Source organism: Electrophorus electricus, chromosome 12, assembly GCF_041902795.1.
Source record: "Electrophorus electricus isolate QZ-2024a chromosome 12, ASM4190279v1, whole genome shotgun sequence".
NCBI lineage: Eukaryota > Metazoa > Chordata > Actinopteri > Gymnotiformes > Gymnotidae > Electrophorus > Electrophorus electricus.
This window is the reverse complement of record NC_137508.1, coordinates 7,404,098-7,520,390: the sequence shown is the minus strand read 5'-3', so window position 1 is coordinate 7,520,390 and position 116,293 is coordinate 7,404,098. Positions and strand designations below refer to the sequence as shown.

Sequence of the window (116,293 nt, the reverse complement as noted above, 5' to 3'; positions counted from 1 at the left end):
AGTTTAAACAGCATGCCATGCACAGAGTTTTCTTAGCCCTTGTAAAACATTGTGCTTAAGAAGCTAGAATCAGGTCAGGGACACTCAGCAATGTTTGACTTTTTGTTAATTGGCTGCTCCAGTCCTGCTTTGGGAGTCTGCTTAGGTCCATTGTTGTCAGTCTTGAACGATAACCCTCCTTGCCAGACTCGGGTTTTTGGCACTGGGTGGCAAGTTGCTTTCGAGAACTCAACTGTAGTTTTTCTACATTTAGCTTCCTTCCTGTCCTCACAAGTCTCCTAATGCCTACTGAAGATGAACACCTTACTCTGCAAATGACAAGGGGTATATTACACCTGTAAGTGCGCTTTGCCAAACAAGTGACCAAAAGAGAGAGAGAGGTGGTAGTAAAGAAAAGCTCTGCAGTAAGCCTGTGGCAGCTTCTCTATATGAGACCCATAAGTGGAAACACAAATGTGTCTTGTGTAGTCCCAGTCCAGTGATCAATCCTGGCAGGTAGAGCTCCAACAGGAGTGTAATGCATTCTGGCTAATTAAAACGTGCCAGCGGGGAACTCCAGAACTCTGCTATTAAAACAGATACTTTTAAATGCAGTGCAATTAAATTTCCCATTGGCACACATGGCCCTGAGACCATCTGCAGCAGTACTAGAGTGCTCACCCTCACTAAGTAATTTCAAGTTGTGATCTAGAAATCAAGCTGAACCCCACAACCTAGTGTTTTCAAGAAAGAGTTCTGCTCTAATTATGTCATGATACTTTGCTTCTGTTTAAGGAAATTTCTGTGTGAGGTCTTTTGATTATTTTGGCATAGAGCACTTTGCTAAACACGAAATCTGGATATCAATAATCTGATAAGCAACTGTACAAGGATGAAGCAGGGTAAGATGAATACATTTCGTACTGACTCTCCTTCCACTTTCTAAGAGTGACTTCTAAATTACTGTGTCAAATGTTAGCATTTCACAACTCAGGGGGAAAAAATGAAATCGGTCCTGCAGTTGTCTCACCCAGCTTTGTTTAGCTGGTGATCCAAATTAAAGTACAGTAAGCCATGCTGCATAGAGGAGATAAGAAAGGCTCGATGCTTACGACAGCTCTGATGTACACAACAATACGCTGCTCTGAATCAGACACAACTGGAAACAGCACATCTCAGGCAAAGCCTACATGGATTTCTTTTTTCCTTCTTTCTTTGAAGAATTACTGCTATGTGTAAGTATAAAATTGTGCATTTCATTGATTTCACATGCATTTTAATGAATGCCTGGAAAATTAACATATCCTCACATCCAATATGTTTGTTAACATATATTCATATACAGTACCAAAGATCAATCACCCTGAGAACTGCATATCTGTTGTTTATTTCATCTTGGAAAAATAATTAAAAAAAACAGAGAACATAATTTTATGTCTAAGGTGAGTTACTTTCATTGACAGGGTGGACATATCAATTCTACTGTTTTCTCTCTTTTCAGGTGTTAAATGAACAGGGGCTTGAATAATCATTAAATGTCTCAGAAAATCACAGGTTTTATTTTGATGTTTGCTATCTTTATGGCATGGACTAATGTCCCATTATTTCTTAGCAGTGACATTTTAAAGTTTAGATAATCCTCATTTAATTTATGGCCATTTGTTAAAATTTTAGGCAAAGGAATATCAATTTGGCAAGTATAATAAATGTACAATCAAGGTCTAGATTAAGTATAATACATATATAATACATTATAAGCCATTGTTGGTGGAGACTTTGATAGTAAAGCTATACCCTGCTGTTTCTGCTGTACAGCTGCCCGGCAGTGGTCTCACAACAGATCGCTTCTGACCCACAAGCCCCTGCCAGCCAATTTACATAAATCACACTCCAGATCTGACAGTTACTAGGCAGCACGGGCAAATAGCAACTCATCTCCAAATGGAAATCAGGCCACCAACCCAGAGAACATCAGGCCTTCTACAGTGACAAATATGGCAAGAAGGGAGTTTAACTGTTTCCCGCTTCTGTGTCTGTGCTTGATTTCTCACATCAAAGGTTTGCTATATTTTAGTGTACACTTTGTAGCAAACATTACATCAATCTTACTACCTCAAAAACTGAGGTTAACTATGTTAGTGTGTTTCTTACTTATGGGTAAGCAATGATCACAAGAAACTGGAATACAAAATTAGAGTATTGTAACACTGAGGATATTTTTCCAAAAATGTAAAGTTCACTGTTAAATATGTTTTAATATTACATTTTGTATTAGTGCTTGGAAGGGTAACTTGGTAGTGCCACTGGTGTTTGAGATGTGCATTTGGATTAAAATGACTTATTCTGAATAAAATACATAGTTGTCATTAGCACATCTTTCAGATGAGATATACATCTTTATTCACAGTATGATCAGTGAAGATAAGGCGCTAATGTTAGAGAGGTATATGCAAAAAAGTTAACTGCTTTTATTCATCAAATTCTTTTTTTTTTCAAAAGTTGATCAAATTGACTTTTTTATCATTTAAAACAGAATATTATTAGCCATATCAAATGAACATACTTTTGCACTTTTCATAGGACAAGGAGCCTAAAGAGAAGATGTGTTATGACATTATAATCCCTTAAGCAAGAGAGAATTAATCAGGGAAGTAGCGGTGTTGATATAAAAGCTCTGAACCATGGCTGAAAGGTAAGGCTGAGATTTTCAATACACCCAGTCTCTGCAGTGGAGATGTGACCCAGGGAAGTGGGGGTCATATTTCCCTCAGCTACTTTAATTGGTATTTTAAGGATATCTCACCCCTACACCAGCTCTCCTGTTGAAGTCTTTGAAGTGGAACATTGCAATTACACAGAGGAGAAGATTTTACCCAGCTAATAGAGATTGAGGCATTTCCTCCTAGTTGTACTCGCCTGGTGTAATATGATGACTAATGTGGTGATAGCCATTGTTTGTATTCATGTGGGAACAGTTTGGGAGATTGGTTTCTGAAAAATACATTGCACAATCTTTTAGGAATATACCCTCAAAGTAAACAAATGAATTTAATGTGACTGAAAAGGAAACACTTAATATCCTACCAAAAAAGACAAAAGCAAGCGTTTTGTGGTTATCTTAGTCAATAAATAAATGGCTTTGTTGCAGGAAATGTCTTAATGAGTTTTGTTTCAATTCAACCCTAAAAAAAGGACAGAAACAGATGCTGATATAATGGCTGTATAATAAAAGCATATTGCTCTGTAAGTGCTAATAGACAATAAGGATTGCTTGATCTATTGGCATGTGAACTCCAACTGCTTTCAAATTAATGATCTTTGGAATCATGCTGATTATGTGTATTATACTTAAGGAAAATATCAAATAACTATTGACTTCTAATGTGTAAATTAAATATTTCTTAACAATTCACCCACATTCAGATCAAGCTTTTTGTTTGTTTGTTTTTTACCAAATGCCATTTTGCTTATAGTTTATAAGACACCTCAATATAGAAGAACTGACCATGTAAATATGAAAGCGTGTAAGGAGACACTGTACTGCTGTTTTAATGTTATCTTAACGGGAGTACAGTCCTTCGTTTGGAATCTGTACTGAAGCAGAGAGGATAGTCATCACAGATTATCCTAGCTGCCATTTTTGAGAAAGCTGAGCTGGTGCTCTCTGTGAAGCCACAATTTTTTGTACTCTCTCTCTCTCTCTGTATGTGTGTGTGTGTGTATAATAAGACTTCCTCTTTTTGGTAATGCAGAGAGAGTCACATGCATACACCCCTGGCACTGTGCCCCTCACTGACTCCACAGCTGTTTATATGCCTGTCCCTTGTGTGCTGCTCAACCACCCTTACCTGCTTACATAACATTCTGTGTGTGTGTGTGTGTGTGTGTGTGTGTGTGTGTGTTTATGTGTGGGGCAGTAGATAAACATGAACAAATCACTGAATAATGCACTGAAACCATCTACACATAAATATGTGACCCAACAGATAGCCTTCCTGATTACCAAGGGCTCTCTTTCATCAACTTATGGAATAAGCAGAAAAATACCTAGTGAGCAACTAGGTATTTAGGACCAACAAGTATGCAATTTCCACTTTTTCCTAATCACTTACTGTCATTATGAGGTAAAACAAACTGAATCAGTGTATGATAAAATTATAAGTGCAATTTTTGTTGAGTACATTAGGACCATATCATTGTCATGAGAGCTTCCATACGAATCTGGTTTCAGATGGAATCATTTAGTTGTGTTAAAATGATCTCGTGGTTCAAAAATACATCAGATGTTTTAATTTTTCCCCCTCTCTTTCCAGGCTCACACACATCATCAGTCTTTTGAGAAACATGAAATCTGAGACTTCTTAGAAATGCTACCTTCAGGCTCCTCTCTGAACGAGAATGCTAGAGCAGGCCCACTGATATCATACAGCTTGCTCTCCTGTGCTGATCACAGTCAGGGCTGAGCTCTGAATGCAGGCCCAACCGTCTCCAGACAGTGTTACCTTTACAACAAGTTCTACGTACATATGCCTTTCATTGATGGATAGGATTGAACTAGCCCAGGTGGGATAAAAGCTGTCTTTTGCACATCAACTTTAATACACATTCACATTACACCGTGGCAATGTATGGAAATGCAGATCAACAACCTGCAGGCTTACGTGTCATCATGGGTATTATTCAACATCATATAGTCTATGAGAACAAATGGCATCAAAGGTATTCAGCGTAACAAAGGAAGCAATTCGATGCGGCATCCTTTCAGACGGAGCCCTCGTGGGAGCAGGACCGGTATGGTGAGAGGGAGGACAACCTCGGGTAACTCACCGAGACCGCCCAGACAGCCCACCAGGGCACCTCTGCTACCTGCACAGCCATGCCGCTCAGAAGAATGTCATTTCTTGGCTGATAGGGCTACAGATGTAATCAGGTTTATACTGGGACTGTATGCACTACATTTTGTCACCCACTGCACTTACTGATTGGGAAGAACAACCTGCCAATGCATTTTCACACTGCAGATTTTCCCTGACTCCTGGAAGATGGCTGCCTTCTGAGGGGAGAATAAATAGCACTGGAACTTAAACTAGTCTTTTGGTAAGGAATGCAGAACCAATCACACTAACATACAGGCAATTCAGTCATGTCTGTGTGAAAAGCAAGAAAGACTGACGAAAGGAAACCAAATGTGTTTTTTGCCATTAAAGTTGTGATAGAAGCATGATTATCTTTAAAACTCACAGTTGCCCAAACCAGTAGTATGCTGTAATTGCAACATTGTTGTTTTTCATTTTTGGTCTTCTGCCATCACTCAGATAGTTTTGTCTAAGGGGCTGTCTAGCAACAGCCGACCAACTCACAGCCAACCTGACACAACATGGCATCGTGTGAACTGCTGCCGTAACCGTCTTAGGACTGCCTGTCTGGACTCTCTCAGTAGCGGAGAAATAACAAGGCTGTGCAGGAGACACAGCAGGTCCTGTGCTCTCAATGTCATACGTAGTCGAGCTTGCAGGCCCACTCACGGGAGAGACAGGGGGGCACGAGCCCACTCACAGTCGCACAACAGGGCCAGGATGAGGTTAAGCACGAGCTGTCGGGGTGCCGTGCCGAGAGGAGCACACGCTCCAGGAGGCGGAGCCTGGGCTGCTTTTCCTTGCCAGTGCGTGGTGTGCTGTGCTCCTCTTTTAGGTGCAGCAGTCAGAGGAACACAGCTCGCCCGCCTCCGGGGCCCTGAGAACTGATCACTGAGCCAGGCCTTCAAATCTCCAGGGAGCAGCAGAACCACAGAACACAAAATCCCACAAAGCTCTTCCTGAGTTTGGGGATGTAGCATTGTGGAGCTCACATGGGTCTTTTGTTCACACACAGTTTAGGCAGCTGTAGTCCTGTTGATGTAACATTTAGTCACCTAGTTTGTCAGCTAGTCTTTTCATAACAAGGCTGGGACACTAGTAATCCCACAGGATGTGTGTTTGTAATTACTAAATAACCATGCCAGCTCAGATGCAGTGTTCAAATCCGGTTAGTGTAGCTGTCTAGCAGTAGGTGTCACAACATTCAATGGGACAAACATTTGAACTGAATGTCACAGACCATTTAAAGTATTGTGGGACCTAAGGTTTTTAATCCAATATCATGCATATTAAATTATTGTAAATTCAGATCACATATACATTTGCACTGTCACTATAGTTAAACTAAGGCTTGTATGACACATTATATATATAAAATGCTCTTAAATGATAATAAAAAAAAAACAAGTTATATAAATAACTGACTCCAAGTAATCACACATGCACAAAACCACTTTGTGTCTGTCCATCTTCGCCTCCCACCCCATCCCCCTCTCTGCTATCTGCCTGTGCAGAGCATCTGCTGCCCAGAGAAGAGGGGGAACATGGGAGCACATTAGTCACCAGATGTCACCTTTCGCTGCCAGCCCTATCGAACAGGCGAGCAGACAATGCCGCGTGCATAGTGAACATCTGACGGGGGCTCTTCTGAGGCAGAGCAGGGACGCGCTGGCCTGGAACGAGTGCCTCAATGGAGCAGCCTCCGCACCATACCGTGGCAGGAGTGGCACCTACAGGTCTCCCCACACACCCACCGCAAGCTTCCCGCAGCATCTGTATAATAGTCGCGCACTGTTTGTGTGCTGATGACTGCGCATTGTAAATTTGCACCACTTTTTGGGATTTTTTGGTCAAGGTTTTGTTACCATGCAGTTTTTTTCTTTGTGTTTTGGTTTTTCAGGCTGAATCTCACACACGGCAAGCAGGCAACTCTCCACAGAAAATCAAAGCATCAGTTATTCCTCCCGAAATAGCAATGGCTGCAGGCTTGAAATCATGAATGCATTTCTGATCCATTAAGAAACTCTGATGTATACTTAGTTTGATGTTGTACCTTGGGCAAACTAGAAAGTTTCACCCTGAAATGTTCAGTTAATGGATGATAAATAATGTTATGAATGAAATGTGCACTAAATAAGTTCTTATATGTTCTTATATTCGGCTAAGGAAATGCTTATGGAATGCTGCTTGAGGGTGTGAATCTTCTGCTGGGAGGTCTTTAGGCTCATGTCGTGAGGACCATGTGCTCCACTGATGGTGCTGGAGAAACGTGGGTGACCTGAAAAGTCAGCAACTAATAAATCAGTGCTTCATACATGATGAATATTGCTCTTCTTACGGCAGAGAGTTATGATACGAGGGTCTCAGGTTGAAATCCCAAAAGTGTCTCCTATATTTTATCTGCAGCTGAGGCTCCATCACTACCATTATGAGGAAATTCTCAATGGAAGTTCAGGTAAATACGACTGGTAATGTAGCCTATTTGAACATTTTGCCATGAATAATTTAATGGTAAGTGAGTAGTCAAGGGTTTGACCTCCCATCCATCTCTCTTCTCTCCACATTCATATTTAAACAGTGCTTTTTTCCATTTAATTCATTAATGTCTTTATTTCATTCAAACCAACACCTTTTTTTCCTCATTCAAACCTCATTTTAGCATTATTGTGGTTCACTGCCTGTTACTGGCTGACTTTTTTCTTCACACATATACACCACTACTGCATGAAAAACAATACTTTTAGATGCAAATAATTTAGAAATGCTAGCAGAACATAGATGGAAATTTCTACTCTAAAACAAATATGTAGATATTGAGATCCTTCTGTAGGCAAACCCGCTTGTACTGAAGGCTGGGACAATGCTGAATGACCTGGGTTCTTCACTGGTCAGTCACACCAGCAGGGAGGCAGCAGTAAGGTCAATGGACATTGATTTTCCTGCAGCATAATGTCGAATCCGCTTCAGAGAATTTTAAACCCCCACCTGGCTTATGTGCCGCATCTGTGCTTGTGTGAAAGCATTGCTGGTACCATCACTCCCAAGAAAATCAGTCTGATCACTTCATTAACCAGCATAAACAGTAGTGCTGCGCGCAAGCACGTAGAAGCAATGTATTTGTAACACAATTTAAAATATTTAGCAAGAGTCCACCTAAGATTTTAGAGGAGCTAGCAGAAAAGTGCCTAGGGACTTTTTCAAATGTTAATTAAAAAGCTGAAACTGATGCTTTTATACCAATCCTCACTCAGTTCTTTGTCCCTTAAAATGTCAAGAAACAAAAATGAATATACAAATGAAACATTGCACATATTTTCTTGCTTCTTGATCTAACATGACATGCAACCACATCAAGAAAGGAATGTGACTCTTTTGCAAGCAATGGTAAAATTCCTTGCTCCTTCCTCCAGTAAGTAAATGGAATTGAAAGTGGGGCAGAGGGTATTAATGCAGAAGGAGGAATATCCATTTAATCACGTCCTCCCTGCAGGCTGTGTTGATAAAAATGACAGCGGGAGCACATTACTAATTCCACCACTGCCACTTCCCATCGTCACTTACCTTGCAAATGAACTGCAGTAATGACACCTACCTGACGGTCCGAGTGTATAATAATTCGCCAGAATGATGCTTTTGGTGAAACATCTAAACGTAGTAGGTCGAGCTATAATTGGGTCTTCCTTAGTATGTAATTTGGGGCCCTAGCAAAATAAATCAGAAGAAAAAGGACATGGAGCAAAATAAGATATTTGTTATATTTTGAGATTCTAATAATGGCAGGTGTTAGAGTATTTAGCTTTTTGCACAAATGACAAAAATGGAGTAATACACTTATTCCATTCAAAAATCTAAATTGTCTGACTGGGCTTGGATCTCTATTGCAAATAACACTAGTTTAATGCCTAACATTTATGTGACCATATTACATGCATATATCACCCCAAGGCCATGGAGTGTAATATTAGCTATTTATACATTAGTGCTCCTTATCATGTTATTTATCATAACAAATAAATGGATTTAGTTACTTTTGTAGATTTTTAAATTAAAGAGATTCATCCTATCCATGAGAGGAAAAAGATCCCGTTTCAAAAAATTTGTTTTATTGGCTCCCCCTGCTGTTGATTTACTAAAATCACTCATGGCTGAGCATAGAGCGGTTGTAGCAGATTTCGCAGGATGCCTCATGTACATCAGCAATGAATCATTCATGGGACAATGATTTATAACGCAATGGAAATAATGGTACCCATTATACTTGAACTGCAGTTGCTAATACAATATTAGAGACAGAAAACATCCATTAGTGAACCTACAGAAGCACATATAGATCAGACACAAAATGAATGCCACTGAAGCCCCTCACATATTAAGTGAGCTACCCACCGAAAAAGTTTATCATGTATCCAAAGAACTAACTCTCACATGAATTGTGTTCCTGTTGTTCGGCGTCGTCCAGAGGAGGATGGCTTCCACCTTTGAGTTCCTTTCTAGGTTTATTACACATGTTATTATATATTTCGTACAATGAACAGTGGTAGGTTATAAAGTGCTGTTCACCTGGGAGAAAAAAGAAAAAACCGCAAACGTTGTTGGTGACGTAAATAACTTGTTTTCATACTGCGCACACGAGAAAGTGCACCCGTTTTCATGTCATTTAGCGTTCATAAAACGTTAAATAGATGTATAAACATGGATACGTATGTCAAAAAATGCACATTTCGTTAGTTTACCTAGCTATATCACCTGTAATGTTATATGCGAAGTGAAGATTGCGGTCCAAAGTAACGCTAGCTAAGCTGGCCAGCTAAGAAAATACGTCCCGGGGAGGTCCTCTGAACGTTATTTTATAAGGCCGCAAAGACGTTAACCTATAGAGGGCGTTATTGTAGGACGTACGTGAACGTCCTGGCAACGTCCATGGGACTTTTAAACGTCATTTATGAACATTTAATAAATAAGCTACCCTATTTATTGTGAATTATTATTATTAAGTGCCGTCGATTCCATCTCTTGGCAACCATAGATTTTTCACCACAATATCCTGCCTTCTATTTTGGACTTAAGACTTAATGAGTTGTTCATGATTCCTCTGATCGTATCCACCTCCTTCTCTTGTTTCAACTGTTACATAATTGCTTAGCTGTCATTCCAACTGAATTGATTCCTCACATATGTCCAAATAATGTAACGTATTAGCCTGTATTATTACACACGATTATATAAATAGAAGCACGCAACCTAGCTAACAAGATTACAAACGTTTGAATTCGATAAAACGTCTAAACACGTGTTCGAAGCCATCAGCTCTCCATGAGCAGATTCCCCAGGCAAGCCTAATAAAGTACATGAGAAATTTGTTAATATTATTTTTGTATCATAACCTCTGGTGATTTAACAGGTAGGGGGTTATAGATAACTGCTGGCTATCACAGCTAACCGCTAGATGAGCTACCTACCTTAACATAGCTAACGTTACTTTGGTAGCACAATCTTCACTTAGCATATAATATACAATTTTTAAAACCCGATTTATCCATTTATTTCACATTTTATAAACGTTAAATGATACTCAACGTACATGAAAACTATGCTGTTGCTGCTGAAAAAAACAGTTGTGCTTTCTCATGCTGTTGCAAAACAAGTTATTATCAGCAGCAGCATATGCAGTTTCTCTTATTCCAGGGACAGCACTTACTTATATGTAAATATATATAATATAATATACTTATTTACTTATTAACTTATAAAATTCATTATATTAAATGTAGCCTATAGTGTTTTCACGTAGTTGGAAATATGATATCCGAGTTTGACTGTATGCTGGTTTCCTTTTTGAGTTGATCCAGCGTTATTTAAACAACTTTAAATAAACTCTAAATTCGAATACCGCCTCAGCCATATTCACTTCATAGTCACTTAAATGTGATTTTAAAGTACCAATTGCAATATTCTGAACGCTCCGAGATAAATGCCTGCTGTGGCACAACAGCCGGACTTTCTCTAGCGGTAACAAAATGAACGGTATTTAGGGCACCTTACTGGGTCGTTACTGAACTTCCCGCCAGGTGTACAATAGGACCTGTACCGGACGGTATACAAATACCAAAATATGGAAGCCATGGAATGACCCGGCAACGTCGTCAGCTGTTTATTGAGCAGCTAGCTATGTTAGCCAGCACTTAACTATAAAACAGACCCCAGCTAAATGTTAAATCACCAGAGGTCTTAATATAAAAAAAATAATAATATTAACAAATTTCTCATTTACTGTTTTAGGCTTTCACGCCTGAGGAATCTGCGCATGGAAGGCTTGAAAGCGTGATTACAGCGCCCTACAAATAACTGGTTAAATGTTCTATTTGATTAAATGTTGTATCTAATTAAAACGTTTGTGACATTTAGTGGTTACGTGTTTCTATTAGTAGTGTTTAATATACAATCTAATACGTTATATGGACATGAATCAATTCAATACGATCTGCGAAATGAACAACCCATGAAGAAGTCTGAAGTCCTGAACAGGAGACAGGATTCTGGAGACCAGTTTATACAATTGCCAGGATCGACTTGACGGCACTTCATAAATAAAAATAATTCACAATAAATTGCACTTATGGGGTACCGTAATTTTAAAAAGATGTTCCTGGGTACATAACCGATTTCATTAAAAGGACTTTCCACAAACCTCCCGGCAAAGTAACCAGTTTTTGGCGACCCTACAAAAACCGTTCAGAGGCCTGTCAGTTGTGTTGTCGCAACGCGTTGGCCATAGTGTTGACGTTGTTCAGTGAATTTAATATTTTTGTTAAAGACAAACTGCACCACTTCAAAGCCGTCAGTTCGCTGTAGTCCACACCATGCGTGAAATGTTTTGTCTGTAAAGTATCGTTACATTTTTTATCATAGATATAATCTGTCTATCTTGTCTATTTATCCTTCATGGTATTTCGCACACACACGCTCTCTCTCTCTCTCTCTCTCTCTCTCTCTCTCTCTCTCTCTCTCTCTCTCTCTCTCTGAGAGAGAGATTCAAAAGTGTAGTAAAGAGAGAAACCAGAGAAACAAAACGGTCCTTCATCAGCTGTGCAAGCAAAGTGCCTCATAAATTGGAACCATGTATGTTGATGTTGTACAACTCCTTAACCAGGTTTCCATCACTCTCATCGGTTATTATCGGTTATTCTCATCGGTTGAAGCTCTATATCCAACTCACTACCTGGTCGCACCACTAGGATTTCAGGTCGCAGCCAGGTCCAGGTATTTAGCATGCTGGACATTCTTCGGGACTCTGCGGGCGATCGGCGAGCCTCTTGGATCGTGTCTTTGAACAACGTAGCGACAGATAGGCGATTTCGAGCATCGAGAGAACGCCGATTTGCCTCCGATCTGGAGCTTTTCTTGACGACCTCCAAAACATGTCTGCAAGCGGAAGATCAGGGCTAAAATCGTGTAGTGTTAACTCGGCATAAGTGGCCAAAAGCCTCATTAATCTGGGGCTGAGCTCTTGGTTCCATTTAAAGGGAATTCAATAGGTATTTCCACTTGTTAGGAAATTAACTTCACAGGGGGGAGGGGGAGAATTGACTATAAGCGAACCAGTAAGTGCTCATTTAAACGACAACTGTCTAGGCCAATCAGAAAACGTGACCATCAAACTCTCATCTTTAGCTGATGCATTTATCTAACGCGACATATAATTGTGACTGATTATATCTGGAGCATTTGAGGGTTAAGGGCCTTGCACAGGGGCCCAGTAGTGGCAACTTAGCAGTACTAGGGTTTGAGCTGGCAATCTTCTGATTACTAGTGAGCTACAGCTACCATCACTACTGAGAGAGTAACTATCAAACTCTCTCACATTCACTATAACATGTTCTCATTCACTATCAAGACTGTCTAAGAGTATGATGATGTGTGTAAGAGGTTTGATAATGTGTATGAGAGAGTATAATGGTGAGTGTAAGAGGTTTGATAGAGTGTGTGAGACAGTATCATGGTGAGTGTAAGAGGTTTGATAGTGAGTTTGAGAGGTAAGTTTAAATAATGGCCTAAATAGCCTCTCATAGGCTATTGTAAAAAGCACTTTATAAATAAATTTGACTTGACTTGAATTAAACATGGCACAAAAGACTGAATATTTAATAGGATCTGAGAGCCAATTCAGAACTTTTTATAACACTCAATGAATTGGATTTTGTTCACACACTAATTAGGCCATTCATATTTGATTAAATACCCCACTATTAATTTTAATATAAAAAGACAATACTTGAGAGATGCAAAGTCCACAGTATGCGCTATCCCACCTAGACCCAAAACAGGCCACTAAATTAAGCCTGGGAAAGGAACAGGCTGGATTATGGGATCTTTTAGGTGTAAAGAATTAAGGATTTCACCACTGCTGTTCAAAGCAACAGGCTTGTATCAAATAGCACCTGGCACTGGAAAGCATCTTTACATGAGTAGATGCTCTTGGAGAATAAGACTGGCCTAATCCAGACAACTGACTGAATCATTTTCAGTCAGCACTCAGCCTCTGATGAGCTGGGAGATAATGTACAGCAGGTAGGTGACAGATGACTGAGGCCCCAGCCTGTATGATAACAGCTTTAACACGATAAGAGAGCATAATGTGTCCAGAGAGAGGGACTGCAAGTCCAGTCTATTCCAAAGGAAATAAATTAGTAAATATATATCAAACTACAGTAAATTTACCATAATAAGGTTTCTTGTTTGCACACAAGGTGAAAGGTGAAATTCAAGCCTGATCATCACAGCATGTTGCCCAGTCAGGCCTTGTGTCATCCCCACAGCCGTCCACTGTCAGCCAGTGCCTAACATCTGCTGGTCACCCGAAGCTGTGAGAGCCCAGGCAGCCCATATCCTCCCACCATGAAAATAACAAGGACATCTGAGCAGAGTGATCCAAGAGGAGCAGTTCCAGTGCAGATGCTTCTGCCCTGCTGCATGCTGAGATCTCATTCACACTGTTTTGCTACATACAGTCTGCTGAGTGAAAGACAGACACCACTTCTCCTTCAGCAGGGGGATTTTATGCCAAGGGAGTGACTGAGAAAGGGGTGATTTTCCCTCAGTGGAAAACCCAAAAAATGAATTGTGCATGGAGGAAGGGGGATCTTAAGACAATCCTTCAAGTAAATGCTCAATAATCAACAAATCATGCAGCTGAGGAGGACTTAAAGAGGTTAAATGATGAAGAAATGAATACTCTGATGACCATATGCAGATGGCACCGCGCTAAGCTGTTATGTAAATGTAGCAGGCTAGCACTCAGCATGAGAGATGTGGCACGAGCACTGTGGAGAGTGTGGAGGAGACTCAGCTTGTTTTCATTATGCACTGTGCAGATTTTTGTCTGGGTAAATCACAGCCTGAGCCAGGCTTTGGATACAGTGTGCATGATTAGAATTCTACCAGCCCTGCATGGCCTCTGCAAATCATTTGCCAGATCCTGAGGGCCTTGAAAAGCATGTTCATTTTACATATTAGCACCTAGCAACCAGCACAGAGCAGAGATAGCTAGCAATACCATGGTTTAGTGGTTACTACTGCAAAACTGATATTATTGGACACTTCAAGCAACTAAATGTATTGCACAGAAATGAGAGTCCAGTGTGTCCTAATGTCTTAGAAGAATCCATATATTTATTAACATTATTGATGATTAAATAGTGGGTGGATCATATATGAATTTCTTTTAATGCATATTCAGTAGACCCTAAGTAATTAGACAATTAGTAATTAGATTGTTCAGTTGCTTCTTGGCCAGCAGCGTGCTGCTGCATCATTAGTTCATGCACAAGAGGGCTATAAAGTCTGTATCTGTTGTCTCCAAATATGAGACAATAGCAATATCAATTCCAGTAAAGCTGCCCATCATGAAGCTGAACTGAAAATAAATCAGTCAGAGACATAGCCAGACATTAGGTGTGCCAAAACTGGAGTATTGTTAGAGGCCGCAGCTCGCTGATGAGTTTAGCAATAAGTGATGATGGATGGGTAATGAATGACCAAAGAATACAATTAATCATGCTGAAAAAACTGTTGAGCTGATCAAGAACACCAGCCAAGTTGTAGACATAGATTTTGTTAAAGACTTCCACAGAGAGAACAGTACAGCAGCAAGACCTGCCAGCAAGGAAAGATACAAATTCTTAAGCCTTAACAACCGAAACACTAGTTTAGAGCATACTAAAAGGTACACAAATCAAAGTCTGGATCAAAGTCTTATGCACAATAAAAAAAGGAACACCGCCTCATCTGAGTTACAATGTCATGGACATCTATGGCTGCCAGAGGAACTGGCTAATTTGTCTTAATGGTGATGTGACTGCTGATTACAGCAGTAGGATGAGTTGAATGGATTGTGTTCACATCTGTTCAATTGCCTCAAAATGTAAAAAACAAAAAAACAAAAAAAACAAAGATGCTTTATCTTGTAGCAGGACTGAAACTTGAAACCTATTACTAATTTATGAAATTTTTAGGGCCCAAAGGTAGAATGGTCTCAAGTGGTTAAGTCATTCAAGCAACCTGAACACCAGTAAGTATGCATTACTTCCTGAAAAAGTAAGTCCCTTATAAACATAGGAACTGAAAATGACTGCCTCACAGGCCTGTCCGAATATCACCAGAGTATAGTCACACTACAGACGGTTAACAACTACTGTGGAGTTGCTGCCAAGTAGGATAATAAACATGAACATTTTAGGATTTAGGATTACTTTACTTTGTCCAATTACTTACGGTCACTCCAAATGAGGGACAGTATAAAACTGCAAATCATATAGAATTTATCCAATAAAAGTTTAAATACCACCAAATAAAGCTGCTGTTCCACATAGTCATACTCATAGTTTCAAGTCCTGTTCTGATATTAAAAGCCCAATTCTTCATGACACAGATTTAACAAGGTGCTAGAAACATTTCTCAGAGACTTTGGTCCATATTGACATGATAGCATCACAGGGTTGCTGCAGATATGTCAATGGCACATGCATGATTCAAATCTCCTGTTCAAACACATCCCAAAGGGACTCTATTGGACTGAGATCTGGTGACTGTGGAGGCCATAAGAGTACAGTGCACTTTTTGTCATATTCAAGAAACTAATTTGAGATCATTTGAGTTTTGTGACATTGGATGTTATATTGCTAGAAGTAGCCATCAGAAGATGGGTACACTGTAGTCTTAAAGGGATGGACTATCAGCACAAATACTTAGGTAGGCTCTGGAACTTATAAATAATACTCATTTGGTATTAAGGGGTCCAAAGTGTGCCAAGAAAATACTCCCCACACAATTACACCACCAGCAGCAGCCTGAATCATTGATACAAGACAGGATGGATCCATGCTTTCAGTTTATTTGCAGCAAATTCTGACCCTTCCATTCAAAAGTGCAACAAAAATCAAGACTCATCAGACCAGGCAACGTTTTTCCAATTTCTATCATAAAATTTTTGTGAGCCCATGCAAATTGTAGCCTCAGTTGCCTGTTGTTACCTGACATTAGTTGTAGCCCATGTAGTCTTCTGTTGCTGTAGCGTATCTACTTCAAGGTTTGATATGTTGTGCATTCTGAGATGCTATTTTGCATATTTTGGTTGTAATGAGTGGTTATTTGAGATACCATTGCCTTTCTATCAGCTTAAATCAGTCTTGCCATACTTCTCTGACCTCTTGCATCAACAAGACATATTCATCCAGAGAACTGCTGCTCACTGGATATTTTCTCTTTTTCAGTTCATTATCTGTAAACCCTAGAGATGGTTGTGTGTGAAAATCCTAGTAGATCAAAAGTTTCTGAAATACTCAGACCAGCCCATCTAGCACCAACAACCATGCCAATTCAAAGTCAATCAAGTCACAGTTCTTCCCCATTCTGATGCTTGGTTTGAATTTAGGTCTTGACCATGTCTACATGCCTAAATACATAGAGTTGCTGCCATGTGATTAGCTCATTAGACATTTGCATTAACAAACAGTCCAATGGGTTTACAGGTGTGGGTTTTTCTTTTTTGACTTCCTACTTTGTGTGATCCATTTAAGAATAAATTTTGTCCCAAGAGGCACAATGTATTTGGTAACAATTGTATGATCATCTTGATTTGTAATTTGTCTCACACTAATTGGATCACAATGACTTTATTATTAATTAATAAGATCAGTCTTACAGATCTACAAACCTAAGTATGAATTAAAAACTTGTTTGGGTTCATCAACTACATGTGGGTAAATGGAAAAATATGCCAATTGGATTGATTGTTGGCCACACTAATTCTTCAAGTAAGAATTTTGGAAATTATGTCTTGAATGTTTGGATAGTGGATACAGAATACTGGGCCAACATCACATCAACATCACATCAATTTAAAAAAAAAAAAAAAATATATATATATATATATATATATATATATATATATATATATATATATATATATATATATATATATATATTTGAATTTTTTTAAATGTAAAATCTAAAAAGATACTCCTGATCAGTTCAACATGGATAACCAAATAAAAACATCTGCTGCTATAGCTCTTATAGAGCATATGAGAGCATATGCCTAAGAGAACAGTCCATTTTAATGCACACTCTAGTAATGTTCTAGCCATCACAAGCAGGTAATTTAGAGGGCATTGTTTGTTTTGGTATGAGGTAACAGTTTTCACTATGCCCCATGCTCAACAGCAGGTGAAGTAAAGACAAACTGTGTGTTGTGTTCAGACATCACCATTTGGTCCCACCCTGCCTCTTGGAGTAATGGACAAATAAAAACCCACAGTTTGAACCACTTCAACAGGCTGGGGCACATTGACATTGACATACTCCTTGGCTCAGCACTGTCTCCTGTCTGTAAGAAGCACACAGAAGCAAAGTTCCCTTTCTCACTCTCTTTTATCTGCAGCTGCCCCTGGAGGAGAGCAGACACAGTCCCGCCATCTGCCTACTGCGTCTGGAAGAGCCAGAATGGTTGCCTCGGCCCAGATGACAGAGCTGGCCAGCCGAACCTCCGCAGCCTTGCATAATAAACAGCCGACCTAGCCCTCCTTCTATACTATCTTCCTTCCGTTTTCTCCTTTTCTCTCTCTGGGTAGCAATGCAACAACTTAATCTGGCCATAATTCTGTGAGCTCACTAGTTTTCTTACGTCCATGTGTTTATGATGGGGGTGAAAGAAAGAAAGAATGAGAGAAAGATAGATACAGAGAGAGAGAGAGAGAGAGAGAGAGAGAGAGAGAGAGAGAGAAAGAAAGCCCCTGGGAGTGTGCGTCAATGCTGTTGAGAAGAGCCTCATTTTCCAACGCCATCTGTTACCAGTCCCTGAGTTGAAAGCCCCATTTATGTCATCTTTCCCATTGCCACACAAGCAAAGCAAAGCAAGCCCTGTGTTCTCTCACTCCATTGTTGCTCATTCTATAATTCTGGTTCTTACACCACCCAGACTCGAGTGTTTCTGTAGTCATTTTAGCTGTCAAGCCACATGCTTTGGTCTCAGTCAAAAGATAGATTCAGTCATGAAATGAGATATATTGATCTTCAAGGGAAAACAAATTGCTTGTCAAGTAAAACATGCAAAGATAACTGAATATGGAACTGCAAGAAAATGTCACTATAATCTTTTATGAACTTTGTAGCCTGTGAAGAGGATGTACAGAAAATATAGAGAATTTTCAACAGAAGATGAAAAGTAAACAAACCTGTTTCTGTTGTTCTGCTATTGACATGCAGTAGATTGTTTACTCCAATGGGAGTGGATTAAACTTGGGTTTATTATATTTGTGGGAGATCATGCTTTGCATAGATTGCAAATGCACTATTCATGAGCTGATGGAAGATATCAAGCAAACATGACAATCTTTCCAGGTTAGCCTATCAACACCTAAGCATAAAAGTCAGTGTTTCAAATTCTTATGAAGCTTTAACCAGTGCATCAGCCATAGCAGGTGTCAAAAATATTTACCTAATATGCATGACTGGTACATGGGATACGAATCTTAATCATTCTGGTGCCATGTGACATAATTTAAAAAATGCCAATGAAGGGGAAAAAAGGTTCTTAAAGAACAGGAACATATTGCTTTGTTCTCAACAATATATTGAGGCCAAAGCCAAGGACACTTCAATTTGTTTGACCTACTTAGGAGTTGGTCAAAGTAAAGTATGTCATATCCCCAGTCTCACTGTGAGACAAAAAGCCAAGTTTCAATAAATACAGGGCTTGTGAATCAAGATTCACAAGTTGCAAAATAAAATATGCCATGATTGGTAATACAATACAGGTTATGGGTCTACAAGACGACTATTTTTCAATTAATGCTATCTTCTACTTACTATCGACAGATTATCTAGACTACTGGTGAGATCATTAGTTCTAGAGGACTAATTTCTCTCTGGTTTGTCCCCACAGATAGGGTGGTAGAGAATAAGATACTTAAAATATATATGGTGAAGTTTTGTAAGCCACTGGACAATGGAATTTTTTTGTGAAGATGGTGGTTCTGTATTTATGCACACTGAGATTAAAAATTAAACAGTGAGTATAATGTTTGTGTGTTTATTATATATTTGGTGAACTATATGGAATCACTTCTTTTTCTATGCATAGTCCCATGATATTAGGTAACTGGGCAAAAGTTTAAAAATTATCATTAGTACTTGGTTGCAAATTCTTTGCAGTCAATGACTATCTGAGGACTGCAACACAGACATTTTCAGACACTGGATATTATTCATTAGTAATACTCTGCAAAGCCTTTTTCCTTGACTGCACTAAGCGAAACAAATGTTTAATATGGCTCAGGTCATGTGACTTGGCAAGTCAAGAACATTCTATTTTTTGGCGCTGGAAAGCTTAATGGTTTGAATTAGAAATGTGTTTCAGATCAATGTCACAATGCAAGACGAAGGCATTTGGTGGGATCTGAACAGTTAAGATGCTTCTTTGAACTTGAGAACTCTTCCTGTTGCAGCTGTCATTGTCATAACATCAGTGAAGACAAGTAACAGACTAGACCTGCTCATGCCAGATGATTTATAGATAGGATATGGTTTGGATCAGGAGCTGTGCCTTTTTTCTCTATACTCCATAACAGGTTCATTTTCATGTCATCTGTTCATTAGACTTTTTTTCCAGAACTTTAAAAACTATTCCAGGCTTTTATAAAAGGGCAATCAAGCTTTTGGTAAGTTTACCAGTGATTTGTCTCTTGCGAGTAAATACTCTGAGGTTATGCTGATACACTGCCTGGCCAAAAAAAGGTCACACACTCTAATATTTTGTTGGATCGCCTTTAGCTTTTATTACAGCATGCATTCGCTGTGGCATTGTTTCCAAAAGCTTCTGCAATGTCACAACATTTATTTCTGTCCAGAGTTGCATTAATTTTCCCCAAGATCTTGTACTGATGATGGGAGTTGGTCCACTATGCAAAGTCTTCTCCAGCACATCCCAAAGATTCACAATGGGGTTCAGGCCTGGACTCTGTGGTGGCCTATTCATGTGTGAAAATGATGTCTCATGCTCCCTTAACCACTTTTTCACAACTTGAGCTCGATGAATCCTGGCATTGTCATCTTGGAATATGCCCGTGTCATCAGGAAAGAAAAAATCCATTGATGGAATAATCTGGTTGTTCAGTATATTCAGGTAGTCAGCTGACCTCATTCTTTGGGCACATAATGTTGCTGAACCTAGACCTGACCAACTGCAGCAACCCCAGATCATAGCACTGCCCCCACAGGTTTGTATGGTTGGGCACTAGGCATGATGGGTGCATCACTTCAGCTGCCTCTCTTCTTATCCTGATGCGCCCATCACTCTGGAACAGGGTAAATCTGGACTCATCAGACCACATGACCTTCTTCCATTGCTCCAGAGTCCAATCTTTATGCTCCCTAGTAAATTGAAGCCATTTTTGTCGGTTAGCCTCATTGACAAGTGGTTTTCTTAAGGCTACACAGCTGTTTACTCCCAATCCCTTGAGTTCCCTTCGTATTTTGCATGTGGAAATGCTCTAACTTTCACTAGTAAACATATCCCTGAGTCCTGATGTCGTTTTTTCTAAGATTTGATTTCACCACACATTTACGTGATCGCTGATCACGATCATTCAAGGTTTTTTTCCAACCACATTCCTTCCTTGTAGATGATGTTTCCCCACTGTCCTTCCACTTTTTAATAATGCGTTGGATAGTTATTAACCTGATTTTAGTAGTTTCAGCAATCTCCTTAGATGTTTTCTCTGCTTGATACATGCCAATAATTTGACCCTTCTGAAACAGATTAACATCTTTTCCACGACCACAGGATGTGTCTTTTGACATGGTTGTTTAACAAATGAGAAGCTACTCACTGCATCAGTTAGGGTTAAATAACTTGTTGCCAGCTGAAACATAATCACCCTTGCAGTAATTATCCAATGGGAGGCTCCTATTTGCTTAGTTAAATCCAGGTGGTGACCTTTTTTTTTTTGGCCAGGCAGTGTATATTCTTTTTATAATAGTCTTTGACACATTTATGGATATATCCTGGATAATACTTTCTTCCTTTCGTCTTTGTGCTGAGAGACAACAATACTCCAGGAATAAATGTAAACTACGAAGTATAGAGACATTTGGATATACCACATCTGGCCTTGAAACAACTGATCAGCCAGTAGTTCAATTACTTGCAGTTCCCTGAACTGAGGGGTTGTGAATTAAAAAGGTTTGGGTTTCCTAAATGCTTTACCCATTAATGGTGTAAATACCCCCAAACTACATCTGACATTTTGCATTTTAATGCTAATCTGAAATACAGTGTGCTGGAGTAAACAAACTCCACCACTGCTAACAATAACAAATACAAAAAACACCTTACGAGTGATAACATTTCATAACACTTTTACTAATGTAGATAACAGTATAAATAATAATAATAATAATAATAATAATAATAATAATAATAAATAAATACACCATTAACTACATACCCAGGTTGGGAGCCACTGATTCAGTATGGTAATTAGTTCAACAGCAGATCAAAATTAATCACAGGAGTCCTGAAGTGTGCGGTATATAAACTTGCACTGTCTTAGTGTGAAAAACAAACTGAGTAAAACACTTTTTGATATTGCAGACAGACATAAATAACAAATAAGAGAAAATATAAAATACATGTGAAATTACTTGGTATTACATTTAGAGCACACTTAATTCAGACATAAGGCTAATTTGAAACAGCAAAACTAACAGAATTCAGGTTGCAGACAGGAGTAGTCATTGTTTTGACATGTTAAATGACTGCAGACAGCGGTGTGCTCCCACTCTGCATTCAGCCCACGTTTCCGGAAAATTCCGAGCACACTCCTGCGGCTCTGCGTGACCCACCAGCCCTTCTTAGATCAAATTCAATGTGATTGTGCTGTTCAATATTTTATTGACATCAGCCTCAAAGATTGTTGCTACAGCGACACCAGAGATAATTATTTTTTAGCACAGTCTTTCTTTTCTGAGACATTTTTACCCCCTCCGCACCCTGGCTCCAGCCATTCCTGTGGAGAATTGTTCTGCATAAATCAGCCAGTGGAATACTGAATCAGCTCCGCCACAGGGAATGTGTTTTTGTGTGCAGTGTGTGTGACTGATTATTACAGAGTCAGGCCACAAACCTGGGCAGGAGCCGCCCCCAAGTGGCAGCTATGGTTACTGGAGTGAAAAGGTACACTCCTTTACACACCCAGTTTTACTGTAGCATCCCTCCTTTGTGCTCCAAAACAGGGAGACATGCACTTACTTCAGCTGAGCCAGTACAAAACAATTTTTAAACCTCATGCTAGAACCTGTTTCCATGTGGCCTTGAAGACAGCCATGATCAGTGAAAAATATAACTTTAAAAAACTGCCTTGGGTAAGGACATCTGCCAAGCAAATAAATAATGTAATCTAATGCAAACCTCAGGAATCCTAGGGGATGGTTGGTTTTCATCCACTGTGATTATGTGCATATTTAATTACTGTTTGCAGGCATACTAATGAAATGTTCTTCAGATGTTGACCAGGTCTCTCTCACACACACACACACACAGCATAATGTCGGTAAAAATGAAGTAATACATAATAGGCTTTTATACAATAGCAACACAATAGTATTTGATCTAGTTTCACAATCTTGAAGGTTTGGTTCAAATGAAATAACTGAACGCAATCAATTATCCTTCAACATTTGATTCTTAACAGCTGGAAGTTTAATCATAACAGAATCCTGCATAAACATATTTTCCCCAATTTTGCAAATACAGCTTGTTTGGGGTTCACTCTTAACTGCACCTGTGTTATCAATAACATGTTCCTCAGACTCAATGCCCTGAGGCAGGAACACACAGGGGTACTGGATCTCTAGATTTCACCTCCTGTTCCCAGCTTTTTCTTGCATCATAAAGCACTGGGTTAATACCAAGGTCTTCGCTCTCTAGTGCAGCGGGTGTCTGGTTACAATGGAGCCCTAAAGGCACACCTCACACAAGGCTGCCTAACCCAGTGGCATTTCCAAACAAGAGTTTAAACATGATGCGACCCTCCAGAGCTGTTCCATTTCACAAAAGGATTCTAAACCTCACTGTACCTTCCGAGAACATGCAACTGAATCCAAGACCAGATACAAGATATCCATGGCTGTTAAACATCTTCCAGTAGGAAACAAAACTTCAACTGGAAGAGCATTGCCATTGTAATTAATCCGATAAGTTAAGAGAAATTCACCCCCCAACTGACTCCTCCATAAATACATCTGCACATGTCTTGCCTTTACAGCTACTGAAACAATTATCGAAACACTAGGGTATTGGGGGTATGAACCAAAACATGCTGAAAATTCACATGGTGTAAAGGGCAAGAGCACCCATTACAAAACAGGACCTAAAGCTTTCAAAAACAACAGCAGAATTGCTTTTTTATTATTTATTTGTTGACAATATACAACATTTTCAGGATGGTCTTCCCTGAAGGTCTCACTGTAGAGGAAAAATGGTACACAATTAGAAGATTCCAGCAGCAGTTTGGAAATGGAACTACCACTTAATTCTTAGACAGAGCAGAAATTGCTGCTACACTACAGGGTTCATCATTCAGTAATTCTTGGTTCAAGTTTTATAAAGACTTCTGCTGGCAAGTTTCATTATTAACATGCAGCTTATTTTAACGTGCTTCACACTTCAAGAAAATGTACATTTCAAAATCATGTCATGCTGCTTCTAATTAGTAGTTTACAATTCTCGTTTACAAATGAGAAAGTTGGCAATTCATCATTTACTTTAATAATTTGTGTCAAACAGCTTTTTCAAATGGGCATCTCCTTTGAGAATGAGGCACTGGGGATTTAACATGCAAAGCACTCAATCTACAGGTACAATTGGATTGCAATCAGCACACCATGCCGATCTCTGCTCTACCTTTTCCTGATTTCATTTCTGAAAACATCCAGAGAAGGCAAAAGTAAAACGGGGGATAAAATGGAGTGGAAACATGAGACTTTGATTTGGTAACAATACAGCTGTTCTCTGAAATAAAAGGCTCCGCTCTAAGTAAATTACTTATTCAAGAGTGGATAAGCCATTTCATATTGTTATGCACCTTGCCATAGCCGTCAACCACACTTATTAATTTTTCAGCTCAAAGTAATGTCCTTAGATCTAGTTGCAGAAAACTCCATTAGCGTGAACCAAGCACACTACCTTTAAATTAAGTGGACAGAGTGATGGTTTAATAATAGCTAACAGCTAGCAATTATGTGCAACTGAAACACTTGCCTACAATAAACGTGATCAGATTTAGTGGACCAAAAGGTAAGGAATTAAACCATTACTCCAAACACCCTTTCACAGCAATCAGTCTACTAGACGTTTACCTTCTGTATTCCAGTAGTATGAAAGGAGGAAGATGACATTAAACCAGAAGTGTGAATAAATAAATTGCAGCATTCTAAAGCTTGAAATGGAGTTGACAAGGGCTATTTGGGTAGTTGGACGTTACCTTCTTGCCAGCAGCACCAACAGTGGCTTTCTTGATGCCTCGTACTTTCTTCATTCTGTTCTTTCTTTCCTTGCGCTGTTTTCTGGAGGTCTTTTTCTTCTCATAAAGACCATGCTAAAGCAGAACAAGTCATCCTCTGAAAACATGTTCAACACCTACAATACTCCAGCAAGCAGTAATACTCTTACTGAAGCAATCTACTTTTATATAGTCTTAAAGAATAATTTAAAGATAAAACAATGTGGAAGCAGCTTACTCTTGCTAGTCTGTATTTGGGCTCATTCTTCTTAGCATTGTCCAATGAGTCATAGACCATGGCAAAACCTGTAGTCTTGCCACCACCAAACTGAGTCTTGAAGCCAAAAACGAAAACTACATCAGGGGTGGTCTTGTACATTTTGGCAAGCTTTTCCCTGATTTCAGTCTTGGGGACTGTTGCTTTGCCAGGGTGCAGCACATCAAGAACCTGGTAAGAAAAGGATGCACCACAGGTTAATCACCAAGTGGAAATGAATACCACTAGAAAAGCTAAACAACCGGTCATGCCATGTTACCCATCACTTACCATTTGCTTCCTCTGAAGCAAGCGGTTAGTCATGAACTTCCGCGTCCTGATGGTGACACTGTCGTTCTGGAAAAGAAAAAGTCAAATTATACAATTACGCTGCGTACTATCTGAAAAGTTACTCAAAAAGAAAGGTAACCAGCCAACTCTGCTCGCTGGGTATACTCATTTCCCTAGCTAATTCTAAGAGCAACCGCCAACAACCCTCATAGCTATACCGGCTAGTTAGCTATGAATTTGGCAAGTTCAGATAGCTGAAAACTGCAGTACTCTTTGGAAGCCATAAAGGTTATTGGTCTGGTTATGCGGTACAATACGCTCACTTAACTGCTTTACCTGGAAACCAGGCTAACCTAGTTAGTTTTGCGCTAATGTTAGCTAATCTATGAGCAGAAAGCATACACAACCAACCAACAGCAGAAGGCAGCAAAAAGCTAACCAACCATCTTAACATTTGGGTAAAATCGTTTAAATGGATCAGCTAGAGCTACATAATCAGATCAGGTGGAAAAGACATTCTTTCATCTCAGAATCACACCCTGCAACTATTTTTGTCAACGTATAAATGGGACACTGACTACAACCAAGCTCATTTAGTCCTGTGGCACGGCTGTTTAGACTACAATAAACAGAACATACATTCACGTTTAATAAAAGTATATTATGCTTGTAGACCATTCACAAATCATAATTATGCTAGGTCAACTAGTTAAACTTTTAAGATTGGGAAGATTTTTATAAGATTAGCCTCTGTATTCGTTTCACGATCACTCACCATCTTGGCGTCAGTTAGCTCAGGGGCGAGAAAAAGGAAGGAGGACCCATAGGTGGCCAACAATATGCCAGATTGGGCAAATAATTAGTAGTTTACTGCAATGCCTGAGGAAAATAACCTATCTGATTAGAGACACAAAATAAGACTTTCTCGGAAACAAAGCCTAAATGTCCTATGTCCAAGTTTTTCTATATCATACCTAGATTTACTTTAAGCCTCCAAAATGTTTAAAGTGCTACTACATTTGTTTATCACTAGAAAGGAAAAATATTACAATTCAAAATAAACATTGTTAAGTCAAATTACAACGATGATCCGTATTTATCAAGAGGTTCAGAAAATAATTATAATCTAGAGCCGGTTAATTTGTGTCGATCTAATTGCACATGCGGAGAAAGGGAAATTTTTGATCCCAGACCAGCATGGGGCTATCCTTCTTTAGTACAACATCTGTTTGCTGGCTGCACTTTGCAGACGCGCCAGCGTGCTCTCGTTTCTATTTAAAGAGAGAGAGAGCCACTACGTGGATGCGTCTTCGGATTCAGTGTATCGGCTAGACTAGTTATAGTCCGATAGACTTTTTCCTGTGACGTCTGAGTAATAGTTAACAGTTTGACATGACTTATAAGTTAAAAATAAGTATTACATTTATATTTAGACAGGTTAAGCCATTAGGCTTAACTTTAACAGCCAAATATACCAATCCAACATCCTAATACTCACAAAAATAGGAAAAAAAGACCGAATGATGAGACGCGTTACTTGTACTAGTGTTTTTATTTTTTAAATCTAGGCTTTTATATCCTGGAAGACACTTCAGGCAACGTCGATGTGTTACTATTTCAAGAAAAGATTTAACACATATGTACAATAATGGGGACAAACGATTAACCGCCACTATTAACGTTGCCATTTATTCCCAATTTGTTTGAAAATGTTGGGATCAAAACGAACTTTTGTATGAGAGTGACAGCGATGCTTGCAAGTTTGAATCCTTTAGAATTTTCTATATTTTTGCATATGCATGACCTACATCATAGGGCTTTTAGTGCCAAAAGTAGATAAATAGAACCCAGTTAAACAAATAAGATAAAACTATGGTACTTGGTAATTACTGAGGAAATTAATTTAAAAATGCACATATGTGAGCAACAAAAGTACATGAAGATTTTGGAAAAGCAGTTCATTTGAAGGGGAAATTAGTCATCGATTTTCAGTCAATGAGATGACAATCAGGTGTGAGTGGACCCCCTTTTTATATAAAGAACAGGGAAGAAGCAGTCTGCTGTTTATAAAGTGTATGTAGAAGTGTATTATGGCATGAACAAAGGAAATTTTGCAGGGCCTTGGCTGTATGTCAGACTGGAAAAGGTTCCACCAAATCGACAGTCAGATAATTCTTACTCACACTTCATGTGAAAGGTGTGTAAAACTGTGAGGTCACAGAAACCCAAGGTAACTTCTAAGCAATCAAAGGACTCTTTCCCCTTGACCAATCTTAATGTTTATGAGAGCACTGAACAACAGTGTGTATTGCAGAATTGCAAGGAAAAAGCCAATGCTCTCCAAACAAAACCTGTTTGCAGTTTACTAAAGATCATAACCAGAAGTTTACTTAAAAATGTCTTCTGGATGGATGAGACTGAAATGGAACAACTTGATTTAACTGAAGCATTGTTTGGATAAAGGAAAATGCTAAATTTAACATACAAACCTTATCCCATCCATGAAATGTGGTGGTGCTATAATGGTTTGGACTTCTCTTGCATTTGGGACAGGACAGCTTGCCATCATTGGAACAATTAATTAATTTAGAATTATAATAGTGAATTCTAAAGGACATCAGTCTGAACTCTCAAGAGAAAATGGATCATACAGCAAGATGACAAGCACTAGCAAAGAATGTTAATGTTTTGGAGTGATCAACATTTCTAAGCATGTTTGTATGAAGGAATTGGCTAAAAGTCTTCCAAGCAAATGTTTAGTTGTAGTTATTGCTACAGAAGAGTCACACCAAATACTGAAAGCAAATGTTCATGTGCTTTTTACCTCACATGTAGTATTGGATTGTTTTCCTAAATAAATGGCCTACACTTCTCATTTGTTTATGGCCTTCTCTATTTTGGACTTGTGTAGGGAAAATTAGATGTTTGCAGATCTTTGGTGAAATATAAATTTTAAAGGGTTCAAGCTTCAAGAACCATTGTAGACTGCACTTCCATGTAAGTGGAAGAACAAACAGCTTAGATGGCACATGTTAGTCATGCTTAAAAATGCTTTTGAACTTGTGTTTAATGTCAGTTTACAAACAAGCTGAAATGGTCATGCTACAAATTCCTATTTCAACTGAAAACATTCATCAGAGTCTTAAGTTGTACATGAATCCTGCAAAGTAAACTAATATATCACAGTGAAAAGGCTTTTATGGCCTAACTGTAAAAGCACAAGTCACATCTCTTGGTGAAAGGTGTACATTCAAATTTCTAAGATTTCTTTACATTTGGAATGCTGAAAATTCAAATATCTCAAAAGACAAAATAACTAACTATAGTTCATTGTAGCAGGGGAAAAACAGTGTACAATTCAGTTTAGTTTACAGATCAATTTCAGTAGTGTCACTGTGTCCTGTTAAGCGGCCTTATCTCAGGCTCATCAGTAGTTTGCTTGTTGATAAGACATTACCTATAAATTCATGCACAAATTAGACCACTCATAGTGGTAGGTCAGAAAGACCTCTGTAAAATCCTGAGAATTCCCATTTTGGGCCAAAACGTTAATAGGTTACCTGAAAGAATACCATTCATCAGATTAACATGACTGAGTCCCTGAATTAAATCATAACATATTCATATAGGAGTGACTTCTGTGATTCAAAAACCAAGAAACACAGGATCTTTGATGCAAGACATCACTATTACAAAGTGTCCCTACTTGAGTTCTAAAAGCTCCACCTTGTGGAGAATATTCAGCCTACTAAAATGGGTGAATGAGTTATGAATTAGGTCCATGAGGGGCTTTGTATGTTAAAACTGTCTTGGAATAAATCCAAAAAGCACATGTCTAAAATGATTCTTAAACATTATTTTTAAATATAAAGTAAGTAATCACATACAGTTTTAAACAATGTTGCAAAGTTATTCCTTATGTCAGATAAGCAGATACGTCCAAAAGCTGCTCTTTACAGACAGTTTAAATGTTCACACAATAAATATAGATGGCATTAAGCATGCAGGCTCTGGCAGATATTCAGGTCCTGTGTTGCATCAGCTATTTTTTCATTTGCAGCCAGTGTTTGTTGACTCTGTACTTTGTCCAACTGACTTTGCAAACCTGTCAGTATAGTCTTGCGATTCCAGCAGAGAAAAATGAAGCCTGTGGTATATCTGACATTTTACTTTTTTTTTCTTTCAGGAATTAGGGACAGCATAAAGGGTAATGAGTTTTCATTTACCAGAATATTAGGTGCATTTGAAATATTTTATTCATCCAGCTGTTTGCTCACTTTCAAACAAGGTTGAAGTTTCTAAGTTCTCAAAGCTTATATTAGGCATTTATTAAAATACAAAACTTTAATACAATGTTACTGGATGAAAATTTCTATATTCATTCCTGCTTCCCTATCAAAAATGTGTAAATTGTCAGTGTACAATATCAGAACTAGTTACCAGAGGACAGTTATGTATAAAAAGTACTGATATTTCAGCAGCCTTCAGTGAAGCCCTTCACTTTGATGCGGGGCTCCTATATGAGTACCAGTACGACACATCTGTGACAGTGGCTCCCATTTCTGTGGTTCTTGGAGAGGTCACTGCTATCACCATAGAAGCATTCATGCAGATCCACTCACTATGGAGGAACCATGACAGCCAGGAAGAAGAACAACTTCTGCACTTAAGGGTAGGTCTTACAGTAGAATAAAAGCTTTCTAAGATTTGGACATGTCATCCACTTTAAAGTTCTTCACATGTTTCAACTAGGTTTCCCCACTTTATGTGGACAAAGGAGTTATGGAAAGTTCCTTAAACTTATGTGAGTTTGTAATTCTTTTCTCTCAGATCCGCAATTTAAAACTAAAACCCAATTCAAATGACACCATCAACAAACACTTGGATGTGGATGAGATGTTTGGTTACTCTGACCACATAAAGGAACCATTTCTTGTGCATATCCACTCAGGGAAGGTATATTTCTTCATTTGAAAAACTGGGAAATACAATAATATAATCAGTGCTCAAACAACACAGCTGTAATTTTAAGAAAAAGCTAGCTAGAAAAAAACCAAAAATGCTAGTTTAGCATAATTAAGGAAAGTTTGTGGAAGCAGCTAGGCATTATGCATAAAGTGCATGCTCCCTGGTCCTTACCATAACATTCTGACAGAACCACTTTAACATTATCAAAAAAAGTGAAACATTATGGTTTAATTTGGAAGTAGCAGGCTTTTTTTTTTAAATTCTATTTGATTAAATATATGATTAACTTAGTAGGACAAGCCTGCATTAAATCTAATAGACTTTGTAAAGGGTTTCACACAGATTTCTTTACATTAGCATGTGACTGTAGATGAACTCTTAATTATTTATAGTGAATGCATTCTCTAATACATTTTAACCTAATTACTCAACAACCTAAAACTACTAAATATTCTTTTTAAATAATTATCATACATTATTGCTGATTTTAGCCTATTGAATAATGCCCTCTTGAACCATGTTATCTAATCTGTTTTGTTCAACTTGAATAAAATGTTAAGTAATTTCCTTGGGTCCCATCTAGATTAAAGGAGTTTTTGATACTTCTACAAACAACACAGTAAGCCTGAATTTCAAAAAAGGACTAGCGTCTCTACTGCAAATTCAAAGTCCTTCTGGGGTTATGATGGAAGTAAGTTGACTCATTTTTTCATTCTCTCTCTCTTTATATATATATATATATATATATATATATATATATATATATATGTAAACTATAATGTTCAATAGTGTAATTATAATATACGTTACCATTTTATTTTAGGATGATACAACAGGACGATGCCAAGTCTCATACTACACATTTAAAGATGAAATTGTCAAAGTCAAAGAATATGAGAGCTGTGAAAAGAATGTGACTGATAGCATGCTTTCTGAACAGGTATAAATATTAACTGTTCATTAGTAATTGCAGAAAGAACTGTCGTGTTGTGCATGAGGCATGATAACAAATTAACTCCCAGTGTAAACCAAACTGCAGTTTGTTCAAATGAAAATATTACACCTTAGTTTGATCACAGTCCTAATATTATGGTACAGAAATTGTGCTTTTTGCCTTTATCCTACATGTTTTTATGCTTTTAGATTCTGGGGGTGAGTTCAGTTGGTAGCTCTCAAACAGTTTTCATCATGGAGGGTAGTATTATCAAATCTGTAACATCACATGAATTCCGTTCACTGGTATTAGATGAACAGACTACAGTTGGATTCCAAATTTCCTCAAGGTATTCATTTATGATATATACTAACTGTGGTATATGACTGTACATGATGTGCTTCATTAGACAGTCACCAGATATAAGCTGAAGGGTTAAATAACAGTTTATATAAAAGCTGACAAAATAGCATTGTAATCAAAAACATGTTGATTCTTGTTATTTAAGCATTGTCACATGACTGAGTATACAACAGACTGATCAAACTGACCAAACTGATCAAAATCAAATGACATCTATGCAACTGATTTTAGGCAGCTCCTGCAGCTCTTATCAATAACCTCTTACCATAATGAAGAATCCCAGGAGGGGGTGCAGGAGGTTCTCAGCTCTCTCAAGGCGAGCTTTGTGAATCATTCTATTCATGCCATACCTGTTGTTAGACAGCAGGCTCCCAATGGATATCCAGTAAGTTACAAAGGCTGATGAAAAAAATGATCTTGACAATGCCTATAATGCTTGTAAATACTTGACAATGGCAAATACTCAAATATTTGGGCATTCAAACTCAAAATGATTTAATTATACTGATGCTGTTAAGAAATTCTGATAGTATTGAAAAACTGGGTTAAAATATTGATGTGCCTCTTGTTTATCTGATAAGTCATCAGAACAGATTTCAACAATAAGTGTATTTAAATTAGGCCAAAAAGAAAAACAAAATGTTGCAGTTTAAATCTTTTGAAACATATATTAATATATCCTGCTCAAAAAAAGCTCACTTTTTGACAATTTTCTTTTTCAGATTTCTAATCTCTTAGAACATTTGAAAGTAAATATAATGGACCAGTCAATAACAGCAAAGGTGTTCCTCCAGCTGTCCAAAACCTTGCGAAAAATGAAAATGACTGAAATTAAAGCCATTTTCAAAAAGGCTGATGACAAGCTTGTGTGAGTATTAAGGGCTTAAATTATACTGTTGTACCTTGCAAGTTGCTGAAGATCATGTTTGTTGCTGTATTTGTTTAGGCTGAAGATAATTTTTGTCCCTGTATTTTAGTCCCATACTAATAGATGCTGCAGCAGCTGCGGCCACACCAGCATCACTGGACGCCCTCATTTCATATATTAACATCACAAACCCAAAGACAGCTCCACTGCTAGAAAAACTCCTTTATGCATGTGCATTTTCCTCTCAGCCATCCACTCATTTGATAAACACCATCCATGTGAGTGAGATTTTGAGGTTATATTTTTACCATATTTTTAAATTATAATGAGCTGCTTTTTTTTTTTTTGCTTTATGCTTTTTACAATGTCTGTGTTGCAGCACATTCTTTCCCACACATCTGCACAGACACATGAACTTGCTCTCATTGTTCTTGGGACAGTGATAAGAAAAATGTGCTCTGCTAACATGTGCAACTTGAAGGTAAATATGAAAGACAAGTTCTATATGTAGTTTTCTACTTTTACCTATATATTAAAAAAGGTATTTGTTTTTCAGTCATCAGTCATACCTCAGTATGACATGTTGATATAAAATGAAAGGATAATCATTTGAAGCTTAAACAACATTTGTGCACAGCCAGTTGGAATAAACCTCCTGAAGCTGTGAGATGTGCGCAGACTAAACACTTTCAAAGCCAGACTGAAACAATATCTGTACTCCTGTGCCTTTCAGAGCACTTAAGCTACTGACACTTTTTTTAGCTTTCAACTTTTTAGTTTTCCACTGGTATTCTATAGCTCTGATTTTATGCACTTTATATATTTTGTTAGTTATATTTATTTCAGTTAAACGTTTCTGTTTAAACTTTTATCTCTCTCAATTTTTCCTTTACCTTAGTTCAGTTTAATCATTAATCTTTCTTTTGCCTCACTTTTAATATTTCATTATATAATTTTTCTATCTAAACTATTTCACTTTTTTAAAAAACTTTTTCTTTTTCGTTCTTTTTATTTGGCAAAAACCTTCCCTAGGTGATAGATCTCAGAATTTAATAAGCTTTATTATTTAAATTTGTCTGTGTCTGTGTGAAGCACTTTGAATTGCCATATGAAAAGTGCTCTACAAATCAACTTACCTTGCCATATTTCTCTTTCAAGGAAGTAGAGAATGCTAAGAGAGTTCTTCTTGAAGGAGTGAGTGCATCCAAAGAGGAAACCGAGCTAAAGTCATACCTACTAGCCCTAAAAAGTGCTCTTCTTCCAGAAACAGTGCCTGTCCTTCTCAAGTATATTGATGAGTCCAATTCATTGTCAAGCATTGTACTCTCAGCCTTGCAAGCCTTTCCATCTAAACATATTACTAAGGAGGTACAGTAAACTTTTCCTGATGAAAGACTTGCATAATCTATGGAGCACAATAAACACATTCACTTTCAAAATTTCTCTACCTATCCATGTCCAGGTCAGGTCAGCTTAAGGGAGTATTTGTTTGTATGTTCGTTCATATGTATGTATGAATGTATGAATATATGAATATATGAATATATATATATATATATATATATATATATATATATATATATATATATATATATATGTATATAATGTGTGTGTGTGTGTGTGTGTGTGTATAATATTTAATTCATATATATGTGTGTGTGTATAATATTTATTTACGTCACATACTCTATGGTGAATATTCTCTCTTGTCAGGTTAAGGCACACGTAAGAGATGTTTTTAGCCAACGAAGCAAGCACTTTGCAGCACCGGTGCGCCTGGCCGCTGCTCAGCTCCTGCTCACGCATGATCCTCTGCACACAGATGTCAGAGACTTGATACAGAAAATAGCAGAGGAGAAACCTGAGGTCTCCAAGTTCCTTACCTCTAAATTGATGAGTATGATATCATCAGATCACCCTGCCAGGTAAGACGTTCTTTAGTGGAGACAATATGCTGACTTTCTAATGTAAAGAGAAAATGCCATATGCAGCTTTTGCAAAGCAGAGCATTATGGGATGTTCCGATTCATTTTGCTAAACCACACTTCATAGCATATCTAATTTTCCACCATTGCCCTGTTTTATAATTGTTTCATTGCTGTTTTTCTACTTACTTTTTTTTTAACATTTAGTACTTAGTTACATTTATTAAAATATATGTTTCCCATTAGGAAGGTAATTCTTAATGTTTTAAAAGAGTCCAAGCAGAACAATTACTTCCATCTTGGGCGTGTCGGCTGTTCCTCATCATATACTGGGCTCATGACAGGTATCAAACCCTTCACACCTTCCCTTAGTTTCTGTTTTGTTCAGTTTTCAAGGTCAAATCTAGAAAGGTTTTGAATATGGAGTGATATATGATATAAAGTTAACTTATGGTCTGATTTTATGTATTTTTGTATTTTTGTCTTAATGTGTTCAATACACTCTAGATACCAAGGACATGGTTACAATGTATGACTTTGATTTCCTATTCTCTGACGCTGGAGTTCTAAAACAAAGTAATAGTAATTTCTTTACTCAAACCAGAGGCAGACGTTTGCATTCACTGCAGGTATATTGGTCACAGTGATTACTAGCTACTTGCCAGTAAAACTATTGTTGTAACATATATGGTGCTGCCAAAAGTATAAGCATTGATTTAAAGTGGTTTATTAAACCTAGCCTTATAAACTATTTTATGGCTAAACTATTTTATGGGAGAACTGATTTTTTCCTTTCCATAAACCTGCCACTAATGACTGATGACCACATCCAGTGACCAAATTATTACATACATATAAAGCTGTCTTTTACATACATATAAAGCTGTCTTTACATGGTACTCCCTAAGTTACACTATATGCACTTGAGGTGCTCTAAGTATGTCCATTAGTTGCTTTATTTTTAATGCAATTTTTTTGTGTGTTTCTATCTCAGGTGTCTTTAGAAGTGGCTGGTCTTGACTCATTGCTTGGGAGTGAGCCAGATGAGGGAGAGGAGGAAGAGGAACTAATGGCAGGAATGTCAGCCATGTTGCTGGGTGTGCAGATCCAACCCATTATCTTTTTTAAGGGTTATGCTGACCTGCTGAGCAAGTATTTCTCAGCAGCTGAAGGGCCAATGAACATTCTCTCTGGAAATATTCTGGTTGTTGATCACACACAGGTAAAGCTTTCCATATCCAAATATTTTCATTCTTGACTTGTTTAATTTGAAACCTAATTGTTTAATTAAATGCCACAATGATTATTATGGCACTTTTGGTGAAATTACATTTTAATAGGCTGATTTGCAATGTTTTGCAAACAATTCAAAGTATTAACCCAGCATATTTACTATTACCTCCAACAGAGTCTTATCCTTCAGTCTGGCCTGGAAACTCAGGTTTTTTTTCATGGAGGCCTTTCTGTTGATATGTCAGTTGACTTAGAATTCAGTTTATTCAGTCAGGAGTCAAAAAGCTCAGTCAACAACAAGTATGTGAAATTTTACTTGCAAAGCAGCAATCATAAGATTTATCTTATTTTGACATTTATCTGTGATGACTAATCTATATAATGTTGCTTGAAATGCTGGAGGGTCAAGTTAATCTCCAGATGAATATTTGTTAGAGGAGGTATTGGGGACCTTTTGTTTAAAGAAATATATAAACTACTCCTCAGGTTCTCACTCATTGTCAGTGCCAGAGCTGGAGTGGGTGCTCCACTTATGAACACTACAGCTGAGACCACAGTAGAGATGAACTCTTCAATTGGTTTTATCACCACTGTTGACTTCTCTGACATGCCTGTACAGTACTGCTTGCAGCTTATTAAAGAGCCTCTCCTTTACAGGTATAATAGCATGAAAAGACTATTCAAAGACAAATTGGTTGAGTCTGTTTACATTACCATGCAATGCTGAACAAGCTTCCAAGTGCTTATGCAATAAATTCTAATACATTGATCTGTTATACAATAGAAATAAAGTTTCACTTCATGTTCCTTTCCAGAGAGAAAACGTCTACGCAAGTTACTAGTCAGAACAGAAACAAAATTATTGAACAAAGAAAACGAAAATGGACTCTACCAGGAGAAGAGACAGCACTCCACAAGGACAACACAAAGATGTGTAGAAAACTACTTAATCTAAACACAAAATAAAACAAATGGACCTGACAGGGTTTACAGCACATAAAGGCCATATAGAATAATGGGGAATCACACTAGAGAGTCATCCTGGGATTGTATTGTAATGAATATTCATACCAAAAAAAAAAAAGATCCACCACTGTTACAGGATTCAACTCTTAAAGTTCTGTTTGTATTGTAACTGCATAATGAAGAATATGTTTAAAAGATATAATGAAGAATTTATTCAGTGTAGTCAGTTTTTATAACTCACCAAAATGCATAGTACTGTAGATATTTTCCTGTAGCCCATGCATACTCTTTTTCATTTATTAATATTTCAGCTATATTAATATTAATGTTCAATGCTTTTTTCAATTGTATGGCACAGGTATGCTATCTGTAACCCATAACATTATAAATCATCATAGTTTGTTGGTTGCATGATAAGTAAGTATTATAGGTGGTGTCATGTCTGCAGGCTCCAGCCTGCCTCCCTTGAACTACATTCTGTATAATCCTCCTGTCCATTTCTCTGATTATTAGTTTCACCTGTGTTTAATTATTTCCCATGTCACTATTTCTGTTTTGACTTTGTGAAGTCATACTTAATGATTGTCTAGCTTTTCTAGTGCCTGTTCTTACCTCTTGTGTGTTTTTGGACCTTTGTTGGTTTTTGCCTGTCCCTTGTCTGGTTGCCTGAAAATGTATGTATATCTTCAACATATTTGTTATTAAACTGACTATTGCTGGCTAATTCACAATGAAGCAATCACATAAGTAAAGGTCAATATTACTTTCATTTCAAAATCAAAAATATTATTTGGTATTTTGCTCCTTTTTGGTGTGCGTTTCCTCTGTTGTTGTTGTTAAGGTTAAACTGTGATACTTCTGATTGAGTTCATCCCAATATGCACATTCGGGCAGGCAAGCACCAATCATCCTGTTATGAACTCCTGGAACCACCCTCAGCCCCGCACAGCCATTCCCACTCGCACACACCCCCGATCTGACTCACCAGAGTCCTAGAACACACCTGATTCTCATTCTCCTCATTACTGCCCCCCTTTATAAGCTTCCCTCTCCCATGTTTACATCATGAAGTATTGCTAACACTATGTGGCGTACCAAGCGGTTCCAAAGCTTGTATGTATTCCTGGTCATTGACTCCTGCCTGACCCTTGGACACGCCACCGGAAGCTGCCCCATGTTTCGACCCTAGACCAACCTGACCACGCTTACCTGCCTGATTCCACAGATCTGTTTGAGTTCTGAAAATAAAACCTTGTGCAATTGGATCTGTGTGTGTGTGTGTGTGTGTGTGTGTGTGTGTATGCGTGCAATCATTACACACCCACACACACCTGCTAGTTTCATGAGAAGGACAGGCACTGTCCACAGACTCTTGTCCACAGTGTGCTATATGTGTGACGTTTTGCGGATAAGCAGGATGCGGCACAATAACACACAGATTTATTCTTCTGAACATGCAACACTTATGACTTCCTTAAACACTATACACACTACAACACAGGAGACATATATACACTCAAGATGATTACACCTAACACAGAACAGGTGAACGACACGAGAGGGCGTGTCAACAGAGACGAACACACACACGGAGACGTTTGAGGAGGGGGCGGGGCCGTGATCTGACAGTATGCATCAATGACAAATGATTATTAAATTTGTCTATATATCAGACATCTATAAATTAAGTTGTTTTCCATTTGTCTACACAAAAAGAATTAAAATGGGAACAGATTGATAGGTGCACACCTCTGTAATGTGGTGATTTTGTGCCAGATTTGTTGCTGTCAATGCTGCATTTGTATCTGAAACCAAATATGAAAAAAAGGTCAACAGACAATGTGTACATTTGCTAATACAGCAAACCATTGTAGACATTAACAGTGTAAGATTGACAGAATAATGAATAGAGAGTTGGATATTGCCCTTAGCCTGAGCTGGGTTAATACAAAGGTGACCAGCTTAGGTCCTGGAGCTCTACCACCCTGCAGTGTTTAGTTCCAATTCTAATCTAACACCAGTTAATTAAGACTTTCATTAGCATTTGAATATTAGGTATGTTGGAAGGAGACTGGGTAGATGCCCAGAATCAGATGAGGCTTAACAAAGTGAAAAAAAAACATTTAAAAAGAAAAATTTGAAAAAAAAAAAAAAACAAAGCTGAATTTAGAGTCTCAAAAGTTTAATTCATTTACAAATATTCAGGGGAAAAAAACGAGATTTGTGCATGATATAAAAAATGGGTCCCAAATAGTCAGTCAGCTGAATGCTAATTTTCTGGCAAAAGCTAGCATTCCATTAGATAAACTCTCCACGGATAGGCAGAGAATGAACAGTATGCTGTCGCCAGCGGCAACGCAGACTAGTCAGTGGAGAATCCTCAAGTGCTTCAAACTCTGCAAAGCCCAGTTGGTTGAGGATGGCATAGATGCCAGCTCTGGCTGCAACCTACCAAATCAAGTAAAGTAAAGAAACTTGTCAGAGACTTTTCATGGCATTTCAGATACTGTACTACCCTTTTCCTGTCTTATATAGTAAGCTTTTTTCTGGTTTAAGAATGTACTGCAGAATGATGCAAAACTGGCAGATTCTGAAGAGCCCATGCTAGACAAACAGAAAACAGAGACTTGCTTTAAAGGTTCAGGCCAAAGACTTTGGCATTTAGTTATTAGGCACCACATATGCTCATACATATTACTTATTTATGACCTCTGAAATACCAGAACCTCCAGAAAAATGTAACAAGAAACATTCAAAATTTCCCCTTCACTTGTTTTTTTTTGGCCATGTCTTAGTTTTGGTTATCCTCAAACACTGATGTGTTCATGAAGGAAAAAAAAAACAGGGACATTTTAATGTGATGTGCTGCTCTACCTAAGTTTAAGTACTAATAGTTCTCCTAGTGTACAATCCTTAACTTGCTAAACATGACTGTGTGAGTGAGTTGCAAACCTGGTAAATGATTTGATTCTAAATGTAATGTATCTAAAATTTCTTCTTGAAAGCATTGCTGTCAAGCAGAATGACTTCAAGACTGTTATCACAGCATGGACATATCAGCTCTGTTTTTTTCTACAGTGATCACTGCCCCTGAACCCACCTGATGCATCCATAGGCTGAATGGCCGCCTCCAGGAGTCTTTCTTCTCCAGGTGGAGGTAGCTGTTGAACAGGATGAAGTAAATGTAGCGCTCCAGGTACTGCAGGCTCCTCAGTCGCAACTGCCACCCCTCATCCTTGCATTTTGCTGTTTTGATCTGAGAAATAATTGTTAAAAGTGCTATCATTTTGATGTATACAAAGGTTTGATGGCAAAATAAGGTTGACTTTGATTTCTAAATAATTTTTATTTCTGTTGATATTGTACTTGAATGCTTTTACTCCCACATACTGTGGTGGGCAAAAATTAATTTAATTGGTGACAAGTTAATGCAGAAAATAAATATCCTTGAAGATCTGCACAGATCTCCTGTTTTATTCTCAGCCAAGAGTAGGTTATTAAATATCCTTATAATGTAATTTATTAAAGGGCCAAATTGTCCCATGATTTACATTAGGCAACTATTGCCTAAATGAGTTTATTCAATATCTAAATTACAGAATTGTAGTATTTCAGCTTGCATCAAATTTTCAGTAAGTGTTCCTTTTTTGCTTTTTCCAAAAAGCTAATGGTTTGCATAGTAAATGTGTCCATAGTATAAGCTGGTAACAGTGTCAGAGAGAGACAGACAGACAGAGAGTAACAGTCACAGGTAGACAGACAGATTATACTTGTGTTAAATGAGAGTGTGTATATGGGACAGGCTACACCAAACATTCCAACACACAACTCACCTCTTTATATGAGCACACAATGATCTCCCGTAGGTGGTAATGCATGGGAGTCATTGTTTCACTAACGATGTCTAGAGCCATGTCCACCTCCTTCTTCATACGATGACCATCAGGTAGCAGTCTGACCACCTGCATTACTGCCTTATACACAGCAACACACACACAAACTAAGTGACAAAAACTCTACACTAACATAACAACCCTACATAATCTTGAGGGCCTTTATGTAGATACCAGTTTAGTTAACAATTTAACTAACTGTAACTGCTAGGTAGGTTAATTATTATTGTGGAAGCATGACCCTAACAATGCCTGAGAAAATGTCAGAAAGGATATGAGAGGCCATTAGAATATTACACAAGAAATAAAGAAAAAACATGTTTACAAATACTCCAAACATTCCATCCATGAAGTATATTTGTATTCAAGATGACAAGCATATAGGACCATGTTTGAGAATAGTGCTACAAGACTAAAATAAAACAAAAACACACCTCAAATTCACCCTTGGAATATTTTGCGTCTGGGATGCTCACAATTTCCTCATCCCCACACTCAGGGAAGCCCTGTATGAATCATTGTTAAATCATTATGGAATCATTATTAAATCATTGTTAAATAATTTTAAAATGATTATTTAGTCCATTCAAACCTTATTGTATGTTTGATTCTTTTGTAACCTGCTCAATATCATGCAAGGATATGAGAATGTTATCCGACTATGTTAGGGTATGTTTCAAAATCTTCTACCAGAGACAGAGAGTGACCTACATTGAAGTGCCACAGAGTAAGTGTGGCAATCACCATGGCAGACGTGGTGCGGTCTTTCCCGTCACTGCAGTTGAAGATGAAAGCAGAGCTGGGGTCCTTAGCTAGACTGCCCTTGATAGCCTCCAACAGCTGGTCAAAGACCTACGGGGGAACAGCGAGAGTGAACAATGATTATGTGATTTACCAGACACTTGGGACAATACAGAAATACAGTACTTTATTGAAATGGCTAGATCACAGGCTCTGTGACTTACTTTGCACTAGCAGTGTGTTGACTTACCTCTTCACTGGGAGCACAGCAGTCAGAGAAAGGAATGCGCTGGTAAGTGACACCTGGATGGAGGACCTTTTGCTCAGCAAAGAGCTCACTGACAGTATGGCAGCATTTCAGCATTCTCATCTGCTTCTCCTGCTCCATGATAACCTCGAGCCACTTCTCACACTTCAGAATGTCTTCCTTCACTGCAGACTCCAGCGCCTGGAGGGACAGTTATTATTTCTGCTGAGCCTGGTGAATTTTGATATTGATGATAAGATTTTCTGAGAGAACACTTGTGACTTTCTTGGAGATTTTTTTTTGCCTCAGCTTAGCTGGCCTTTTTTAACAACTGCTTATATAACTCTGCATGTTGTCTACACTTGTGTTCATATATTCCATAACTTACACCTCCATGGACGGCATTGATGTTTGACCCAAAAGAGTTTAGAGACCTGTGGTATTGAAGAGGTAACACTATGTCGATTATGAGAGAGAAGGAATTAAACTGTAAATACCTCAAGTTGCTGGAGTTTCTGAACACACACTGGGATTGGCTGTTCCAGGCAGGCTGGTTCTCGAGGGCAGAACACCTGCCCGTTCCCTTCCACAAGCAGTTCCTCCTGCAGATTCACCCACAGCATCGTGGAATACTTCCGTCTCTCGTCTGTAAGGTACGACAGTACCATGGACACTGCCTAGAACCAGAGTCAGCATACTTTTAGCTTCCCACTCAATACAATTTTGCAACAGGTCTTTGCATAGTGACACAAAACATACTCTACCTCAGAGCTTGGCTGGGCCATACCATACACAGGCATCTTGAGAACTCGTCTGAAGTTGGCCACTCTCATTTCCTTGGCTGTACCAAGCATATCTGGGGCTAAAAACCCACTGGCCACCTTAGCAAAACAACAGCAACAACAACTGTTTAAAGTAGTGATGCTGGAACATGTGAGCAAACTGTATTTCTGTTTTCTGTTCTCTGTGTGGTGCATTGGCGAGGTCACATATACAGGAGATGCTCATGTCTGGAACAGAACACAGAGGAGCTGATCATCTCAGGGAGAATAACAATCTTTGTTCTTTTTATGCTCACCACTCAGCTTATTAGAAACATCTTCCTTGCACCCACGCACTCTGGTCAATTTGTTAGCTACAGCTATTTTACAGAGGCATTTTATAGATGCCAGACTCATTGATTTGACAGGACAGTTACAGACTCTAGCCCATTTGTCAGTGATCCCCCATTCATCACAGCTCAGTTGCCGACCATAGGAACAACACTGACTATATGTTATTTCGGTGACAGACCATTTTCAGCACAGCAGTGACACTGACATAGTAGTGGGTGTAGCATTGAGTGTATCAGGCAAAGCACTGTTGTTGAATGTTGTACATGTGTCAGCGGTACTGGTGGGTTAAGAGTAATCTTCCACCCAGACAAAATGTCCATGCAACAAGGTCCTGTGGCCATCAATTGAAACTGATGAAGAGTTTGAGGCTGGCTAACATGATTTGCATAGAAATAGATGGGCTGTAGTCTCTATATGTATACCTTGTTTTTAATACAGATATGCTTCAAATTAAATTGGTGGGAAGTTAAAATAAGTGAATGCGTAAGGTTTAACCCCTAGATTTGGGCCTCACCAGTATTCTCGTTCCATCAGAGATGAGGCTGGCTGGAGCTAAGAGCTCCGAGCAGTCCATACAGCCCAGGAGCCTGTAGATCCATGCATTAGTGCACATCCACTGACTGAAACTCTGGGCAAACATCTGGGGATACTACAGAGTGAAAACAGGGAAAAGCGGTTAGAGAGCAGATGAAATTAGAAATGAATGAATGGAGAAACAAGAACATGTCTAAGAGAGTGTGTGTACAATGCAAGACAATGAGGAGTAGATGAACAGGGGGAAATTGAAAGGAAATGCTGGGGAGAATAGAGAAAGAAACTGGGTAAATGTCACAAACAAGTCAGTACCTGATCATGAAGATAAGCATTAAACACTATAAGGAAGAAATAACGCTCAAGGCTCTGCAGGGTTCGTTGGCGGAAATAATCCTTTGTGCTGCTTCCCTTTGAAAAAGAAAAGATGTCTGTAACCTCCATTTCACAATGCTTGCTCACATCTTTTTAAAAACTATTAAAACTATTGTAATAATAATAATAGAAGACATATGTTTAACTCACTTGTATCTGATAATCCTCACCAATACCTTCCATTTTGCATTTATTTTCATACATTGAATCTTTGATGTTGTGCATTTCTGAACACATGTCAATAGCTCTGTCAACCTGTGGTGAACAAAGGAAAATTCTTGCTTTAAGTCAACATAGTTTTGCAGCATGTGCATTAATGGGTCTACTACTGCGCATAGACCATATGCAAAAAAGAGCAAGTGCGTCATTAGGTGGTTGCAGGATCTGAGTGGCAGAGTGGTGTGATAAAAATGACTAGACTCCTCTAACCTCATCAAGTACTTGTTGACCTTTAGGAAGGCGAGTGATCAGAACCTGAATTACTTGAAAGTCAGGCTGGTGCTTGAACTGCACGTCCTCTTCCCTGAGAAAGAAAGTCCATTTCATTAACTATTTAATTAATTTGTTTTATTTTACTCATTTTTTCAATGACTGACATTTTATGTGAAATCAAATGACCATCAGACAAAACATGAGATGACACTGAAATAAGATGTGCAAAGGCAGGTAAATTATGCACCAGGAAGCAATTTTTATGTAATATTATTACATATCAAGTGTCTACTTTAGAAATTAAGTATTCTGCAATTAATACTGTACATATTACCACACAAATCCTCACCTGGAGATATATACCACCTCCTGCAAGTGGTGTAAAACTAATGCACCCAGGATAAGGCCCAGATTGGTTCGTCCCACCCCCACCTGGCAGCTGAAGAGCAGTGCAGGAGGATGCCGGGAGCCATCTCGCAGCACTGACAAGCTAGGGCTTTCCTGCACAAGGCAGAGGATAATACTATTGTAAGTTATCTGTTTTTGTGTGCAGCATTCACAACACGTGCAGTTATTATTAACAATAAAAGTTTATAATACATGAAACACACATTGCATGATTGACTTTCAAAGTAAAGGAAGCTCTCTGTTTGTGTGTAGGTTACATTATAGCCAGCAATCTGCAAAAGCACCAAAAAGGCAAGAGTTTCAAAATCAACTCTTTAACCTTTTTTCATGTTAGTGATATAAACATATGTGCAGACTAGGAGGAATTGAAAGTGAATGATGGCTTATTGTATGAATGAACAAATACAGTATATTCTTCGGAATCAACCTAATAGAAGTCAGGAACACACATCTTCCATTTCAAACAGAAGTATACATTATTCAGTTTTCCTTTAATGCTTAAATTCTGCCAAACTTAGCAAATGGAGTTCAGGAAAACATTAGTCTACCATTCCTCACGTAGTCTTGAGTTAATGTTTAGCATCCATGTGCATGTTATTATCGTTTCCAAAGACTAATATAGCACTGGGTGATGTAACATGATTTATCAGATTATCTGACAACCATTTAGGCTAATGTTTTGGAAAAGCCTAAAATGAACAATTAGCTCAATAAAAATGAATATCGGATCTGTGGGAGCTGACACACTCTTAATATAGTTTCTTAATGGGTTCTTAAAGTTCACCAGAAGATTCAAATCTGAAAAAAAAATGAAATAATGAAATGAAAAATGAAATGAAATAAAACATTTGCTTTCTAATGGGTTCTTTCACTTAAAACCTTTTCAATCTGTCAGTCTTGCTAAATCAAAGATGTCATGGTGCCTTCCCATAGTGCTGAGTGAAGTCAAATAAACAAGTTAAGCAACTTTAGGAACCTTTAAGGAAAATGCTTTATAAAGGGATGTTGTTGTTGTTGAAAATATGACAACAGCACAGTTTTTAACTGCCTACTATAAGATATATTTTCACTGCTATAAGATTTGCTGAGGTAATTGCCAGTGCATTATTTATAATGATAACAGCACTATTTGTTTCAATCTTAATTTGAACATGCATGTCCAAATCGGTCCAGACATACATGTCCTAATACCCCTACTCTTTCACTCATAATATACCATTATAGGCATGAAAATCTTACCCGGAGTATATTTACAAAGGCATCAAAATCCTCCTCCATTGGCGCCCCCTCCATAGGCAGTGGGAGTCTGTAATATCTTTAAGAAAAAAATAAGGGTGTAATTATAATTAACAATACAATTGTAATATAATGGTAATTGTGCTGGAAATATTACCATTAATAAAATGTTTCATATAAATGCTGCTATTTCAATTGAAAGTTACCTGTATGAAGGCAAACTAAAGAGTGGTCTTTTGTAGACCTCTTCAGTTATATGGATGTCCTCCTCAGACACAATCCTGACATGTTGTGGCTCATCTTTAAAGTTCTCAATATCATTATAAACAGTGACAATGTTCTCACTGAGTTTAGCAAAGTCACACAACTGCAAAAAAGAAAGGAAAATGAACACATAGCACTGGAAAAACTTTTAGAAATGCTATGAGCCATGTGAATATTGTATATGAGGTCTGTAAGAAGGAGATGGCCAGAACTCAGTATGGGAGTGTATTTCAGTATATGAGCTACATTTACATACATCATGTATATTATTCTATGACTTGCCTCTTTCCTGATAGAGAGCTCTAGCTGGTCTGCTCTGACCGTCTTTTTAAGGTGGTGTAGGTTCTCATGGAGATTATCTTTCCTCCTTGGAGTGTATGGAATAAAGTCTTTACCCAGATGGAGGAAGACAACTGGCTCTTCACGTACACAAAAAAATATCACGTCCTGCACAAATATGTCACTCATTTAAGGTGGGTAAAATCTCAATAATATAATCAGGATCAGTATATCTCTAAATATAATCACTGAAAAATATGTCCTGACCACAAAAGAAATGGAAGACTTTATATCTTGGCCAAGGATCACTGACCTCATAAGGCTCACTCTCCAGCTTCTGCAAGACCTGTTTGAAACCATTTAAGCTAGGCTGGCCCATTCCAAAAAGAGGGTGAGTTCCCTTAGCCTTGCGGAAGTTAGGGGCGCCGTAGTTTCCTGTAGTGTTTAACACATCTGCTTTACAGTTCACATCCTGAACCATAAAAAACTCCCCCTGGGTAAGAAAAAACATGTAAAAATAGTGAAGCTCACACGTCATGGTTTGACTGAAATCACTAGTGATTATCTTGAACAAAGCCAATGCAAAAAGGAATATGTTCATCAATCGTTTAATCATGTAAGGATCCTGTTGTTGTGAGTTTATGCATATAACAACTTATAAAAATGAAAAATCAACATATGTATGATATTCAACAAATTAAATTAATTCCATTTCAAATCTGAGTCAACTGTTATAGACTTGCAAATAGTAATTTGTCTGTTCTTCCATATTGTCTCTAAGCACGCTCATGTTGATATGTAATAATAAAATAATCTGAAATAATCTTAAATAATTTTTTTTTAAGTCTATCTTAAAGAATAATGTTAAAATAGCTTCATAAAGACATGCTTACCAGCACTAGGTAATGCTCAGGCATTGTGTCAGAAATTTTTCCAACTACCAAGTTGGCTGATAGGACACTGTCATGAATTTGAAACTCCTCCTTGCAGTTATACCTGCTCAAGGAAATGCCATTCAGTCTCTGCTCAGGTGTTTCAGCAGAGCCCGCAGCTTCTAAGGTCTGTTACATGTATTAGAGTGGGACTGTGCTTATTTAGTTCCAAGGCAGCTTGAATAAAATAGAATTTGAATTCATTGAATGAACAACTCATCTTAGTAAAAGAGACTCAATGTAAAAGAGATGAGTGTATTATACGGGAGTGGCATAAAGAAAACAGAAGAACTAGCAGACAATTAAGGCATCATACTGGATGGTAATTTTGAGGTCAGTGCTTACGTGATGACCACGGGTGCCACCTTGTTTGTGATGATGGACTTGGCCTTGCTGCTGGGGATGGCCAGCATCTGTAGGGAGCCACTGCTCATCGAGCTCCTGTCTTCAGCCACACTGTTACCTTGGTGACCAACTTGGTGTGTAGGTGTAACCAGCACAGGCTGGGATCCTGCACTGGCCGTGGTGCCCATATTCCACACAGAGCTGCAACGAGACCATGCAGAAAGAGGTTTTTGCTGGAAAAACATTAACCTACACTTGCATTCTGGAGCCACATTAGACATTTTTAAAAAGATGATTCCATGTGACTTTAAGCTCTTGACAATCAATCTGTGCTTCCCAAGAAGGCCAAAAATAAAAGGCCCTTATTTTTTTAATCAACAGCACAAGCATAACTACAACCCAGGAAAAGTTTCTACAGCAACAAACTAAAAATCTTTCAAGCTAAGTCATCAGACACTTCCTGGAGCCCACATCCCCCACATTTACAGTCAAGGCACTTATGAACATATGTATGAAAAGACAACAATTTTGGCATACTATTAGATTTTAAAATAAACATCTCACAGTTCAACAGATGTGCTGTGTGTACTCATATCCTTTGCTCTGTGCTTCTTAATTTCAGACATCTTCGTAATTATATGAAGACTTGGATTTGATCCAGTAAGAACAAAACTCTCTGCTTCTAGCAGTAGCGTCTAAACATAGCAGGCTCTATTTTCCAAAAAGCAAAGATAAAAGGTGACCAGGCTTGTACCACTTCTTTGTCAGCTGGTGCTCTGGTTCTGTTCTCACAGTAGCAATGTTTAAGTAGTGGCAAAAAGAGAGAGAGCAAAGAGAAATAATATACATCTGGCAGCCAGACGGCTGGGTGGGTGGATCCAGACGTTCACAAGACATCCCCCCTCATGGAAAAGACCCAGAACACAAACTCTCACTTACCAACACTGATACATTACTGAGTGCTAACAATAAGCAGAAGGAGAAAGCACACTCAAAATCTGATTACATTTTTATTTTTTTAATATTCATCTAGAAGCCTAACTAAACTGATAATATATAATTTACAGTCTAGCACAAACAGTTTAGATAACATCTCTTAACAATATCTGGGATTTGGCAGATAGAGCTGCTTGACTAATTAATTTTCCCCACATACGTTTTATATAGCTAATGAATAAATATAGTAAAATCAATGTATCCCAGTCATGTCTTTATGCCTGTCTTGTATGTTTGAATGGCTGACTGGTCTATCCAAGATTTGTAGCCAGTGTTCTTGGCATCATGAGAATTGCTGCTTTTTTTAGGGGGCTTTAAATTCCATTTGTGTCATAGTGAAGTGAAAAAAGTGAGAAAAAAATCTCTAAATATGGCTGGGAAAAGGCCCAGGATGCATTTGTGTGACCTATGCGGACAGGAGGAAGGATATGAGCACCAAAGAACCACAGGGGGTGGGTGCTATTGATTGACATATCCTTAGTCAAACAAGCACATTAAGAATTTGATAATGATTATGCCCTGGTGTTCACCCGAAACCACTCACATTTCCAAAATATGCTTCTCTGATTATATATGTCTTCCTATTTGTATAGTACATCACTATAATAAATTCTAAACTATTCTAATATTCTTGAAAGCAGACAGATCTTCATTCCAATCAAATTGTTGGCCTACAAGTTGTGTGTAATTACAAGATAAAGCATTACAATTAAGGACACTTTGGGCCAAAGTAAATGAACTGTTAGCATGCACTGTACAAAAGTATTCTTAAACATCCACAAACCTCACAGTGGCAAACCTAGGCATCTGTGTGCACAAGTTGTATTTGTGGAACCATATTTATTTGTCTTCTCATGATCCAGCACAGCCACTAGCAAGGCCCTACACCACACAACAACAAGCACGTTTGCATGTCATTTCCCTACACAGATCAGAAAGCACAGCACTGCTGTTACATACAGTAGACAAGTTCCTCATGGAAGTGTGATATGAAGCACTAAAAATCAGAATTAGCAAATCGCATTAGCATTAGCAAATCTGTATGCCAGACACTAAACATCAAGCAAAAATTCATAAGTCGATTTTTTTATGTTGATAATTTGCATAGTCTACTAGTTCATGTGTAAAGGACATCAGATTTCTTACCTCGTCACATATATTCCTGTGAGATCTTCAGTGCTCACCTATGGATGGGCAAGAAGGATCCAACTTAATGCATCTTGCATTGTGAGTCCTCTCAGAAATGGCTTCTCACTATATGTATATATATTCTAACAGAGTTAGGTATGAATGCTACTGGGCAGGCTTCATGGACTAGTACCAACATCCTTCAGTAGCGTGTCCAAAGAAGGTTTCCAGACCAAGAGAAGGCGGAGTGGGCAGGCACTTCGCCTAGCTTCCTCTTCAACTCTAATCGAGTGCTGATAGGAAAAGAGGATGAGGGGCTGGACTCTAGCCACAAGCTCACCAGTCACAAGCTTCATCTCCTGGCAACCTTCAGCATGTACCAAGGAACACACTTTAATGTGGGAACACAGAAACCCGGAGAGGATTTACAGTGAAAGGAAAGCAGTCAACAAAACCTTACATTAATGAACTCCTGTACTGCTGAAAATAGACTATCAATCCTTTTTAATGACTGAGATGACTAAGCTTGTCATTAATCAACACAGATACAGAGCTACAGGAGACTGCATGACAGCTGTTAACTGACGGGCAGTATGATGAAGCATGACTGGATAGGGCTGGTGAGATCTACTCACAGAATCAGATTACTGAAAATGTAATAACATTAAAGTGTCTCAGAAGTTTAATTTAGAAGAGTATAGTGAATGAATAAGGTTAAAAGTTTACAATGTGACAATACTGACCCAAATAACAGTAAAATGCTCCTGGTTTCAGCAATATTCTAAAGTGAAATAGCTTTGAACTAGTGAGTAACTAAATAACTAATTGCGCTGTAAAATAATCACTGTAGATCCTTTGTGTTGTGAATGGAAAATTGTGTGAAGGTTACTTTGGTACTCATGGACAAAAGGCTTTAGTTTTACTGCCAGTTTCTTTCAGAGGTTTTGTTAAAGTGTTTTAAGAGGTGTTGCCTTTCACTGCATTGATAAAGAACCCCCTCAGTTTGAACTGCCTACTGGTCTGCTGTGGGCAGTGTGTTGCCATGGGTTTCTAAGTAACCAGGCACTCCTTGAGAGTCTTTCATAAACTATAGTTTCACCAGTACTAATCACATCTACCTGGAAAGCCAGAAAACATCCTAGAATTAAGACCCTGAATATTAAACATACTGTTTTCCATAAAACATGGCCTAGACCCATCAGAGCAAGTGTGTTAAAGACTGCAGAAATGTAGTTTCAAGAAATACAGTACTCTCAACATTGTACTTTACTATACTTTAGTGTATGTTGCTTCATCTAGTGGTTATATCAGATAATTAAACTTTAATTATTAACATTTCCTTCAGAACCAGAGATGTATACAGACCAACAGGGAAAAGGGTATTATTAAGGAACTTTTATTGATCTTGCTATAATAGTGTCCACTGGCATTGGCATTTATTTTAAATTAAAGTCAATTCAACAGGGTCTCAAACACAGAATAAAACATACAAGTTTGTCACTTTTAGAATGCAATATGCTAACAACTCAATCCTGAAAGGCTAGGGGCCAGGTATAACTGTCTGATGGAAAATGCATAATTTCTAATTGCAATGACAGTCATTAATCATTAAAATATATGACATTTGAGTTTAAGGGGTTGAGGAATTTGAAGGCTTACGATAGTCTATAGCAGGAGAGTGAGCAAAGAACTTTCACTTTGCTTTGATGTACATTTCTTCTTGTTATGAATGCAATTTTCTTCTTGCCAATTAACTTTTAAAGGAGAGATTAATTTTTGATTCAAATGTGCATTTATAGCAAAAAAGGAAAACAATTGGTAAACCTGAATAATTAAAATGTAACAGAAATTTAAGCAGTTAGCTATCAAATCAATTACTTTTTTAATGTTGATCAAATCACTGAATATATTAAACACATTATACTGTTGCAAGCCCACGCCTTTCTTCCTCTAAAAAAAAAGGGGGAAAAAAAAAAAAGGATTGGGGGGGTTGGTGTAGTAACTAACATGGTTCCAAAAATAGAAATATATTCTGATAAAACAATATTTTGATCATAATCAAATCAAACCAACAAAAACATTGGAATTGAATTGGTTTAAGTCACAGCTGCTAAGCTTAGCAAAGTAAGGCATGGGTAAAGAGACTGGGCACAAGAGATCATTACGGGGAAAAAAACAAAACAGAACAAGGATTTAAGTACAGAAGGTGTTAAGTAAAGCAGAGAGAATTTGGTGTATTCTCTTTTAAGCCACTTTTTAAGGACAACCCTTCAATCTCCTGTGAATCTGAATCCTCCTTAGGAAGGAAACAAAAAAGATTTCACAGAAATATGAGATTTTTATAACACTGCCATGTGACTTTGGAATTAAGATTTATATAAGCTCATAACATGCATAGAGGAGCATTGGAAATGTTCAAGTTTTAAAGACCTTTGAATTGTTGGGGGGGGGGGGGGTCAAGCCATCACAAAACTTTCCGCATTCCCAAATACTTCTTGATTACAGCCATCATTCATTTCACAGCTGAACTGTTGGTAATGGATAAAAGTAGGGCAAATGACCTGACAACACTTCAGTGCTTTTCTACCTTTGATTCATCAATGAGGGAGTGTAAATATTGTAGCAATTGAAAAATGACAGCTGTCAAAACTGCCATTAAATGTTACATACATCCCTGTAATTTTGCTTTTTACAAGACCTAGATGTATATATATTAGGTATGTGATGTAAGTGCATCTTGCGACCATTTTTGGACTGGAGAACCTTTATACTTAGAAAGCATATTCACCCTTCACTCTGTCCAAAGTTCTATATATTGTCATTACCTTTGATCAACCACTAATTTTGTGTCACGTACACTACAGTATTTGTTGCCTTTCAGATTTAGTGACCACAAAGCTGATGGTGATGCTTCAAGTATCATCAGGATTCACTCATAATTCAAAGGTAGGGACAACCATATTACTAGCAGGTTGACTATGATTTTAATACATTCTCACTAGCTAAAGACAGTAGAGTTAACCAAAACAATTTTTTTTTTACCTTATCAACATGTTTTGCATGAAAGGGACAAAATCAATTAAATAAATTTGAATGTTCAATATAGTGTAGTTTTACACAGGACCAGAAACTTTGGGCACATTTTTGGTAGGATCCTGGATAACTCAAATTCTCACTTATGGTTCATGGTTTATGCATTTTTATGAAATTACTTTCCCATATTGAACATCTAATTTTAAAAAAGAGACATAAATCATGTATGAATGCCTGATTAATATAAAGGCTTGGAATGGAAAAAGAATTCTTCATTGTGAACCAAAATGTCAAACGGTATACTTGCTGTCACTAGTTAATGAGAAGTTTTTATGAACAACAACAAAAAAATTACTTGTACTGAAAATGATAACGTAGCAATGCGGTAAAAGAACAGAATGTGTGTACTGATAAATGGATATCCGGGCAGTACTGGTTCATAGTTACAGAGTAATGCATTGGGTCTTTAGAGGATATCTAAGTGTACTCTGAAATAAGTTCTTAATTATGATGAATAATTCTCCAATGTTTTTGGGCACTTTAAACAGATTTTTTCCCTTGCTGTGTGGCTAATGCAAGTACACCTGTTGGTAGCCCTGAAACCTAATCTGATCAGAATCATTTGTTAACTTTCAGGGCTCCAGCAACCCATCAGGCCAGCATGAGTCAACTATTCCCATGGTTACTTAGCACCCAGCAGCTAGACAGAGCTAAAGGAGAGGGCTCACAACATTGGTTTCTACAAGCCAAGCCACTGGCATAAAAGGTGCCAGGTTATTATTCTTTCATCATGTTGGTTCCTCTTCCTTAGATGTCCATCTCAAATTGAGCATCCTCACCTGTAACACATAAAAGGCTTGTGTGGGCTCCAGAATGATACGTATATCAACGTTGAAAAATGTAAGAATGATGGATCGTCGGATTTTTCAATAAGGCCCTTAACAGCATGAATATACATGTGTCAATGTAATCTTTTAAAGATCTGTGAATAAGTTGAACAAAAATACAAACCTGGTCCTGGTTTGCCATCATGGTTGCTGAAGTTATTAGCTTCATTCCTCTTGTTCTCATTCAGAACATTTTGGCTGGTTACTCCAGGGATGACAGGTAGGTGTGCTGGAGGAGTCTGAGCAATAGGGGAATTACGCCGGTCTAACAGGAATTTACGGTCATAGATGATCCGGGTGCCTACAAACATGATAAATCGATTAATAAAAACAGCCACCCAGTTTTTCCTCCACTACCCAGAACACAACCTTAAAAATCAAGAGAGACAGACCGGAGAAGCAGTATAGAAGAAGTATAGGTTTTGTTAGTAAACTACAAAAAAAAAAAATCTAAATCCCATATTCGAATCCCTTGCATATTCGAAATACTCCACATGACGTTTACTGAAACCAACAAATAAAATTAACTGCCATCGATCACCACTTGAATGTAGACTTACAAACCCTTTCCTTTGTTCCATACACTGAAACCGTCCTGACTCTCAATCACTGCGCTACATGGTAACCAATCGCTTTATTTAAAGCGACAGCAGAGGCGGTGCAAATCCTTGTTTTTGTTTTGAGCATGCTAGGCTTCCTGGCAAATGTAGGCCACGCTCCAAGCATCGAGTTGAGCGAATGCAAGTGACAAATTTCTAGTTATATATATAAATCAGATAGCTACACAAAACTTTAAAAAAAAAAATTACCTCCCGGGGTAGTTGAAAATAAAGTGCCTCCAGGAGTGGTGCAATAATCGTGAGGTAGCTGGGTTGAGTCGTTGATCAGCACCGTCCTGGTCGGAATGGCCCTGCTTTCACTATGCTGACGACTGGACGACATTGCATTAGATTCGGCCTCTAAGCAGTGTCGAACTAAAGTCGAATCCTCGATTAAGGTGGAAGCCCGGGCCGTTTCCCCTCTTTCTGTCGCTTTCCAAGGCTTTCTTGTCGTTCGACTTATCCTCCCAGCCGTCAGCACCGTCCCTCCCTCCGCCAGGCAGGAAGCAAAGCGGGCCGGAGGATATGAGGTCACAGCAGAAATTGAACACGTGTTCAGTAGGGTGCTTTTCATTTTGACCTACAGACTTCATGACTTCAGTAGTTGACGCATACCGTTCATTATATTTTCAGTCTAGCGTGTTTTGTTTTTTTTTAAATAAAATGTATTTTAAAAATGTATAAAGCAAAAACAAAATCATGGTCATAGAATAAATTGAAATTGCTTGCCATAAAAATCCATTACTTCACTCGTCACTTTTCAGTAGTTCTGATTTACCGAGGGAATACTTTCCTGAAGCTCAAATTGTTTTAGATATGAAAATGCCATTTTTAACATGGTAGATGTCCAATCCACATGTGGGAATCTAATCTATACCACAATCCAGTTCTGACTTTGCATGTTCTGGTCCTCCAGAAATGGCAGCATCACGCATGGAAAGTGGGGGTGATACCACAGAGCATGCCGAGGAGGCCGGACTCCCCACTTCCACCCCTCTCGCTGCTGCTCACAGATTCACTCACCTTCCACTGAACTCAAGTGTTTCTCTCCCGAGGTTGAACACAGGAAACCATGAGGAAATCCAAGCAGAGTATCCAAGAGCCCTGGGTAGGCAGGAGGCAGAACCCTTTTACCCAGATCAGGCTGCCATCATGACTGGAAGCTGATTTCTCCCTTTCATGTCAACTCGGCTGGCGGTGACAGACATGATGTAACAGACTATCAGCTATCCAGTGTGCTGTTCGCAATATGACAGAGCATGCCTGACCATAGCAATGACTCAGATGAGCCAATGTTGACAGCAGTGAGTTGCTTTCCATCCACATTGCATTCGCTCGCAGCAGCAGCCCAAATCAAATCAAATTCATTTTATTGTCAAATTGTAATTAGAGGAGTATAGTGAGTAAAAAGCTTAAGTGCTTACTCTTTACATTGTATTAGTACTATTACAAAAATTTATATGTAAATATGTGTATTTTCCAGACATTACATATATACAATGTCATACGCATGTATTAATCATACATTCTGTGCACCATTACAGTAAAATCCTTGAATAGACACTGTATTTGAAATAGTACACAATGAGTGGATAGGCAATAGTAGTTTATAGGCTTTTAAATGAGTCACCTGATTCACCACCAACAAAAAAATGTCATATTTGTGAAAGAACTCAATTGGCAAAGTTGACATGCTAAAAGCTCGTGTGTGCATCACAATTTACTCTGGAGGATAGTAAACAGTTCATCAGTTGGACATAATCAGGTTGAGAAGGCAGAAAAAGTCAGATGGCGAGCTTTTGCTGTTTTCTGAGGTACTGTCGTCACTGCTTTTGCATCGTTGTTTTACTGTGCTGGCAGTGCTGGCTGATGACAAAAGCATACACTCTCATTCATGCTGCATGACCACAAATTGGATATGTATCCAATTTAGGACTACATACGAAAGTAATTGAAATCTGATTTGCAAAGATCAGAAATGAAAAAATTTAAAAAATCAGACCTGCATTACATTAAGTCAAAAAATTGGATTTGAATAACTTCTGCCTGGTAATTTGAATGTAACATAATTGTTCAGTCTTTCTGGAAATGGAGAGAGAGTGGCTTTCTTAATATTATTTATCCTAGGTAGATATGTCGTTAGCCAGCTAGCAGTTCTTTGATTTGGTTCTGCTAGCTAGGAGAGGGGTATGTTCAAAATAGTCTACATACTACTTGCATATTGATTGGACCCCAAATCAGTATGGCGTATGTAGTATGCAACCAAAATATACCCAGATGATGTACTACTCAGGCCAAATATTCTAATACGTGACCACAGCTATCTTCGTGCTGTATTGCATCCAATTATGCATCAGTGGCATAAAATCTTTTACAAGTGTGAAGAACTGTCATAGGTTCATGTGAACTTGTAGTATGGTTTGTGTTTGTTGCATACTGGATTCTATACTGTATACTGCTACGGGGATCAGTATGCAGAATACGGTACGTACTGCATGCAGTATGCAGTATACAGTATGTAGTGGGCTATTTCGAACATAGACTGTACATGCTATGGCTATTTTGTCGACACTGGGAAGTAACTGTTGTAAAACATTGGAAAATCTTAGGTGATGTCACGGTTTGATAAAATGAAAATTGCTCTAAAATTTATATGGTCTGATTTGATTGACCAACCTGTGCATTACGCTTTTCCCCAGTAATAACAAAGGATTGCCATATCCACTTACATTAGAAAATAAGTGAGCACTAAGGTCTTCATTGAGGTGTACACTTTTATTATGTTGAAGGGAAAGTAAAAGGAGTGTAAGCGATCAAGGCGTCTCAGGGTTGAGAGCAGAACTGGGACACGCTTCACCTCACATCCCTTCATCTGTATTTGTCACTCCTGCTGAAACGCGATTTTGCCACTATGCTAGGTTTAACCATAGACTGTATATACAAGCGGATTGGACGACAGCGTGTGTGGTGCCCTCTAGTGGCTGGCTGCTGTACAACCTTTAACCCCGCCCATTCCCATTTAGCTAAGTGAACGGCTCGAAAGACAAACTTTCATTTCAAATTACACATCTAATATTTCTTGGCAATTGTTTTTAGTCAATTCTATAAGGTACCCTCACATTAACATCTCTCCCAATATGTTTCTTTACGATGAACAGATTGTATGCAAGTTATTAGATGATAAAGCGGTGCGGCGTTAAGATGATTGACGGCTAACACTGACGGTCATACGTGAACGTCCAGGCAGATGACTCGATGTCAGGACATACTGTCCTGTCTAGTTTCCACTGCATGTTCTGGATCCAATTTTCATATAGTATGCAAGCGCATTCAAGCTGGCAGCTCTTGTGTCGGCGATCTTGGTGGCTTGAAACATTCATAATGAGAGTGAACATACATTAACAAAGCTGTGAACGGGCTTAACTAGATTACCTAAAGCACCAGTTACATTTTATCAACCAGATGGGAGAGGAAATAGTCAGTTATATAGAGATATTTCTAAATGATTGGTTCTCAACGGTGTCCAAATATATATTACATCTGGTCGATAAAATGTATATGGTGCTTATATTTAAGTAACATTATAAACATCATTCATAAAATGTGATCATGCCAGCTTCTGTGATGCCAGGATGAAACCAAGTTTGCTCGTGTACACGAGTTTGCTAGAATGATATTTCAATAATGTTGATCTTACAAGTCTTAAGTTTGTTGTATGATATGAAAAAAAACAAACAGACTTTCCATTATCACAAACTGTCATAAGGCAAAAAAAGCCTCACTGGCTTATATATGTTAATATCACTATGTTAAATACTACTTTTTTTCCCCATAACTTCCTCACAACTATTATTAATATTGATAAAGCAAATTATAAAAGATTCCACTTACACATAGATTTTTCCTCTCAATTTTTGCGAGCCATTTTTGGTTGGTTTACGTGAGGACCGTCACGGGACCGCATTGGAAGATGTGCAGTCTGACGCGGATTTACGAGAGCGGCACATCTAGTGCTTATAGGAGGCGCGCGCGTACTAAGACTGAATAGTACGGAAGTGTACGATTAAAGAAACGCACTTCCGAAATCCCCACACACGCGTCGATGAATTTGCACCATCACTGCAAGCTTTCCAGAGACAGACCGTTGCTATGAGCTTCTCAACTGAAGAAAGGGGAAACCCCAACACTTTAAGCTACAGGGTGTTTTACAGTGAGTGGGACATTTGTTTAATCTGTTCGTAAAGATAAACTAGCACATTAAATTCAGAGACTAAATCCAATCTTAACACGTGGCGCCTAGGCTATAGTTGCATCATTTATGCACACTAGCCAGCGCTGGACAAATCATTTTACTTTTCATTGATTAGTATGAGATACAAAATTCATGGTTATGGGATGGCCATACAATTTGGTAGCTAGTTAGTTAGAAAATCGTTCCTATGTATTTCCTGGTGAACGCATTTGTTAGCCATCTGAAATAGTAAACGATGTCTTAACGTTTGGTATGTTACCTGTCCATTCTAGTTTTGTTATGCACGTCATGCACGTCAAGCTTTTAGTGTTTCAGTATTTAAGAGTAAAATGGCTTGTAACTAGTTGAAATTGGAGAATATATAGGTTAATTTATAGATATAATATATATTTACAGTGTAATTTAACGTTGATAGCTACCAAGCACTGGTTTAAATGCTTAAATGCGCAGAATCTTTAAAAAGTCGAAGTCCTGCTTTTTGTTAATTTTGTAAAATTAATCAGCTAGCTCGCTAAAATAATCAGTCATAGGGAGTGCACTAATAAACGAACTTAATGTTGGCGTTATATCGCTAGGTTAAAGTTGACACTTGTTGAGCCTATCTTTAGCTAGGTTAACGCAATATGTTTAAGGATTAAACATTGCTAGCCTAGCTACACGGTGGCTGACGAATTGAAACTTAGTTATTCAAACACTACTTGGTGTAGTCGATGCTTACTAAAAACACAAGAAAGATTGGCAGATAAATAACGTATTTAATTGACTTGAATTTACGATTCTGTATGTCTTCATAATAACGTGTCTTGTTCTGGATTCTCTAGATAATTAAGAACTTGCCTAACCAAGCTAAGTGCTAGCTAAAAGAGAAAGAAAAAGAATTTCTCCTGGTTCCATATAACATGGAACAGTACGATAATGAGAAACATTGCTTTAATGATTATTTAGTTTTTTAGGTAAATAAGCACAAATACTTATGCTGGTCAGATACAGATGGGTTATTAACATTGACATTTTAATACGTCATTTAATACAATGACATGAGCAGAATACAATGCGCAGAATATAGTGAAAAATATGAAATAGCAGAGCTATTTGAGCCATCCATTGTATAATTCAAAAGGCCTGTAATCTTATATTTTGTAAATGTTTTATTTTTCTGCTCATTATTATACTGCATGTTTTTCCCTTGTCCATGCCTGTGCATCAGATTTGTGTTTGCTCTCTTTCTTAACAGAGAATTCAGATGGAATGTACATTTCCCCATTTCATGACATACCTATGTATGCAGATGAAGCCCAGGTATTATCTATCTCCCCTGACAAATTTTTCACTTTCCCTAATTTTTCCCTTTCCAAGTTGGTTTCAGGTGTTGGTTTTGAGTTATCTGTCTATCAATCAATCCAATATATTATTTTCAGTAAAATTGTTTGTACTTCATGAAATTATAGAACATTTGGTGGACATTGCACATGTATTACATGTAAATGTGTTTAATCCACAGAATATTTTCCACATGGTTGTTGAAGTACCACGATGGACAAATGCAAAAATGGAGGTATAGCTAATAAGTACAGTGGAATAAATTTAAGTTGCAATGTCAAAGTGCTCATTTTAGATCACATATCTCTTAACTTTGATTCACTATAATATGTCCTACAAACTGGTGTAATGTGAATTAGCTGAATGTCTGTCACTGATGAGGTTAACAGTACATGAACTCTTAATGGAAACCAATGCAAAGGTTAAGAAATGCTTACTTTTCAGATTGCCACAAAAGACCCTCTCAACCCATTAAAGCAGGATGTGAAGAAGGGCAATTTGCGCTACGTGGCCAATGTTTTTCCACATAAAGGTTACATCTGGAACTATGGTGCAATCCCTCAGGTAAGGCAGGCTTATTGTTGTGGCTGAAGCAGTGACAGTTTATGACTGATTATTGATGACACTGCAAAATCTAGAGACCCATTTTTTTTATATACAGCACATTAGAGATCTGTCAGTATTTTCATTTAGTTTCTAAGAATTTTTTGTGGAATATAGTTTTACACATTTTGAAGTTTGCCATAGGTATGATGACGATCCCTGACACAAGACAATTTGGAATATAGTCTGTCATACCTTTTTCAAAATATTGTCTTTTGTTAATATTCTGAACATGTCTGTATCTAACCAAAAACTCAATATTCCCCTCAACAGACATGGGAAGACCCTGGTCACACAGACTGTGATACTGCATGTTGTGGTGACAATGACCCAATTGATGTCTGTGAAATAGGTAGTAAGGTAATGATGTGTTGGTGGTGTTATTGTGTCTTTAATACACTGGAGAATGTGCTCAGGTAGTAAATGAAGTCTTCTGTGTTTTACAGTTTCCTTTGGGTTAAGTAAACTATCTAGTGTTTTGCCTAGAAATGGATGTTAAGATCTGCGCGTTATTTTTTTTATTTGTGCATTTAGATATGTGTACGAGGAGAGATTATTAAAGTGAAGGTCCTAGGTGTGTTGGCAATGATTGATGAAGGTGAAACTGACTGGAAAGTTATTGCAATCAATGTTGATGACCCAGAAGCAAAGGACTTGAATGGTGAGTGATATTAATATCCTGTTGGTCTGTTTACCACTACGTTTTCCTGCTGTCCCATTATCACACTGCCTTAGTTTTATTAGGATGTATTTCTTCTCATTTATTTTAATGTGACTTTTAGACATTAGTGATGTTCAACGACTCAAGCCAGGCTACCTCGAAGCTACTGTGGACTGGTTTAGACGATACAAGGTGCCAGATGGGAAGCCTGAAAATCAGTTTGCATTTAATGGAGAGTTCAAAGACAAGGTACTGCTCATTCATGTCCTTCTACATTAAAAAAATAATTTAAAAATAAACACCTGTCACCACTGCAGGTGTGATATTGCATAGTAATGATACAGCAATAATGCTAGGAATGGTGTTAATAAGCCCGTGGCATGTAAATGAGTACTAATTGTTCTAATTTTCTTAAAAATTAGAACAATATAAGACCACATGCACTTTTAACTAACATTTTCCATCCACCCTTTGTTTTGTTTTGGTTTTGCTTAAGGTATTCTCAAAAAAGAGTACAGGGCACTTTATCACATGTGCAAAACAGATTAATTTTTCACCATCTTTTCACTGCGGAAGTGTAAGAGCATGAGTGTACTGCTGGTTTGCCCGCATTTATAGTGCAACATGGAAGTTTGTTCGATGGCCATCTAGTGTCAACCAGAAGAGGATGGGTTCTCATTCTATACCAGGAACTTTCAAGAATTCGTGCTCCTAGCTCATTTTCCTTGCAACTGTCACCTTTTGGCTTGCTCATTAGTGGGCTTGATAGATCCATAGAGCTGGATTTCCTGTAAAGCTGCTTTGTGACAACACCCATGTAAAAATCACTATACAAACAAATTTGTATTTGAAGTTTTTGTTTTGCTGCTTCCATTTACACAATCGTTTCATAGAATAAGCTGATTCTCAGTAATTGATTTTTTATTTTATTTTATTTTTTTATGGATAAAATGAATCAGTATTTTCAGACCATATTGTTCATTGTTTATTATTTAACATGCTTTTATCATTTAACAACTTGGTAATGCAGTTTGAAATTATTTTAACTTTAATATATCCAAGATTGTTTTTTCATTACTTACCAGCATACCATAAATATTATCAGATTTATGAAATCTATTGTAGAATTGGTGGCATAATTTGTTTGTTTATTGTATGTTCTAGGACTTTGCCATTAAGACTATCAAAAGCACCCATAATTTCTGGAAGGCACTTCTATCACAACAGACCAATACTGAGTGTCTGAGCTGGTAGGACCTGTTTCTCCTTTTAGAATGTTTCCCAAGTCTGTTTAACAGGATTACAAAGCACTGAGTTCATATATAACTTTCAGTTTGGAAAAAAACTGGAACTTGTATTGAGAAATGTCAGAACTGATTTAAAACAAACTGCACAACGATGCATCTAGTGTCTAGGTATATTCGCATTGATGCAAATAACACACCACACACGTGCGTGTTTCATAGTTAACTTTATTTATTATTTTTATTTTCTGTCAAAAAGGTTTCTGTACCACTCATTAAAAAGCTTTAACTAGTACAGCAGGAAATATTTTCAGTGGTCAGAATGTCATAAGCTTTTTGACATCATTGGCCCTTGCAAAGTAGTGGGCCTGAGATTTGTAACTGATAGAATTGAGGACCAATCTGACAAGGATCTAACTCATAAATTAAATTTTATGCTAATATTCTTCTAATCTAACACTGTCTTGTGTTGTAGCAAAAACACTTGCATGTCAAAGCCAGGCAGCCCATTCTACTTCTCACCAGATGAAGCCAAAGCAGTTGTTGATGGTGTAAGGACATCTTTACCTCGTGATTTGTTTTTTTTTGTTTTGTTTTTTTTAGAATGGTTTCCAGATTTTTATGTGAATGTTTTCCATTAGATGTGATCATATTTGTGTCACCCCAGTACTTTGAATCTGAGTGACTTTTGAAAATACAGACTATTTGGCTTAATTTTATTTTGTTTGGTGCAACCAACTGACTTTAGTGGCTCAGAAATATTTAATATGTTTGCAGTTTCTTCAATTAGATAAGTAGGTTCAGATTGGTTTTTTTGCAGGTACATTATATTGCCAAAAGTATTTGCTTGTCTGCTATAACAGCTTCAGCTCTTCTGGGAAGACTTTCCACAACGTTTAGGAGTGTATTTCTGGAGGAATGGTCAGAAATTCCCATAATGTTAAGAGGTCAGACACTGATGTTGGACGAGAAGGCCTGGCTCGCAGTCTCTACTCTAATTCATCCCAAAGGTATTCTATTGCATTGAGGTCAGGACTCTGTGCAGGCCAGTCAAGTTCTTCCACACCAAACTCGCTCATCCATGTCTTTATGGACCTTGCTTTGTGCACTGGTGTGCAGTTATGTTGGAACAGGTAGGGGCCATCCCCAAACTGTTCCTACAAAGTTGGGAGCATGAAATTGTCCAAAATTCGCTTGGTATAATGAAGTATTAACAGCTCCTTTCACTGGAACTAAGGGGCTGAGCTCAACTCCTGAGAAACAACCCCACACCATAATCCCCCCCCTCGACCAAACTTTACACTTGGCGCAATGCAGTCAGACAAGTACCGTTCTCCTGGCAACCGCCAAACTCACTCATCCATCGGCTTGCCAGACAGAGAAGCGTGATTCGTCACTCCAGAGAACACATCTCCAGTGCTCTAGAGTTGACTGGCAGCGTGCTTTACATCACTGCATATGCTGTATGTTTTGTATTGCGCTTGGTAATTGTAAGGCTTGGATGCAGCTGCTCGGTCATGGAAACCCCTTCCATGAAGCTCTATGCATTGTTCTTGAGCTAATCTGAAGGCCACATGAAGTTTGGAGGTCTTTATCGATTAACTGTGCAGAAAGTTGGCAGCCTCTGCTCATTATGTGCCTCAGCAGCCACTAAACCCTCTCTGTTGTTTTACGTGACCTACTACTGCGTGGATGAGTTTTTGTCATTCCAGTTGCTTCCACTTTGTTATAATACCACTGACAGTTGACTGGCATATTTAATAGTGAGGGAAATTTAACAACTGGACTTGTTGCACAAGTGGCATCCCATCACGGTACCACACTGGAATTCACTGAGCTCTTGAGAGCGACCCAATTTTTCACAAATGTTTGTAGAAGCAGTCTGCATGCCTAGGTGCTTGGTTTTGTATACCTGTGGCCTTGGAAGTGATTGGAAGAGCTAAATTCAATGATTTGGATGGGTAAGCAAATACTTTTGGCAATATAGTATATGTTGTACTGGATTTGTAGTATATATTTTACTAAAAGGGAACTGCAAATACAATTAAAATAATACACTATATTACACTATAAAAATAGCCAACAGAATTTCAGTACACATAAAGGGTATGCAACTAAGGGACAGAACCTTTGGTGGCCTAAAATGGTGTGATGGTAAAAAGTACCCGCTTTTAATTTAAACTGACCTGACAGTGGTGTAACCACAGTAGTCATCACTTCAAATCATAAATACAGAAATAGCTGAAATGATGTCAGCATCTCTTGCATCAACTCTTACTTTGAGTTGATTTGAGAGAGCTTACTTTGTGCAAATGAATGTTTCAACTCTTTAAGAGTAATTAACAGATTTTCACACAGATCAGTGAAACTATTAAAGATTGTTTAAAAAGTCTGAATGTTGCATTACCTACATATACACTACATTGTATCAAGCTACACAGTCTGTTTTAAAACCTGAGGTGATTGTAGCGAGGAGTCTTTTGCTATACTAAAATTAAGTTTTGGTGTATGTTCAATGTTCTAATCTTCACTTGTTGTTCTTTCTCATCCTTCCAGACTTCTCCATGTGGAGATCCAGGTTCCATTCCCGACTTGGGTATGTATGTCTTGTCATTTTTTTTTTCTCCCCCTTTTTGTTCTTTGCCTGTGAATGTGCATTTCCTTTGCTCGAAAAAAGCCATTCATAAACTTCAATATCATTCAAAAACGCACTGAATCACTTTTACCAACGCTGCTTGAACTTTTGGGTGGCTCTTTCTTTCTTTGTAAGCACAAAGCAGTAAAAACTTGAGGCAAGTTTGTCAAGTATCCAAAACTTGTTCAAAGCAGCCTAGTGTTCTTTTCTTCTTTCAAACGATAGTGCTACAGCTCTGAACCAGTGAACCTTCCGTATTTTTCAATAGACCTGCTAACTGAAAAGGCAGATTCTAGCCAAGGGCTTGTTTAGGAGGGCTTGCTCATATTTTGCACACATTAATCTTTTTCTGCTCATGGAATCTTGTTTGTTGATGGAAGGGGGAAAAAACTCAGGGGACAACTTGGGCACGAGCAACTTTTAATGCAATAAATGTAATGCATTTCATTTGTTTTTTTTCCAGTTGACAAATGGTTTTATTATGAAAAATGAAGAAAGGAGGGGAAAAAAAACAAAATAGATGCACCAGTCTAATCTCATCTGTGTAGACTATGTATGTGTAAGAAGAGATGAGTAATTGACATTTTCTGGGAAATTTGTATCATGGTAGCAGAGAGTTAATGTGTCTTGCTAAAATATTTTTTTTTCATTTTATTTAATCAGTGTCATAGATATTGTAGTCTATTTAACAGATACTTAAATTAGCAGTCTGGTCAAACTCAGGTACTGTAAGATTAATAAAGTTTGTTATACCACATTTCTCTTACTGTACATTGTAATTAATATTTGTTTTAAACAATGGAAATGTGTTGCTCCTTGTACTGGATATTTTAGAACTATAGGCAATGGTGTTATAGTACAATAATGGTAACTACTTACTTGAGCATCTCTAAGTTACTCCAGAAAAGAATATGACCGCAGAAGGTAATCGCAAGCCATTTGTGTCCACCACACGAGGGCGCTGGCGATGGCTTGTTGCTTAGTGTACATAGGTTTTAGCCGTTTTGTTTATATGGCGTTGTAAGATAAAGTTTGCAACTGTAACTAAGGTTTGCCATTGTATCTACATCAAGGTCAATATTTAAGCATCCAGTTACCGTAATATATCTGTAAGACACTGAATAAAAAGGTTCTTGAGTAACGTCAATTTTACACTTGTCTGACAGTAACCAGCTGACGCGACGACCAAAGAAGACAGCGAGGTAGGTTATGCTGAAATATGCGTAGTTGATCTTTTACAGTTATACAAAGTAACTTGAAACGAAACAGCCTATTGTTGATTATATATTTAGCTGTCAAAAAATGTGTGTAATACTTGCTCAAGCTTTTAGCTATAATGTAGACATGGTTACTTTTACTAGTAATAAAATGGAATTGCGTTGCTCTAGCTAGCTTAGTAACATTAGCTGGGGTTAGCTATCCTACCTGTGGTAGTAGATACCGTCGTCATCTACCACAAAATTTATGAAGCAGGGTTTTCTCTTTTTCTAAAACACGACGTAATGTGTGTTGGTCAATGCTTTGTATGTGTATCTAGCTAACCTAGCGTTGGCTATGAGCATTGTAGCTACTGCACGTTTTACGATGCGCAGTTCTCGCGGTGTCTGGGTATTTTAGCGAGCTAACCTACGTTTGTTTTCAAAACGTTTCGGGGCTACTTTTAACCAGACTTGAGTCAGTTTCATTTAATAAAGAGCATGCATTTTCGGGTTCATTACGACTTCGTGGCATGAAAGTATCATTTGAGTGACAGATGTGCCTGTATATTATGGTTCCAGGGTGTCAAGTGACGTAGCGTAAGCCATCCGTAAAAATAGTTTGTTGCAAATGCTAGCTAAATGTAGGACACAGCCGTAACTAATGGAGCAGAAATGTGATTTGAAATACCTAGGTGGATGGCTAGCGATGCCACGTGAACACGAAGGACTTTACCCGTTAGTCCTCTAAAAGTACAGCCAGATCGCGTCTCTCTCTCTGTGAGAACTGGTTAGAATTTTTGGTGAAGGGTTTGATGCGTTGAAGTTGCACTGGACGTTGAACATTGTCTAGAATTGTTAACTAGGCCATTCTGGGCGTGTGTAAATTTTTTTTGGTCTTTGTTTTCCATTCAGGGAACAGCAATGTCATTCATATTTGATTGGATATACAGGGGATTCAGCAGTGTGTTACAGATATTAGGTAATGTATCACTGAGGAAGTCTGTGAATTTGCTGCATCTTTTTTTTTTTTTTTTTTAATAATAAAAACATCCGTATGGTTAGAAGCAATCACATACTTGGTGGGTTTCTCCTGACCATTATAATGAGTTCCTTTTGTTGCTAGGATTATACAAAAAGAGTGGAAAGCTGATTTTCCTTGGTTTAGACAATGCTGGAAAAACAACATTGTTGCACATGCTTAAAGATGACAGGCTCGTGCAGCATGTTCCAACTCTTCATCCAAGTGAGTAATTATTGTTTTCACGTAGTAAAGGCACTGGGATATGGTTGTTTTGTTTGTTTTACAATGTTCACAATACTTTATTTGCAATAATAAATGCCCTTTGCATTTACAGTACAAATATATTTACAGTAATAAATGCTCTTTTTAGTGGAAATGGGTAATTGGACAAGTATTTATATTAATGTCATAATAATGATCATCCGATGCCATTATACCCAAGTGACACACTTGGTCCTCAAAAACAATATATTCGATGCATGATGTCCACTACAGTGGACAGTTGCATTTTCAATCATAGGGAAAAAATGCAAAACTTTATTACATTTTTATATTTATTAAACTTTGACGAACGTATTCCCTACAACATGGTTAATCATGGATTCTTTGTACATGTATGTGTCTTGTAGAATAAAAGGATTTAACAGATATTCTAGATGTCACATTGCCATGTTCACCGCCATCTGCCATTTTGGATTCATGAAGTAATATTTCAGATGTCCCTGTGTTTGGTTTGGAGTAAACATTTCTAATCTTGTGGTTTAAAATCATGTTTGAATATCTCTCAGCTGTAGTGGACACCATGGATGAAAGGGCTAATCTTGCAGTAGACCTAAAATTTGTCTTTTACACACCTGATAGTTTCAGACAATGTGAAGAATTTGTTTGTTTCTACCAGCTTCAGAAGAGTTGACAATTGCTGGGATGACTTTCACAACATTTGACCTAGGTGGACATGCTCAAGGTAAATGCAGAAAGCTAGCAAGCAAATGTTCCCTACCATTATTGGGCCTAATTTACAAAGTTTTGATGGTCTGAAAATATATTTTTGTGTTCCAACTACAGCAAGACGAGTTTGGAAGAATTACTTACCTGCCATTAATGGAATAGTCTACCTTGTGGATTGTGCTGACCATGAGCGTTTGCTTGAGGCCAAAGTTGAACTAGATGTAAGCTGTGCATGTATATGTATGTGTGCGCGCGCATGTCTGAAATGTTCTGTTTCTCTGGAAACTCTGTGTACTTTACTACAATTTTTAATCTCTCTCTCTCTCTCTCTCTCTCTCAAAACATATATTTTTCATAAGCTTTATATTGCTTTTAAACATATATACATTTATTTATTGAATAAATGTGTGTGTGTGTGTGTGTGTGTGTATGTATGTATGTATAATTTAAATATTTGATATATTTGTATGAGAGATTTGGAGATATTTAAAGTTGTAGTGAAGTGCACAAGGTTTCAGTACGTTTTGGACAGAGGTCCATCATCTGCAAAAGTGATAGTGGTGCATTAAATTCATTGCTGCCACAGCAGCAAATTATTATATTTGTGTTGTGGGTGCGCATATGCACACAAACTCAGTCAATAGCCACTTTATTTAGAGACGCCTGCTCTTTCATGATTGGCGCTTCCCTGTTTGGAAATTAGACACACAACTCCATATTGTAGTTTGAAATCAGGTGAGCAGGTTTTCCATAGATCAATTTCAGTATGTATCAATATTAAAATTGGAAACTTACACAAGCTGAGTGACTTTAAATGAGGCCTGTTATCAGTGCAATTGTTTCTCATGCAGTTGTGTTGAGAGTATACTAAAAATGGTGAGCTCAAGGGAAAAACATCCAGTGGAAGGGGTACCTGTGGATGTAAACAACTTGCTGATGAAAGGGGTTGGAGGACTGTGTCGAGAATTGTTCTGGTAAACACGTGGTGCACAGTCAAGTGAATTGTAGCTGAGTACAACGGTGCTCGTACCAAATGCACAACCCCTTCTTTAGCATGGATGGGCTGGTTCAAGTGCTGTTGCTGTCTAAGGGTAACAGAAAGGCAAGATTCCAGTGAGCAAAAGAACACACAAATTACATCACCTGCTAAGGTGAATCCAGATGTCCTTTGCACCATTCTGATGGGAGGGTCAGAATTTGGCACAAGCAGCATAAATTGATGAGCCCTTCCTGTCAGGTGTCAGCAGTTCAGGCTGGTGGAGGTGGAGTAATGGTGTGTGGTATGTGTTCTTGGAACATCCCAAGTCCTCTGGTACCTTTTGGATGGGCGTTTGGACAGCTGTTCCGAGGATGTCAGTACTTCCATATAATTTGCGGCAGATGCAAGAAACTGTCTAGTGCGCATGGGCCAAGATTTTGGCAGAATTATTTCAACTCCAGGGTGGAATCTGCCACAACAAATTGCTGTGGAAGGTCAAAATAGGTCCAACGGACTATTAGATGGGCGTCTCTAATAAAGTGGCCCCTCTCACTGTCGGTCTGTCTGCCTGTGTGTGAGTGAGAGAAGTATGTTCTCATTTCTAATTTAAAGACAATTGCTCATCCTCTTGGGCCCTATTAACCAAGACATACATTTTGCATGAAAGTTTAAAAAGTATTTTTCTGTAATGTTAATATAGGCCCTGTTAACTGATGAGACTATCTGCAATGTACCAATCCTTATTTTGGGAAATAAAATCGATCGACCGGAGGCAATCAGTGAGGATTCACTGAGGGGAATGTTTGGTTTACATGGACACACTACTGGGAAGGTAAGGGATGAAGAAAACAAGCAATTCATGCATATTTTACATTTTAGCTGGTAAAGTTTTTAGTATCATTGTTTTTGTCATTCTGAGATCCTTTTTGAAGTTAGTACTTGAAATGTTTGGCAATTGTTTTAAGTGACTGGAGAGAATTCTAAGACAGTTTTTGTGTTTGCCTTTAGGGTAATGTATCACTGAAAGACCTGAACCTGAGGCCATTGGAAGTGTTCATGTGCAGTGTGTTAAAGAGACAAGGATATGGAGATGGTTTTCGCTGGCTTTCTCAGTACATTGACTAACTTAGTTTAAGTATTGATACTATGAAACAGTTTGAAACCCTGAATCCACTTATTTATTAAAGATTTTGACTCTGGATGAAAGAACTACTAACACAAGTGAATAATATACAAATTAGGTGGTTATAATGTAAATTCTATACAAATTAAGAGCATTAATATATTTTATCACTAAGGCTAGTATAGTTATGTAATTTTGCACAGTCTTGTGTAATTTCCCTAAGGTAAAGGATTAAAGAATTGTATGGTAGCTGTTTCTCTCTTCCCCCCCCCCCCCCCCCCCCCCATACTACTCCATTAGGGGTTTGCTGCTTTTTATTATTAATACCCGTTTCCTTGCCATGAAAATGTGTAATGTACCTGTAACATTAACTTGGGGAGTGAAGTATTGTATATGTGCCATGATACATCCATGTCATATGGAAAGACAGTAACAGCTAAAAGGAAGACACTACAAACTAAACTTTGACATACAACTATATCAGCATTTTACAACCTCTGCTTTTAAGCTGATGAAGTAGTATCATTGCATTTTAGGGTTTGCTCAGGGGGAAACACTAACACTGTGCTGTATGCATACATATCAAAAGCAGTTTCAAGTATATTATTTCTGCATGCATAGTACTGCAGGTGATGCATCTGATATTTAAATACAGAGTGATTTTTTTTTTCTTTTTTCTTTCCCTAAGGCAGCAGCCCTATAGTAGTTACAGCAGTTTTTAGCCAGCATGAGCCCACATCGACCTGTTCCTGAATGTTAAACTACCAAATTTATATGTGCAATAAGAAGTACTTTTTGACTATCAGCTACTATTTACATGCAGTTGATATGAGGGTACGTAAAAAAATAAAACACTTGTGCAATACAATGAATGTTAATATCACATTGTCGCTGTTCATACACTTTGTATATAGTAATATTTTGAATTCTACACTTTTTTTTAAAAAAAACTTGAAAATATTTGCTAATAAGTGGCACTACTTTCATGGTATTTTGGAGGAGGCAAAAATAAAGATTTATATTTTGGATTCTCATATTTTGTCAGTTCCACTTCCTTTACGCTAGTTCACTTGTATTAAATTAGTATTGAGGTAAACGGAAGTGTGCATTCTTCGCCATTCTCTGAGCTGATCGCTGACCTGATAGAACCCAATTGGGAAAAACGAAACGACGTATGCTCGATGACGCGTTCAGTGTCGGAAGTTGGTGAATAGATCTGTTTACGCTTTAGCTAGCTAATAAATTAGCTGAAGCCTCGAGTCGTTCTTAATGTCGGCTTTTATGTCTGCATACTGCTGTCTGTGTTACTTTGGGGGATTCTTGTAGCAATCCGAATACTGTTTTGGGGTGAAAGTTCATCGCGTCATGTGGAGGAATATCTCGTTTAATCCTAGCTAGCCAATTCTCTTTTAAACAGGACAGACTAAATCTAGCTAGGTTAGCTAACAAATCTGTATTATTGGACAGTGCAGTTGACAACACGGTTTGCAAGCGAAAATGTTGGTCGAACAGATTTGTTGTATTATTACCGTTTCCGAGACCAGTTTCTGTAAGGAACTAGGACCGCCTCAAAGTCCACAGAGTTGCAGTGGAGTTATCTTGAATTATCAAACTGGGCTGGTGCTTTGCAGTGGTATGGCATTTTCTCCATTCTTAATCGATAAAGAATGTGTAAGCAAAAAACAAAAAAGAATATTGCACGCTAACAATTTTAGTAGCACGATGCGAATTTCCGTAGACCACGTGGATATGACGGTAAACCGTACATCAAGCAAGCTGTGTGTAACGGAGGGGTGCCACGAACGCCAAAATGCTGGTCTTGTCATGATGCTTAACTGCTTGGAATTTCAAAGAGCTTTTGAAAAAATATTCAGAGAAGCAGATAAGTGGAACTTTTATGGTGGTGATGAGGACCCTGAAATCTTTGACTCTGTATTTTTAAGTTGGTTTGCGGTACTGAAAATGCCCAGTTTGGCCCAAGGTAAAACTGTATCTTGGGTAAAGAGTACAGCCATTGAAAAGGGATGTTCTGTCCTTGCATGTGGATCTCCATTTGGTTCTTTCTGTCCAGATCTTTTCATGAGCACCCTCAGCAAAGGCATTGTGAGTAATCTAGCAGGGGAGGAGAATGCAGTAATCATGACTGATGCTCGCTGTCTGCCTGGCACAGAAGGGGGAGGCCTCTTTGTGATTATTGGGGATACACCATGTCTTGTGGGCTTAATCACTTCACCCCTGTGTTGGAAGTCACATGAATGGATTGGTCTCACAATAGTTTGTTCTGTCCACTTAATTTTAAAAAACCTACTACAGGCCATAACTTTTCATCAGTCACTGGGAGATTTCTCAGCATGCTCATTGACTGATATCCCTCAAGTCCTAATAACTGCAAACCAAAACTCAGCCAAAGGAAAGTACCCCATGGTGGCTGTGGTTGAAAGTGGCCAGTGGTGGGGTTCTGGAGTAATGCTAAACCCACATCTAGTTTTAACCTGCAGACATGTGGTGAATGGGAATCCATCTCTTACAGTCCGAGTCAATGCTAGAGAAAGGTACTAGCTTTTTTTCCCTGAAACATAACTCGGTGGTCTAAAAATATTTCAAGTACCAGGATATCTTTTCATTTAAACCTATGTGTAAACATTGCTCTCAGATACCGTACTTGGAGTGGTCGGGTCCTGTACACTTCGAAGGTATCATCTCCATATGATCTTGCTGTGGTGCAACTTGAAGAGCCTGTCTTGGATGTTGTGGCTCCACGGTTAGCCACCAGTTTTCACTCGGGTAAGATTTCACACCTGAACCATGAAAGGTAGGCTCGTTTTGAAATTGCAAACTGACCCTATTTTTGATTTGCTATAAAGATGAATCAAAGGCTAGGGACACACTTTCTCTCTCTTTTTTCAATCCATGTCTACTCCTTTAATTCAGAAGCAAAGCTCTACATGAAAACATTTCTTTATTTTAAAGATACATTTATGTTTTGTATACATTGCAAATTTTAAGAAGCATGGTCATAAATCTTCATTCTTTCTGAGTGGATAATTGTGGATAATGAATGGTATTGCTGCCTTAATCAGAACAATAAAGATCTATTCTCTTTTTGTCTCTGTAGGTGAGGATGTGGTTGTGTTGGGTTATGGAGCTTTAGGTAAACATTGTGGCCCCTCAGTGACATCAGGGATCTTGTCCAGAGTCATCACATATCAAAAGAAACCAGTGATGCTGCAGACCACGTGTGCAGTGCAGTGCGGTGCCAGTGGTGGTGCTATTATCCGTACCAGTACTGGGGAGTTGCTAGGTATTTTGGCCTATAAGATGAATGTAACACCTGTAAAAATATTAAGGAGCTTTAAAAGTAGTATATTGTATTCAGTTTTAAATACTGTTAACATTGTTTTACATATACCCTGACAGGCATATGGTAGTACATTGGATTTTCGATAGGGGGCATTATTTATCCATAATCTAACCAAACCCTAACTGTATTTGTTTTTATTCAGGTATTGTGTCCAGTAACACAAGAGACTTTGCAGCAAAGGTTACATATCCACATTTAAACTTCAGCATCCCAGTGAGTGTTTTGGAGCCACTGCTGAGTGACTTTGCCCATACAGGAGATACTGCTGTGTTTCAGGCATTGGACAGTGCAGAGGAAGAGGTTACGAGGGTGTGGAGACTCCACATTCCTCAGAGTAAACTCTGAATATTTTTTTCATTCAGATTTTTTGAATGTTCATCGTGCCATTCAACTAGTATTACATTCTAAATCTTGACCTCGCAATTCACAAACTCCCTGTTGTACTTTTAAATGGTGAAGGTTCATTAAACTGAAACAATAGAAAGATAAACAAAACTTTTGATGTCATAGACATCCAGGTCTTTTGTCTGATTTTAAGTAATTAATAAATATATTAAATTACATTGGATTGTCTATAGACATTGAAATTAATTATAAAAGATTAACAAGAGACTAATTTCTAGCTATGTTTTGTTTTTCAGGACAAGAAAAATACTACAGTGCTGAATATAGTGTACTATTTTTCATTGTTGTGATGTATTTTTTAAGAGTTACTAATTTAAGACACTGAGAATACTTTCTGTTCAGGTATCCAGATAATCCCATGTGGGCAAGCAAGTGGAGACAAATGGTACATTTTATTACAAACTTGGAGCTCATTTTATTCTCTCTTGGAAATAAAGCAATTTATTCAATGTTTCTTGCAACACTGTGCCTCATGGGGGTCAATATTAATTCAGCTATGAAATATATATAGACTTTGAAGAATTGAAAGTGCACATGCACTTAAGAGATGTGGTTCTTCCTGGAGATCATTCTTAACTTTACTTCTGCTGTAGGACACTGACTAAGTGAATAAAACTAAGCAAATCTGAGGGAAAGGGAAGCATTATTGAAAAACAACATGCTCCCTGAGGCGTTTTAGTCAGACCAAAGACAAAGCACTGGTTAATATTGCAGATGTGAGTGGTTTTGAAATCTTAGGTCTATTTCTAGCTGGCTAAATTGTTCATAATCTAGACCTCAAAATGTCTTTCAGAGTCTTTCAAATCTATATTGTTTTAGTGCATCTTGTGTCATTTTGAAATTGCAACTGGCTCATTAAAAGTACATTTCTCTGATTTTTGTCCTTACAGTATTTTCTTGCAGTGTAGCATTTATGCTGCATGTTTAAATGAGCAAGGAGCAGTTTTCCCAGGTTTCTGCCCAATTTTGGCAATTTTCCAGCCAATATCCAGGTCTCTCCTTGGGCACAATAATTGCCAATCTGGGAGGATACTGCTAACGTGCTTACTCCCCCACCCATACGGCTAGCCACTCACTGCTCTGTGCATTTGGAGGAATGTGCTAAATTCTGTAAACATGACCTATAGATCCTCTAGTGAGTTGACAGGAGAGAAGCAAAGGCTTCCCTAGCCAGAGGCCAGACAGCTGTGCTCCTAGCCAGCGATGGCTCTGCCCTTGCTGGGAATCAAACTCACTGACTGTGCCAGTGATGCTGGTGTAGAGTTCTGAGCACATAGAATGACAGAGTACAGTAGATAACAGTACTTGGGTGCACTGCCTTTAATCATGATCACACCAATGCAAAAAGATGACATATTTGGACAAAGAAACATGCAACTAAATGTAAATATAATGCAATTGCCAGGGCAAATGCACTATCTGTGTAATCCATGTATTTACATTGATGGCATTTATACAACAATACAGTCATATGCTAGCTAATCCACACTGAATAGCAACAGTGGTTGCACAGTCATATGCATTGTTAAGTAAGACATAAGCAACATTCTTCACAATCAGACTAGACAGACTCTTTAATGATAAATATGAAACTTTTATGTAATTGAAACTTATATTCTATCAGTTACTCTTACTGAAATATAGTCATTTTCAAACTTGTGATTATCTGCTCTTCATTTTTTAAAAAGAAGACAAGCACACTACACTAAAGTAACAAACGTGTTTCTTTCTAAGATAAAACCCCATTGAGTGGCATGCCCATTCCCAGTCCTCTTAGTGCTTTCAGCCTGGATTTGTTTGAATGTATTACCATACTAGATAAGATCTATAATTCATTTTCATTTATGCTCTGCATGTGTAGTATATTGTGCTGCTCTCATGCCCTTTGTGGTGAGCAGAGATTGAGAAAATAGTTATTCAAACAGACCTACATACTCAGGGAATATGGCATTGTTTCAGTTGATGACACTAATGATACTAATTGCAGTGTTTATTGCATTTTTTTAATTACTTGCATGAAATCACTGGGCTGTTGTGTTTTTCTGATAGATGAGTTAACACATTCTCTATGTAAACCATCATTCTTTATGTAAAGATTTTATCTTTTTAAATTTTGATTATTTTAAAATGTTATCCCAGAAATTAATCAACAGATTTTAGAATAAGAATACCTTATTGTAAGTGTATGGTATGGATGGCACAATAATTTATTTTCCCCTTCTCTAAACCAAAACTTTAAACCTTTGGAGCAAAACTATTTACACTTACTGAAATTACACTAGACTCATATTTCATCATGGCTGATGAGAGGTTGATTAGCAGACAGGTAGGACAGACAGGTTCCAGTGGGTGTCTGTGGGGAATATTGTCAAGTTACAAATCTCATTCTCCATACTACTATTCATACATACATTCACTGTGACATAGATCTGCCCCAGAGGCAGTGCATATCATCTTAAAGAACTGTGGTCCAAGCAGATTCCATTGTGACTGAAATATAAAACTGCTGAACATTTTAAAAGAAAGGTGACAAGAGAACAAGACAGGTCTGTGAGAGTTCAGATATGTTCTATGTCAAGACATAGTTTACAAGAAAACATAATGCTTAACTATATCCAGTTTCAGCAGGATTTATTAGTTGGTAAAATACACCAGAATGCTTTGAAGAGTTTATTTTGAATAGCTATTACATTGCAAAAGGAGCTAATAGAGAAGCTTTATCTTGCTTATGATCTTAAATCTACAACTGTGATCAACAAAAAATAAATTATGAAGATGCCCAGCTTCTTTAAAAAAAAAACCCAGTGTTTCCCTGATTGTGAATATTTCTTAAGGACATGTGCAGCTGTTTGGATCAACACAGAACTTTTTGATATACAGTTCATACGTAAATAAGATGGTGGATAAATGGCTGCAGCTTTTAGGGTTGTTTTGGCTCCTGCTCTAATGAGCTCTAATGCTGTTGCACTTGAACTAGAAAAACCTAACGGGCACAATTAAACCTATAGCTGATGTGTGCTTGAAAGGCCAAGAAATTGTCGGACAAATGGAACCTAGTTCATTTTGGTCTCAACAGAGCACACTGAAAACACCCAGAGGATCCAATGAATTAGACGTAATGCACCAGACTTTTAAGTTTACTCACCTCATTTCACTTAAAAATTGAAAATTTTGAATCAAATCTGTAGGTGACCCTAAACATTTTAGCTTCAAATGTACCACTTCCAAATGTATAGTGGTAAAAAGGTGTATTTATTTATATCTTCTTGCATAAGATGAATGCATAACATATTTAAAATCACAAATGAGATAAAACACACTGTACAGTATGGGCAAAACTCCAGTTTATCTAAGGAGAAAATGTCTGTCCATTATCAAGCGCCTAGATTTGAGCTTGTCATAGCTGATGCTATAGACTTTATCAGGAGGGCACACTTTTGCACATACAAAAAAGAAAGATGTTTCACGAGCATGTATAAGACCATTATTTGAACTCTTTCCAGATGCCATAATTTTACTACATCTATCTCTACCCAGTCCCCCTCCCCCTAAGTCAATGCTGTTTGGAGTGCTGCGTAAAGATGTCCAACCCTCCAGTTTCCACAAATTTGTGTCAGCAAGAGATAGAGCTACCTCAGAACCAGTGGTCAAAGGAAAGCTATGTTTAACCAGGCAACCATTTTGTTTTGGTCTACCAGATGTATCCACCATCATCCACTTCTCCCAGCTCCCCCTCCTCTTCTTCAGTCTCCTCTCCATTCTCCTCTGTTTCTTTCTCTTCTTCATCCTCCCATCCCACCCCACTGCCAAAATCACCTGAGTATCCAACCACCTCATCTGGGAAAAATGTAAACAAAGAAGCATATGATCAAAATGTTTCAAATATTCTTCCAAGGTTCTGGTTTCTGTTCATTACTCACTGCACAAACAAACTCGTTTCCAGCATGTAGTGGCTGCAGTGCAATTGAATCTGCAATTTCCTAATGGTAGTGGCAAAAAGAAAAATCAGATTGCTTGGGTTATTACAGACCATCTTTGGCTTTCAAGGAGAACTTGAAACTTCTATGAATGCAAAATGAGAATTTTAGTCATAAAATGGCCAAATCCAACCTCATATACTTGCTTTTCCACAATAACCCAGTGCTGTGGCATTGACATTGGGCATGTTTTTAGTTAGGGATTTGTTCTTATCACCTGCAGGTCCAACACAGCCAGTAGTAATTAATCTTATAGACCTTTATTTTTGTGAGACAACTGCTCTTTTGGAATGGAAATGAACCTGGCCTAATGAATGTAACACGTGGTGTTCTGTCAGGGGGGTGACTGATGTTTTTGTGGATCTAAGCCCTTGCAACAAAGGGGTCCTTGTCCGCCCTATGTGTGTGTGCGTGTCTGTCTGTGCATGCACACATGTAGGTGTTTGTGTGTGCATGTTGTGTGCACTTACCACAGTCAGGGTTGCCATGGATTCTGGAGCCCATTAGCTCTCCTCCATGCTGGTCTACACACCAGCACTCTTCACTACTTTGGTCACACTGCAGTTTCCTGTAATAGCCATCCTCATCGCAGCTGGGAATGTAGGTGCCTAACATGACAAATGCACAGGCTTTGAAGTAACATGGTGTACATTCAATTTCATATCCTACATGAATCAGAAGTATTAGATGAACACTGCAGCATGGGTGTGATTGCAAAGCAGCCTACATACTGCAAGCTATAAAGTGTATAACAAAAACAGATGATAGTCTTCATTTCAGTTTATAGGGGACAACCTTGAAAAGGGTCTTACTATACAAGGGCTTTGTACAGTAAAGTGAATGAATACATTATTTTTGTATTGATACAATGTGACCCCTCATTCAGAGGCAGTTTTGAAGGTCGTATCTAAAAAAATACCCGTATTTATTCTAAGTTGAATGAGTAGGGCGGAACAGATTGGCACCATGGTGATAATGGTAGCTTTGGGCGGGCCAATGGGAGGCATGTGCATGTTTGGCCGACTCAGGCTGGCCACTGCATCTGCATCATGTCCTTGGAGAGTCCTGCTGGCAGCGGAGACGAACATGCAGCGCTACCCACCGCCAGCAACAGCCAGCTCCGATCCAATTTAATCCCCATGCCTGATTAGCAGCTAATCCCAGCCTCGTGCTTGTCATCTGTTTAATGAAACAACTCCTGTGCCACCTCTGTGATGTGTCACCCAACTGATTCCTTTTCCACTGCTTTTCTGCAGACCCTTTCCTTACATTTCTCTCATTTGATCACTCCCTCTTCTATCCCCTTGCTTTTGTCCTAGTTTTTTCCCCTCTATTTGCTATTAGACTGCTTCGCATTCTCTCTGATTCTCTGCTGCATGCTTTAACCTGTTCTCCTTGCTCTCCCCCAGTGTGGTTCCTGGCCTCGAGGGGTTACTCTATAAGTGTTGCCTTGACCAAGTGCTACATACATACCTGCCTTTTTCTTGACTCCCTCCTGCATTTGGATTCTCTCTAGTTCACCCAGGCAAGGAGGCTCTGAGGAGCAAAACAATCAAAGCATTAGAAGGAGGCAGTGCTAATCTCCTCCAGCCGAATGCTGAGCTCCTTCACCAGCCCCTAACAAAACCAGCATAAGGACCTGCAATTCCCACTGCAGCCACTCCATTAAATTACATTCTATAACATTCAATTTCACACAGGAACTGATGGATTTGTCATAATCCTACATTAGAAGAAATTCACAAGAAATTCATGAAATAATAGCAAAATACTGTGATACTGTCATGTACTGCATCTATGTAATGAACAGAAAATAAACAGAAAGGTCATTTTTAAGATCATCTTGAAAAGGAAATTAATGATAAAATAATATTATAATAAATCAGTTAAATATAAAATTACAAAACTCCTGGCTAGCCCACTTGAGCAAATGTTGAGGGCTGTGCTGGACAAGCCTTAAACATGCAGTGGATTTATGTCTGGCTGGCCAGTTGGTTTGAGTTCCAGAGTGTTCCAGGCTGAGCAGGCTGTCAACAAGCAACACTGATGCTGGGCGCTGCTGTGTGATGGCCATTTCCCCTCCGCAAGGGAAAAAATTAAGGCAAGCAAAGTGTGACAGGCCTAAAGCAACCTTGCCTGCCCTGAGAGAGTAGAGAGTACTCAGCTAGAATCATAGAAAATAAGCAAAGCCGTGTCTGTTTATTTCTTGTGTGTGTGTGTGTGTGTGTGTGTGTGTGTGTGTGTGTGTGTGTGTGTGTGTGTGTGTCAGTGCATGGATAAGAGATGCCAAGATTTTGCTCTGTGCTGCTTCTGCATTGCAGGGTGTAACATATGCCAGTTTGTGTGAAAGGATCTCATCCTGCTCCATGGCAGAGGCGTGCTCACAGACACAGTGATAGGAAAGGAAACCTCTTAAAAGGGAGGTCCATTTACTGCATATTATACACAAGCACAAAAGGCACACATAAACACACACACACACACAGCACACCTAGTGTTAAAATATGTATACACTACTGCTGACATATGCACATGCAAACAAAATGGGATCTCTGAACACACCATCACCAGCCATATATAATTTATCTACAATTCTTCAGTCATATGTACCTCTGTGAAGTTTAATGAACATAGATTTGTGCACCATCACAACAGATGGATGGCTTTCTGTCCTCTGCTGAAACAAAACCAAATCACTCACTGTACACTACAGATCTCTAAAGGTCAACACAGTGCATGTCCCACTACTGGAACTCTGTCTAGCGGGGTGAAGGGAGTATGTTTGAAAGACATGAATGTCTTGAATTGCTGTAATCCATGTATCCCACATATGGTTGAATTCATCCTTTGGTTTTGATTATATCTAGAAAATCATTTAAACATAATACAGTCTTGCCTGCATGAGTTTTGTCAATGTGAGGGATAAGCCTGGTGACACTTGAGCACTCTTTGCACACATTAGTAATTAATCATGCCATTTGTCATTAATGAATGTATATATTTTCCATGTAGTAATACAGTGGCCTCTAAGTAGAAATTGGCATACAAAAAAAACCAAAAAAACAATCCTGATAACACTCCAAAATCATCTGCTCTGTGCTCATCTGCTCTGTGCCAATATGCTCAAGATCTCAGAACACTCACTGGCCTCCAAATATCTTCCTCGAACAAAGTTAGCTATCTCATGAGGCGATGGCTTGGACCTCCATGAGAGTGGTGCGCAACCCTGGCACTGCTTCCCTGCCAGGTGTCCCCCTTCTGTTGCCTTCCCTCAGCTGAAAGGAACATGGTGTGGGCCATGGCCTTACTAGCCGGGCCAGGAGCACAGCAAGCAACTTCAGAATGTACCTTGGGAGTTGCTAACCCAGTAAAAATCAATGTCTAGTAATACTGTTATCAGAACGTAGATTTATGTATCATATACTAAGCAGTAAATGGTAGGGTATTATAAAGGCTACAGAATGTAAAGTAGGAAAAGGCTAATAATGAGATTTTCCATAAACTGAGCATGATGCCAAAACTTACTCTCTCTCCAGAAGCAGAGGCACCATTCAGCAGTGGAGACCTTGCCATCTTGGTAGGAGTCGCAGGAGTTGAAGAAGGGCCGAATACACACTTCGTACTTGTCCAGGTTGATAGCGGCCAGCTCAGCCTGGTCTAGATACAGGTCACTGTTAGTGTCCAGCTTAGTGAACATCCATCCAATCGAGTCCTTACAGGTTGCCACTAGAGTGCGTTCCACAACTGCATAGAGAAAATGACTTAATTAAAAATAAGTTATTGACAACATGATTTGTGACTTGTGTTCAAAACAATATGACTGAAGCATGAGTAATAATTAAAACTGATTTTAATCAACTAGGCATCTAGGCTTGGTACAATTGGTCTGGTTTATATACATTGCTAGTAGTCAGAATTTACAAATCCATTCCTGCAATAAGATGCTAATTGTGTTGTGCACTACTCATGAGTGGGTTTTTGCAACCTCAGCAAAAGCCAATTGGTGTGATATTGTTCAGCATGAAAGTGCTGGCCCAGCACACAGAACACAGCACTGCGGCCTCACTTGATGCAGAGCTGGCTGCAGGCTTGGTCGTCCTGTTCTGCTTGGCGTTACCCTGGAGCAGCTGGAACCAGTCCCGCAGGCGTTCTCCCAGATCTGCCAGGTCCTGGCCCGTGCAACTCTCTGCACGGAGGGGACAGACAGGGAGTGTGGAAGAGGTTAGAATGGAATGGAATGGGAAAATGGCAAAGTGGAGGAAAAAACAATAGCAAAAGCTGGTAGAGATAGAGGAAACCATTTTAGCAGCAGGGACAGAACAAGACTTTGAACAAACTGTGAATGGTGTGGTCATCTTATCTTATGCACACACAGCACAAAGCACATCATAGACAATGTGAGTGAGAAAGAGAGAGAAAAAATAAACAGTGTTCTGTTCATAAATAAAGCCTGGCTTACCAGGAGATTGTGTTAGCTGCCGATTGGATGTCAGAAGAGAAAAATGTCCTGAGGGTATCTCTAAGCAGAAGCATTCCTTATCATCAATATATCATGATTTTATGGTAGCAGGCTGCTAAATCTTCTGCATTGTACAATCTTATGGCATGCTATACTACCCTGTGGTTTTCTCAATCTGGAATAATGTCTCTAAAAAAGCCATTTCAGCCAGAGTATCTATCAGTACCTTCTCCAAAGGTGTTCTGCTCTTTTTTGGAGATCAATTTCATGTGAAAGACATGTACATTAGGAATAGATGAGAGTCCTTGCTGGCCATGACTCATATAAATGAGGCTTTTCAGCAAACCTTCTCAGGGAGTTCAGCAAATGGCTAATAACAACACGCCACAAAGCTGCTCCTCCACACGCGTGCCTTGCAGCAGACTCAGCACCAAGATGCTGCCCATGCAACCACAGTAATGAATAAATCACAGAGGTGCTTAAAGTGGTACTGCAGTGCAAGTGCTATGGGAGGTTGTGGCACCAGCAGGAGTGGTAGTAGGTGTAGTACTTTGCTCTTGACTGAGACTACTGCATACCGTGCTTGTTGTCAGCCTCTGCATTAGGTGCAGCTGTGGCAGAACACGGGCAGGGACCAGTGCACTTGACGCTCAGCTCCTTCCCCGTGAGACAGGCCTGCTGCTGCATCTTACACTGAGGTCCACACACACACACACACACACACACACACACACACACACACACACACACACACACACAAACATATAGATGGAAAAAGATTTACTAAAGCAACATCAGGGAAATTCCTCTGAACAGTGAGGTATGAGTTATAATCCAGATACATATAAAAGTGACCACAAGCAAGTTGACACATTCAAATAATACAACACCATTCAAAAGATGCTCAAAATGTAATTTCCTCCAGACACTTCAGCTTGTCAACAAGGTCAGGAATGGGTCTAAAAGATAAGGCATTAATCTCCTTCCTCCTTCTGTCTCTTTGCCTGTCTCTGTATCCATCTGAACAGTGTGCTCATCTCTATTAATCTTAGGTTTTATGGACCTCAGGGCCCACCATAAATAGATAACCTCTAGCAGCAGCAAAATAACAAAACAGCCCACTGTCACTGTACATGTTTAATTGAGGTCAAAAAAGGAAACACAAAAAGCAAGATATCTAGATTCAACTGTTTTTCCCACAGTAATGAACACGGGGGCTCACACAGAAAGACAGAAGTCGAGTCGATGCCTCAAACACTCTATCCATAGTGACAAATAAAGTGTTACTGTGTGCTGTACACATAAACTTTGACATGAGGTGAATCGGAGTGAACATGCATGGAATGCAAAGGAATGGCCAGAGGTGTGCTGTACCTGTGAAGCATAGTTATGCCCATCAGAAGCACACACAGGCCCAGAGGTGGACACAAGGCAGGGCTTACAGCTGTTCTCCTGCTGTCCCAGTTCTGGCTGCTTCAGCCTGGACAAAAACCAAGCACACTCATTGTTGCAGTCCTCAAAACAATCATCTGACCACTCCTGTGTTCGAGCACTCATCTCTCTGTGTTGCCTAACAAGCAAAAGGCAAAGTGTTTCTACAGCAGCAGGGTGTCTGCTGTGTACAGTGTAGCACTCTGTGAGGATCTGGCTGGGGTCTGGTTTCATTGTGCAAAAGCAGTTCAGGTCTGGTTCTTAGAGCTATGTGATTTTCTCTTTTCACCATCATGTTCTCCCATTTTTAGACCTTTTGAAAAATTCCACACTTGGCGTATGTGTGTATGCCTATAATTGTAGTGGTATTTGAGCTTCTTCATGGAACATTCTGTAAAGTAAATTATGCATGTCTGCTTGCTGCATTCCATCTACCTGCATTGCATTTTCTATTCTCATATCGGGGTTCTTTTTACCCTTTGTTTCTCCATAGCAGGGCCAGTAAGCACTGTGCTAGACTCCAGCATGCCCAGAGCAGCTCAGGGTTATACACCTGGCTGACAGGCACAACAGCAGTCATTCGAGTGCAAGCAGAGGCACAGGTCAGAAAACATACACTGGTGGTCCCTACAGCAACATAAGGCAGAGAGATAAATGCTACCCTGGTGGTTGGCTGGACACAGTGTAAGTGCAAGGTGTAAGAGATAATCAGAGACTGGAAAGGAGGGAGGGCCAAACAACTGTGAATAACTGAGATGGGTGGTGCATGTTCTGTATTGAGTTGTGTAACCATGCCTGAGGAGGGACTTAAATAAAAAAGCTTCTAAAGTGGAAAAAAAGCCTCAGGGAATAAATGTGTTTACAATAGAATGTGCCACTAGCAAAAGACCATTATATAAATGATAATAGTGCTTAAGACAAAGAGAGATTATCTTTGAACATTATTCTTATAGAAATAACAAGCTCTGCCTTCTTATTTGATTATTTATAATTGTGTTTTGGCATTTTACAGGGTAAATGCTATAAACAGGCATGGCATAAGACAAATTTGTGGTTGCTCTCTTATGACACAACAAGGTCTCCTGGGTGTGATGATCTGGTAGAGAAGATAGAGAGCTGGGAGAAGAGAGAGAGCCGGGGGATAGAAGACAAAGAGAGAAAGGGAGAAGAGTGAGAGATAGAGAATGAGGTCAGAGAGAGGGAGTGAGAATGAGAGAGAAACCATGTGTTTTGTTTACCTATACTCCAGCTTCTTGCGGTTGACGCACACAGCCCGTTGGTAGCTCTGGGCAACACACACCTTGTGACGGCTACACTTCACCTTCTGGCAGGGGTCCTTAGTGGTGTCCACATCTGGAGCAGAAGAGAGAGCACCTTCAGCAACTAGTGATTTATTGTCATTTACTGCATGGCAGACTCATGAACACATGAACAGAGAGTATCAGACAGACAAAGAAATAAAGAAAAGTAATCTCTCTAGTATGTACATTTTTAAATGGAAAAATGCACAAAACACTGCATTTGTTCTGCCCATAATGTTCAGAGGCTGTAAAAACACTGCTGATTGTCAATCACAAATAAACAATATTGAAGGAGTACTGCTTTGTCATAACATCCTCACCAGCAATAATGCATTACTTCAGTCTAGCTACACTAGCATAATCAGATAATCTTCCCTGAATGGGGAACATTTATGTTTTGCTTCAGACAGTTACACATGTTATATATACATATATAAAAATTGGTACTGGCTTAATCCATAAGCTTCAAAGTATCACCCGTAGACTCACATGGATAAAAGAAGATGCAAGAGTGATGATGTTCCCATAGCAACGGGCCCGCTATAGAAAGTGGACTATTGCGGCACAAATTCCACTGGTCCTCTACACAAATGCACCTTGTTCACTTCTCCACCTCACATTTTCTGTGTCTGGATATATCTTATAAACTTTGTCCAAAGAGCTGTGAAATATGCTGTTAGGCTCCACGTATCTAACAGAGCCAAATCCATCTTAGGGAGATGGAGAAAATCCCTGGCCCCGTCACTGCACTCATCCTTTGTTTACACATGCGACAGCATTTAATGTGATCATCACTGTCACAGACTGGAAGTAAGGAGCACTTGTTCATTAATGAGCCCTGGGCTTGTGTGGCCAGTAGGCGGAGCAAAGAGCCTGCCACAGTTTGGCTCTCATATACCAGACATAGCTCACTACACAGAGCAGGGAAAGCTAGATCAGCACAGAAAAGCTGCCTCCATATGTGTGATAAAGACATTCAGGATGAAGGTGACCTGTACAAGTGATTGCCATCGAGCCGTAGGCTTATTTGATGTTGCTGATGGCTTCTACATCATAAAGGATAATGATCAGAAGATCAGCTAGGAAAGAAATGTTTTAAGGCCTTCAGCGATTTTCAGATATATCAAGGTTATCTATCGATGTAGTTCATTTTGGCTGAAACAAGATGTAGTGCTGGGCAAAGATTTTCACACTATCTGCTTATTAATAGCATTAAAAGACATTTATGTTATTCTTAGACTTACAAAGAAGCAAGTAAAATTACACAATTGCTTTCATTTAGTTTCATTGTAAATTTTAGGGTTTCAAGCTAATGTATATTTACACTTTTAACAGATCACTCATCAAAACACTATTCAGAATGGTTTCATTTCACCCACTATGGGATGAAGCATCATTCTCTTTGGGGCACTTTTGGTTAGCACAAGCTTGACTTTTCATAATAACAGCACCCCTTGGTACCTGCATGATCAGGGAGAAGCTTGTTATTTGTCCTTTTCAGCTGGAAAGAAAAAGCCCAAGAGGACACTCTAGAGACACTTTTCATTTAGAAAATATCACTGCTTTAGTTATCTGGGTGCTGGATTTTTACTTCCACATTAATTAACTGAGAAAGGAAGAAGCCAGTTGAACTGACAGAAAAATAAAAAGGGCAGATAACACAACAAAGAGCAATACAAAAATCTCTCTTTTTATATATATACAAGCTTTACATATATAACACTTTGAATACTTTTTGTGTGCCAGTATGATCCTTTATGTAGCTAATGAAGTGGTAAATCTCTGCTTTAGTTTTCAGTATCTCAGTGTAACAAAATTAGAAAATATGCAAAAAGAGAATCAAAGAAAAAAAGCAAAGATATACACAGATGTATTCCCAGTGATATCTATTCCAACCTTCTGTTATAATGAGAAAATACATGTTTGGCAAAACAGTGAATCATTGCATTTTTATGGAATCATGGTAACACTATGCATGAGTGTCATGAACACCTCTGAGTAAAACAGAAAAGACAATAATTCACAAATGTGGGCATAGGCAATTAAAGCAATCTGTCAATGTATTTCTGTCAAATAATTTATAGCAAATGGGTTGCAGAATGTTCAGGAGACTTTAAGTGCTACCTTAAAAATGAACCATCAATTTCATAGACCCCTACGCTTCGATGTATGCAGCTTAAGTGGATTCATGCTTTGTTGGAACAAAGCCAATGTCACACACTGCTATATCAAGCCCCCAAGGCTCTTACTGTGCTTTCAGTGAAACTGGCAATTATCCATTAATTACATTCTGAGATATTTGCTAATGGACTCTTCTATTTTCTGGACTTAATTTGAGCTGCAAATCAAGGCACAGGGTTCAAATGTGCCTGGCCATCTCTCCATTCCAGCACAGAGAGATGGTGACATCATCTCAGCTATGAGCAATTAGGTCTAGTTAGAGCTTGGCACCTACTATAAGGAGAAAGTGTGTCTATAGTAATAGGCATTGCTAAGACTACTTTCAGTGGAAGGACAAAGCCATAGCAAGTGCTCATCATCAGACTAAATGCCAACCATTTATCCTCTGCATAACTGTGAGCTCCTGTTCAAAACAACCTGCAATGCAGCTCAGCAAGCTGAAAGTATAAACCATCAGAGAACATTCTATTCACTTCTTTACTACACATTATCTGAGACTGTTTCCTGATCTGGTACTTGGAAAGAAAGCTTCTATGACAACACGTTCAGTTGAGGTAAAATATGATGATCAAAGAAAAAGCAATTCAAACATTTCAACAGATTACTGTGAATGTGTAAGACTTACTTTCATTCAAGCCTCGACTCTCATCCCACGATCTGATGTAATCATCCTGAGGGGAGAGAGAAACATCTTGGTACATATACTACATAAGCCTAGAAATGGGTGAATTTAGCCTATATTGTGATTTGTATTCCATGAAATCAAATATTCATGGGTTGGCAAGAAAGAATGTGATAAACAACGAGACAGTTAAAAACAAGTTCAGAAACAAAAGGAGGGAATTGGAGGTTATTTATAAATATTAAATTCTGACTTACATAGGCATTAAAGGGATGATAAGAGAGTAAGAGAGCTTTGAATTCTTAAAAGAGATGTCAAAGAAAGGCAAGGGCATGAGACAGATTTAGACAACACTACTGACCTCCACTTCCTGGTGAAACGTGAGGCAGATGTGTCAAAGAAAAAGGAAAAGGAGGTAGTTAGAGGAGAACAATATGTCTCTTAGGAGATATTATGAAGAAAAAAAGACACTGTAGCATGGCTTTAAATATCTCTTTGGGCCCCAGGCAGAGCTTTTGATCATTTATCTGCATATTCCCCAATAGGCATACTAAGAATAGTCCTGTGCTATTTATCAAGAACTTGCTATTCAGAGTCACACGTGCGTATTCTCACTAATCATTCAACTTGCAATGGTTTATTGGCTGTTCTGAATGTAAATAAGAAGTGTTAGTACAGGTTGATTGGATTTAGCTCTTGGTCAAACTCATACATTTATAATGACATTATTAAATAAGATTTAAAAAATCTATTTCAGTAACCAGTACATATGCCCAGTTATTTGTCCTGCTCCAGCAATAAATTCACCATCCTGTGAATTTATGTGCCTTTTACTGGGGCAGAAGACTCTTGAGAAATATACTGATGTAAAAAATTTACAGTACATAAAAGGGTTGCCAGAAACCCCTCCTTGATGCCTTAGCATGTGACACAAGGTATAAGCATCCCTCATAAAGGAGGACAATGCTTTGCTGTTTCATTTTGAGGCCTATATTTCACTGAAGCAAACTGTTCTGTGATTGGCACCAAATCAAGCTGGAAATTTGCAGTACCTTAATCAAATTGCCTTAGTCAGCTAATACCCCTCTACTCCATCAAAATGAAAAGCAGTCTGAATTCTTTAGTACAATGATGTCATGAATGAAGTCATCCTCTTACAGACTAGCATTTCATAATTTTGATGATCTTTGACTGGACTGACATGTTGTTAGTATACTGAAGTCTGCATTTTTTTTTAAATGCGCTTTAATGCCTGGACACAGATCATAAAAAGCATGATGTTGAGCTCCTTTCTGGACACAGGCTGATTATGCTATTGCATGGGGTTGGTTTTTTTGATGCGTGCAAATTGGACATATCTCTGGCCAAACATGATCATTAGTGGCTTTTGACATGCACTTCTGCTGACTATATGGCAATTTTACACTCAGACATCACAATGTGCATAGAACATTTTTTTTCCAATGTGTTCCCTATGTCTGTGATTATAAGCAAACACAGCTATGAGTCAGACAACATAAAAAATAACACAGGACCCAGAAATACTGTCACAATATATCATCAGTTTTGCAAGATTTATGCTTTCAAAACATTCACCTGCCTAGGCATAGATTTTGTGAAAACTAAAGCTATCATTACATGTCCCCTGTCTAGTTAGCAGTAAATACTTTTAAATGGCATATACCAGCACATTAATTATATTATAGGGTGTTAAATTCCAGTTCTTTTGCCACATGCATTATGAAAATCTGTCACAATGCAACAACATTTTATAATACCCTTAAAAACCACTCAAAGCATATTGCATAGCTGCTATGTTCAACTGGCTGAGATGCCTCTATGTTTAACAAGTGTGCATCTTGCACTGGTGAGCTTTGTTGCACTGTGTTGAGAATAGACAGTGTGTCTAATGTACTTTTACTATTCAGGCTGAAAACTCTGTATTGCTTTGCCAGACAACAAGAAAACCGCTGGCCTTTATTCAAGCTAAGACAATCACAGGCAGACTTAGCTTGAAACCACACACAAAATCAGCTCACAGCCTTGGTACATGATGTTTTGGATAGCATGACCTGACCATAAGAAGATTCTTATTGTCAGTTAAGATGACTGTGAGATATTTACTGCAAATATAACACAGCCAATACACTTCCTAGAACAGTGTAATGTTATACACAAGGTTTGAATATCATTGTACCTAAGTACATGCACACACTGCACTTGTTCTGTCTGAGATAGTGCTATCTGATAATCAGTGAATACCATGTGTTATTAGATCTATTAGGTATTATAGAGAGCTCTCTTTAAGTGCAGGCTTCCATGGACATCACTAAAAGGACCTTGTCTAAGGGTTTAGTACAACAAAACACACTGCACCCTTCTGTGCACAAGAATATCGAATGGATGTCTGTTAATCCCTTACATCTCTATAATACAATTTAGCAAGTCAAACATGTACACTGTTGTTGAAATGTGCTTTGGCCACAAATGTTTGATGTAAAGCCTTGATCTGGACTAGACAAGTAGATGTCAAGTGCATGCCTGCAGTAGCACAAGCACATGTGGTAGTGAGAGCAAATTCAGCAGGAGGAGAGGAAACAGGATCACTCTATCACATGCTCAGTCCTTAGGTTGAGAAAACAGGTTAATCTAAAGGTGAATTATGCTTGCAATGTCATATGTAGCATGGAAATAAATAACATCTGTCAGAAATTAAAATATATGTGTTAATCACCTTAATTCCTTCAAATCCATTATTGCACTATTGCAAGTTGCTCTGCTCTCCTTGGCCTAGCACTGCATGGTTGTCAGCATAAATGGAAGGAATGTTTATGCACATGCTGGGAAGACCACAGCAAACGCTATCCTCACTATCTCTTGGTCCCCAATATATAAAATAATATAATTTAAATGTGTTTATCTCTACCTTGTGTGGCTTATTTCATTTATTTTCAAGTCATATAGCTAGCAATCTAAGAACAGTTCTCCAGTTCTTATTTTCACTCACTCCTGCCTTTCAGCCCTTCTTACTCATATATAAGAGTGTCCCTTTGACAAGCTTTACCTGCAAATAATGACTGAATGCAGGAAACTTACAGTAAAGTTGCCCTCCATAATTCATCAAAGTCAGACATATCTTTGGCGTGATAGTCTCACAATGGTCTTGCATCCCATTAAAAAAAGCTTTTACTGTAAGGCTCCTGACAAGCATTTGGTCTCTACACAACTTGACAATCACTTGGTCACATTCCATCAGTCTGGTACCACCGAAAAAAACAATGCACCCACCAGACCATGTTCCAAATCATGCTTTCCCTGTGACGCCATGGCTGAGGTGGACAGGCAAGCATAAGACTCCCACTTGATTTATGCATGAAGGCTGCTCTGACTGGGCTTTGCAGATTAGCTGCTGAACAGCACATCAAAAGCACTGCTAACAGCCCACTCATCTGATTCAGAGCCTCTCAGCCTTCCATGCGCATGAAAAAGCTTAAAGGCCTGCCATTCTTGGGAGGCTTTCCAGAGCCAGGGGGAGGGGGCGAGGTAGGCAGCCCCTCAGAGACAGATCTCCAACCCAGACAGAGAGATCATCTGAACAAGCCCAAGGGGTCTACAGAAAACAGAATGAACATCTCAGACAAAAGGCTCTGCAGGTGCTTGTCATTGACTAAATACTTAGCCCTGGTTGGAAGGCCTGTGTACAGTGTACTCTGTGTATTGAACTTTCAGATTCCAAGAAGGTGATGTCAAATGCATGTAATGTCAAATCACCCACTTTATGCACAAGGAAGCATTAGAACAAAATTGTAAGATGCTCTCAGACAGCTTAATCTATTAATTAAGGCCTGAGTTGGGGTTAAAGGATGCCATGGCATAGGTTTCTATTATATCGATTAAGTATCAAATTACATGAGTGTAACAGCATATTGTAAGTATGCTGTACAGTACGAGCTTTGCTGTAGCAAGTCACAAAAACTAGCTTTTAAAATCTTGCAAATTCATGTAACATAATGAGTTACTCTCAAGTCATATAAATCTTTAGTAGTTCTGTTTGTAGATGAAGTATTAAGTGCTTTGACATTCCCCAATTGTTTATTGTCAGTGTGTATCCATGTACTATGTTCTAGTACAGGAACTTTGTCGAGCACTTGCATCCAGTCTGTATGTGACCTTGTCTCCTCTGATGTCCTCTGACAAATACCAGTAGCTTGCCAAATATCCTCAAAAGACTTACTGGAAACATGTCAGATTTTTGTGGAAAGTTCTATTATTTATGTTAGCTATATAAATGAAAAGTATTACATTGTGGGATTTTGCCACAGTTGTCAGTTAAGATGAGCTAAATGTTTGTACAGTTAATCACACAGAGAACAACTGAGAACATTGCTACACCTGGGAGTGAGTTATTGCTGCACATAGAAGTGAGTGGGGGCAAAACAGGAGAAGCAGGAACATAAACTTGATCCTGTAGCAATAGAATATACATATATTTAAATAACCACAAATATTAAAACCATGAATTTTTAGTGGCCATAATCAGGCAATTCAGTTAGATCACTAAACTGAATTTGGCAAGGCATCTCATGTAATCTTTGTGCTAACACTAACCACTCAGGGCACATTCTTAGTCCAGGTACTACTTCTTCCAAGTAGGTGCAGCATGGGTAAATTAGCCTAAATAATCCTGACTCAGGAAAACCCTCCTCACTGGTATTCTTCAATGCACTAGGGTGTTCAGCCTCAATAATGTTTCCATCAACCCAACAGGACTGAACGGCAGCCCTGAAAGTGAGAGTGAGAAGGGAGATGAGAGGCAGGATACCAAGTGGTGACTTTAAATGAGCAAAACGGACACTAGATGTCTATCAGAAGTCAATCATGCATTCTCCCCAAGAGCAGTAAAAAAAGAAGGGACCTGGCTGCTATGGAGTAGAGCGTGACAGGTTATGTCAACCACCCACATTTATCAAGCTCATTGGGCCTGATCCCAGCACACCCTGACTCTTTAGGGCTGGAGGCAGATGATGCTTCTCTGGAATTTGTAAAAAATCTGCACCATTTATCCAGAAGAGTATTACTATCTTCTGCTAAGGAACATTCTCAATCTGAGGCACAGAGAACTTTATACAGAGAACCTCACGCACATTCCTCATAAAAGGTCATCCTAGTGTCTACTGCATTGCCTTCCTCCTCATAGTGCTCAGATTCCTAGGACCAAGTACCAAGACCAGTGAAAAGATGAAAAATATTGGGCATAGTTCATACAGAGCAAAAATTACACCAGAAGCCTTGGAAACAGGATGAAGAGGCTACTCTAGGGATACAAGAGAGGCAGGGCAAGTCTCAGCCTGGACTGCAGAATCGGAGTAAGGCCGGGCCTGGTGCACTCTGCACCTGCAGTCACAAATAAAAACCCAATTCAGCAGGAAAGGGCATGGACCCCAGTAGCAGTGCGATAAAAGACTAGTTTTTTCTTGACTCAATTAAAGCCCACATACGCTTCTGGTATATGGCCAAGAGGAGCTGCAGCAAACCCCCCTCCCCCAAGCCACCCTGAGTCGCCTTTGTCTGCCATATCAATGCACTTCATCTCTCTTGACTGTTCAGCTTGTGCTGGGGCCTTCAAGTTTATCAACATTTGTCATAAAGCAAGAAGCCTGCAAAGAAGGCACCACAATGGAAATCAGGCATACCTCACCCAATAATTACAATGCCAACAGGAAAAGTGACACACCTCCATATATCTTTAATCAAAATGAGCATGCTGCTTGGCATCTGTGTGTCAGTGTAGCTTACTAAATGCTGATCTGTCCCAGGCCAAATTTTAATAGGATATTTGACTGTATTACCTTACAGCACATTATCCATAATCGTGGCCCACATATTGTGCTGCTGTCATGGTGACACAGCAACCATATTTCCACATCCACAGTCATCTGGCTGAAATGTTGATGGACTTGTTCTAATCAAGGTAGCACTGTGGGGCGTCTGTAAAGGGGTAGGACACATGCCCAGCAGGCAGGTCACAAATGCTCACCCACTGCACCTTATAGCCAGGTATAACTGATTTTGAAGATGAACCTCTCAGGCCACTACAGTCAAGCTATTTGGCTCATTAGGCTAAGCAGGAAAGCAATTGCAAACAGTGTGCATTTTACCTTTGATTAATGCATTTGCTTAGCAGCATCAAAGGAATATCACGATCAACCGCCAACTCTGCCAATAAAGACATAATGAATGGTCTTGATGATGCTTATCTATGTTGAAAAGATCTCCCAATCAGCAATCAGAAAACCTTCCAAATAAAAGGCATCCTTGGAAGCAACACTATTATCCCCACCCCTGCCTAGTCCAGGTAACCAGGGATTGGGGAGTGGATGCATGAAACATTTTTGCTTCATTAAAAATGTAGTGGCGTTATAACAGGTGCAGGCTGACACAGGCTTCCGCTGCTGAGGGGAAGCACTGCTTTTAATGAGCTTCTTCTACACTGAGAGAGAGAGTGAGCGGGGGGGGGGGGGGGGGGGGTGCCAGCGACCAGAGGATTGGCCAGCTCCGTTCGTTGTTTATTTTCAGTGGAACAGATGACAGATTCATTCCTGCTTTCAGAGAAAACCTCTTATCGCAGCTGGGGGAGGAGGGGGTTAATCAGGCAGTGGCTACTCGCAGTAATTGCTAGGTACATATTTACAGATAATGAGTTTAATCCTATTATACTTCTGAGATGTTTATCAGAAGACAGTGTTACAAATGCCAAAGAAAACACATAGAGGATTTCTATGGTACAGTAGATTCTTCTTGTTGGAAATATTTTTTATCATATCACATGTTTACACACAGAGATTGTTAAAATAGAGATAGTTTAAAATATTAAAAGAGTACAAATAGATATATTTGTATCCAGTAGGGATTTGTCAAGTTAAACTGCTAAATCTGTTACACTGCGGTCTTTCATTTAGACTTAAATGCCAACCATGAAATAAGATTTTATGTTCTACTAGATAAGAGAGCATGACTAAAGTGGATCAAGTACACACTGATAGCATTGAGAGTCTGTGGTGAAATGCTTACTTTTGCCTGATTCATATTAGCAGCTATAGTGGGTCGATTAAAACCACATCTTAGATATCTCTCTGTAGCATTCCTTGATGCTTAACATAACAAAATACCATATCTCTATAGATAAAATGTTAATTAGAAAAATGAATACACAAATATTAGGCCAGGCTAAAATATGTTCTTAAAGACTGAGGGAACATATTGGAAAATATAAAAATGGTTGTTTTATAATAAACATTTAACATATTTTCAATTTAACAAAATTAAACAGAATACAAATATGATAAAACACTGTTAAAAAAAAAAGTAACCATCAGTCATAGCTGAGAGCAATCTGGGTGTGGTTCAAATATTCTAATTCACATGCTTGACTGATAACCTGCTGTCACAGACACACAGCCTGGTATGCTAGAGCTAAATAGAATGGCACATGCAAAGCAAATTGGAATTATACAACTATAAATATATAAATCTACAAATGAGGAATTTGCTAATAATTCTGAAACTGAAAGGCCATGTTCATGGATGCTGTTGGAATTGGTAGGTTTTTTGTTTTCTGTCAGGATGAAAACGAAACTAGCTTAGACATAAAATAACATATGTTTATCAATAAAATAAATGGGGTATTGTGGTACCCTTAGTCAAATAAAGTATACAACAGTTATAACATTTAAGACAGAATAAGATGAGATCAGGTCTGGATAAGCATGTTATAAAAAGCAATTTCTATCCTAGAGTTTATGTATGCATATCATATACACATGTACTTATCAGTGTGTATGTTTGTTTACACACGTGCCTTCATTACAATGCTATTCAGTACTCAGAGCCTCAAAAAGACATTACAAGTCTGAAACATTTTAGATAACTTTTTGAAGATATAATATTAAATAAAAATTTCTAGGAATGAATACTGTTTGAATATATGTAACATAATGTTTGAACATCAGTAACATTTGTTTTGCCTGCATTATAACTGTAATAAAATATCTGGATTACCTTACAAGTACCATCAAAGCCAAGTTCTTCAAACCACTTTAATCCTTACAATGTCTCTAAAACTGATTGGCTAACAAAGTTGTAGCAGATTCAGGGATTACTGATACCTCAGGTGTCATATGTTCTCTATTCCATTTATATTTGATCCCTACTGCTACTGGTAACCTATTCTCACTGTAAGACATTTCTGCTGCATACCACCAGGTTAGGCGGGTAAAGAGTATGTGCCTGCTCAAAGCATGATTGTTACCGTGTCTTTTCAAACCATTGGCTTCTCAGTATAGTGCTACAGCTCAACATACTGAAAGGACAAGCACTAACTTCAAGTAACTGGGGAGCAGGTACGACCTGCATTCGTTATAATCTATATAGCCTTTCGGTGAGAGGTGAGAATTTCTGAAAGAGAGAAGTAAGTTTTAAAATCTACCAGAATCTAACAGGTTTCCTGTTGATAAGTTCACACCCAAAACATAGCAGTTGCTGCAGGTTCTCTTTGGGTTTGGTGGGTCACTTTCTCAGTGGTTCTCTGTTGTTCATGCCTTAAGGGCACTTAGCTTTGCTCACATAACACATGTTTACACACAAACAACAGATTACAAATCCCAAAGTGGTTTTTTATTTTTTTTTATTTTTTTTTTTTTACTAACTATTAGGATTATTAACACCTCCCTCTCACCTGTAGCATCACACAGAGACAAAACCAAACATCTTGATTAATTCAGGATCTGAATTTTCATTATTTGATCTTTGAATCAAATAAACAAAGAAACATTCAGCTCTGTGGCTAATCCACAGGAAACATTTAAGTACTTTTAATGATATTTATAATGTTTATGATAATGTGTTCTAAGCAGAGGTAAGTTGTTATACCAGCTCTTCTATGCAATGGTTCCTCTACATAGCGTACTCATATGCAGGAGGTTGTATGACTCAATCAGTAGACTGTGTGATCAGAGAACACGGGCTTCAATTAGAGTCTGCTGTGGAGTGTATCTTAAAACAAAACTTTTAATGTAAAAAATTTAATGAAATGTTCTCCCATTTTAGCCCACTCTAATTCACATTTGATATTTTCATTCTTTCAGTATTTTCATCAAGTTCTTCCAGGTGAGTTTTAATGTTTCCAAACTATTTTTGATTTATACACCCTCCAGCTTCAGCAACTAAAGCATAGCTCACAGAAAATCATGTTTTATTCTGGGGTTCAATGTTTCATATTGAGATACAGTATGAGATTTCATATTCAAAATCTAAACCATTTGGAATCTAAAATTCTAATTAACAGTGTACAAAACATGTTTATGATCCTTAGATATTCTCATAGCAAAAAAACAAAACAAAACAAAAAAACAGCATCACAGTATTTACTGCAGATTGATCACCAAGCTATTCTGAAACTAAAACCTCTTATTATGTCTTTCCGTAAATTAAGATATAGTAACTAATGTTACTAACATGTACTAGCTAAGAGGGACGTTTTAAAGTAATGAATATACCCCCGTCTATCTAATACTTAAATATTTTCATCTGTGCCAATTCACATAGGAGCCTATCAAATTCTGTAAGATAACTCTCCTATCAAACGTAGAGACTAAGTTTATCGATGCCAGCACTGCTGACATAGCGAGACATAGCGGCAAATTTCCCTAATAGCCAGTTTATGGTCAGGGGACTATCTCGCATCTTGAGGACAAACTTGACGTCAGGCATTTCTATTTATCGCTTTATGAAATGTAAATGAAGTCTTCCGTTTGTATACCCAGACATTCAAATTGTGTAAATCAAATTAACAAATACAACGATTCTTCCCTTCGTTGAAAAAGCGAACTTACATCTCTGAAGCGATTCCAGTGCTTGATCTTACGATTGTATTGGGAAATGGTGGACAGCCACTGTTCATCTTCCATGAAATTCCCGGTTTTCTCTGCATCTTTTCCACTCTTTACATCACCCTGCACTGAAGCTCCCACGAATATCATCAACGGTACGAGAAGATACCCCATATCAGTCATGGCCACCATTATTCCTGCAATTTGGTGCTTCAGTCAACGAACACTGGCTCAGAGGTTGCTTTTCTCCTAACAGCTATATGGATGTTGAGTCTTCAGTGAAATGTGACCTGATTACAGGATGCTGCCTCGTACTGCTGAGGCGAGAGAGAGAGAGAGGGAGAGAGAGAGAGAGAAGGCGAAAACAAGTAAGAGACGGAGAGGGGAGGAGGTATCGCTTTCATGTAATTTGCAGCTCACTCGCTGGATCGTATACAATTAATCTGGGGATTATATTAAACACCAGAATCTGGATGAATAAATTCATAAATAAATGAAGCTATAATTCTAATTAGGTAGTCCTAGAATACCCTGCATAAACGTTGACACCCTTTGCACAAACGACCAAAAGAAGTTGTTTGTCAACTTTAGTTTACACTAAAATAAATAAGAATCCTAACATTTCAAAGAGGCAGAAGCCTTAGTTAAGAAAGAAAAAAAAATATTTCAAAAACATTTATTGTCACTTCTAAAAAACTGAATGAACAAAGTGTTTTTCACATATATCTCTATGTTATACCTTCTTAAACACCCCTGAATCTCTTAATGAACTCTTAATAATCCATATAATAAATATAAATATGAATTGATACACTTGCCTTAAGTAATCTATCATGACAGGAAAAATAAAATAATACATAAATTAATGGAAACAAAGGATGCTGACCATAATTTATAGAATACCTGATTAGAACACTTGCATACAGTGGATACACAGTCTGCAAAAAAGTTTAGCATTAAGAGATGCAAGATCTTGCAGGAACAGACACATGTAAATACTTGTGATAAATTAACATAGATAGAGATCATTGCAATACAGTGCATCCAAGTAGTATTCAACCCCCTACAGATTTTGCCAATTCAACAAGTTGCAAATAATTGAGCCTTCAAATTCTGAATAAGAGTAGCATTTATTAAAAGATGCCTAAAAAGTACAAACAAAAAGTCCAAGTTGCTCAATTAAATTATAATACATTTTAAACATAAAAATGAGGGTCAATTATTATTCAATCCCTAGGTTTAATATTTTGTGGAATAACCCTTTTTTTTGTGATTACAGCTATTAATAATTTTTTATAAGACCTGATCAGACTGGAACAAGTCTCTGGAGTAATCTTGGTACACTCCTCCATGCAGATTTCTCCAAGTTGTCTAGGTTCTTTGGGCATCTCTTGTGGACTTTGATCTTGAGCTCCTTCCACAAGTTTTCAATTGGGTTAAGGTCAGGAGACTGACTAGGCCACTGCAACATCTTGATCTTGGCCATGTGTTTGGGGTTGTTGTCCTGTTGGAAGATGAAATGACAACCCATCTTAAGATCCATGATGGAGGAGCAAAGGTTTTTGGCCTAAAATCTCAAGGTAGGCTTTGCTATCCATCTTCCTGTGGATGCGGACCAGATGGTTGGGCCCCTTGGCTGAGAAGCAGCCCCACAGCATGATGTTGTCACCACCATGCTTGACTGTAGGGATAGTATTCTTGGGGTCGTATGCAGTGCCATCTTCTCGCCAAATGCCCCGGGTGTGTTCAGCACCAAAAACCTCAATCTTGGTTTCATCAGACCAGAGAACCTTGAACCAGTCTGCCTCAGAGTCCTCCAAGTGATCATGAGCAAACTTTAGATGGGCCTTCACATGACCCTTTGAAAGTAATCGTCTGGAACGGAGACCATTGCGGTGGAGTACGTTACTTATGGTATTTATTGAAACGAATGTCCCCACCGGCATGAGATCTTCCCAGAGCTCCCTCCTTGTTGTCCTTGGGTCAGCCTTGACCGTTCGGGCAAGCCTGGCCTCAGCACAGGAGGAAACTTTGAAAGGCTTTCCAGGCCGTGGAAGGTTAACAGTAGTTCCATAAGCCTTCCACTTCCGGATGATGCTCCCAACGGTGGAGACAGGTAGGCCCAACTCCTTGGAAAGGGTTTTATACCCCTTGTCAGCCTTGTGACCCTCTACAATTTTGTCACTGATGGCCTTGGAATGCTCCTTAGTCTTTCCCATGTTGACCATGTATGAGTGCTGTTCAATTGTTTGGGGAGGGGCTTTTACAGTCAGAAAAGGCAGGAAAAAACAGAACATTATTCCAAGCATGTGAAGCTCATTGTTCTTAATACCTCAATTACGTCTTAATACTTGAGGGAACCAAAAAGAATTCTGGTGGTTTGAGGAGTTGAATAATAATTAACCCTCTAGTAAACTTTGCAACATTAAAACAAAAAACAAAAGAAAAACAGAGAAATAACATTCTTTTTTGCTGCAGTACATTTTTTTTTTGCTGCAGTGCAACATGTGCAGGCCCATCTACAGTCCAAATTTCACAATACTAAGTTAACTCCAAATGTGTAAACCTGCAAAATCTGTGGGGGGTTGAATACTGGGAGGCACAGTATGTTCTAAAGATAATGGTATGGGTTTTATATTCCAATTAAAGTATTTTTGAAAAACAAAACCATGACTTGCTTCAGACTTTCTTAGAGGATAGTGTATAACCCACAATATCTGATAGCTGAGTCTTGGATCACGCCCCTTTAGAATTGGGATACAATGTGTTAAGATGCTCTGGACCAGACAGTCTGCTGCAAATGTAAAAATAGCCAAGTTACAGCAGTGGATGTGAAATAAACTAAATGACATATCCTCTAAGTTAGTGAATTAGCATGCAAATCGTTTTTATTATCATGCAATTGTTTAACAATAGTGAACTTGAATTGTTATAACATAGAAAAAGCACCTACAAAAAATTTATTTTGTTTCATGTAAAGTGAATGGTATTTTGGCCTTGTACCACCCTATATGGGCATGGCCTAACCTTTACTAACCATGCTGTTATTATAATTAATTCTATTCAAAACCAAACAAAAATACAACCAAATTAGTATCATTCTTTTTTTTACTGATTTGCAGTGATTTATGCCTTACAAATTTCCTATGGCTGTTTGATTTTTTGATATATTACATGTTAAATTCACATAGGCAATTAAAGTTATATATTTAAAATTGATTTGTTAAATGTTCATACCATTCAATGTTTACACCATTCAGGTATATGCTGATGTGTGATGGATGACACAATTAGGGGGAATGCCTCTTTCCAGGTTAGAGCAACCTCAAAATGTCTGTGCACGCCCCTGTTACTAAGACAATACACAGCTTACAGTTATTGTGAGGAGTGGCAGCACACCTTCCAGTCCTGCAGCTAAGCTATGAAAGAGCACCTAGTAAATCAACTATGTAATCAAGTAGTAAATACTATTAAACTGACACACAATTTCCAACAAAAGATATAATCTGTTTGCTGGATACAATTGGTTTGGGTTTTAGTATGAAAGAAGGAATATATTAAAATTCATAGACCCTGCATGACTGCATAATTAAACAGAATTTTTATTACAAATAAACTCTAAATAAAAGTAGCATGGATAAATGTTATCTCACATCAGTCTATGATGGTAAAAATGCACTAAAGGATCACTAAAGGACAGCTGAAATTGAGCATGTAACTAAACATATTCCCATGTCTTGGAAGAAGTACACATCTCCTTCATTTGAGTAAAAGCCTAAATATCTTTTTGTAATATTATATAGTAAGTTATTAATATTACTTGAATATTAAGTTAAAGCCCAACATTCAGAAATACCTTATATATAAGAGTACAAATTAACTAACTCATAAATACATTTTCTTGATCTGAGAGTGAGGTTGTATGCAGTAAACATATGAACTGGTGTAAATTGGTGTAAATTGATTTCCAAAGTTAACCATTTTAAAGCACTATTTCAGTTCCTAACTATATGTGGTCATAAAAAGAAGATACCTCAGAGGAACCTCAATTATTTTGGATAATGTGCATGCAGTTCTCACTAAATTATTGCTGTTCTGACAAATGAGGAGATTAAACTAACAAATAAAGTATCAAATTATAACACTCTTAATAAAGGTACTTTGAAACATTTTAAGAGTATTCTTGTTCACTCCAAGTGAGTTCAGTTTCTTAAAAAAAAAAAAAAAAAAAAAAAAAAACAGATTCTGTTGACACTTTGTTTTACTGATATTTATTATACCCAAATTGTATCCAAATATTTATATTGTTTTGCTTTCACTGGTTCACCATGAATGAGTGTCTTTGTCCCATTTTCTGAATAACAAACTGATAACACTCTCTTTAATTCATGATACCTTCAGCTGCAAACAAGACCAAGAATCACACCACTCAACAAATTATTTAACTGAACCATGGTATTATGCAGGGTCAAAACAAATTTTCTTCACCCCTTAACTTATTGTGTTATGTGTTACTCTGTTAATAACCAATACATTAAGATATATTAATAGCCATACCTTTTTTAGCATCAGTTAAAAAAAAACCTCAAAGCACATTTTCCTTAGCCTCATGGTACTCTACGATGTTACTCTCCATCTCTCTAACGCCATACCCACCCCCTTCCAGCTCTTATACCAGATTAACTGGACTTTTTAGCCACTCTCAGGTGCCAGGGTCAGTAGTCTACTGTATGAGGAAAAAATGTTTGCCAGCTGATAGGAATGCAAATTTGTCTGGAAAACATTTTCTCAACACTGCAAGTTCAGTGTCTTTATAGGTGGCTGCTGTTGCATGATTTGTGGTATCAGCTGTCACATGACATGATTTGACAGTTGCTTCAGTCAGCTCTTTGAAGATCTCAAATTCATTTCCAACAAAGTCAGTCAAAGTCATATTTATATAGAACTATTTACAACAGACAATGTCACAAAGCAACTTTCCAGATGTCCAGTCCAAAACCCCTAGTGAACAAGCCAAAGACGATAGTGGCAAGTAAAAACTCTTTAAGAGAATGATGAATAAAACTTGAGAGCAACCAAGACTCAGACAGGGAATGCATTCTCCACTGGAAAGTACAGTAGGAACAAAATAAGCAATTAAGAACAAACTAACATAGTGGATGACAGTCAGCCAAGAGCGTTCTTGATGTTCTGGGAGGAGAGTGAACCAGGGTAGAGAAGAAGTGAGTGGTTGGGGTTGGGGGTGAGAAGAGCCACAGTAGGGGAAGGGATCTGTGTGTGAGAGGAGCTACAATGCAGAGATGGATCAAGACTCAGCAACAGCATGACATCAAGAGTACAAGTACTTCAGAGAGGATAAATTATTTGGCATGGCCAAATACTACAGTATGTAAAATAGGGGTATATAATGTGCAAGGGTGGATCTAGCTATGGCAGCACAGCTAAAAAGGTAACACCAGCATGATGTTACCTGGAACATCAGCACTGTGCCACTCCCAGCCAGCAAACTTGAGTGACAAATTCATAAGTGAAGTGACAGATTAACAACATCCCAGTTTACCATAACTCTCAATGCCCCATAAACCCCCAAATCTACACCTTTACCTGAGTTGAAAGATATTTACCAAAACTAAACAAACACATTTTCAGCCTAGCCTTAAATATTGAGAATGTCTCTGTGTCCTGAACATCAACAGGAAGATTATTCAATATATTGGAGGGTTTGGTGGAACAGGTCTTTTGAATGAAGCAGATGTGTAAGATCATTATAGACAAGATATTGGTAAGGTACTGTGGGGCAAGACCATTTACCCTGATATATACCCTGATTTAAATTTACCCTAATATATAAAGAAAAAAAGCAGGAACTCTAGTCTAAAACAGAGTCTTGTGGGACATCTAAAGTAACATCTGAAAAGTCAGCATTTATGCTTACAAACTTATAATGGCCAGGTAAGTAAGACCTATGTGACTTAACCTTGGTATTACCAGGATATTAGTCTGGGAAGAGGGGCCTACATTTATTTATTTATTTTTTTTTTTTTTTGCATTTTCCTTTTTTATCTTACACATGCCTTGGTACTGTTGAGTTTGGTTAGTGAGAGCAGTTCTACAAGACAGGCACTAGGTGGCGAGTAATGCTCTCCAATCCCTGTTTGTATTTTATGTAGCTAGCTTCATGACTGTGAAAAACACATGAAGAGCTGTTATGTGGCTAACTTTATCATTTGGGTTACACGAACAGAGCGCAAAAGGGAGTTGGAATGCTTCTTATGTAGAATGCAAAGTGCCTCAGTATTTCAATAGATTATTTTCATTTGAGATTATTTAATTAATCTTTATGATATTGATGGTTTGTTGTCAAAAGCCTACTACTACTATTAGTTATATAGGGAACAACTGTAGAGAACATGTTGAAGAAGGAAAAAGCCCCATTTTGTATCTTATGTAGCTAGTTGATAGTATGAAAAACACAGGAAGAGCTGTTACATAGATAAATTTATCATTTGGGTTATATAATTTTTTTTTTTACAAGTGGAAAGTGGAAACATCTTTTCACACATGTGCAACATCTAAACCAGAAAAGAGCTATTCTCTTAATCCCAATAACATTTTCAATCTTATCTATTAAAATGTGATCTATAGTATCAAATGCTGCACTGTGATCGAGCAATACAAACAAAGAGACACAACCCTGACTTGATGAAACATTCCCTTTATGTCATTGCAGACAATTATGAGGTATTTCTGGATGTGATAAAGCACACCCATCCTAATGAGGTGCCTGGATGGAGGTGTTCATTTAAGCTTTTGCCTTGATAAATGAAGGCACAGTTGAGGATGATGTGGTACTTTCTGTTATGTTGAACTAGATGATGAGGAATGTACCCTGAGTGACCACATCTTACAGCTGCATAAGAGGGAGTTGGTTGACATAGCCTTCCTTACCTCTTTGTTGTAGACATTTACATATTTGGCATTTAACAGACACTCTTTTCAAGAGTGACTTACAAAAGTGCTTTGACATTTATGGATTGGGCTTTGACCCTCACATCATGTATGGTGTTGCTGGTCCATTTTTTGGCTTTGTAGACGAGCATCAGCATTTTAAATCTGATTCGCATAGCTACTGAAAGCCAATGAAAGGAATGAAGCTGCAGAGTGATATGTGAACTCCTGTTGAAGCCTAGTCATGCTGTTGCATTCTAGACAAGTTGTAGAGGTCTGATGGCTTATAGTGGAAGACCAGCAAGTGGCGAGTTGCAGTAGTCTAGCTTTGAGATGACAAGAGACTGCAAAAGCACCTGGGCAGCTTCCTGTGAGAGAAATGGCTGAATCCTTCATATATTACAAAGGAGAAATCTGTAAGACCATGTCAGATTCGATACATGAATTGAGAACAACTGGTTGTCCAAAGTTATGGCCAGGCTATGAGAAGCTTCATATGAAGATACCAGGGAGATCTCAAAGGAAACTGTGAGGTCATGGCAAGGTGTTTAGGCTAGGCAGTTTAGGCTAGGCAGTTTTTGTGAAACATACTCTGTTATTCAAGTAAGGAACATGTTCTATAGCAAGAATTTGGGTGAATAGCGTGTTGAGAATTTGTGGCCTATGTTGTCTGAGCTGATTGTTATCCTCCTTCATTTCTCTAATGGCTAAGAGGACAAAGTCAATGTTAGGACCTGCAACAAGTTTCAAACTGCACATAGTGAAGCAACCACTTTGGATCTTAGGAGCACACTGCTCTGCTACATCAAATTTGTCATCTTCCTCTTTGGAGTGACTATTGTGTAAAAGCTGTGATGATAAGGGACTTGACTACCTTGTAAACTCAAAAGCTTCTCGAAAGTGTGATGGACAGACATTACAATGATGGTGTGCACTGCCATATGTATCTCCATGCAGTGATGTCATGGCTGTGATAAATGCAGGATTCCAAAGGACCAAATTCAAATTAATACAGAGGTGTTGCAAACCCCAACCTGTGATCTCTAAAGGGGGATCTTTAGAGGCAGATGTTCAATTAATTTCCAATCACACATTGTCCAGTGAGAACAAGAAAAGATAATTAATTAATTTCTAATCACACATTGTCCAGTGAGAACAAGATGTCCAAAATGATGATTTATTGCTTCACACATCTATGCAGCTCATAGATTTTAATTAATCAAGAAATATACAAAGATAATATTGACATTTTAAATAATTACCAATATTAAATGTGATCGACCCAATGACTAGGACTGTGTTACAACTAAGTAATTATCACTTTCAAAATCAAAATTATTTGAGTGAGTGAGTGACATGTATAAACTGCTTACAATCCCTATAATAAATCTAGAATGTCAAAAATACATTATTAACATATTGTTTACCTAACAGAATGTCAACTGTATCCAACAGTGTAACATGCATACAATTGTAAGTGGTATTTTATACAACAATTACAAAAATGGCATTCACTTTCTCATGGAGTTGTTGAATGTTCAAAATTGTTGGAAACTCACTAGAACACTAAACAACAATGTATGGTCCTCTTGGTTAGGCAGATTCATTCAATATAAGGACCATATCCAGCAATGCACTGCAACTATCTCAGAAAATAAACTCATGAAGTCTTTGAATTACATATTAAACACAGGGTAGGTTAAACATGTGATAGACATACCATATTAATTGGGCATGTGATGGATATACCATAGTAAGTGGTAAATGGCAGAGTTGGTGAGACATTTGTAGATGTCAGCATAAAACAAATTACTGACCTGTTACAAATGACTGAACACCATCCATGATATTCACTAGCTTGATTCAACACATAAAACTTTGCACAAAACAGCTGCCATAACGTAAATAAACCTGTTTGATGTGCAGTATGTGAACGTCACTCTATGGTGTAATCCAAACCACAAAAATGCATGGGGACTTTCTGGTATTCTTCCTAGTGTCACTGAACATTCTTCACATATGATTTGGGTTCCTATATACATCTGCTAGTGATTAGTATGTCTACAGTTTGAAGTCTAATTAGAACAAAGAACCACTTGCTGCAGGAGGTTAAACTTGAAACAATGACAATTTATGGACCAAATCTTCATAGTGAACTTGACATATATACATGAGCTCCCTGGGTTTTTAATCTTTAAAACATTTTACACAGGATTTTTAAAAGTTGCATTCACAGGTTATTTGCTAATATTTGTTGTATAACTGAAGATATTCACAATCTGTGAAATACTCACCAATGACTCAATTAACCCAATAGACCCTCTTGCAAAGGATTATGAACAACAGTTTGAAAATCACTTTTCTAATATGTTATCTTCGGGAATAACATTTAGATTCTCATTTTGTAATTTAATTTGGTTTAGTTATTAGGCCATGTTCTTCAATGTCATTAACTCTAGACTGCAGTCTGCTTGCTCACTGTCTCCTCCCTCATGCTCTGAGGGAGAAATATCAATGTTTGGAAGTGAGATTGTATCATGTGGCCTGGGAGGAGTGCAATTTGTCCCTGCTCTCAGCAATTCCCAGCACCACAACGCAAATGACACTTTTCCCACTGATATGCTACAGTGAAGGCCGATCCTAAACATAGCCTCCATGATTCTCATTTATAGTGTCCTTGGGAAATTCACAGCTGTGAAAATATTCACACATTTCCATACTTTTTCTGAAGACAGTCTTCATTCTCACTGTAAATGGGCTTAGGTGTTAAATGTAAATAAAGCAACCAAGCAGCTTTCTGATACTAGTTTTTATAGGCAGAGCAGCTCTGACATCACTCCACAGTTACAGTCTACCATCCAATCCACTATTAATCATACCATTTCAGGAGGACACCTCCCTGATTCTGCACAAAATCTTATTGCAGTTAATCTTAGCTGTAACCATGTCCTGTTGGATGTCCTATTGTATCTGCTTGTTCCTGCCCAACAGAAATAATATCTGTTTCTGGATAACATTTTTCAACCATTTGTTCAGTCCTTACCTAGATATGTTAAGGATGCTTCACACAAATCCTTGAATGCTTGAAAGAAAAAAATACTACCCACCAACTCCTTGGTTTTTTCAGTGGAAATTAAAAATTTGTACACAGACATCCCCAATGAAGATGGTTTGAGAGCTTTAAGACATGTTCTTGATGCAAAACCTGAGAAAGATGCTCCCCCAGATAATCTATTAAGACTGTCAGAAATTGTGTAACTCTGAACTACTTCACCTTTGACTCCAAGTACTACTCAGAAATAAGAAGAGTTAGCATGGGTACAAAAACAGGGCCATCCTATGCAAACGTCTTTGTTGGAGAAACATTTTTGAGCAATATACTGGACCTGTATCTGGACCTTACAATTTTTTAGATACACTGATGACATATTTGGTATTGCTACATGCACATTAGAAGACCTCCAACTATCCATTTCTTCATTTTTCAAGTTGAACCCATCTCAATCTGGCATGAACATAGCCTTTTGGACTCAATCCCTTACTCACAGATACTTAGACCTAAACGCATGCGCAGTGAGACTTAAGACTTTCACCAGAAAAGCATGAATATGTGTGAATATTTTAAAAACTGTGGGTTTCCTGTGGAAGTCATAGATGATGCCTTTGCTATGTGCTATGTGTTTTGTCTATTCAGAGAGTAGACGCACTGACCTTTAAACAATCTGCTGTTAAGATTACAAGTATTCCCTTGGTGCTGACTTATCTTCCTACAAATAAAACAGTAGCTGATATTATACTTAAACACTTCAGAATCCTCCAGGATGATGCAGAGACCCCACTAATCTCCTACAGACAAGACAACACCTTCACAGACATGCTTGTCAAGAGTGAGATAAATGATCATTCAAATAATGGCTGTGGTACTGTAGCCTGCAACCACTCCAGATGTGCTATATGTAAATGTATTAACACAGCCACTAAAATAATTGGCAAAAAGGATTAACTGTTATCCCCCATTCCTCCTCATGCATCAATGCAGGAGTTGTCTATTGTATTACTTGTAAGAGATGTAATCAGCTTTACACTGGATAAACCAAGAGAAGAATTGCTGATTGGTTTGTTGAACACATTCGGACAATCGGAATTAAGGATATGTCATTTCCAGTGGCAAGGCATTTTAATATGAATGACTACTACATTAATGACATTTAGCTGACACTTTGGATAAAAGCAACTTACAATTATGAGTGAATACAACTTGGGTTAAGGGCTTTGCTCAAGGGCCCAACAGTGGCAACTTGAACCATCAACTTTCTAACTACAAGTCAAGTACCATAACCACTGAGCAACCACTGTTTACGCTGGCAGTTGTTGCTATGGCAGCAATGAAATCTGGAACCTCAAAGAAAATGAATTCATCTACACTCTTAGAACTTTATGTAGTTTCCAGAGATATAGGATGTTTCGGACACAGTTGAAGCATACAACTTTTCCAGAGAAAGAGTACATTTCGGACAAAGGTATTTCATTAACTGTGCAAGCATATTTTGAATATGAATATATCTATATATATCTATATATATATCTATCTATCTATATATATCTATCTATATATATCTATATATATATATATATATATATATATATATATATATATATATATATATATATATATATATATATATATATATATATATGTAATGTATAGCAGCATATCCCTTAGTAAAAAATCTGTGAATGTATGACTATCTCACATTATTCACATGGGTTGCTTGGATCATGAAATTGATTAATGACTTGGATTTCTTAAAGGTCAGTTGTATCTTCCTTCAAAATGCAGAATAATGAGCTCCAAATGTTCACATGAATTTAAGTGCAGGAAAAAAAGATAGAAAACTGAGACTGTAAGATGCTTGTAATGCTTAGGCCATATTACATCAAAATTCTTTTGGTGGTATGATATTACTGGTAATACAGACAGTGACACATCATAATATTTAAACATCTAAATTTAAATGTATGCTATCTTTCCGCTTTGGCCTTAAGGGTAAGACTGTTCACAAAGTTGCTGTGCAAAGTGTGGGAAATGGGGGGGGGAAAGAACATTGCATTTCAGCAAGATTTATTTAGCATCACAGTTTCTTCTGCACTTTTGGGAATCGGGATTCTCTTCTGCCTCCTCCAGCCATAAATCAAACCTTAAATGGAACAATGTTTTAGCCAAAGACTGAGAGCACACACTGAAGCACAGATACTTAACCGCCACTGACACTGTTTCTTTATTTTGGGGCAGCAATAGGAACACTTCTTGACTAATTTAGGCCCTTTTTATGTACATGTAAGACACATTAATTAGATTAGAAGGTGCTGATACAGTGTAGCACATATATACAGTAAATATAACCATCACTGTGACGTTATTATACATATTAATTCAAATATCTGATACATTTCATTTTCTTATGATAAGGAAAAGTATATCTATAATATATTGCAGAATATAGAGAAGAATAAAAAACAATTAGAGAATAAAGGTTTCAATACTTTGAACAGCAGTAGCACAAACCAAATAGGAGGTTTTGTTTCTAAAAGCATGGGGTTTCTATGGTTACTGACTACTCAAAGTAGTCCCGAGACTCTCCTGTGGCACCTCTCTTTTCAGCACAGTTTTCTATTTCACACAACTCTGTCTATGAACACTGTGCCCCTAAACAAATTCATAGATGTTAGTCATATATTATTTGCCACCTATTTTGGATGGCATATAAGAAGTCCCATATTTGCATTTTCATGAAATTCAATATAGCTCTGCCTAACTGGGAGCTGATCCAAATCCAAGCTGAGGTAGAGCATTTCTGAACAGAAAATGTCCAGTAAAAGGCTATTCTTGAGTATCCCTTAGAAATAAATCAAATGAGAGGTGAAAACAGACAAGGCTGCTTAGAAGGTGAACCCCCTTTGTTAATACTAGATGAGACTCTACAACTTGTTAATACAGACATACATCAATAAAGCATTACAAGGAAGATGAAGAAGGGTTGTTTTTGTCTTTTATTTCCCCACACCCCAGAACAAATTGTTTTACCAGCGTTTAGCTACAAGATAAACCTCTTGGATGCCTCCTAGTGTTCACTTGTGTTTTTAGGCTCATTGCAGCTCTTCAAAACCACTGAACTATTCTCTCAATAATACTGGATCAACTATGTTTAAAAAGCAGCGTGATTCTTATATGGTGCACATGTCACAGATGGAAATACCCAGCGTGCTGAAGCACAATCAAAATAATTGAAACTTTCCAATTACTTTCTAACTGTACTGTAAAGACAAATCAGCACAGCTGAATAATCAACAATTTCACAGCTATTGTGATACTAATAGATTTTTTAGCATTATTAAACATGAAAGTTCATTACATTACTTTAACACATTTCACATCCTGTAGACCTTAGGTAGATTAGCAATGTAAGTCTGTGAGTGTAGACTTAATTGAGAGGAAATATAAATATTATATAGCAAAATTAAGAAACAAATAGGACATACTGACATTTTGAAAAAGATCGATTTCTACTGAAATTGTGTTTGGTCAGTCTATGATTGGATAAATAAAGTAAATTATTAACATAAGATTCACAAGTCAGGTACTGAATTCTGTCTAGGCTTATTACTTGCCTAATGTCAAATTCCATGCATGAAAATTGTAACGTATTAAGATCCGTTTTATATATTAGACAAACTGAGAACATCCCGTGTTGCAGTGTTTTTATTTTTGGAGGGGGGTGGAGGGGGGCATTGTGATAAATCTTTTTTCCCCCTTTAGTGTGTAATTTATTGTGCATATGTATACAGTGGGATCGTAAATATTTTACAATTTCACGAATTGTCAAAAGTCAATTATGCTTTAATATCTTATTTCATTTGAACTATAAAATAGCTTACTTCCTCAAAATCACGTGCTGCTCAGTTTGAGCACTGTTAAGCTTCAGACTTTAGCAAGACTGAAAAAAATCCAACATAAGTAGAAGGAACGACGTAAGATTTTTATTCATTTATGTGGCGCGCCGATTTAGTGAAACAATGGGGTTGCATTATGCTGCATTCTTGACCAAGTGGGAAAGGCGACGTATCCGTGATTCCTACTCGGAAAGTCGCAGTTTGTCGAAAGCTCAGACTTATTCGAGATGACATTCTGTGACGTCACACCAGCGTGGCAGCGCGTTTAGTGAAAAATAAGACAAACAAACGCTCTTTTAAGTTTCAAATTATATATGAAATTGTTAAATACTGGTTGATACTTTGATAATTGAAAAGTTCATTCTCTTTTTGTAAGATTTATTGATCAAACTGATAACTCTTTGTTGATCAAACTGTTAACTGTTATCCTTAAAATAAAGAGAATTATCTTTAAAATACATAAAAAATTATATATATATATATATATATATATATATATATATATATATATATATATATATATGAATAACATTTTCTGATATGCAGTTAAATAAACTGTAATTATGATTTGCGGGGCAAAATAATACAAAATGAACACAAAGCTCCTGCATTGCTCCATCTCATCTTGAGCGTGTATTGCGTAAAACTGATGACTTTTTTATGCTCTCTCAGTAGCAAAACAAGCGCCCGTTTCCTGTGAGTATTCAGACGCATGAAGTCGCCTGAATGTGTTAATGTGGGAAGTAGGAGATTCCAACTTGGAAAATCCGAGTTCTCAGTTATCGTGAACGTACCATTAAAGGTGACGAACTTCATAGCAACTGTAGGACGAGTGTTGTAAATGTGCGCTACCATCTAATTGGTTGAGAGGTGTGGTCGTGCAAATAGCCTAGTCCTTGAACAATGAAAAATGTTGGTACTCAAGTAATAAATTACCAGTGCAAGTGGCAAACAGTAGAATGCAGTTTTTTAATTATTTTTTTTTTCCCAGTATTTTTTTTATTTTATTTTAAATGTTATGTCCCCGGGGCTGGTGAGAAAAAAATATGTTTTGGATACATGACTGGCTAATTGTAATTTAAATCGAATTTAAAAACAAGCTTGTGATATAGATGATAGATACTTTGGGATGTTCTGAGGTAGCTAATAAAAATTAGGCCTACATTGTTATAGAAAAGGTTAGTTTATCATTTACTATTCAGAATGTGATAATCCTATTTTATAACGTATTTCAGTAGGCCTATGTAAAGTGATCCTCTCAAAGAGGCTCTCTATGATGAGACTGGATAATCTCTCAAATAAGATTTGATTTGGGGAAAGGCCAGCGGTAGGTCCAGTCTTCTTGTTTCTCATTTTATTGGAGCGCCTGGGACCAAGTACTGGAGGTATGGGCGTGACAACAGTTGCGTGTGTCAAAATGTGATGTATGCGTTAGAGAATCTTCTGTTCACTTTTTAGTACAAAAAAATACAGATGTTCCCACGTATTTCAAGGTAGTTATAATTTTAAGATGTATTGTCCTCATTCTGTTTTGAAACCAATTAGGTCATTTAAAGTTGCAAATAAACATCTGACAGGGAAAACGAATATTAGCATGCTAGCTAGCTAATACTGTGGCAGGGGAGCAGTTCGGAAGGATAGTAGGTAGCATGCTCGCTAATACAGTCTAGAGTGGATCAGCTCAGCTAGCCAACTAGTAGCATGCTAGCTACAACAGTCAAGGGGAAATCACAAGTACTACCCCACTGAACTGGTAAAGTACTGATTGTAGGACAGTCTCCTCAAATGTCAACGCTAAATATAAAATTCAACATTAAACACGTCCTTGTAAGAAGTTGCTTTGTGTAAACTTCTCATTAGCTGCGTACTAGCGCAACAGTGCAGAGGACTCCTTTATGGCGCTTCTGTAAGGATGCCTGCAGACTCAAGTGTCCCTTGAATGGGAGCTCCTCCACCTGGCAGCTAGTGACCTCTGGCCTGAGAGCACCTGTATTTGACTTGTATATGCAGAGAATGGCAAGACTTGTAAGATTACTGGGCAGATATTGGTGGACTCATATTGTGTCAGTTTCTAATCTGATATTTTTGCTGCATCCTGATATTGGAGGACTTTGGCCAAGGTTTACAAGTAAACTTAAAATTTCCATTAAAGCATATCAGTAAGGCTGACTATAATGCCTATGTCACCCAGAAAGATGAAGCAAGGCAAGAGAAATTCTGTGACAAAGATTCTGTGAATAATGAGAAGTCAGTTTGGACAATGGACCTGCAAGCTATGCTACTGTGTCCAAAGACCCAGCCAGCAGCCTGTATTATGAAACAAAACTGCAGGTCCATAACTTTACACTCTTCAACTTGAGGTCAAAGGAAGGATACTGCTACATTTGAGATGAAATAAAAGGCAACCTCAGTAGTGAAGTGTTTGCACACTTTGAATATCGCCAACGTGCGATTAAGGACCCTCCGGAAGTGAACGAGATCATGGTGTGGAGCGATGTTTGCGGTTATCAGAACCGCAATGTATGTGTAACCAATGCATTCTGTGAGCTTGCAAGGAAATGTGGGGTAGTAATAACATAGAAATACCTTGTTGCAGAGCACACACAAATGGAGTGTGACAGCATGCATAGTAGTATTGAACGTAAACTAGTTACTAACATCTTTATCTTCACCCTGAGAGACTACCTCATCATACTCCAGACTGCAAGAATCAGGCCATCACCGTACCATGTGAAAATGCTCAGTCATGATGAGTTCCTGAAACTGAATGCATCTTACTTTATTAGCATCAGACCAGGCAAAAAAAACCTGGAGATCCAACTGTGCATGATCTGCAGGCTCTTCAGTTTAAAAGTGAAGGCAAGGTCCATTTCAAGCTGTCCTTCTCAGAAGAAGTGTGGGAAGAACTGCCACAGAGGATACAAGTACCAAATGAACCAATAGAATGGATTAGAATGTTTCCATGTGCTCTGCCAATCAAGGAGAGAAAGTTCCAGGACCTCCAGTCAATGAAACACATAATGCCCATTGAGTGTCATCACTTCTTTGCCACATTAAAAGGCATCAGTCAAGAACCCAGTAATAACACATTTGAGGAAGAAGTGTTTCACTCAGCATTATGCTTAGTTAGTTCATTAGTTACTCTTCATTATTCACAAAGTTGCAAGTTTAAAATTGCTTAAGTCACAAAGGAATGTTCAGGAATTTGCCCAAGTCATTTATTTCTCTTATGTTGCATAATTGACAGCCATTCTTATAAGTATGTCAGAAGTCATCCATTTTTTCAGTGAAATAATAATAGACGGCATCTGCGGTAGAGTCCTCAAAGCCTGCGCAGATCAGCTAGCCCCGGTATTCACCGACATCTTCAACCTCTCCTGACGCTCGGTATCGTCCCATCCTGCTTCAAGCGATCCACCATCGTCCCCGTCCCAAAGAGACCTCGACCTTCTGGCCTCAATGACTACCGCCCTGTTACCCTCACATCGGTCGTGATGAAGTGCTTTGAAAAGCTAGTCAGAGACTTCATCACCGCTCCACTGATGATGCAATTGCACATCTGCTTCACACTACACTGACCCACCTGGACAAAGGGAGATCTAATTATGTTAAAATGCTGTTTGTTTACTACAGTTCAGCATTTAACACTATCATCCCCTCTAGACTCAAAGTTCAAAGAGGTTTTATTGTAATTTCAGCTATATACAAGTACACAACAAAAACAAGACAGTGTTCCTCCAGGACCATGGTGCAACACAAAACAACAGTACAACAGACAACATGCTACACAAGTGCCTCACTACTAAGACTCACTATTAAGTTGGAGAATCTAGGACTGCATCCATCCCTGCGTGACTGGATCTCCAACTTCCTAACAGACAGTCTACAATCAGTACGGGTGGGCAACTGCGTCTCATCCACCCTCACCCTCAGCACTGGAGCTCCCCAGGGTTGTGTCCTAAGCCTCCTGCTCTACTCACTGTACACCTACGACTGTGTGGTCACTTCCAGCTCTACCACCATTGTCAAGTTTGCTGACAACACCATCGTCATGTACCTGATCTCGGGCAATGACTAGAGGGCTTACCTGGAGGAGATTAAACACCTGGAGAACTGGTGCCAGGAAAATAATCTCCTGAATGTCAGGAAGACCAAGTAGCTGATTGTGGACTGCAGCAAGAAGCAGGAGCGGCACTACCAACCTGTGAGGATCAACAGAACCACGGTACCTTGGAGTTCACATTTCGCAGGACCTGTCCTGGTCCCGCCACACCAACTCCCTGGCAAAGAAGGCTCATCAGCGTCTTTACGACCTCAGAGACTTCACACTGCCCTCCAAGGTGCTGCGGAACTTCTACACCTACATTATTGAGAGCATCCTGATGGGGAACATTACAGCCTGGTTTGGGAACAGCACCAAGCAGGACAGATAAGCACTCCAAAGGGTGGTGCATTCCGCAGAGCGCATCATTCATACGGAACTTCCTGACCCGCAGACAGACCATCTACTACATGCGGTGCCAGACCAAGGCCAGGAGGATTATGAAGGACCCCACCCATCCCAACAATAGGCTCTTCTCTCTGTTGAGGTCAGGGAAGCGCTTTCACTCCCTGAAGACCAACACAGAGACTGAAGAGGAGCTTCTTC

General features: G+C 38.3%; 8 protein-coding genes and 2 long non-coding RNA genes across 18 annotated transcripts; 6 read left to right on the top strand and 4 right to left on the bottom strand.

Moving 5' to 3' along the window:
• The first annotated feature begins 1,068 nt into the window (after positions 1–1,068).
• Positions 1,069–3,477, top strand: LOC145660350 (uncharacterized). The gene is made up of 3 exons (XR_014126609.1): positions 1,069–1,214; positions 1,795–2,037; positions 2,560–3,477. It is a non-coding gene; the product is annotated as an uncharacterized LOC145660350 (long non-coding RNA).
• Positions 3,478–4,691: 1,214 nt separating this feature from the next.
• LOC145660398 (uncharacterized) lies at positions 4,692–7,091 on the top strand. The gene is made up of 4 exons (XR_014126749.1): positions 4,692–4,909; positions 5,001–5,076; positions 6,350–6,571; positions 6,736–7,091. It is a non-coding gene; the product is annotated as an uncharacterized LOC145660398 (long non-coding RNA).
• A 16,697-nt stretch (positions 7,092–23,788) lies between these two features.
• rps24 (ribosomal protein S24) lies at positions 23,789–26,303 on the bottom strand. 2 transcript variants are annotated; one of them, XM_027015811.3, is made up of 6 exons: positions 26,215–26,303; positions 25,440–25,505; positions 25,131–25,340; positions 24,875–24,988; positions 24,295–24,312; positions 23,789–23,856 (listed from the first exon to the last, which is right to left on the bottom strand). In XM_027015811.3, exons 1-5 carry the CDS (start codon positions 26,215–26,217, stop codon positions 24,307–24,309), a joined length of 399 nt encoding a protein of 132 aa, XP_026871612.1. In that variant the 5' UTR covers positions 26,218–26,303; the 3' UTR covers positions 23,789–23,856; positions 24,295–24,306. The 2 variants fall into 2 exon arrangements, with proteins under 2 accessions (XP_026871612.1, XP_026871613.1); XM_027015812.3 differs by lacking the exon at positions 24,295–24,312.
• A 3,240-nt stretch (positions 26,304–29,543) lies between these two features.
• Positions 29,544–37,996, top strand: LOC113580964 (microsomal triglyceride transfer protein large subunit-like). 2 transcript variants are annotated; one of them, XM_027015817.3, is made up of 18 exons: positions 29,544–29,646; positions 29,918–30,111; positions 30,270–30,395; positions 30,991–31,098; positions 31,231–31,347; positions 31,551–31,690; positions 31,936–32,089; positions 32,427–32,572; positions 32,682–32,850; positions 32,952–33,053; positions 33,731–33,940; positions 34,286–34,497; positions 34,744–34,841; positions 35,005–35,126; positions 35,492–35,719; positions 35,906–36,030; positions 36,217–36,387; positions 36,546–37,996. In XM_027015817.3, exons 1-18 carry the CDS (start codon positions 29,580–29,582, stop codon positions 36,694–36,696), a joined length of 2,640 nt encoding a protein of 879 aa, XP_026871618.2. In that variant the 5' UTR covers positions 29,544–29,579; the 3' UTR covers positions 36,697–37,996. The 2 variants fall into 2 exon arrangements, with proteins under 2 accessions (XP_026871618.2, XP_081581280.1); XM_081725154.1 differs by having other exon boundaries at positions 29,548–29,646; positions 29,921–30,111.
• Positions 37,997–38,114: 118 nt separating this feature from the next.
• pald1b (phosphatase domain containing paladin 1b) lies at positions 38,115–49,876 on the bottom strand. Of its 5 annotated transcripts, none has more exons than XM_027015782.3 (21): positions 49,637–49,876; positions 49,275–49,412; positions 47,495–47,695; positions 47,111–47,213; positions 46,531–46,710; positions 46,221–46,385; positions 45,881–46,041; positions 45,678–45,753; positions 44,380–44,531; positions 44,028–44,121; positions 43,749–43,853; positions 43,539–43,634; positions 43,207–43,341; positions 42,342–42,458; positions 42,075–42,254; positions 41,581–41,778; positions 41,301–41,441; positions 41,024–41,095; positions 40,530–40,670; positions 39,797–39,952; positions 38,115–39,144 (listed from the first exon to the last, which is right to left on the bottom strand). In XM_027015782.3, exons 2-21 carry the CDS (start codon positions 49,295–49,297, stop codon positions 38,995–38,997), a joined length of 2,646 nt encoding a protein of 881 aa, XP_026871583.3. In that variant the 5' UTR covers positions 49,298–49,412; positions 49,637–49,876; the 3' UTR covers positions 38,115–38,994. The 5 variants fall into 5 exon arrangements, with proteins under 5 accessions (XP_026871583.3, XP_026871582.3, XP_081581278.1 ...); XM_027015781.3 differs by having other exon boundaries at positions 49,275–49,372; XM_081725152.1 differs by lacking the exon at positions 49,275–49,412.
• A 1,122-nt stretch (positions 49,877–50,998) lies between these two features.
• On the bottom strand, positions 50,999–54,726 carry eif4ebp2 (eukaryotic translation initiation factor 4E binding protein 2). The gene is made up of 3 exons (XM_027015809.3): positions 54,348–54,726; positions 53,663–53,839; positions 50,999–53,490 (listed from the first exon to the last, which is right to left on the bottom strand). Exons 1-3 carry the CDS (start codon positions 54,709–54,711, stop codon positions 53,459–53,461), a joined length of 573 nt encoding a protein of 190 aa, XP_026871610.2. The 5' UTR covers positions 54,712–54,726; the 3' UTR covers positions 50,999–53,458.
• A 3,462-nt stretch (positions 54,727–58,188) lies between these two features.
• On the top strand, positions 58,189–65,609 carry ppa1b (inorganic pyrophosphatase 1b). Of its 2 annotated transcripts, XM_027015794.3 has the most exons (11): positions 58,193–58,347; positions 59,624–59,688; positions 59,891–59,944; positions 60,154–60,273; positions 60,586–60,672; positions 60,847–60,973; positions 61,095–61,222; positions 62,138–62,223; positions 62,693–62,768; positions 64,774–64,813; positions 65,316–65,609. In XM_027015794.3, exons 1-11 carry the CDS (start codon positions 58,287–58,289, stop codon positions 65,342–65,344), a joined length of 873 nt encoding a protein of 290 aa, XP_026871595.1. In that variant the 5' UTR covers positions 58,193–58,286; the 3' UTR covers positions 65,345–65,609. The 2 variants fall into 2 exon arrangements, with proteins under 2 accessions (XP_081580550.1, XP_026871595.1); XM_081724424.1 differs by lacking the exon at positions 62,693–62,768 and having other exon boundaries at positions 58,189–58,347.
• A 145-nt stretch (positions 65,610–65,754) lies between these two features.
• sar1ab (secretion associated, Ras related GTPase 1Ab) lies at positions 65,755–71,156 on the top strand. The gene is made up of 8 exons (XM_027015795.3): positions 65,755–65,925; positions 66,019–66,054; positions 66,964–67,030; positions 67,175–67,294; positions 67,971–68,036; positions 68,138–68,241; positions 69,700–69,831; positions 70,008–71,156. The coding sequence occupies exons 3-8, from the start codon at positions 66,973–66,975 to the stop codon at positions 70,122–70,124; spliced, it is 597 nt and encodes a 198-aa protein (XP_026871596.1). The 5' UTR covers positions 65,755–65,925; positions 66,019–66,054; positions 66,964–66,972; the 3' UTR covers positions 70,125–71,156.
• Positions 71,157–71,282: 126 nt separating this feature from the next.
• On the top strand, positions 71,283–74,763 carry tysnd1 (trypsin like peroxisomal matrix peptidase 1). Of its 2 annotated transcripts, XM_081725252.1 has the most exons (5): positions 71,283–72,674; positions 72,776–72,906; positions 73,238–73,423; positions 73,626–73,696; positions 74,125–74,763. In XM_081725252.1, exons 1-5 carry the CDS (start codon positions 71,620–71,622, stop codon positions 74,176–74,178), a joined length of 1,497 nt encoding a protein of 498 aa, XP_081581378.1. In that variant the 5' UTR covers positions 71,283–71,619; the 3' UTR covers positions 74,179–74,763. The 2 variants fall into 2 exon arrangements, with proteins under 2 accessions (XP_081581378.1, XP_026871579.2); XM_027015778.3 differs by having other exon boundaries at positions 71,284–72,674; positions 73,626–74,763.
• A 430-nt stretch (positions 74,764–75,193) lies between these two features.
• Positions 75,194–98,067, bottom strand: spock2 (SPARC (osteonectin), cwcv and kazal like domains proteoglycan 2). Its single transcript, XM_027015780.3, has 10 exons — positions 97,750–98,067; positions 87,863–87,908; positions 84,994–85,108; positions 83,699–83,804; positions 82,903–83,017; positions 81,932–82,051; positions 81,391–81,609; positions 79,339–79,401; positions 78,336–78,473; positions 75,194–77,725 (listed from the first exon to the last, which is right to left on the bottom strand). The coding sequence occupies exons 1-10, from the start codon at positions 97,936–97,938 to the stop codon at positions 77,580–77,582; spliced, it is 1,257 nt and encodes a 418-aa protein (XP_026871581.2). The 5' UTR covers positions 97,939–98,067; the 3' UTR covers positions 75,194–77,579.
• Between the last annotated feature and the right edge of the window lie 18,226 nt (positions 98,068–116,293).

What these genes read in the sequence shown, in the direction of transcription:
- eif4ebp2 (XM_027015809.3), bottom strand. Translation starts at nt 54,711, where the DNA reads ATGAAAAGCACCCTACTGAACACGTGTTCAATTTCTGCTGTGACCTCA. An exon ending in ATTTTCAACTACCCCGGGAG is followed by an intron (nt 53,840 to 54,347) that starts GTAATTTTTTTT and finishes TCATGTTTGTAG; the next exon opens with GCACCCGGATCATCTATGAC. An exon ending in TGATGGCAAACCAGGACCAG is followed by an intron (nt 53,491 to 53,662) that starts GTTTGTATTTTT and finishes TATGTGTTACAG; the next exon opens with GTGAGGATGCTCAATTTGAG.
- sar1ab (XM_027015795.3), top strand. Translation starts at nt 66,973, where the DNA reads ATGTCATTCATATTTGATTGGATATACAGGGGATTCAGCAGTGTGTTA. An exon ending in CCTAGGTGGACATGCTCAAG is followed by an intron (nt 68,037 to 68,137) that starts GTAAATGCAGAA and finishes TTCCAACTACAG; the next exon opens with CAAGACGAGTTTGGAAGAAT. An exon ending in ATGGACACACTACTGGGAAG is followed by an intron (nt 69,832 to 70,007) that starts GTAAGGGATGAA and finishes GTTTGCCTTTAG; the next exon opens with GGTAATGTATCACTGAAAGA.
- spock2 (XM_027015780.3), bottom strand. Translation starts at nt 97,938, where the DNA reads ATGGTGGCCATGACTGATATGGGGTATCTTCTCGTACCGTTGATGATA. An exon ending in GAGTCGAGGCTTGAATGAAA is followed by an intron (nt 85,109 to 87,862) that starts GTAAGTCTTACA and finishes CTTCTGCTCCAG; the next exon opens with ATGTGGACACCACTAAGGAC. An exon ending in AGAGGCTGACAACAAGCACG is followed by an intron (nt 82,052 to 82,902) that starts GTATGCAGTAGT and finishes CCCTCCGTGCAG; the next exon opens with AGAGTTGCACGGGCCAGGAC.
- LOC113580964 (XM_027015817.3), top strand. Translation starts at nt 29,580, where the DNA reads ATGAAGCCTGTGGTATATCTGACATTTTACTTTTTTTTTCTTTCAGGA. An exon ending in AAGGCTGATGACAAGCTTGT is followed by an intron (nt 32,573 to 32,681) that starts GTGAGTATTAAG and finishes CCTGTATTTTAG; the next exon opens with TCCCATACTAATAGATGCTG. An exon ending in TCATCAGATCACCCTGCCAG is followed by an intron (nt 34,498 to 34,743) that starts GTAAGACGTTCT and finishes GTTTCCCATTAG; the next exon opens with GAAGGTAATTCTTAATGTTT.
- ppa1b (XM_027015794.3), top strand. Translation starts at nt 58,287, where the DNA reads ATGAGCTTCTCAACTGAAGAAAGGGGAAACCCCAACACTTTAAGCTAC. An exon ending in TGTATGCAGATGAAGCCCAG is followed by an intron (nt 59,689 to 59,890) that starts GTATTATCTATC and finishes TTTAATCCACAG; the next exon opens with AATATTTTCCACATGGTTGT. An exon ending in ACTATGGTGCAATCCCTCAG is followed by an intron (nt 60,274 to 60,585) that starts GTAAGGCAGGCT and finishes TCCCCTCAACAG; the next exon opens with ACATGGGAAGACCCTGGTCA.
- pald1b (XM_027015782.3), bottom strand. Translation starts at nt 49,297, where the DNA reads ATGCCTAGGTTTGCCACTGTGAG. An exon ending in CCTAGGTTTGCCACTGTGAG is followed by an intron (nt 47,696 to 49,274) that starts GTTTGTGGATGT and finishes GTCTCGTTGCAG; the next exon opens with CTCTGTGTGGAATATGGGCA. An exon ending in CCTTTGTAAATATACTCCGG is followed by an intron (nt 44,532 to 45,677) that starts GTAAGATTTTCA and finishes TGCCTTGTGCAG; the next exon opens with GAAAGCCCTAGCTTGTCAGT.
- rps24 (XM_027015811.3), bottom strand. An exon ending in TGCTTCAGAGGAAGCAAATG is followed by an intron (nt 25,341 to 25,439) that starts GTAAGTGATGGG and finishes TTTTCTTACCAG; the next exon opens with GTTCTTGATGTGCTGCACCC. An exon ending in CCAAATACAGACTAGCAAGA is followed by an intron (nt 24,989 to 25,130) that starts GTAAGCTGCTTC and finishes GTTCTGCTTTAG; the next exon opens with CATGGTCTTTATGAGAAGAA.
- tysnd1 (XM_027015778.3), top strand. Translation starts at nt 71,620, where the DNA reads ATGTTGGTCGAACAGATTTGTTGTATTATTACCGTTTCCGAGACCAGT. An exon ending in CGAGTCAATGCTAGAGAAAG is followed by an intron (nt 72,675 to 72,775) that starts GTACTAGCTTTT and finishes CATTGCTCTCAG; the next exon opens with ATACCGTACTTGGAGTGGTC. An exon ending in CAGTACTGGGGAGTTGCTAG is followed by an intron (nt 73,424 to 73,625) that starts GTATTTTGGCCT and finishes GTTTTTATTCAG; the next exon opens with GTATTGTGTCCAGTAACACA.